This window comes from Macadamia integrifolia, unplaced genomic scaffold, assembly GCF_013358625.1.
Source record: "Macadamia integrifolia cultivar HAES 741 unplaced genomic scaffold, SCU_Mint_v3 scaffold885, whole genome shotgun sequence".
In the NCBI taxonomy this organism is placed as follows: domain Eukaryota; kingdom Viridiplantae; phylum Streptophyta; class Magnoliopsida; order Proteales; family Proteaceae; genus Macadamia; species Macadamia integrifolia.
Genome location: NW_024870570.1, coordinates 138343 through 255555, shown reverse-complemented (window position 1 = coordinate 255555; position 117213 = coordinate 138343). Strand labels below are relative to the sequence as shown.

At 38.8% G+C, this 117213-nt stretch overlaps 2 protein-coding genes and 1 non-coding gene across 13 annotated transcripts; 1 reads left to right on the top strand and 2 right to left on the bottom strand.

Moving 5' to 3' along the window:
* Positions 1–13016: 13016 nt before the first annotated feature.
* On the bottom strand, positions 13017–25219 carry LOC122070316 (uncharacterized protein At4g18490). 5 transcript variants are annotated; one of them, XM_042634445.1, is made up of 17 exons: positions 25099–25219; positions 24361–24467; positions 23690–23816; positions 23130–23303; positions 22473–22957; positions 22284–22385; positions 21975–22185; positions 20676–20861; positions 20452–20577; positions 19299–19478; positions 19011–19188; positions 18624–18691; positions 18487–18526; positions 18197–18352; positions 13608–13757; positions 13432–13514; positions 13017–13316 (listed from the first exon to the last, which is right to left on the bottom strand). In XM_042634445.1, the coding sequence occupies exons 2-16, from the start codon at positions 24422–24424 to the stop codon at positions 13458–13460; spliced, it is 2304 nt and encodes a 767-aa protein (XP_042490379.1). In that variant the 5' UTR covers positions 24425–24467; positions 25099–25219; the 3' UTR covers positions 13017–13316; positions 13432–13457. The 5 variants fall into 5 exon arrangements, with proteins under 5 accessions (XP_042490379.1, XP_042490380.1, XP_042490382.1 ...); XM_042634446.1 differs by having other exon boundaries at positions 13017–13307; XM_042634448.1 differs by having other exon boundaries at positions 13608–13718.
* A 9444-nt stretch (positions 25220–34663) lies between these two features.
* LOC122070311 (magnesium-chelatase subunit ChlI, chloroplastic-like) lies at positions 34664–78979 on the top strand. 7 transcript variants are annotated; one of them, XM_042634437.1, is made up of 4 exons: positions 34664–34867; positions 35106–35221; positions 35549–36606; positions 78961–78979. In XM_042634437.1, the coding sequence occupies exons 1-3, from the start codon at positions 34765–34767 to the stop codon at positions 36599–36601; spliced, it is 1272 nt and encodes a 423-aa protein (XP_042490371.1). In that variant the 5' UTR covers positions 34664–34764; the 3' UTR covers positions 36602–36606; positions 78961–78979. The 7 variants fall into 7 exon arrangements, with proteins under 7 accessions (XP_042490371.1, XP_042490373.1, XP_042490372.1 ...); XM_042634439.1 differs by lacking the exon at positions 78961–78979 and adding an exon at positions 51347–51614; XM_042634438.1 differs by lacking the exon at positions 78961–78979 and adding an exon at positions 43471–44123.
* Positions 78980–107841: 28862 nt separating this feature from the next.
* LOC122070318 lies at positions 107842–107948 on the bottom strand. Its single transcript, XR_006137734.1, has one exon. It is a non-coding gene; the product is annotated as a small nucleolar RNA R71 (small nucleolar RNA).
* Between the last annotated feature and the right edge of the window lie 9265 nt (positions 107949–117213).

Below are 117213 nucleotides of genomic sequence, written 5' to 3'. Positions count from 1 at the left end.
TTGACACCCCTACAAATACGTATCGGCTGAGACAATACATTACGTACCAATACTTAAAACCATGTTTACAGAGCCACCCCCTAGAGAATGCCACAATTAGAGAAACACCCCCTGTTGTCAATAACTGTTATGGAATAGACCTCAAATGCTGACATTAGCTAATATTTTTTTATAAATACCAAAATATCCTTCTAAAAATTGAAGTACCTAATATACCCTCACTTAACCCTATAACCCTAAATCAAAAAAAGACCTCCATCCCCAAATCGAAACTGTGCTCTTCATCCTAAAGCCTATACTCTACGTGAAGAGCAACAGCAGCGGGCTGCAACAGAAGTTTGCGCCGCATCTTCCCATGTGCAAGAAACCCTCCTTGAACTCCAAGGTGAAAGTGAGTGGAGGTTAGGGGTAATGAGGGACTTAGGTAAAATATGAATTGATCATGTGTTTTAGACAGAAGGGTACAACCGTCATTTCAATTCCTCACTTAACAGTGACTAACGGCAGAGGATGTGAGCGTAATTTGGTATTATGCAAGTGGTGTCTTTCTAATTGTGGCATTCTCTAGGGGGTGGTACAATAAATTACTCTTAAAACAAGGTTTAGCTTGGTGTAATCATGGTTGTAATTTCACCAAACTTGTGACAATGACAAATATACCCTCTACGCACATGCTAGTCAAGGGTAAAAGATGTAATAAACCCGGATTAGAAATTTAAGTACATAAGGAGTAAAGAGGAATGACATAAAGCTGCTAAAAGATTCAAGGGCAATCCTAAATGATAATAGGAGAAGTTGCGAGGAATAACATGCATAGTCTAGGTCTTGTTCGAAATATGACCTCAAATAAAGCCTATCGGAGGGCAAGGATACATGTAGCCAACCCCATTTAGTTGAATTTTTCCTAACTTGCTGGGATTTTCCTCTTTCCTCTTATCCTCTTCTCCTTTTCATTTCCTTTTATAATAATTTTTTCTTCATTTTTCCCTTTTTTTTTTGCGCGGATTATTGTAGTCGCCCCCATTAAGTTGGGATAAGCCTTAGCTTGTTTGTGTGAATTTTAAGTACTTGGAAGGATACATTTGTATGGTACATAAGTAAAATGGTAAATGGAATAACAAGTCTATTGACAATAAAAAAAAACTTTATAAAGGAGCTCACTTTTATGCAAAACGAAGCATCGATGGAGGGAAATCCCAATTCGGTCATCAAATTAGTCTCAAATATAAATTCCCTCATCTCATCTTGTCACGCCCCGTTCCCATAGAACCTGACCGGTGACCGAGTTACCTCCGGGTAACCCAAGACTCACCAAGATCATCTCACGTAGTAAACCACAACACAGCACGCAATACAAGACATGGAAATATAATTAAATAATTTAGCAGAAAACTTGTCACATCTACTTGTAAATGCCCCACTTACTCTTGATACCCAAATTGTTATACATAGTATATATACATGTGGGCCCACATGCATGACAATTACACAAGAAAATAACAATTTAAATATCTAGAGCACAAAAAAGGGAATACATCAAAAGAATAAAAAGGTGACGTTCGGTAATCACTACTGTGTCCCAACAATGCAGCCCACGCACGTGCACCCAGCACCCTACCCAAAGCCTTCTGGAACCCACCAGTCCCCTACCAGGAACTCGTCAGTGGGCCCCAACTCTTGCTCTTGCTCTTCCACAGGGAAATTTGTAAAAGCATCTAAAAAGTATGTATACAAGGGGTGAGCTCACTAGCTCAGTAAGTGGAAAGAAAGACACAAACAAGCAATCGCATTTCAAATGATCCTATATACATGAAATTCATTTTAGGCCTATTCACCTAGGCACCAATGCTAGGTCATAGGTTATGTGCTACTCACAACCACAATGCATGTATGCCCCAGGTACGAGTCGTGTTCTCCATTCCGTAATACACCTATAGGGTTGTCGGAGAGGGCCAGCCATGAGTACTTGAAAAAGTAAATCATAGTTGAACCACAACATAAAAGTAAATCGTGGCCAAACCACAACATAAAAGTAAATTGTCGCCGAACCATAGTAGAAAATAAATGTAGTATGCTTGGTCATCTAAATATATCACCAAGGTTTCCAACTGTCCTAATGATCAGTCATGCGTACATCTAACCACCACGGTGGTCCGCGATCGACGCTTTCCCCCAGTGGTAACCCAACACCTAAACCCCTATTAGGAAGGGTCGTAGCACGAGGGATGTCAACCTAAACCCAACGCATCTATATGAGATAGTACGACTATATAGTGCTTTCGTGTCCCATTCCACGGTACACCAATGCATTCATTTACAAGCCGACTATGTCATCTAATATAACAATTCATCATTTATCCAACAATCATCATCATCATCCAACAATTAAAATAATCCATGCTCATAATTCAAGGCAAGTAACAAGTGTTTGGAAATTTAAAGATACAATATAACGATTTATTAATGCATCCTACAGTAGACAAGACATATGCATGAAGATGGCATTCATAAATGGCAAGATGATGTAAAAAATGAAAATGATGAAACAAACACTCTAAATTAAAATCAATGTCCTCTCCCCACTTACTTATTCACGTACAAGAATGTGTACACTCAGTACGAGTGAGATCCAACGTGCGGAGACGAAGGTCACAAAATCTAACACAGAAAGAAGCTTAGAAGTGTCCGTTTCAGGACCATCAAAACAAAGAAAGATGTTGTCACGATGCGTTTAATAATGCAAAGGAGGTTGTCGATGAGTTCGAGCTTAAACGGAACTCATTGGACCATAAGTGGGTCATAGAGGTGGGTAGGAGGACCCACCTGTGCAAGCTGCCTGTGCAGACAGCACCCAGACAACACCGGCGGGTGCTACTGGCAGGTCTAGGTACTCATTGGTCCTACCCACAGGGAGAACCTTGGGGCTCAACCAAGACCAGTGGGTGCTACCGGCTAGTATAGTCGGTAGGACCCCAAGGCCCAACCAAGATCGGTGGGTTATATCAGTAGGTCTAAGTAACCGTTGGTCCTACCCACAAGTAGGCTTGAGGCCCAGGTAAGACTAGGGGTCTCACTGGTGGGCCGATGCTACCCACTACTGTCTAGCGGATTCTATTATCCTACTTTCCTTCTTCACCCTACCTTTCGAGAACCCAAGGGGGTTGTCTCCTTCGCATTTTCCACACATTTAAGACTTCATCCACATGAACACAACGTGGATCTAAGTTCAAATCATACCTTTAAGCTCAATAAACCCCAAAACCTAAGATCCTTCCCCCAACTCAAAACATCACATTATTTCAAATCTTGGTTGCTCCTCCTTAAAAACCTTCAAAGAAATCATATAAAGTCTTTCTTAACTCCTTAATTTGACCACACAAGAGGGTTTCACCAGATTCAAAGGATTATAGCACTTACCTACCTCAAATTGTAGATCTCAAGGTGCCAATCACTTTTTCGATGTGAAATGGTGAGGTACGGCTTAGGCATCAAAGGAAAACACTTTCCCCCACACTTCCTTCTCTTCTCTTCCTTCTTCTTCTCCCTTCTCCTTACTCCTTTCCACCTTCCCTTGCTGAAGTAATAAATGGGAGAAGAGTAAAAGCTATTTATAGCTTGGGTTATAAATATCTACTAGGGTGTGTTTGGTTTTGACATTCTATGGCCTGAATCACATTAAACCGCGATACCGAGTGAAGTAGCCGGCAATATTGGACACATGACTTCACTACAATGGAAAACCCGAAACACGCGTGATCACCCAATTTGGGCTTGCTGGAGCAACATTTCCCTTATAGGTGTGTCGCACAGGAGGATTGCACCCACAAGTGACCACCCACCTGTTGGCCAAAATATGGTCAACCTTCCTAGATTTTAGTGGGAATCAGTTCTCAACACGTATTTCACTCCCGCCACTTGTCGTGAATCAAGTTCTCATCATCAAATACAACAACACCTTCCCTACTTGTACATAGCCTTATGATACGTCCAAGGGCATGGCTTAGGCGTGCGAAACACATAGGGCACTAGCTCGAATTTGTCCAACAACTCTGCATTCGAAATCACCCTTGTTGTCATATACCATAGGGCACCCGCATCAACCATTGTCGGTTTGGACCCTACATAACCAAACCAAACCAATCAAAAAATAAATCGGGTTTAGAAAGCGATGCACTACACATCTAGTCGTCATTAGTTAGCTATTTTTTATTAAAAAAAGTCATACCTAGTGCACAAGGCACTCACTATAGCAAAGTCTGGGAGGGGATTGTGTACATAGTTGTACCCCTGCTTCATAGGAGAGGTTGTTTCTAAGTTTTGAACCTGTTAAAGTTGATTATCTATTTGGATTAGATTATTTTTTGGATAATTCAAATTTAAGATCTGAATAACCTTTGATACACCTAAACAAAAATCAATTCAAATCATATTCGAATCTTTGATCGTTTACATCCCTACATAGATGGACCCCAACGCCTAACTAGTATCAGAGTTCAACCAATCTTTCCATATCACAATGGATTGGATTGTTGATTGTTCTTGTATCCCTTACAAGTAATGATCCATCTTTGGTCTTCTCAATTATCTACTTTAGTTTGTCTACTCTCTTAGGAACTAGGCACTCCACTCCATTATTAGTCTTCCAAGCAAATATAGTAAACAAGGTATATTTCTATCCAACCTCTGTTGCCATCAAGGAAATATAACCCAACTCCTATGATAAGATGAAGGTTAGTCACCATCATATTATCTTCACATAGCTCTTTTGCTACTGATCAGTAATGAAAGTTATTAATCTAATCATTCTGTTAGCTTTTTAAATCAGCCAATATTGCATCATATTTGATTCGATTTCATGTTAAATTTATTATAACTATTAATCAAACTGAGTCAAACTGAGTCTTGACCTGGTTCGTTCGTGGGTCGCCCACCTAGGATAATTATTGACCCACTTGGATTAAGAACTCTAGCTAGCCAGAACTCTATAAGTAAGAGGTTTGGTCACAACAAAGCACGCTTTTGACCTAATCTCTCTCTCTCTCTCTCTCTCTCTCTCTCTCTCTCTCTCCTTCCTAGTTGAGAGTGTGTGTCTCTAAGGATCTCCATTGCTATCCTTGGATTTAGATGATTGAACTTTGCCTAACAAGATCTTTGCAATCCTTCGTTAATTTTTGTTCTTACGGATCAACGCGTAGTGTAACCCAATCCATTCCGCTGCGTGGAAAGCTACATCGAGGTAATCTTCGATCCTCTATTTGCTTTTCCTTTTACATTAACTGCATAACAATTTCATATAACCCTATGGTATATAATTGTGCATTAGATTTACTTGGTTGTAAATGGTAAAGGCTGAATCTCCTATGCTCCCATTGTAACTTAGGCAAGTTCTTTTTACGTTTAACCCCTTCCATAAGAGAGAAAAATAATTCTACTTTGTAAAGGATAGCATTGGTTATGACGTAACCAATTGAGGACAATCTTCGAGAATGTCTTTTAAGGTGGTTTGAACATGTTCAGCGAAGGCCTAGGGATGCTCCAGTAAGAAGGAATGATCATATCCAGATGGAAAAAGCTAAAAGAGCTAAGGGCAGGACAAAAATAACCATAAGAAAATACATGAAAAAGCTCAATCTTGACTCTAGTATGACTGCTAATAAAACTCTTTGGAGGGGCAAAGATTCATATGGCTAATTTCTTGTAGGTGGACTGCATGGAAGGAGCAGACAGTCTTTGATCTAGTGCACCAGGGATAAATTGTGGAACGGAGCAAGAAGACAAAGTCTTGATGCAATTGTGGATGTCGTATTACAGTATGCTTGGCGAATATCAATAATATAATAAAGTAAGAGGTTGTATGTCTTGACAATGAGCATAATCATGAACTCATGAACTTCTCACTCCAAAACAAGTTTGGTTGCTCCTTGCCTTATACAGTATCACCAAACTTTTGTGGTCCAACCACTCTCCTAAATCTTAGAGAGGGGTGAATAGCCTTTCAGAACAGATAGGGTTTTGAAGGTATATTTAAAATAATAGAACCCCAAATAGCAAGAGAGAGAGAGAGAGGTGGAAAAGAACTAAGAATAGCAGTAGTAAAAGTTGTATGGGCTTCCTTAATTAATTCTACATCTCATAACCAACATTTGTATCCAAATCAAATAAATTATCCATAGAGGAACCTAGAGAACCAATGAACAAAGTGTTGAATGAAATTGATCCAAAATAATCAAGGTTCCTAACCAAACCAACTCTCACATGTAACCATTGCAAACACAGTACAAGAGGCCTCTTTTTATTTTGTGGGTAAATATTAGAGAGAGAGAGAGAGAGAGAGATGGTGATTACCTGAGAGCAAGGAAGAAAGTGCATACCAAGATTCCATAGATTTTGATGGACAATTTGGGAGAAAGAATTGTACCAGGCTGTGAAGCATAAGCTAGTGCCTCCCTATGTCTATCTCTCTCTTCCCTCCTATGAATGGCATATCTATCCCCTATTGAGTGTGTGTGTGTGTGTGTGTGTGTGTGAGAGAGAGAGAGAGAGAGAGAGAGAGAGAGAGAGAGAGAGGCGCTAGCATAAGCTAGTAACCGAATAGAATCTTGACAATGAGAGTCTAGCAAATAGATCCACACTTTACGAATGACCAGAGTTTATAGATCCAGATTCTCAAATCTAAATACTTTCACAACAAGTCAGTATTTGACAAAGGAACCTTGAAAATGCATAGATCTATTTTGCTGGAATAGCATTGTCAAGATTCTACATACTTTGAAATATATGACTCATCGGAAAATAGGTAATGACAACACCTTTTGGAATGATCAATGGGCACTATCTTCTCACAATTCTATTTTAAACTTGTGTTACTAATCAGCCCCCCATCAATGACAAATGTCAATGATTTCATAATAAGCAATCAGTGGAATGTTGAAATGTTAAATTCTATCTTACCACAACCTTTTACTCTATACTTCGGATCCCCATATCCCTCGAATCTGATAGATGGTGGTGCCATCTTTCTAAGGAGGGGGTCTTTCACAATTGATCTAGATGTTGTGTTTCTCAATACTAATTCCTGAAAAACTTCAATGAATGTTCAAACACTTTTTATTGCTCATCTCTTTGCTCACATTGGTGTCGGTATTTCTAAAAAATCAATATCCACCCCAAGTTTAAGATCTTTCTTAGAGAATTATCAATGTTAGAATCCCCACCAAAGACATCTTGCTTAAATAGATGGATATTGACCCCATATGTGGATTTTTCCACAGCCAGCAAGGAATCTTTATGGCTTGTTATGTTTGAGTATGAATTTTTTAGAGGAGTTTGGGTTGTCAGCCCTTTGGTACTTAAACCTGATCTCTTTCCAATTTCATCTTTTAACGATTTTTCTCATGTATTGTTTTAACTCTCGTGATATTCCCATAAATAAACTGCAACATTTCTTCACTATGTTTATGCTCTTATGTTACTTCATCTGGAAACACAGGAACCGAGTTTTTTATTTGGTTCTCACAAACCAGATCCAACTCCCATACTTAAACTGGTTGAATTTTGGGTTTCTAATGGTTTGTCTAACAAAAGTTGTGATACCCTACTTTCTAAACCAGGTCTAATTTCCCTGTTGGTTCGATTTGGTCTTCTAGGACCTAAACCCAAGCAAGCCGAGGCGAATTCCTTATGGAACATGATGGCAAGGGTGACTCTGAACTTGGGCTGGCCAGACCAGTTGGAGTCGATGGAGAAGTCCGTGTGCCCAAGCCGTGCACTTGCACGTATCACCAGACCATGTACGCACAATAAAGGTATATGGCTATATTCTATGTTAAGTCCACATGTTAATCGATTACCAAGAGTTCAATATGTGTCGAGGCCGAGCCCCATGAAAATCCCAATGATTTGGCTAAGTTTTGGCCGATTGGTGGGTGGTCATAGATGGGTCAGACCCACCAGTGTGACCTACCATTCTGACCTTTAGATATTTTGACCTCACTATAAATAACATTTATTACTCTCTTTACCCTTATTTATTGTTTTACACAGTGGGTGAGAAAAGTAAAGAAGAGCGAGAGAAAAGAAAGAGAGAGATGGGGAGAAGAAGGAAGAAATAGGGAAGAAGAGGATCGTTGTGTGTCACCGAGGTCAGATCTCTTGAATCCGACACTGGATTAGCGATCCTCATCTCGAGATCTACGTTTTGAGATGAGTAAAGTCCATGTTCCTTAAACCCTTATAAAACCCTAGGTAAAACCCTTCGATTTGGGGTAGTAATCCCTTGGATCTTGTTATTATCTTTTGAGAATGCGAATCTAAGGTTTAATAAAGGTCCTTTATGTTGTTTATGAAGGATTTAGAGGAAGGCTTGCAAGATTTGTGAAGCATTTGTTGATCTCTTGAGCTAAAGGGCAAATTTAGGGGGTTTTGAGGTGTTCTTGAGCAAAGAGGTAAGATCCATGCTCAAGACTTTGGATCGACCTTAGATCTAGGTTGGAATCATGATTTGGAGCCTTAGATTTGTGAAAATGCGATCAAATCAACTCGTGGGGGTTTCCCCAAGGTGGGATGAAGAATGGGAGAGAATAGCAAAATCTCGATTCTGATTGGTGGGTGCTTGGGAATGAACGGACCCACCAATCCAGCGCCGCCTATCCTAGGTAGGCTACTGGCTTGATCAGCGAGCAAGATCAGTGGGTGGCCTGGCCCGCCAGTCCAAGCAGAGCTGCTAGCTTGATAAGCTAGCAAGACTAGTGGGTGACCTGGCCCGCTGCTTCAGGCAAAGTCCCTGGGTCGAGTGGCGAGCAAGGACTAGTGGGTGCCTGGCCCACCGGTTGACCCACCAATCTAACTTCTCAACTCCCAATTGGGCCTAAATTTGATGTGTAACCTACTCTAGTGATTCCAAACACAATGGGATCATCATACCTTATTGGTTATGAGCATAAAGTGGAGGTATATTGAACCCAACTCTTTTTATGAAAGGTTGTATTAGAAACTCGCATCATCGCATGTTGGATCTTTCTCGTACCAAGGGTGATCTTCATACACAACTAGGTAAGTGGGAAGAGGACATTGCATCATTTCATTTTGGTTGTAGACTAACCATGTCATCATATCTTTATTATGTAGACTAGTTATCCACGAGTGCCGTTGCATACATTGACATATGCATTAGAAAATTCATTTATGATTTGATATGCTGATATTTTTAATTGACAATTTCCTATTCTTGCTTGTGATATGAGATGGATGACTTTAAACCATGGAATATGATGCTTTGTTAAACTAAATGCCATAGTTGACTTAGACACGAATGCATTGGTGGCCCATAGAATGGGACACGGTGGCACTATGCAGTCTTATTATCTCACATAGGAGCATGCGGTTAGATATCCATGTCATACAACCCTTCCTAGCAAGAGTTTAGGTGTTAGATATATCACTGGGGGAAAGCCCGAGATTGTGTATTAACGGTGGCAGTTAGAAGTACATCTGACTGATCATTAGGACTGTCAGCAACTTTGGTGATATAACAAGAAGGCCAATTGTACTACTTTTAGATTAATGCAGGGCAAGACCCATTTTACTTTAATATAGGGTAAGACCCATTTTACTTTCTGGTACCCACGGTTGGCCTTCTCCAGTAACCCTATGGTTTATCGCAGGATGGGATTACCGGCTCGTACCAGGAGCATACGAGCACTCTGGTTGCGAGTAGCACATAACTTATGACTTAGAATTGTCTTCTAGGTGGACTAAGATAATAAAATGAACTGCATGCATATAGGTTCATTTGTATTGCGAATGCTTGTTGTTCTTTCTTTTCACTTATTGGGCTAGTGAGCTGATCCCACGTGCACATCATTTTTAGATGATCTTGTAGGTTATCCAGCTGAGGAACTAGAGCGTGGACCCACTGTGGAGTTTTTAGTCGAAGATTGGTGGGTCCCTGAAGATCTCAGGCATGGGGTCGAGTGCCCGTGCGAAAGTTGTGTTGTGGGACAACAACATTGATACCTACACAAGATTCTTTTTTATTATTTTGAAAATATTACCCCTTTTGTGCTCTGGATGTTTAAATTGTATTTCTTATGTATATATATCATACCTATGGGCCAAAATGTAAATGTAATACAATTTAGGTATCAAGAGTATTGGGGTATTTACAGGTATGTGCATGTAAGACTTTCGCTGAAATACAAGATTTGCTTGACTTAGTGTGTGTGTGTATGTTGTGTTGTGGTTACTGTATTAGATGATCTTGGCAGGTTTAGGTTTAAGAGGTTTTAACTCGATCATCTCCGGTTCTGTAAGGAACGGGGTGTGACAAAAGTAGTGCATCTCATGTGATATCCTCTACTTTTCAATCTACCACTTATACGCCTCCCCCCCCCCCCCCCAACCCATAACTTTTCTCGTGACAAGCACCATTGAGAAAGATAAAAATATTTCTAGTCGGGCCTTTTCATTTTTACTCAAAGGTAAATGTATCTTATCTCAAGAAAATTATTTGTTGATAGAAAAAAAATGATAAAACAACTGCAAGAAGACTTTTATCTAGGATAAAGAAGGCAAGGGAGAAGGGCTAGAAGGTGGATACAGTTTGGAGTAATAAAGAGGAGCTACATGATTTTTTTCTTTTAAGAGAACAGCGAATTTCTTTTAAACTCTTGGCCTCCAAATTTTGTCTAAAAACTTACAACTTTATCCTAATGCTCAAAGGAAATGGCCGAAGAGGCTATGACAAAAAACAATCGATTTATAATTTGAGAAAATTACACTCTCCTCCCCTGACCTTTGGCTTAATATCATGTTCCCCCCCCCAAGTACTTTCATATATAGCAATAACCTCCCTTGAAGTTTGAAGATTGTAACTAACGTACCCTTTCTGTTAGATTTACCTGTTAAGTGATGATGTCATCACTTAAGTTGCTAATTCTCTGACCAAATTACCCTTTCATACGAATGAAGGGTAAATCGACCTAAAACCACTAAAGAAGAGGGAGAGATGATTTAGGGATATGGTTTTCTCCTTCATTGCTCGCTGGTCTCTGCAACCTTCATCGACACTCGGTGGTCCTCGCTCGATGGTCATCATTGGTCGCTCCTTGGTCTCTGGTCGTCATTGCATTGGTTTTGATATTTGTCGTCCCTCGCCGCTAATCCCTCGATGCTTGTCGCTTGTCGCTCTGTGAGAGCTCTGCTCTGCCCTTTGGCCTGGAATCGATATATCCAAGCCATATTAGGTCAAAACCGTATCATTGATGAAAGATAATTCCAAGTTATATCCAAGCCATATTAGGTCAAAACCTTATCATTAATGAAAGATAATTCCAAGCTATATTTGATACATTGTTGTCACACTTTTTTACCCATAAAAACAATTACAAGTACCTCAACAAGGAAAACACTTATGAATGAACAAACAAGCTTTATTGAGCTACCTAACTTTTCTATTTCATCCAATCTAATCATTTCAATGTGTACATCCTGTTGCAACAAACTTAACACCTCTCGGAACCCTCGTATTTCCTCTTGCAACCCCTGCATATCCTATTGCAACCCCCACATCTCCACATGCAATCCCCATACATTATCTTGCAACATATGCAAGTCATCTTGCAATTTCAAGTTATCGATTGGTAATACAGTTGTTGGCTTATTGATGGGTTCACACCAAGCAAAGTAGTTACAGCCATTCAACTCTGGGCAACTATAAAACAGTCTGTTTGGATTATCTTTTGTCTCTGATATCCTAATGACCGCTTTCCGATTGCATCTACATTGTACGCATCTGTACTTTAGAACTTCACTGTTGCTACAATTCACACTCGAAGTAGACATTTATCTATTAAAGTTGCACCAAAAAAATCAATGGAAAAAATTAGGAATCATTCTATCATTATGATAACAATTTATAGATTTAGGGTGATTCATGCAATTTCAAATTAGAGAGAAAGAATGAAGTGATAATCGAAGATTGAATCCATATCGGGCGTTTCAGTCGTGACCTTGAGGAAGCTAGCAAGACCTCTGGTGACAATGCGAAGGAGAGGAAGTTGGGCGACCACTCTTCCAAACGTTCGGGGGTTTCAAAGAAAATGTGAAACTGATGAAGAAAAGAGAGAGAAGGAATAGAATATCGGTATACAACACTAGAAGGGTAAACTGGTCTTTTTATAGGCCAATTTAACGGTGTCAATCACTTTGGGTCATTTGGTAGAATCTTAAAACTACAGGGGAGGTTATTGCTATATATAAAAGTATGTAGGTGAAACATGATATTAAACCAAAGGTCAGGGGAGGGGAGTGTAATTTCCTCTTATAATTTTGATATTATGTATAAACTATGCTATCATAGTTTGTATATTTTCTTGTTAAAAAGAAAAAAAATCACTCAATGAACCTGCGCCTTTCAGGTCTTGAGTTTTGGGATCGGGGTTCTGTGTCAACTTTAAATCTTTAATTGGCTCAGGTATCTCAATAACATGCCTTGAAGCAATTCATTGCTCTAAGACTCAAGAGTGCACCTGTGAAATCCATAACGAGAGAGGCGCATTACTTTTGAAGATGTGGGAATTTCGCTGCTTCCATACCAACCATGTCGAATGCAATCATTTGGTATTTTCAATGTAAATGGCCCAAGTGGTTGGACTGCCATCACATCACCTGGTTCAATAGCCTCTGAGAAACTCAGATATATGCAAACAGCTATAATTTCACGTAACACCACTGTCTTAAAGACCATCTGGGAACTATGTGGAATATAATCATTTAAATATTGCTCTTTCCTGTAATATTCGAATGGGTTGTGGAGTTATTTAAAGAAATGCGTTCATTAGTAGAATTTTATTGGTGATAAGATTACTTCAATTTAGAATATCAAACCGGTTTTCAAATACTTTGCAGCTCAGAAACAAATGGTTTCATGCACTGTGATTGCCAAACAGCTCACAAAGTCGACATTAAAAAATTACCAGCTTAGTTTGTGGAGTGAGCTGTGCTGAGGCACCAAACTGTGGAAACAAAAAAGGTTTCAATTCATCTACAATTATCCAAGTAATTGACTAACAGTACCAGATCTCTTGCAGATTCAACTACAACGATATGAGTTAGCATCAGTATTTGTACATTTCAATTTCATGCACTCACAGTATTGAAACAATACAGAAAAAAGGCAAATGGAAGTAAAGGCAACCTAAGGTCCATTTTTACACATCTAATTTCAGATTACAGCATCAATTCTTGAAAATGAAGTTGGCCTTCCACAGCTCTAAACATAGTAGAAAGTGAGCACATATAACTGGTACCTGCAAACTCTAGAGGTATTCAAATCAGTTAAAAGGTATGAATACAAATATTCACAGAAAAAGGGTATACATTCATTCAAGTATGCCATCTCTAGGTATATGTGCATGGGAAGTAGAGGTATACCTTTGTGTCTCAATTCAATAAGCAAATCAAGATTGAAGCTCCTTGGATCTCATGGAGGCAGCAAATCTCATTACCGTACTGATGTACTCTTATGAAAGAAAACTTGACATTCATGCTCCAACAGATATATGTAGAACTGTGATAAAAATTAGAGGCCAAAATGAAGTCAAGGATATCTTCTCTTCATAGATGGGATGGTTTAGCATCAGCAGATTGTTGTTGTTCACCAGAGCACGAACAAGTACTTCCTTTGCTTCTTCATGTTTCTTTTTCAGCATGTTACGTATCTGCAGGAACAGCATCAACCACCCATGCAATCTCTCTTTCTACCATATGGCAAGAGCAATGAAACACCAAACTAGGTTCCAAATTAGAAAATCAGAGTCACAGCTAAAAAAAGAACATCAGAAGAGAGTGGTTATGTTTTATAAGTGCTGCTTAATAGGTTTTCTAACAAACTAGCCAAACAGAAGTTTTAAACCAAGGGAATTCAAGAGAATGGAACCCAACGACATCATTTCCCATAAATCCTGTTTGGATTGCTCACAGAATGAAAGAGTTGGACAATGCTTTGCAAATCCTCATCCTCTGCTTCTAAGGGGGGTGGAGGAACTTTACATTCATCCACCAGGACTTCCTTGGCAACGAAGACTTGGGAAAGAAACCAAGCAGCCACTTTAGAACACACAAGAAGACCTATAATTATCAAAACAAGAATGTTGAAATGGAGTTGGCTCCTGAATTTTGTTCACATTACATAATACTTCTGTGGTCCAAGTTTCTCGAAAAACCTTAAAGCAATGAAAATCAGAGCCCCGTCGAACAACAAATTTCAAGTATAGGAAGCTGAAAGGAAACAAATTTTCTTAAGTTATAAAGGATTCTGGGGATGAACTAAGAATGAAATAAGTATCGTCACTTGAGCATGTTTAAATAACAAACGCCTAACCAGGAACAGAACAAAAATGATGATGAAATTGCACAAACCTCCTAGGTAATAAGCATTGATTACAATTTTTCCCCTATAACCATAATAAGATCAGAACAGAATCTCCAAAACTTATGACCATCATGCAGTCGAGAAAACCACCACCACCAAGAAAGTAGTTGCAGCCTTTGTGAATGTATACCCAAGAACTGGGTATCTCTGACCAAAATAGCACTAGAGAGAAGGGGGGAAAGAGAGAAATGTTTTATGATCTACATTCCACAGCATAGTTGTAATGGCGACTAGGCGAACCGAGGCAGTTGAGGGGGAAAATTTTAGGCAACACAAGGTGCCACCTAGGCAACCAAGGTGCCAATCTAGACAAATCAACCTGGATGGCTAGGTGTCGCCTACATCTTGACAACTATGCTCCATAGGAGGATGAAATGCTCATCATCTCAGCCCTCCATGTATAGGGGGGGAATAAAGGTAACCTATTTGAGAAATATGGGGAAATAAAGAAGTCCAAGCAAAAAGGTTTAGAAAAATGCTGCCAGGTTCCCCATTTCTTGTCTGCCAGTTGCTGCTTTTAGGCCCGGGAAGGATGAAATTTTCTTTTAGTAGTTCCCGGCCAACAAACCCATCTTTCATTTTGTAGACTGCTAAAAGTTCCATGCTACTTGAGTTTGGGACAACAAAATTGAAATTACCTGGACTACTGTTAAAACACCAGCATGGTGAATAGGCCTATGAAGACCCAACCTACCATGCAGCACAGATATACTAGATATAGATTAGTCAATTTACATACTTATCCAGGAAATGTGTACATGAGGAATTATGATCTCTTTAAGTGGCCTTCCAAGATCAACTATTCTAGTATAAACACTGGATAATAGCGTGCCATATTTTGGTTCACCGAAGGAGCTACAAGTGAGGAAATATTGTTTTCTAAATTGCTGAAAGAAGTTTCTGGAAAATGATATTTGCTGCTAGGGAGTTCTAATGGATCTCCCAATAGGATGTTTGCTTATCAACAAGTCAGCATGGCTATGATATTTTCATAAAGCAACAACAGTTCTACAAAGATTGAAAGGAAATATGAACTTGTCTCATGAGAAATTTGGTTATTCATTTAATTGAGAGGGGCTTCCCAGAGAATGGCTGATAGCTCACTTAATCATTTGAAAATAAAAACTTCGGAGTTCTCTGGAGACGAGGTTCAACTGATCAACTCAAAGCATTCTGACCATCTCATGTACATAACTGATGTCTAATTACAATACGAGGTTTCACTAAGCCTTGAGCCATTCAAGATTACTTTCCTCAAGATCTGATCTTTCATGTGGGACAGAGCATACATATGAACATTCAGTGATGCACATTGTATTGACCTTAAAAAAAGTGTGTGTGTGTGTGTGTGTGTGTGTGTGTGTGTATTAGAGAGAGGTAGAGAGATGCATAGAGTTTACATGGAGAGAAATGTATCGTATAAATTGTGGAGATAAGGCTTAGAAGCAGTGATAGCTGGACTCACGCAAATCAATAATTGATAAGGACATGAACTGAAGAGCAGAAAAAGACAGGAGTATTATGATTATTGTGGGAAGGATCACCACAATATGAGAAAGGATGCATATCGATATTTGGGTAGGAAAAGCAAAAGAAGCTAGCTCTGCAAGTAATTTTCCAAGCTAAATTCTTCTGCAAATATGAGACGATGTGAAATTAACCCAGATCATGGTTTCCAGAGACCACAGACTGTAATGGGAGGACCACAGACAACCTGCCTCAGGATTTCGGTTGAAATGATCGAAATTTCACACAAAAAAAATTCTTGAAGCGAAACCCCAGTCAACTCAATAGTAATACAAAATTTCACAGGAGTTGGTTCGATCATGCTACACAAGATGCGACCATGGTGCACGTGCCCCACACATACAGGCTAATAGAGAGGCCCATGCCACGGGTTCAGACCATAGTTATCAATTCGGCCGAATAATTCTCGAATTATTCGGCCGAACCGAATTTTTCCGAATTTTATCAAAAATTCGGACCGAATCCGAATTAAAAATAAAATTCTTTAAAATTGACCGAATCCGAATTAAACCGAATTATTCGGTCCATTTAAACATTATTTTTAAAAAAAAACCAAAAATAAAAAATAAAAAAATAAAAAAACAATTTAAAAAAAAAAAAAAAAACCCCAATAAGATTTTTTGACCGCTTTTTTGACCGAATCCTTAAATTAATCTTCCGAATTATTCCGAATAATTCTCCGTCCGAATAATTCCCGAATCCGAATTTGCTAACTATGGTTCAGACCAGAGGAACAGATGATAGCACGAAGATATATTTTAAGAGGTTATACAGCACTCTCAGAAGCATGATTTAGAGGAGGGTAGTACATATGGGCAGTGGCATGCATCATCCTTTGCTGCAAGGAGCACCAGTTTTGCATACAAAGGTATGATGGGTAATTGGGTAATTGGGTAATTGGGTGTGGTGTCTATAGGCAGTATAGCTGCTCTTCTTCATTTCCTACCGAGTATAAGGGTTAGCCACATAGTGATTTGTCCTTTGTGAACAAGATCTTCTCATACCCAGCCCCCCAACCATACATGGCAGCTCCATCATCGAGTTATGGTGGTCCGTACATGGATCTTCACGGTATGGTGATCTATACCCTAGGTTAGGTTACTTTCAGCATGTTAACTATACAACTTATAGGAATATTGTGGACATCAAATGTTTCTTCCAGCATAGTATGAGATAGCCATCATTTATAATATAGTCAGAGGAAAGGTTGTGTTGGTACAAACAATCTGCTAGTGGTCATGCTCCTCCCCAGAATTCCATATGGTACTAGGACATGTAATCATGTACGGATGTACCATGTAACTTGTAGCTTAAGAAAGTGTTTATGTAATATGTAACATGTACGATGTCAGTATGTAACATATAATGTTATTGATAATCATAAATGGTTTTGAATATTATCTTTTTTCTTTTCTAATGCATATTTTAGTTGTTTTAATTGACTTTTGTGTGTTCTAGTAATAAGATTATGAATATGCTAAATTGATTGAAGTATAAAGCAGGGTATGACATAAACTAGCAACCCAGGGTCCAAATCAAAACCATCATTTCGGTTGTGTTCTTCTACAATAAAGGTTCAAGTATGTTTATAGATGTTTAATTAGGGTTTCCCTGAAGTTCCAGGCCAAAATACGGCCATTTGACTACCAAAATGGCCAATATTCACCAATGAAATATGCCAAACTTCGGTCAAATTTTGAACTATGAACTCTAGCATACATTCATATCACGTCCTTGGAGCTCCATTTAAGGGGAAAAAACATCCTGTTTTGTGGCAAATAAATCAAAATATGCTGCTAACTGCTCAAATTATTTCCACGGGAAAGATGTGTTATGGCTTGAAACCTCAAATACAAGATGTCAAGCACTCGGAACAACAGAAGCATGGCACCTGCCTTCTTGGTGTTCATGAGTGTGTATTATACTATTTATACAAACTGTTTCTTCAGAAGAAGGGCCACTTATCTGATCCAATCAAAAAATGTCAAGCAGTTAAAGCAAGAGACACGCTAATGCACCATGTACCTCGTTAATGTATAAGATCACCATTTATATTATCTAATCTATCACCAAACAGAATATGAACCTTAACCTGCAAGGTCAGACAGGTTCACAGTCTGGTCCAGTCTTAACAAAACTGACTAAAAACATGACAATAATAAGTTAAAATGAGCATTTACTAAGTTTATTAAGACAAATGTTATATCATTAGAAAATGTATGTCTGCATTTCACCTACATCTTCAAGCTCCTTTATATAGGCTTCAGCTTTTTCAACATTTTCATCATTCTCCATCACTATGGGGACTTGTTGAGAAGTATCAAGTTTACAGGTAGGATGGTCAAAGAGAACATCATTGTTGCAGCAATCTACCAGATTCTCACGATTGTGCACCTAGTCATCAAACATAGAAGGTGGAAAATAAATCATTTTTTTTTTTCAGGTTACAATCCTTTTCTAGGTTTCACAGAAAATTGGCAGTATTATTTGCAACAAAAAGATGTATTGGCTTGTAATTTCTAAGTTACCAGACTTTCATCAACTTGTTGAGAAACCTCCCTAGCTTTTCTGCAGATTTCAGGAGAAACACAATTTGTCATTATGGTGAATAAAAATAACCCAGGGGAGAGAGCAGGGACTATGCAGCTTGTCATATTAAAGGGACCTGCTATGGTTTGGTGTCTCTGTGATTCGCTTTAATGGGTATAACATCACTGGATTTGCACTTGGTTCCTGCAGAATCTTAAACAGTATTAAACTGAAGTACATATTGTTTGGTGGAAATACATTAGGAAGAGGGATAGGAGTATACTACTGAATATTTTCACTCCTGCTTTTGTCAGCACCAGGCCCAAGACTCCATTTTATAGGATGCAAAATGTTTTAATGGAATCTTTGGCCTGCAACTGGTAAGAACAGAACTAGAAATAGATATTCCCTACCAGTTTCAGTAAAGTGATGAGTTACTGTAAAGGCAAGGGACTCCATAAAATTGCATATTGTGCTTAAAGACATAACTACAGGGGGAGAGAAAAAAATTATCAGCAAGTACCTCAAAAGTTTTCCGTTTCAAAGATGGGGTTGGCAGTTTTTGTTTCTCTGAGCCGCTAGATTGGTTCATCATGCTTGCCAAATCTAGATGCATTTCCATGCTTCCCTCTGAGTTCCTCAATGACTTAAATTCTTTCTGAAGTTTAGAAACTGATAGATCATTCTTTGATGTTACAATCCTGTAACAAGAAGTTTCCACTCATTCAGAAGACTTCCACAAACAATATTTCTAGAATATAAAGTAGGGGGAAAAGAGAAACAAATAAAAAATAAAGCAAATTTTTTCTACCTTGAAAATTTTAAGCTAGTTGCATCAGATGTCTTGTTACCAACTTTCAGAGGAGAAAGCCCCATCCTTTCAACTGAAATACTCTTGTAATTCATGCTTGGAACTAAATCTTTAGGATTGATGTTCAGAGGTTTAGATTTTGCGGCCTTCTCAGGTAAGCTGGCATCATGAACTTTGGAACTGCAAGAAATCAGTGAGTCTCATGATGCTTATCTTAATTGTAAGAGATCTCAACTTCAGTTCTCATGCTATAAAAGTAGGAGTGCTGCCTTGTAGAGTAAATGCCTAATAGATCTTGAGGCATTAAATACCATTTAAAATATATGCATAGTATTTATTCCAAGTGCACAACAGAAAATGGAATATTTGCGAAAATTAAACTGTAAGACTTAAGAATTGAACCCAATTGTGCAAAGAGATATTTTCATTGGATTTCAAAAACATGAAAATCCACTAATTCATGCTATTTAGTAAAAGTAACCAAGTAGAAAGTAGAAACAATAGAACAGCATGGCAAATAGAAAAATGAGAAACAAAGTACCTCACTAAGAATGTTCATTGCCAGAAACAGAAACAGAAACCTACAGTGAACTAAAATAAGTTTTGCTAGGCATGGGCCATCACACATCTTGGGGGTAAACGGCCCAATAAAGGGTTAGACAAACTAGGTTTAGATGCCTTAGTTCTGACTGATATTAAAAGTTTAATCCATGAGGAAGCAATTTTCAACCATAACCGCAATAATTAAAAACGACTTCTCGGGAGTTCTCATGAAGGATTAATTCCAAACCAACTTTTAGTTTACCTCTCACTTTATCAAAAGAATGCACCAAACCAGAAATCTCCTAGGGTATTGAAAGTTTGAAAACTAATGGTCATTGTTCTGCAATTAAAATCCAAAACTTTAATTCAGTAGTCTATTTTTTCGCTTCTACATTTAGAGAGGTGTTGTTCTCTGGCTTGTTTCACTCCTCCATATTTACATCTGAAAATTTCATTTAAGAATAAACAAGAGCAGCATCAAAAAAACAGAAAGCTCCATCTTTGAGAACACAATAGTACAGTAGTTTAATATTAACAAATATCATACAAACATGTCAAACTTTAGTTGTGGTATGGTAAGTAATGGAAATTATAGGTATAGAAGCCTCACCTAGGGCCAGAGATACTGTGATCTTTGTCATTCTTTTCACTTTCCTTTATGACAGGTACATCTTTAGTTAGGGTAGCATCATGTGAGCTTGAAGTACCAACCTTTGGATTCCTACCTTGTGCATCACTATTGAAATCCAGCCAGCAGAAAAATGTACCATTTAAGGCTTTGAGCTATAAAAATGATTACGATTGTAGAAACATATTAATTAATCTAAGAAGCACCTTCTTTGATCTGTTGGACTTAAATGCGCACTTTCCTTTCTTTTCTCTCCAAGAGAATGGATTTTCATTGAAGTAAGAGCCAGATGTGACTGAGAAACATTTTCTTGGGTTCTACTCAGGAATGTCAAATGTGTACACCCATTTCCTTGTTCTTTCATTTGCATGACCTTGTCAGCTTTGGGTTCACTGCATCAAGTGAAAAATGAAACAAGTAATCTGAATATGCAATACCAAACCTCATATAACCCTAAAGGCATTTCCCAACAATCTAAACCAAGATCATGGGTAGTACAAACTGTTAGCTTGTAGTTAATTATGTATTTGGATTCACAATTTTCATGTGCTAAGACTCATCATTCTGTCTTCTATGTCGTTTCACAACTTTAAGTTGACATGGTTCAATAGATCTAACATTGAAGGTTCCCTACAAATCTCTATTGCTTGTATCTTGATTTGAGATTTTCAGAGTTTGTCCCATGGTGAAACTGGATAACATCCTAACAGGTTTTATTTAGTACTAAGTCCTCCTTGCTTGCCTTGTATTTGGACCATTATAGGTCGAGTATCGGGATATAGGCTGACGTTACAACTCCTTGTCGTTTTGATTTCCCTGTATGGTTGTGGTATTGTATACTTGGGCTTACATTTAGCATCCCATTGGAGGTATGATTTTTCAATGTGAGTCTGAGTTGGTCCACCATGTTAATGAGAGCTTTGAACTTTTTCTATTAATGTTTTCTGATCTTCAAGAAGACTTAAGTCTGGGACACATCTAAGCTATTAAGCACCCACAGATAACCCAAGAAGTGTTCAAATTCTGGGGGTAAGTCGCCATTAAATTTTTGCAGTGGAGATTCTCCTGAGGGAGCAAAATTTTATCTTAAGGATAGTCAGTATCTGCAGCCCTCAGACCGATGGGTTCACTGTAAGTGCCATTCTTCTTCATTAATGGGACTATTGGTAACTATGCTCTCCTATCTTGCTCTTCCATGGTTTCTACATTTGGATTATGCTGTTCTGTGAGCTACATTATGTATTTGGATACAGCATCTAGATCTGTGATTCATAGAAAAACTTGCCCCTGAATATCCATTCCATTCAAGATGGATAGATGGCTTTGTCAAGGACTGCACATTCAACATATTTAGTTAGCGATAAGTCCAAAAGCCAGCTTACTGCACACTCAGAGACTGTAATCAGGCTTTCCAATGCTTACTTTGAATAGAAATTCCTCATCTCAATTGCAGAATGGATCATCAGTGGATCTGATAATGAAGAAAAATTTTGACAACATTTCACCTTTGCACTGGGGCCAGAAGAACGTGTGACACAGAATCATTGTTCTCTTTTCTAGCTTTTGTGTTCTGCATGTTCGGTGACAGGCTTGTAGTTGAAGCATCCACTATATCTGCATTACCTAGGGCTGACTTGTTCCCAGATATATTTCTCATAGGGATATGATTTTGGATCTCCAACATTTTCTGAAACTCATTTCTAGTGCTCTGCAATCCTGTGTTGCATATTGGGGTGAAGAAAACATTAACTTATACATGCTTGCATATGCACTGTCTACACCAGATAACAGTTTGAGATCAACATCTTCCCCACCTGCATTACCTGGGGCTGACTCATCCCCAGATATATTTTTCATGGAAACCTGACTTTGGTTCCCCAAGCTTTTTCCAGTCTCACATTTAGCGCTCTGCAATCCTGTGACGCATATTGCAATAAAAATTTCTGACAGAAACATATTTACAGAGTCAGATCAATATGAGAAATCAGTCTGAGACCAAATACCTTGATTTGCATCTCTTTCTGTCTCTGAGGAACAAATTCCTGCCTGTAAGTCTGCAGCAGTCTCTTGCCTTGGATCATCAAAAGAGACAGACTGGCCAGATGAATCCTGGATAGGCTGTTGATCATATGATTTTGAGGAGAGTTTGCTAGGCTGGTTAGATTCCTCTCGTCTGTTACTTATATTTTCATCTTGAGAAGCTGTTGCACCCCCTGATGCATGTACATTTTCGAATTTTGAATTTGTTGGAGCACCACCAGTTATAGAATCGAAATCCCCATCTGTCAAACCCTCAAACTTTGAAGCCATCACACTGGCTTTTTTGGCATCATCTTCTTTGAATGCATCGGCTTCTGTGGCCAAGTTGCTTCTGAAAACTTGATCCTTCTCATGTCTAACTGAAGAATCAAATTCCTTATCATCTGTGCATTTTTCAGATTTCTGTTTCCCTTTCATTAAGCTTGAATCCAAATCAAAATTATCCAATCTGAATCTCAGATTAAACAATCAGTACAGATCATGAGTGTCCAAAAAAATAACATTTATTTGATTACATAATCAGTGACACCTACAATCGGTAGTCAAATTCCAACAGTATATGTCTATGGGACTTCAAAAAAAACCATTGCCTTTGCTATGTAAATGCATAATAAACATACTCTTTAAAATCAAAATTGAAGTTGAAGTGGTCCTTCTTTGCTTCACGTTTTCCATCGATTGATTTTTTGTCAGGTCTGTCTGTAGATTTGGGACTGGAGAAATCCAGGTCTGACATGTCAACTTTGAAGGATGACAATTTCCCAAAATCACCATCGAGAGCAAAATCCATGTCCCTAGATAAAATAATGCTTCATTAGTATAGTCTTATATAACAGGGTCATTTATGTGGAAATTTTGTGTTTATTCGCCAAATTGAAAAGTATGTCCAAAGAAAGACAAGCAAATCGATCAAAGCTGTCTAACATAATGCCTAGAGAAGGCCTCTTAAAAATGTAAGAAGGGTAGGAATAAGAAAATAAAAGTCATTAGAATCAGGTCAAACCAGAAAAAAGAAAAGACAGTTGGGCACCAAAGACAATGGCCTATGATTTTGGTAAATAAAGCCAATACTTGAACATATGTCATTTCTAATGTGCATTGGAGCCCTTGGCCTTTCACCTTCGGTATATATATATATATATATATATTACATTTTTGAAGGGTTAACTAGAGAACTCACAGTTTATCAAAGTTGAAGTTCTTTTTCATGCCTTTGGGGGCTGGTTCACAGCTAAAATCCATGCCATCGTCCTCTGTCACAGACATTGTTTTCCAGGAACTGAGGAATTCCTTTCCAAATTCTTCATCTGTTTAAAGAGTATAGCATCTCATCAAATGATTCCCTCTTACAATTTAAAACATGAATTTTTTTCTTATAGTTTAATGTTCTTGCAGCATCTGAAAGCTTAGTATTTAGGTGACCAATAGATAAGATCTAAATTATAATGCATTCAAACAAGTTATTGTTTTTTGACAGTTGTCACAGTGTCTAGGTGACCCTACGCGTTGGAGGGAAAAAATCAAGGTGACACCAACCGGCTCCTAGGCAACTCATAGGCTACCAAGGCACCCTTCCAGCAGGGCACCTGGACACCCAGGCAACAACTTGACAACTATAATAAGCATAGTCTATTTATGTAAAATTTCAGACAACATTGCCAACTTCTTCAATAGCAGTAATGTCAATGCAAAATGGAGATACACATACTGCACTCTATTCTTTTCTCCACACATCCCCCCCCCCCCCGGCCCACCCTTTTTATAATAACAACAAATTCTATAAATACTCAACTGAAGAATTCAAGTTTCTTGTTACTTCTTGCTAGATGAGATGAGTTTAAGGGATCATACCTAGCAGTGAACTTTTCCCTTTTGAGTCGGAATTTGGAGCAGCTCCTTTCTGTGATTCCACCATTTAAAATCTGTAGAAGTTAATGTTACAATTAACCCCTGCAGCCCTGGAAGAACAACAGGTGGAGGGATCTAGTTCAGAAAAGAGAAACTTTATCTAGAGTTACAAAATTTAAAGTAAGTAAACTGATAGTGTTAGAAGAAAATAAACATATGATGAATTAATGGTGTAAGAAAAGAAAAAATCAAAGGAAATTTATATCAACCATAAAATGGATGGACCATCTTCTGACACTGATTGACAGAAACATGATCTCCTAACATAATTTTTGAGACATTTTAAATGATCACGTTTTTAGTTCTGAGACTAGACTTCACATTGATTGTCCTTTTATTCACAGGTGACCAACTATGTTTCCTCTTTTATCATCGGTGGTGCCAGAGAACAACAAGAGTTTGGAACTGAGCAGAAATTCCCAATTGATTCTCATTTAGAAACAGCATTGTAAAGAGTTGTCACTGAACATTCACCACTCAAATTTAATTTCAACAAATAAGTACTGCTCCAACATCGAACTATACTATGAACATGTATTCATCTAAATCCATTCAATTACTTCCAGATCTAAAAGCTATAGTGAAAAAAGAGCTTAGAATTCATCAAACTAGTAATGCAAATGCATCGTTCTTAAGTAATCATAACCAGATCACAGAACAGTCGTCAATGGAGCATATTACCTAATCGAAGCTAGTTCGATTACTAGGACGACTCTGGCACTCGATCTCCCTCTCCGCTAAGGACGACTCCGACTAGCACTCCGCGAGAAGGTCGGTTGCCTCTTCTCCAGAGAACCTAAAACCAACTGGTGAATCTTCTTCCCGCTTTTGTCGAGAATTTTCCTTCGCCTGCTGAGGTGGCTGTAGACCCCACCCTGGAATCTTAATCCTTTCCTAATTTTTTTTTTTTTAATCTCTTCCGGACAAAGATTTAGGAGACGGTATCGGTATCGGTATCGGTATTAGCAACTTATCCGGATTGGATAGATGGGAATAGGTCGATTTTGTCCCTGCTTTGTAAGAAAAGTATGAGGTGTAAACGGATTGGATATGGATCAAATTTGAATTCGAATTGGATGTGTTCTGATTCGGATATTTTCTGACTAGATTTGGATACCCCTAAACAAATATAGATGCTGATCGAATTCGGATTTTTAACTATCCATTTATTCTCTAACTTGTGTAATCTGGACATTCCTCATTACAATGAATATAATTTGCTCTTAATCCATCTTTCTAAGTTTTTTTAACTCTTTTCTTCATTCTCTAGAACATGTTTAAACTTCAAAAACCCTCGACATCATTAATTAATTATTTAATTGGATCGGATAATTTTCAGATAATTTGGATTTTATTCTAGATATCTTTTAACCGAATACGGATACCCCTAAACAAATACGAATGCGAATTCAAATTCAGATTTCGACTATCCAGTTACATCCCTAAAACAAAGTACTAATTTTTTACTATTTTACCCCTAAAATGATACAGATAACCCATCCAGATCAGTTAAGGATCCGGGATCGATCTCAACCAATGCCGATACAAGACTGATACTTAAAACCATGCTTTCTGATAATTCTTTGGCTTTGGACCCATGTAACCCCCTCCCTCTTGGCCCACTCGTCTGCCTCTTCTGGGCCTCCTAGATTAACTCAGGCCCTAGCCAACCTTGTCAGTCCCTCAACTATTTCTACCACTTCGGAGCCCCTTTCTGGGCCTCATTCCTTAGATTTGGGCAAGCTCCACTCGTCTAGGTCTATTCCTCCTTCGCCCATCAAGGCTGCTAAGACTAAACTATCCTTTGTCATGGTTACGAAATCTCATGCCCCTAAAATCAAGCATGTGACTTGTGACCCATCTCGGCCCCGCATAAAGACTTCCATCCCTTCTTCTCCCTCTCACTCATACCAGCATTGCAATAAGTCTAGGTCTGCCTCTGTTTTGCCTAGTTCTTCCTCTTTGGAGCTTTCGTTGCCTTCTTCAATTTGCCGTAATGTCTGAAGGCCTGTTTGGAACCGCAGGGGCCTTAACTCCCCTCGAAAGTAAGTTGTCCTCTTGCTCCTCAAAGAACTCCATTTTGGTTTTTGCTATTTACTTGAAATCAGTGTCAAAGAAATTTTTACTATTCGTATTGCCTCCTTTATTGTTCCTGATTCGACCCTTATTATCAATCACTCCCGCCATCCAAATGGCAGTATTTGGTTCTTATGGGACAAGTCAATATTCATTGTTTTCCTTTTTATCTTCATCCACTAGTGTCTCCATCTTTCCATTTTTGACCCTTCGTGCAGTACTTCCTTTTTGGTTTTTGCCATTTATGCACCTAATCGTATTATTGATAGAGAGGTTCTCTGAAATGATCTTTGTCGTATTACCAATCAGATTGGGTCCCATCTTCAGGGGATTTTCGGAGACTTCAATGTTTTTCGGTCATGAAAAATGAGGTGGGGGGCATTGGATAGTGTCAATATTGATGCATTTAATGATTGCATAGATGATGTCGTTATGAATGACCTCATATGGTCAGGTGTCAAATTCTCTTGAAATAACAAAAGATCAGGTGATGGGGCCCATTGGATACTGTCAGTGTTGATGCATTTAATGATTGCATTGATGACATTGTTACGAATGACCTCAGATGGCCAGGTGTCAAATTCTCTTGAAATAAAAAAAGATCAGGTGATACCCGTGTTATCTGTAAGTTGGATAGACCATTAGTGAATGAAGCTTGGCTTTCCTCTTTCCCTTCTTCCCATGCTTCCTTTGAGCCCTAGATTTTTTTTTTCGTCACAGCCTTATATCGTTGTTAGTTCAACCCTAAACTTCTTCTGGCTCCAAACCGCGTTAAATATTTTGATATGTGGTCTTCCCATCTTGATTTTCTTTCTATTGTTAAGGAAGCTTGGCTCAAATATGTTCAAGTTTTCTCTACTCCTCTTATTGCCTTGACCACAAACTTCAAAATGTCGGGATGTGAAAGAAGCCCTTAAAACTTGGAATGTAACTCTTTCGGGAATAACTCCTTAAAGAATGATGCTATTTGTATTACTAGTTTGATGACTTCTGGGTTCTTTTCACTATAGCTTTTAGATCTAGAAGTAATTGGACGAATTTAGGTGAATCCATGTTCAGAGCATAGTTTTATGTTGGAGCAATACTTATTTGAATAAATAAATTTGAGTGGTGAATATTCAGTGACAACTCTTTAAAGAGGGAAAAGAAAATCTAGTTGAGGCGAGATTTGGACAATTGTTGTGTAGTTAGTGCCTTTTAACTTAACGGTTTGTTGTCAAATCCTATATAATTTTTATCAGTATAATGGAAATGGAGTTTCTCCTCTTCCTTTTGCATCTTTGGCGAAATATTTTAATAATATTTAAGTAAAAATATGATTACTAAACTGTATTCTAGCATTTCAATCATTGTGTTACTTAGATTCAAGCTCATTTTCTTTCCATGCTTGACAAGATGTGTTTTTCTTTTTGGTGTTTTTGTTTTCCTTTATCCAAAGCAGAAAATTATTATTTTATTTTGCTCAAATATTTTTTCTTGTTCTACTAGACCCAATAATTCTATTTTTCATGGAAACAATTATTTATGTTGTCAGATGACACATTGCGTGAAAAAAAAAAAAGATTAATCTTGATCAAGATTAATCTTGATCTTTGAATTTCAATATCCTTATTTTCTTTTAATGTGAAATGGTTAAAGTTTCAGTTTTGTATATCTATCATTTCTTTGGAATATAGGAAATCTTGAGCTTTAATTTTAAATTCTCTTTGCAAAAAAGAATTCGATTTAGTATGCTTTGTGATGAGATTATCATGCCTAATCCATAACCTCTCTCCCACTTTTGCAATATCTCTTGCCATCCTTATTTCTTTTATGTTGTTACGGAAGCTTGGCTCAAGGCTATTGAAGCTTTGTCTGCCCCTTTTATTGCCTCAAACAGGAAGCTTCGAAACGTGAAAGAAGCCCTTAAAGCTTGGAATACTAACTCATTTGGATATTTCCTCTCAAGTTAATGACTACAAGAATAAGCTTACTTCTCTTCAGATAAAGCTTCAGTTCAACCTCAACTCCTCCTTGTATGAGGAAGAAAATAATTAGTCGATTAGTGTCTCCTCTCCCCTTGCTCGAGAGAAAAGTTTTTTAAGACAAAAATATAGGATCAATTGGTTGAAATTGGGAGATACTAATTCGAATTACTTTCATCGCTCTATGAAGGCAAGAACCAACATCAATTCTGTCCCTAAGCTGATTGCTCCGGATGGAAATCAGATTCACAAAGACGATGATATTAAAGTTGTGACTATTGATTATTTCAAGGACTTGTTCAAGCTTGACCTTGGCCAGTAAATCCCATCCCATATTGGCTTATAAACAAATTCATCCCTAAAAACTTGGTTGATATGCTTTTGGCTATTCCTTCATATGATAAAATTGGGTCTGTTATCCTTTCTCACCATGCAAACAAAGTATCGAGTTTAGGTAGGTTTAGTATAAGATTTTTTCTCTTCATGGGATATAAAAAAAAAGAGGATTTGATCAAAGCAGTCAAGAGTTTCTTTTTAATCCAAGCCAAATCAAAGGGATTAGTCATACCTTCCTCTATCTCATCCCTAATAAATAGTGAGTCGATGCTATGAATGAATTTAGATCGATCTCTTTATGTAATCTTTTGTATAAGTTCATAGCCAAGATTCTTGCTAATAGATTAAAGCTTGTGATTGATTTTCTTGTTAGTGACAACCAATTGGCCTTCATTCTAAGTAGAAGTATTAGTGACAATATTATCATTTGTAATAAGATTATGAGAAGTTTCGACTGGAATTCTCACTCCCCTGTTGTCTTCATGAAGATTGACATCCACAAGGCTTTGATTCATTAAGATAGGATTTCATTGGTTCAATGTTGAACTAGATGGTTATTCCTTTACTATTTGTTAATTGGTTTTACCACTGTATAGCTACTCCTTGCTTCTCTATTATGGCCAATGGTGGCCAGATAAGATACTTATTCTCTTCAGTGTGGAACCATTAGGGATGCCCTTTATCTTCTTATATCTTCTACATGGCCTTAGATGTTCTCTCTTGGAGTATTTTCACTAATTAGTAGCTCATATATGTCATTCTAAAGTATAAGGCCATCAAACTTACTCATCTTGCATTCACAAATGATTTAATGATTTTTTTTAAAGCAAATGATTATTCCTTGTAGACCATGATGTAATACTTGGATCACTTTGAATCTATGTTTGGGCTCCATATTAACCTAGGTAAATTTCTCATCTTTCTAGTTGGGGTCTTTGATTTTGTTAAGGCTTTGAGAAGACTGGGTTTTCTTGGCCATCTTTTGGTTGATTACTTGAAATTGCCATTAATCCCAACTAGGCTATCTGCTTATCACTGCATTCTTATGACTTCACCAGAAAGCGTCTTTAATTATGGAATGACAAACTCCTATCTTATGTTGGTCAATTGGAGTTTATTAGATCAGTTCTCCAAGCCTCTTACATATATTGGTATGGTATCTATGGTTGCCTATGTCCACTATCTCAATGCTTCATTTTATTTTTGCTGCATTCCTTTGAAAAGGATTTGAATGCTCCAGATTCATCCAGCCCTAAATTAGGCTGTTGCTTGGCTCCTAAAAGCTGAAGGGGGTCTGGTTTTGAGGTGCATCAAGGATGTCAATTCACATGGTATTACTAAGTTGGTTCGGAAGTTAGTTACTAAAAGGAAACGTATATGCGTTGATTGGGTGTACTCGAGTTTCCTTCGCTCATACTCCTTTTGGACATTTTAAAATTCTCCTGATGCTTCCTTGGAGTAGCGAAAGATCCTGCCTCTTAGACAATCTGTCTCCAGAGTTATCTCTTCTTAAATTGTTGATGGGTCCTCTACCTTCCTTGGCTGGATCATTGGCATATGATGGGAGTCATATCCACTACCATCAGTGCCAAAGCCATCTATAGTTCAGGATTATCCAAGCATTTGTTGGTTGTAGTTATCTTGACTTCGAGCATATGGACCCATCGAATCCCATTCTGCCCTAGCTTGCTATTATATAGAATTATGTGACCATCATCTTTGGATATTGGCAAAAGAGAAATGATCCTATTCTCTATAAACCCTCCCCCTCAGGTCTTTTTAGCTCCGAAGCCACTTGGGACTTTATTAGGATTCATGGTCCCTCTTCTTCTTCGCATAAACTAAGTTGGTTCGAGCAGCACATTCCTTATTAGAGTTTTACTACTTGGCATGTCTTCACTAACTACCTTTGCACGTAGTCCTTCTTTGTCTAATGAAGGATTCCTATCTCCCCAATGTGCTATCTCTGCAGGACGGAGCCAGAAGATATTGCTCACCTCTTTTTTGCCTGCTATATTTCTTCCTCTATCTGGAAATGGGTGATTGCCAAATATTCTCTTAGAACTACAGGAATTACCTCTATAATTTGGATGGATATGACTTTTGTAGGGACTTCTATTTGCAACAGTGTGGACAAGCTTACTTTTTATGTATCTATAAATCAAACCTGGATGGAACGCAGTCATAGAAAATGTACCTCCAGCTCTCTTCCGTTTCGGAAAATTTGGATTCTTTTTATTTTTTTTATGTCAAAGGCAAGATTTCTAGTGTCTCTTCTACCTGTATTGCTTCCCCAGGAACAACCATATTATTGTGTCCTAGGATCTTCCTCTCTCCGTGATTAGGACTCTCTCTCCTCCTTGAGGGTTGGCTTTTTGTTTTTGTTTTTTGTTTTTTCTCCCCCCCCTCCTTTTTAGTGGTTTGTATGTATTTTCTTCCCATTGGGTAATGAATTATTATTGCCTATGCATGTCAAGCTTATCTATTCCACTCCCATCCACAACTGATCTACTCTATCAATCATATCAACCCATGCCCTTTCAGCTCATATGTGATATCGTCAATACTAGCTTCTCTAATATTTTTAGCTATGTCTACATATTTTCACGACTGCCACTACACTGTACATAGTTTCAACATACACTATTGCTAAGTTGTTCTCAAGAAGAGGGGAGCCAAAGCCAGAGCTTGAGATGGAGGAGAGGGGGAGAAAGATGTGCAAAGGGTGGGGTGGAGTAGGGGGAAGGGATATGTAAGGGGGAGAGAGGGAGATCTAGAAGGGAGGGTGAGGGAGGGGGAGAGATGCAAAGGGTGGGGTGAGAGGAGAGAGAGATCCAGAAGGGAGGGAGAGTTGGAGAGAGAAGGGAGAGGGAAAGTTGGAGTTTGCACAACTAATAGTGTGAAGTGTTTGGAGGAGAGAGAGTATGATGAGGAGCGTGAAATTCATATTCTCAAAAGAGGGTGAGAAATTTAGCCAAACGCACAAAAAAAAATATTAAAAATGAAAAGAAAAAAAGAAAATAAATGTTTACAAGAGTTAATTGTAACCATCTTCATTAATGTTACGATCAAAAACTTTTATGTGGACGTCCTACACAACTCAAAATAAGTTAAGAAAGACCCAAAGTGGACTCTGAGAGAGGATTATCCGACACTCAAGTTCGTATTTCGTGCAACAACAATGATAATGAGGGTTGCGAAAAAGCAATAATCATTGAAGATGTCAGATGATGTACCTTATGTCTTACCTCTCCTCTTTATATAAAATGGTTTGAGGTAGAGTCCTGCTTCAAGATGAATTCCTTGTAGAAGTTGGTTAGGAGATTGTGTCATAGTAGGTTTCCATCTTTAAGCGTGAAAAATTCTTTCCATATTGGGAGTCGCTTTTGTTTCCTTCTTTGGAGAGATTGAGTCCGAGTATGAATGTGCCAAAAGGGATAGGTGGAATCTTGAGGTGGTTTCGCAATCTAAAGGGATTTTTTCCCGAATAGATCTCTTCATTTTTCACTCAAGCCAATCACCGATAACTATCCTTCTACCACGTGTTGATAGCTCAATGACGGGTTGCTTTAGTGTATATAAATTACAAACATATTTTTCATTCACTATGGATTTCCCATGCCGATAGTGTGAGAGGGAGTCTCATACCCTACACATATCATGATAGGGGAAATATTTTATCCAATATAAGGCCCATATGGTTTATTTTTTGGGTAAACTAAATGGCCACTATGTTTTTTTTTTTGCTAACAAATTGTCTACTAAGAGTTTGAGTACAAAGACTATGTCGGCTTAGTGGAGGAGAAGCATTGTAGTTCAAATTTTTAAGAACAAAGATGATATCCAGAACTGCAATAACTATAAAGGTATAAAACTTATGAATCATACTACGAAACTCTGTGGAAAAAAAAGTTATTGAAGCCCTTCTAAAGGAGGAAACTAAGGTAATGGAGAACAAATTTGGTTTTATGACAGGGAGATCCACAACAGATGCTATTTACCTCTTGAGAAGGCATATGAAAGTATTTAAAACCACAAAAAGGACCTTCACATAGTCTTCATTGATTTAGAGAAAGCCTATGACATAGTACTGAGAGAGCACATTTAGCACATCTTAGATAAGAGAATGGGTATGAATAACTATGGGTATAATTATAGAAATATATGAGGCAGTGGTGACTAGTGTTTAAACAATAGCGGGTCAAAGTAACAAATTCTCAATTATTATTGGGCTACACCAATGATCAACTTTAAGCCCTTATTTGTTTGCACTCATAATTGATGATTTAACCATACACTTATAAGATCCAGTTCTATGGTGTATGCTATTTACTGATGATATTGTTCTAATAGATGGAACATTGGAAGAGATTAATATCAAACTGGAGTTATGGAGATCAAGCTTGGAATCAAAAGGTTTATGATAAGCAGAATGAAGACAAAGTATATCATGTGCCCATCAGTCATACTAGGGGAGGGAAGAGAGTGGTGAAACTTAGGAAACGGGAATGGGATCGGGAACGGGAACAGGGAATGGGAGCTACCAATGATCAACTTTAAGCCCTTATTTGTTTGCACTCATAATTGATGATTTAACCATACACTTATAAGATCTAGTTCTATGGTGTATGCTATTTCCTGATGATATTGTTCTAATAGATGGAACATTAGAAGAGATTAATATTAAACTGGAGTTATGGAGATCAAGCTTGGAATCAAAAGGTTTATGATAAGCAGAATGAAGACAAAGTATATCATGTGCCCATCAGTCATACTAGGGGAGGGAAGAGAGTGGTGAAACTTGGGGAACGGGAACGGGGAATGGGAACTACCCTAGAGTGATTATTTTAAATAACTAGGGTACATCATTAATAAAGAGGGCGATATAAAGGATGATGTCGCTCACAAAAATAAAGTGGGATAGATGAAATGGAGAAGTGCATCAGGAGTGCTATTTGACAAAATAATACCTATTAAACTGAAGGAAAAATTATATATAATAGTTATACGACTAGCTATGACACTGAAGCGGAGTGTTGGGTAGTCAAGAAGTGATTTGACTAAACTGAGCGTAGTGGAGATAAGGATGCTAAGAAGACTGTGTGACAGAACTAGGAGAGATAAAGTAAAGAATGATCTGTATTAGAACCAAGTTAGGATTGCACCAATCTGGGACAAGCTTTGTGAGAGCCGGTTGAGGTGGTATAGCCATGTGCAATGGAGACCTATTGATGTCCTAATAAGAAAGAGTGATCAGATTCATTTAGAAGGAGCTAGAAGAGGTAGGGACAAACTTAAAATGACTATTGACAAAGTGGTGAGAAAAAATATGCATATGGTGAGTGCTCGATTCTATTATGACCATGATTAGAGTTTAGTGGAGGACAAGAACCTGGGTAGCAGACCCCTTGTAGTGGATGTTCTTGTGATGCATCTTTGAATAATGCTTTATCTTCTTCTCTTACTCCCATTTGCACTTTTTTTCCCCTTCTTTTGTTGTTATTGTTCTTTATTATTTTATTTTATTTTTTTATAATTTTAATCAAAATAAAAAATCATCAACTGACAATGATAAGAAATGACATTGACATTTGGGTTAGTCTTGTTAGTTTATTTGGGATAAGATTATGTTTGTTGTTGTGTTTTATGGTATTGTTAAAAGCCCATATGTTTTCAACAAAAAAAAAAAAAAAAAAAAAAGCACCATATATTTGGGAAGGAGAGAGTAATGCTACTGATTCCCACCGATTCTGTTCCATTTCTGTCCATTCTGGCTGATTTGAATCAGGAATCGGCATGACCGATTCGTTCCCCGATTCCATTTTAAACCCTGATCAAGGTCCAAAAAAAAAACAGAAAAAAACTCTAGGGCCTATACTCTTATCCCGCTCGTGCTACTGAAAGCTTATTTGACGTGAGCACGAAGCAGACGGAGGAGATAGAGAGGTTGAAGTCGTTGTAACAGTTGGACATGGCGGGAGTTCTCGGAGCCTCTTCTGCAGCTATAGTTTCTCATAAAATGCACACTACTCCGTCCTTAAAAGCTCCGATTCTCTCTCTTGCTTCAATCTTAGGTATGTTGCAGAGTAGAAGCAAGTCTCATCTCTTCTCTTACCTCGTTGCTTCTCACATTTCTTTTTAGGGGAACACGATGGATAAATCATACTAAGTCTGCAATTCATTTCCCCTCTTTTTTTGTTGCCCTATTTTCTTGTTTCCAGTTGTCATTTATGAGGAATTAGAGATGGATTTGACAGTTTCTTGGGAAAGGTAGAGAAATAATACTAACTGGAATAATGTTTGTTGTTTCAGTTCAGATTCGTGGAAAGAAGCTTTTTGGGGGTTTCGAAATTCCTCTTAATAAGGGAAGAACTCATCTCCAGCTTACTGTTACCAATGTAGCTACAGAAACCGCCCCTATCGAGCAGGTTCTATTCTTTATCTAGGTTTTACATCCTCGATTCTTGCTTTTGGTTTCTTCTCTGGAGTTCATGCTCAATTTAAATTTTAATTTGACCATGAATTTACGTTTTGACTTTTGTTAGAGTTCTCAGGAATCACAACACATTTCTTTTTGGGTATAAATTAAAAAAGAAAAAAAAATGAAAAATCTGGTGCTTTTATTATTTATACGATTTTTATTGTTTCTTCGAATTTATCCGTGAACACTTATTTATTGAGGACTTTGTCACCTCTGAACTTTAAAGAGATGGGCATTGAATGTCGATTAAATTTCTAAACCATGTAATTTTCAGGCCCAGAAAATTGCTTCTAGGGAAAGCCAGAGGCCGGTGTATCCTTTCGCCGCTATTGTAGGACAAGAAGAGATGAAGTTGTGTCTTCTGTTAAATGTGATAGATCCCAAGATTGGGGGTGTCATGATAATGGGTGATCGAGGTACTGGGAAATCCACCACTGTCAGGTCTCTGGTGGATTTACTTCCAGAAATCGAGGTTGTCAAAGGAGACCCATTCAACTCTGATCCAGAAGATCCAGAATCCATGGGCATGGAAGTCCGAGAGAAAGTTTTAGCTGGGGAAAAATTCCCAGTCACAAGGACCAAAATCACTATGGTGGATTTGCCTCTTGGTGCAACTGAGGATAGAGTTTGTGGAACAATTGATATTGAGAAGGCCCTAACAGAAGGTGTGAAGGCATTTGAACCTGGTCTTCTGGCTAAAGCCAATCGAGGAATTCTTTATGTGGATGAAGTTAACCTTCTGGATGACCATTTGGTGGATGTACTTCTTGACTCTGCTGCCTCTGGATGGAACATGGTTGAGCGAGAGGGAATATCAATTTCACATCCTGCTCGTTTTATTCTAATAGGTTCTGGAAACCCTGAAGAAGGTGAGCTCAGGCCACAACTTCTTGATCGTTTTGGAATGCATGCACAGGTGGGGACGGTGAGGGATGCTGAACTCAGAGTGAAGATCGTGGAGGAGAGAGCTCGGTTTGATCGAAATCCTAAAGAGTTCCGTGATTCCTACAAGATAGAACAAGAGAAGCTCCAGCAACAGATTTCATCGGCCAGGAGGTCTCTTCCTTCTGTTCAGATCGACCGTGATCTGAAGGTAAAGATCTCTAAGGTCTGTGCTGAACTGAATGTTGATGGATTAAGAGGAGATATTGTGACAAATAGGGCTGCTAAAGCCCTGGCTGCTCTGAAAGGAAGAGACAAAGTAACGGCTGATGATATAGCTACTGTCATTCCCAACTGCTTAAGACATCGGCTTCGAAAGGATCCATTGGAGTCAATTGATTCTGGTTTGCTTGTCATGGAGAAATTCTATGAGGTTTTTACCTGAGGGAGGTAATTAGGTCAAACTTGCATTGTAATTTCTGTTGGACGTGCTATTGCTTTCCTTTCTTTTTTACCTCTTTTATTGTTCATTCTCCTTGCCCTCCAATCTCTTGTGACCTCAATTCAAGGTTCAGAAGTACATGTTCAGTTGACATTAGCTTTAATTTGAGGTCTATGTAGACTTTGGGTCCATGAAATGGAGGAAAGATGCAGTTCAGTTTGCAGGGGAGACCTCTGGATATCTGCATGTGTATGGATTCATGTGACTTTAGTTTGTGTGAAGCTTAGTAATGTAGGACTAGATTTGACAAGTCAAACTAGACCCAAACAACAGGAACTTGTAGACCAAAGAACAACCAAAACCAATCCCCATATTCCAGAGATAATCAACCAACAGAAAAGGAAGAAACCAGTAACTATCGATCACAGTAATCAACGCCACTTAGACCAGATATCAGTAGATCAAATAAGTTTAAACCAGCAGCAGTAATAAGAGGCAACAGTCCCAAAACAACAGCAGAAAAATAACAGAACATAATAAGACAAATCAGGCTATCGATTCTGGTTGTATTCTGGCAGAATCACTATAGGGCAAAATTCTGGAGATTTCGAATATCTCTATAATGGCAGCACAAAATTAGGCCTGCTTTGGTTTGATTCTTAAGGGAGTACAGGGGAGTAATCAACCACAGTTTGGAAACCAATCAGTGGCTGGAACTGGCTCCAGCAGAAAAAGACCGAAGGCTCTGTTTCAGAATTTCTGGGCAGAAAATTTAAAGTTATAAATAACTGATTGTTTGACAGCAGTAGGACCCTGAAACAAACTTAAAAGAGAATAAGAAGACTTATAGAAACCCTCCTGGACTTCACGCCGCAAGGAGTCGATCGGATCAAACACCAGCCCCTTGTTCTGTGATCACACACACAGAAAATCCAGTAGATGCATGGCAGCGACCAGCAGCAGGTTCTTTTTTTTTTTCAAAATCAAAATTGTCTCTCTATGATAAGAGCTCTTCTTTATTTATAATAATGATGGGGAGGGTTTACAAGTAATAGTAACTAAGAGTTACTAAATCTGAGTTACTAAAAATTGATTACAAGAAGTTACTAAAAACTGGAAATTAGAATCTAATGAAAATAGAAACTAGTCTAGACAGAAATTAGAAATTAACAATGACTTGAAATTAGAAACTAAATAACCCCATCTAAAAAGGAAACTAAAGAAAAGGAAACAAATCACTGAATCCCGTATGCAACCTTAGAACCCCTAGTTTAGACCCATAAAAGTAGCCCAATACACTCAAAACACATGGGATCAAAGGCCCAACATGTATGGAACCCAACCCTAAGCTTATTCCTAATAAAACAAGCCTATTTAGGAAACTAAACTGCATCACTTAGCTTTACACTACACTGTGATGTAACACTTCTGTAATTGAAGGATTTCCCACGGTAAATTCTTCATTGATGAATTCATTTATGCTTTGGGGTCAGTTTTTCTTACTGTGATAAATCTAGGATCTTTTACGAAAAAAGAAGAAGATAAATCTAGGATCTTAAGCACTTTTTTCTGTTAACCATTATGTGCACACTACATGTGATGTAACACTTCTGTAATTGAAGGATTTCCCACAGTAAATTCTTCACTGATGAATTCATTTTTGTTTTGGGGTCAGTTTTTCTTACTGTGATAAATCTAGGATCTTTTACAAAGAGAAAAAAAAAGAAGATAAATCTAGGATCTTAAGCACTTTTTTCTGTTAACCATTATGTGCTACTTAATTTCAAGTTGTGATTGGTGATGGAACAACTGAGATCGAAGTGTATTCAATCAGAAGGATCTGTTTTGGATGAGATGATGCATCTGAACACAACTAATCTGCTTTATGGTTGTTTAAGAAGCCTTTCTGAAACATCGTTATAGAGCTGGATTTAAAACCTTAAAATGAAGTTAAGTTCATCACAAAGGATTTCGTGTTCTCTATTTGAGAAGGCTGGAGCTCTGGAGTAGCTCTTTGTTAGGATGCTGCCCAGACTTGCTGTAATACTTGTTATAAGTTGTAAATTTTTTATGTTTAGCTCCTGAAAGTAGTGATCCCCATTGGTTGAGTCCCCATTTATTGCTACAGTTAGATTATTGTAATGCAAGAAAAAAATAGGCTTTTAACCTGGCGATGGGAATTGTGTACCTCTTGTCTTTCATCTAATCCTTTGTTTAGAGTGGACTATGAACTTGACAACCTTTTCGGTAAGATCTTAATAGTTGTGTGGGAACCATTCCTATTAGTTTCTTTCTATTTATTATTCATCCATAGAAAGTATTGTCAGATTGCATGATGTATCAGAACATGACCTTTGCCACGCAGTCCTGCTAAGATTTTCTGATACAGTTATGAAACTGTGCTTCCTTGGCTTAGTGGGGCAATATGATGCTAGATTAGTCATTGTTTTTTATAAATTCAAAGCAGTCAGTACCTAAAGGCATGGAATCTAAAGGTAGATTAAAAGTTATTTGCAAGGGAAATAACTTCCTAGCAATCACAGTTGATTCCCTTTTTAGAGAAGTGAACATGTAATGGTTTGTTATGGAAGTTAAGTTTTCTGTTGAACGTATAATCTGGGACCGACAAACTACAAAAATAGCTATTGCTATCGATACCATATTAAATAGTTTTGCTCCTAGACTTCTCCCTACTTCTTGAGAGGATTGAAACCCCCTCCTGGGTAGGGGAGTGAACAAATGTCTTGGAGGACCTCCTCTGGCCGGGACTTCTACTGCCTTTGAACTAGAATCCTGAACTCTAGAATCAATCTCTTCTTCACCCTTCCTATTATTTGAATGAAACCATGTCACTCTTTTATTGGCATTATTTCTGTTTGTTCAACTATCAAAAGATAGAAAATGATCAATGATCCATTTAGTTGGCTTTCTGTTCTGAAAATTCAGACACCTACTTTGAATGTCTGGTTGAATTGATGGTTTGATTTCTGATACTGTGGGATAATACAGGGATACTTATAGTGCTCCTTTTTGGACTCCCCATGGCTGCTTGAAGTCCTTCAATGATAGTTTCTTTTTTGATAATTCCAGACTTTCTGGGCATGGCCGCATAATGTTTTACAGATGCTATGAGACTTTTAAGCTCTTTTTTGGGTCTGATAGAATAGAGGTATGTAAACAGGCTAGGTAACAACTCTCTTGGATTTGAAGGTCTTTCTATGACCCTTTGGGAGAAACTTGGTGTTTGATGTTGATTCCTGAAATGATGGTCTTGCAGGGTACATTTATTTTATAAGTGAAAAATATTTTATTAAGGGGAAAAGAGTGCCCACAAAAGGATAGCAGCATTGTTGATCTTGTTTCCTCTTTGCTGCTACTAATCCTTTGAGCAGGTCTTACTGGCTCACTTTATCAAGTAGGAAATAGCTGATCTGTGAACAGAGTCTAGTGCTTTCTCTTGTACTTGAGGTGCTGATGTTGATGCTTACTTGCCAACCTGAAGCGAAAATAGGTTTTCTCTGTACAGAAGGGATGATGTTTCAAATCAAGGGGGAAAAAAGATTATGTCGGTACACATGAATTATTAAACAACTTTCACCTAAATTAGTGATAAAATTGGAGATCTGAAAGAATGACCATTCCTTGGTAGCTGAGAAATAGCTCAACATGGCTAATTATGTAAAGAGGACAATGGTGGGTTTTTTGTTTGAAAATTTATGGTTGACAACGACATTGCATTGCTGAAACTGAAAGAATTAATTTACTGCTATGTTGCACACTTCCCCTCTTTCTAGTGAATAACAGTAAGGAGAATAAAGAACTACAAGGAGCAAGGCTCTCCTGCAAATAATTCAAAAGTCTGATACAGAGATATCTTATTTAGAGAATGTAGAAGTCATGCTATGCATATAAATATGGAATTAGTAGTTGCATGAAGTAGAATCTACAAACGGTTTTGAAGTTTGGACTTTGGAGCAAAAGCTCAAAGCTATGGCTCAAAAAATTCCACTAGAGGAAAATATCGTCCTCATTTCTACAAGTCTGCCATTTATGCTGTTTAGACATGAACAGGTTACAAGCCTGCTTCCATCCAGTTTATACCCATTGCAGTGAGGTGGCTGCCCAAAGTGTATTCTCCTGCTGCACCATGTTACCCTCTTGGGAAGTTTCAGTCAGGTAGGCCTTAGCCTCATAGTAGTTCTCACCTTTGCTTAAAAATAAATTCAAAGACAACGATTTTGTTGGGCGAGGTGCAATTAATGATGAGGCGTGGGGCTGATGTGGGCAATATGACAACTCCCATCGTTGATCCAAGGTTCACTGATCTCCTTTATTGATAGTAAAATGGCTGTTAGCTTTTCATTTTGCAGAAAATTCCTGTCAATGCAAGCTTCAAAGTGCAGACTGACAGAACAGTATCCATATATTATGGAGTGGCTTGTTTGGAAAGGAAACTCTCATGATTTTTTGAATAGCATTTCCATGTTCCGGAGGAGTGGAAGCCCTTCAAATTTAGGTGGAAGTTTCAACTACCCTAATGGTGGAAGTAACATTTCGGAGATATGAAAGCATTGAAACTGGAGTTGTTATGTAGAGTTTCAACAACTATGGTTTTGGGAGTAGGATCTGGGAGAGAAAAGCATACCATTCCCATGATGCCATCATATTGACCTTATTCAACATAATCCTGGGCCAATCTCTGGTAGCCTTGATTCTCAACATCAAAACTGTCTTTATATTTGAGGATTACAACTACCAAATAAAATCTTCTAGATGTTAAAGGTGGATAACACAGTAGCAATAGCAGGGGCAACGTTAAAGTTGGTTAGAATGTCCACATATTGCATTTAAGATTTGAAGCTGACCTTATGTATGATGATTGCTGATTTTCATGTTTTGTAGATGGGTCCTATAACAACAACAACAACAAACTGAGCTTTATCCCAACTTCGTGGGGTCGCTACATGGATCTATGTGAAACAAAGTAGGGAAAACTGAGGTCCAAACAAAATGGGAGAAATGAGAAATGAGAAATGAGAAATGGGAAATGAAAAATGAAAAATGAAAAATGAAAGTGAGGAAAGAGGCACAACCTCTAGCAAGTCAGGAGAATCTTAGCTAAATGGGGTCGGCTACATAGATCCTTTCCCTCCAATAGTCTCTACCCGAGGTCATACTTGGGACTAGACCTAGACTATGTATCTCATTCCCCACTTCTCCTATGGTAATTTCAGGCTTGCCCCTAGCTCTTTTAGCTCCTTCAATCAGAATCAAATCAGTCCTCCTTACTCGATAGTCCCCAGGCCTCTGCTAAACATGGCCATACCACCTCATATGACTTTCTTGGAGCTTGTCTAATTTCGGAAACTCCCAAATCAGCTCTAATATGTTCATTCCTTACTTTATCCTTCCTAGTTTTGCCGCTCATCCATCTTAACATCCTCATCTCTACTACACATAGCTTTTGTAGATGACACTTCTTAACTGCCTACCATTCCACCCCATATAGTATTACCGGTAGATGATTCCTATCTTCTGTAAAATTATGCCTGTTGCTAGCTATTGATATAATGTTGTTTTCCCCCATTTTGTGAGTATATCATGTTTACTTTTGTTGTCAAGTCTTATGCATGTTGGGCTTATTTGCGGCAGTATCATAGTCAACTACAAACTTGTCAGTTCTCTAGTTCTTTTGAAGGGGAGCTAGATCCAAGTTGAAAACTGTATCTCATGAAAATTGGTCTGGAGAAGATGTAGATGACACTATCACTCTATGACCATTCAGTTTTTATGACTGGTATCCTAAGGTAAAAACCAACACTGGCCACGAGGATGCTGTAACACAACTTGGGTTCAAAACCCATCCTTGACTTACTAACTTTCCAACTGCCTGCTTGAACCATCCCCCTATTCTCTTGTGTTTTAAAATAGAGATTGTGTAAATGACACCCCTATTGATTTAGAACTTGACACTTTCATTTAATTTCCCCTTGTCTTATTCCCAAATGCATTTAATGCAGTTTTTTAATGAGGGTAAATCTGTCATTTCACATATGGACTGCATTAAAGCTGCTATAAATGACTTTCAACATTTTGAAAATCCCTTTTTAGCTCTGCATTAAATAACTTGCGGGAATAAAACAAGGGGACTAAAAGGTAAGGGTACAAATCCATTGACACCTTAGGGGGTGTCAATAAGAGAATCCCTTTAAAATAAAAGGAAAAAGAGAGATGAATGAGAGTGGTGGAACTGGAATTGATGTTTTGACCTTTTCTTCTCATCGAGGCAAGTGTCAAGTTGCTTTCCTGAAATAACAAATAAGAATGAACCACCACAGTGACTCAGAGCTCATCTCATAACTCATAATGACATTGTCGAATATATACTTTTAATATCACAGATCGTGTCCAATCTTTTGCTATAGATTCACTAATGCTTTAAGACTTATTTGCTTAGATGCCCTGTCAATCTGAACTCCTGTTCCAAATGAATCCATGGTACAATGTCATAAGTTATTTCTGTTCTTTATAGGAATCCATTTCATTTATATACTTAGTAATGGGACCATTTAATGGCCAAAGTGCAATTTCCTTTTTGGACAGAGGTGGATGACTCTTTCGAATTCCATCTATCATTCTGGGCCATGACTTTTGCTGCATTTTGCATACTGTGTGCAGTGTGCTTTTCAACCTGTCTTCATTTATATTGCTAGTACTTATTTACTACTGCCATGTTGCTAATTCTTTTAATCTGTTCTACTAATGATCCTATGCAACATTTATTTCATGAAAGTTATTTGTAGCGAAAAAGTAGCTATATGTAGTGATAAATAATTCTATCAATGGGAAGTATAACAATTCTATGAATTCAGTACCAGGAAAGGACTAATTGTTGGAATTTAGATTTGATTCATCTGAGAGTTGATTTCGGAGCTACGATCTAGAGCCAGCTGCTAGATGAGGTGGCAACTGAAGACCTAGTTTCCTTTTGAGGCTTTGTTTGGATTGTGGGAGTCCAAATGGCCAGAAATTTGCTTTATTCATGTTATGTTTGGTGGAGATACTTGGCCATCTTGTGAATCACATCCTCAATCTTAGTTCCATGACCAGTGGGACTTGAGACCACATATGCTGTTGGAGTTTGATTTCCATTGAGATCTGGGAATGTAGTTGCCAAAATGGGAATATGATCTGCATTCTGGAACAATTATCTTCACCAGATTCAAAGTGCAAGCAGGCCAATTAACTGCTGTTTGGACTCTTAGAATTCAAACTGTAAGCAAGAGATTCTTGTACTAGGAACGAATGACTAGCAATTCAGAGAGAATATTGTGTGTAGGTACATACATCAAGTAAGCCAATGGTGTAACCAGTGAAAAAGTTGTTGGTAATTTGGTGAGACAATATCATATCTAGATCCGAATTCAAATTATACCTAAAATTGGATGTAATTGATATAGGGAGAAGACCTTGTAGATAACTGATTTTTAAATGTAATAATTTCTCTGACGGAGTTGGAAAACAACCTTTGCTACGGGAAAGGTAAGAAGTAAAAGTTCTTCTCACTGTGGAGCTTAGCATGTTAGTGATCTTCTGGAAAGTCAGCACATAGAGTCATCCTCCTTGATGAAGAACATGCTTACATTTTATTTCAAGAATATGATAAACACTAGCTAACCTCTCCCCCTCATTCTTGGACCTTCATATTTGCTCCCTTCCATGAATGGTTTAGCTAGGATTGGGCTTGTAGCCTCCTGTTTCACAGTTCACCACATCAACCGACCCTATGGTTGACTGATTTTTGACGCTTGATGGTAATCACCCAACAATCAGCTTTACATCTGCTTCACCCCTGAGCTGTGTCATTGAGGTCTATCATATTTTGGGTACTCCGGAGGTTCTTTCTGATGAACTCTGGTCTGTATTTCCATTATATGTAGGGTACTAGGAGTCTAGGACTTCTTACAGAAAGTTTAATTTGACCAGGTAATGGAGTTGGACATCCATTGGATTGGCAAGGTGAATCCCTTTTTATTCTGCTTCAACGTGCTGCTACATTTTCCTAAAGCCTGCTCGTGCATGGATTTGGTTTGAACCCGTTGAGAAAGAACAGCACACCATCCAGATTGACCTGATGACATGTTAAGCCTTCCATCAATAATAATATGGGGATTTATGATGATAGAGTTGCATCCACCATATAAATGCAGTTGGTAATTCCCCAGAAAAGGAAAAGAAAAATCCACGCTGTGATGCCTTCATAAAATCCCATGGGCTTTTGATCAATAGGTGAAGAGTGTTTTACATTCAGGTCTCTGGTGGTCTTTTACTAAAGTAGACTCTGCTTTTGTTCTTGAATTGGCATCTTGGAACATAAGATCCTTAACGGGTAAGAGTCTAGAGTTGACTGATGTTATGAGGAGAAGAAGGATTAACATCACTTATATTCAAGAGACTATGTGGAAGGGTAAAAAAAGCTATGATGTTGGACGACTTCAAACTTTGTTATTCAGGAGATCAAAGTAATAGAAGTGGAGTGGGCATAATAGTGGACAAAGATCTAAAGAATGATGTTGTGGATGTCAAATGATTTGGACATAGGTATATATCCATCAAACTAGTGTCGGAGAAAGAGGTTGTCAATATTATTAGCGCTTATGCTCCTCAGGTAGGGGTGGATGAAAATAGTAAGCTACAATTTTGGGAACATATATATGGATTAGTGTAAGGCTTTGGTCAAGGTGAATTGATTATTATAGGCGGTGACTTGAATGGATATCTTGGGAGGGATTGCAGAGGCTTTGAAGATGTGCATGGAGGCTATGGAGTTGGGGTGAGGAATGAAAAGGGGATCTCAGTCTTAGACTTTGTGGCAGCTTATGTTTTATCCATTGTGAATATTTTCTGAAAGAGAGAGTACTTAGTTACCTACAAACGTAGCCACTATAATAGCCAAATAGACTTCTTCCTAATTAGAACATTCGATACAGTGTTGTGTAAGGACTCCAAAGTTATACTGGGGGAGAGCCTAGCCACTCAACATTGGATGGTGGTCCTAGATATGTGCCTCAGTACACAAAAACGTAAGTTTAGGGAACCTACTTGCCCTAAGATAAGGTCGTGGAGATTAAAAGGAGGTTCCCTGGATATTTTTACAGATAAAGTGGTCAAACAAGGAAAGTTGGACTTTGAGGGAGATACCAATATGATGTGGAATGAGATGACATGTATTAAGAAGGTTGCCAAAGATGTTCTAGGGGAAACAAAGGGTACTCGTCAGGCTCCTAGGGAAACTTGGTGCTAGGATGATGAGGTTCAGGCTGCCATTAAGACCAAGAAAGCTCGTTTTTAAGACATGGCAAAGGACTAAAGAGGTAGAAGACAAAAATAGGTAGGTATAATGTTTCAGAAACGAAGTTAAGAAGATTGTGAGGATAGAAAAGGTGAAGAAATATGAAGACCTTTATAATAATCTGAACATAAAGGGTATAAAGCTATCTATAAAATAGCTAAAATGAGAGAAAGGAACAACATGAATTTCAACTGTGAGATGTGTTAAAAGTGATGAGGACAGAGTGCTAGTTAGAGATGAGGACATTATAAATAGATGGGAGATTTATTTTAAAGAAATACTAAATGGAGACATTTTGTGGGCCGAGTGGCTAAGAAGACTACATGACCATTCACCTTAGCAGCGCCTTAAAAACTATGGGAGTGGCTAAGAAGACTACATGACCATTCAAGACACCACATACCATATATATATATAAGGTTAGAGTGACTGAAGTTAAAAATTCCTTAAGAAAGATGAAAGTAGGTTAGATACCAGACTCGAATGAGGTCCCAATTGAAGTGTGGATGAGCTACTGTTTAAGTGGGCGAACTTGTGGCGCAACGGTTAAGTTATACTATTGCAACTTGTTGGTCACAAGTTCAAAACTTGGAAACAACCTCTCTTGCGAAGCAGGGGGTAACGCTGTGTACATTTGCCCCTCCCAGACCCTGTAGGAGCGGAAGCCTCGTGCACTGGGTTGCTCTTTTTTTATTTTTTCATATTAATTCCAAGTTGGCATTGAGAGGGGGTGAACAATGTCTATAAAATCTTTCCTGCAGATGTCTGTTTGAAACTACCTTGTATTCTGTCCAACACATAATCATATGTTTTTGTCCACCTTGCACCACTTAGTGGCTAGGTTTACCAGACAAATATACCCATCTTGCATGCATTCACAATCCGCACACTCCAATATATAAGCATACACAAATGGCACAAGGTATACGTGGTTCGACTCACTGCCTACTGGAGCAATACCCTTTCTGGATTTCGTATTTTGCTCAATACTTAACTAGCTTCTGATTGTTACAACAGTCCATGTGTTATAACACCTGCTTCAACCTAAGATAGTACTTAGGCTAGGTTTCACCCCCTTTTACAATGTATATGATGATAAATATGAGTACAAGTCTCTCCCCTTACAATCAGTACCTTAGGTTTTGCAATTTTAACAACCTAGGTCATACAAAATTGGACTTGGTGAGTAGAGATTACCTCCCTCGACTAACAAGGGGTGGAGAGCTTCTCTGAGATTCCCAAATACACTGGAATCTTTAACTTTCCCTTTTTGATGGATAATCTTGAACCTTCAAGAGAAGAAGATGGTTCCTCTCCTTCTTCTTCTTTCACACACAAGGAGCTTCTTTGTCTTTAATGAACTTGATGGAGAATCTTGAACCTTCAAGAGTTAAACATGGTGGTCCCTCTTCTTCTTCTGTCACACACCAGAAGCTCCTTTGTCTTTAATGAACTCCAAAACCCCTCTCTAACATTCAATGTGGTCTTTAATGGCTTCTCAAGCTTGTTGGTGATGGTACTAAAGCATTTAATACAAAAAAAATCTTCAAACAAAGGTTTTTCTCAAGATTTGGGCATGAGAGCACATAAGCACTTGGTTTCTTCGTCTCTTTTCTCCTCTTTTCTCTTCTAGGGTTTTTCTTCTTTTTGTTCTTCAAGAAGTTATAGAGAAATCCCTAAAATCCACTTAAGAAGGTCCAACAAAAGCCCCAAAATTGTGTAGGTTTAACCATCCAGTTCAGACCAGAATCTACTCTGGCAGATTGAATTTACCTTAGTGCGTGAGTCATAACTCTTTATATATAATTCCAAATGAACCGATTCTAATTGCTTCTGAAAGTAAACTCAAATATAAACAACTTTTGTAAAAGTATCATTCCTCTAATTCTTCTTAAAAATAGCTCAAAATTCAACTCAAAGTCATGTGAACTGAACCCGTAATGAGAAACTCGGTTGGCTCTGTTGCAAAGAGATTATACGGAAATGATCATATCTATCTCATCTGAATTCCGATTGACCTGATTCTTTTTCCTACGGATAGAAGACTCAAAGAACTACATTTCTCATGTTTATTCCTTCAGCCCAGATGCATGTATAGATCTCAAAAATGGGATTGAACCCAACTAATGTGTAAGACATTGCCTTTTTCAACTTACAAGTTGGCCCGAAGAACATGTTGTAATTTTTCACTCCGATATTCAATTGACGTGATTTCAATTGTGATGGACTCAGAGTCCAAGTATTTACAACTTACATGTTATCACGCCACCCCATGGAGAATACCAGTATTATAGGAAGTTAGGAACACCCCTCTCTTTCACCAAATTAGAATCAGACCCCTTATTGTCAGTCTCAGTTAAGTGATGTTATGAAATGACACTTTCGCCCTTATGAGTAAAACACCATTCTTTTATTATCACAAAAATACCCTTCTTTCTCTCTCTTTCAAGCAGTTGATATCTCGAAATTACCCCTTTCTCCCTCTCTTTCATCATTGATTTGCCAGAAAACCTGCTGCTCCTGTTCCTTTGCTTGGCTTTTTGAAGATCCCTTGCTCTTTGACGATCCATGCTCCTTTTCTGATTTCTTCTTTTTCTGTAGGCTTTCAAGAGCAGCAAAAACATTAGTACTATTTATCCAAATGGGGCCATCGTCCCTTCTGGTTACACCTCCCACAATTTCTGTCAAGATCTCAGATGAGCAACAGCTGTGAAAAAAATATCAGCAAACTAAGGTGTCCAAAGCGCCGCAGTTTCGATTGAAGCCTAGGGCAACTTGAATTGCAGGCTCAGAATATTAATTACTCGAAACTGGGGGAGAAGACAAACAACTAGTCAAGTAATTAAAAGTTCTCGAAGGATATTAGGATTTCAAACCAAGAAATTTTTTTTTTGAGTTCAACACTCCTATACCAGAAACTGCTGCAGATTTCCGGGTAAATTTTTATTCAGACAAAATAAATAGCAATTACTTTACAAGATCAAGATTGCCTAGAAGTTTGGGGTCTCTAGTTTCTACAAAAACCAAGAGTTTTCTACAGATTAGGGTTTCGAGAGTAAAACAAGGGACAATATGAAAAAGACACAGATTATAGAAACTCCCAATCTCTCTCGGCACTGCTCGATGAAGTCTTAAAGAAATCAGATTTCTGCGGCCGGTACAGAGTTTTTGGGACAAATGAATTCAAGAAAGCTCAAAGAATGTTAGTATTGAATTCTCCCCAACAAAAAAGCTAGAAAATTTTGGGGAAGATGAGATAAACGTCAGAAGAACAGAGATCTCGATTCGATGATGTGAGGAATGCGGAAACTGATACAGAAACACCGATTAGACTTTCGAATGAGAAGAGTTTCTGAAGAAATTAATGCCCTAAGAGTACCGATTCAGGGTTTCGAAGGCTGTAAGATTGAGACCATACATAGCTTCCGCCATAGTCGTAGTCGTCGTCACTGTCACCGGAAGGGTTGTGGTGAAATCGATTTGGGACTACAAGAGTTTGTATCAAACTATCAATGGTAAGGGTAAGGGTAAGGGTAAGGGTAAGGGTAAGGGTAATTTTGATATTTCATTATTTTTAAGGGCAAAATGGTATTAAGAAAAAATATGAACTGCTGATGTCAGCATTCTTGGTATATTCTGTAACAGTGACTGACGGTAGGGGGTTTGAGTCTAATATGGTGAAAGAGAGGGGGTGTTCCTATAATACCGCCATTCTCCAAGGGGTGGCGTTGTGAATTATCCTTTTAAATATTTCATTTAGATTTCTGAAAATACCCTCAAGCTTGCTGCCATTGTATAAAACAATGATTTCTTCCCTTCTAATGAAGGGTCATTCACACACTACTTCCACTTTCACACATGCAATGTGTGAGACGTCTCTGTGCACCATCAAGATAACTTAGTGATCGTACACAGCAACGACATCACCTCTGACGACCTCATCATTGACACGTGGCCAAGCTTGCCAACAAGGACAACCAATATGCAACATTTTATATCTTGACTAACCAACATTTTTAACAAGATTATAAGCACAAGGAGAATGTCAGATGATTGGAGGAGAATTATTATAGTTCCGATCTACAAATAAAGGAGATATTCAGAACTACAATAACTATAGAGGCATAAAACTAATGAGTTATACTATAAAATTGTAGGACAAGGTTATTGAAGCTCACTTGAGAAGAGAAACCACTATTTTGGAGAATCAATTTGATTTTATGCTATGTGGATCCATGGCATAAGCTGTAATATCTCACCCCAAAATTATCCTATGTAATTGCCTCATGAGGTAAAGAGAGAAAATGAGAAAGGAAGAAGAAGAAAAAAATGAAAAGAAAAGAGGGGGATTCGTGAGTAGGCTTTCCCCTCACATTGATTTTGAAATTAAAGGAGAGAGGGAGGAAGGTGAGGTGGAACCCATCTGTTCCCTCACCTCCCTCATTCATTGATAAACAAACAAAAGAAAAATAAAAGAAATGAGAGTGATGTGTGTGCAAGTGTGATGGAGGTGAAGACAAGGGACGGAGGGAGTGTGTATATGCAATTTCTCTTCAAATTAATGTTGGATTTTAAAAATAAAATAAATAAAGAGGGTAAAATTATGTGTGTGTGTGTGTGTGAGTGAGAGAGAGAGAGAGAGAGAGAGAGAGGAGGACCCTCTTTTAGAAAATTTAAATACTACTACTACTACTAATAATAATAATAATAATATTAATAGTAACAATAATAATAACAGTAGTAGAAGTAGTAATAGGCATTCAGTTACACACTAATTATACACTAATTGAAATGCAAATGGAGAAAAAGAAAGATCTATAAGAAAGAAGGGAAAGAAAGAAATGAAAGAAAAGAAGAAACAAAAGGAAAAACAAAAGTTAGAGGGAGCTATGGGAAGGAGATGGAAGAGAGACTGAAAGCCAGGAAGTGGGATGAGGAAGCAATGTTTAGGAAAGGTGTTGTGTATATGTAGCTGTACCCAGTGTAAGTGGACTATGCCATGATTCACTTGATATGCATGAGATTCTCTATAGTATGTATGTATGTATTTTCATATATGAAGAGCAGTTTTAAAACACAGTTCATAAAAAATGTTTTAAGTATAGTTTCATGTCCGCCAAGAAATGTGGAGGTGAGATCCTAGGTCAAGATGCTACCCAGATCCTTTGAGCTCAAAAGCAAGATCAGGGAGAGGAGTTGAGACAGGTCAATAAACTACCCGGTGAGGTGATATGAACAAAAGATTTTAACATGTTATGAAAGATGTTTTTATGCATGTATAAGAAAAGTATGATTGTATAAATAATGTATTATTGTACTAAGTGTGATTATGCCATGTTCCATCTTACTGAGCTAATTCCCTTTAGCTCAACCCAATATAGTTTCATGTCTTACAGATCAGGTGTGGCTTGGCATAGAGGAAAGGTCAATTGAGAAGAATTGAGGAAATGTATTTTGGGAGGATTAAACGTATTTTATTGTAATTTATGAATAGATTACATGATATGTATTATTGAGGTTTTGGCAGATTTGGGTATGTAACATGTTGTACAAATTATAAACGGGTCAATATGTATATTTGATGAAATCGATTAGAGTGCCTAGAGGGAGCGTGGCAGGTCCCATGAATAATAAGGTGAATAGTAGAGGTGGACCCATGATTGATTAACCAAGGTTTTGGGGTTTCAAAGTTAATCGGTCATTTTTATGCCGTTATTTAACGGTGGCCCGCGAGGGCCTGCATCCATATCTCACCCGGATTTAGGGGCGTTACATAAGCTATTTACTTACTCAGGAGGCTTATGGAAAAATTTAGAGGTTTACAAGAAGGATCTATATATGGTCTTCATTGGCTTAGAAAAAGTATATAACAAGAGTCCCTAGAGAGTTAATCTGACATGCACTTGAGAAGTGTCGAGTAAATATGTGGATCTAATTAAAGATATATATGAGGGCGTGGTAACTAGTGTGAGAACTGTGGGAGGTCAAAGCAGTAAATTCCCAATTACAATTGGGCTATATCAAGGATCAACCTTATGCCTTATTTGTTTGTGCTCATTATGGATGATTTAATAATGAACATTTAAGATGAGGTTTCATGGTGTATGCTCTTTGTTGATGCTATTGTTTTGGTGGATGAGACAAAAGTAGGGATTAATGCAAAGTTGGAGTTATGGAGATCAATATTGGAATCAAGAAGTTTTAAGATAAGTAGAACGGAGATAGAGTATATGATGTGTAACTTTACTCACACTGCTTTTAATAATGTTGAATGGGGTAATGACTTGTGTCTATTATGACACCGGTCCTCTTTATTTATAACAATGGAGAGAAGGTTCTAGAGAATTACAAAGACCATTAAACACCTTAGGGTCCGTTTGGTAACTGACATTTTCCTTAAAACCCATAAAACCCATTATTATAACACTCGCCCTCAAGTTGGAGCATAGATATCACATACGCCCAACTTACAGTTAATAGGATGAAACATCTTACTACTAAGACCTTTAGTAAATACATCAGGCAATTGTTCATTAATGGGAATAAAAGGCACAGTGATAAGACCCATATCCAGCTTCTCTTTGATGAAGTGTCGATCGATCTCCACATGCTTGGTTCGATCATGCTGAACAGGGTTGTGAGCAATGCAAATGGCAGATTTGCTGTCACAAAAGAGCTTCATAGGAAGGGTAGCAGGAACAACCAAATCAGTGAGAAGACCATGAAGCCATAGGAGCTCACAAATGCCATGTGCCATATTACGGAACTCTGTTTCAGCACTTGAATGAGCAACCACGGCTTGCTTCTTGCTACGCTATGTAAGAAGGTTACCACCAACAAAGGTGCAATAACCAGTAGTAGACCTGCGGTCATCAGGGGAATCTGCCCAATCCGCATTTGTGAAAGCTTCCACCCTAAGGTGATTATGAGGAGAAAAAATGATGCCACGTTCTGGGGCAGATTTCAAGTACCAGAGAATACGTAGCACAACTTCTATGTGAGTCGAGGAGGGATCATGCATGTATTGACTAACTAGGTTGACGGCAAATGCTATGTTAGGGCGTGTATGAGAGAGATCAATCGCCCCACTAATCTGTTATATCTCCCCTTATCTACTGGATCACCTTCCTTGCTACTTAGGTGACCATTAGCTTTAATAAGAGTGTCTGCCGGCTTACACCCCAATATGCCTGTCTCAGAGAGAAGATCAAGTATATGCTTCCGCTGAGACAAGTAGATCCCACGAGAAGACCTGGCAAACTTCAATGCTGAGGAAGTAATGAAGTTGTCCTAGGTCTTTGATCTCGAATTCCTCACTCAATTATCTCTTGAGGCGAGAGATTTCTGCCAGATCATCACCAGTAACAACAATATCATTTACATAGACTATTAAGATAACAATCTTCCCACTAGATCTCTTGATGAATAGAGTGTGGTCGGCATTGCTTTGAAAGTAACCTGTAGCAACCATAGCCTTATGAAAACGTCCGAACCAAGCATGAGAGGATTGCTTCAGCCCATACAGAGCATGCTTCAGCTTGCATACCTTCCCTTGGGTTTTGGTGTAAGTGAACCCAAGAGGAATGTCCATATACACTTCCTCCTTAAGTTCTTCATGAAGGAAGGCATTCTTCACATCTAACTGCTAGAGATCCCAATCTAAGTTGGCGGCACAAGCCAAGATAACTCGAATTGTGTTCATCTTAGCAACTGGAGCAAAAGTCTCTTGGTAATTAATTCTATAAGTCTATGTGAAGCCTTTGGCAACAAGTCTAGCCTTGTACCGATCCACTGTACCATCAGCTTTCTGTTTTACTGTAAAGACCTATTTGCACCCAACTGTCTTCTTTTGTGAGGGAATACACACCAGATCCTATGTGTCATTCTTCTTCAGAGCCTGCATCTCTTCAACCATAGCTGCTTGCCATTGTGAGTCTGCAATCGCTTCCTGCCAGGTATGAGGAATGGACACAGAGAAAAGAGAAGACACAAAACTATAGTAGGAATGAGAGAGTGAGCCATAAGAAACAGTTTTAGCAATAGGATGTAAAGTACAAGACCTAGTGCCTTTACGAACAGTAATAGGCAACTCAAGAGACTGATCAACAGAAGGAGAAGGAGAATTACCAGGGTCCAAGGGGACAAGATCGGGCTCGAGAGGAGACGACTGGCATGGTAGGGTAGATGCTGGATGTGTAGTGGTCTGAGTCTGCTCTCTGCGACTATATACATGTATCTCTGGCCGAGGTGTAGTAGGAGAAGTAAGAGTGTCACTCTCCCCCTAAAATGGGATACTAGCAAGGACAATAATTTCAAGAGACGACGACACATCTTCCACAATGGAAGGAGACTCCCCCTGAAGAGGTGTCGCAGGGTAGTATGACGCAGATTCATGAAAGAGAACATCCATAGTCACAAACCAACACCGAGTAGGAGGATGATAACACCGATAGCCTTTCTGAGTAGGAGCATTCCCCAGAAAAATGCATCGGAGACCACGAGGATCAAACTTTCCACAAGGATGATGATCGGTAGTATAGCAAACACTATCGAATACCTTAGGAGGAACAGGAAAAGTAGCAGAACCTTGGAGAAGATCCAGAGGGGAGCGGAAGGCATAGACCTGAGAAGGCATTCGGTTGATAAGAAAGGCAGCAGTGAGAATTGTGTCGCTCCAGTACTGGGGAGGAACATGTATCTCAAACATAAGAGAGTGTGCTACCTCACAAAGGTGGCGATTCTTCCGCTCAGCAACCCCATTCTGAGCCGGAGTATCCACACAACTAGTCTGATGAATCATCCCATGATAGGAAAGGTAAGCTTGAAAGTACCCTTCAAAGTATTCCTGACCGTTGTGGCTTCGAAGGATCTTAATGGTAGCACCGAACTGAGTCTGAACCATGTGGTGAAACTGCTGAAAGCAATAGAAGGTCTCGCCCTTGGTTTGCATCATATAAACCCAAGCAGTCCGAGAATGACAATCAATAAAAGACACAAACCACCAATAACCATTGACGGACACATAGCAGGATGGAGTCTAAACATCAGAATGTATCAATGAAAAAGGAGGGGCACTTTTATTTCCAGAAATAGAATAAGTGATTCGAGTTTGTTTGGCCAAAACACATGCCTCACAAAAAAATTGACTCGAATTATAATTTTTAAAGGAATGAAAAACTCTAGCTAAAGTTCCCAAAGGGGGATGTCCCAACCGACGATGCCACTGCAGTAACTCAATGATGGGAGGTGACGTAGAAGAAGTCTGAAGAGCCTGACCAGAGACCAACGCCGAGTTATCATCAAGCAGATACAGACCACTACATACCCTACCAGAGCTAATCGTTGCCCCTATCACCAAATCTTGAAAAACACAATGAGATGGGAAAAATTTGACTTTGCAATTAAGACTGGAAGTAAGACTACTAATGGACAAAAGGCTAGTGAGAAAAGAAGGAACATGCAACACAGTAGAAAGGGATAAGAGGGGGTATATCTAACAAAGCCCTTCCCTAGAATAGTGGAATAAGTCCCATTAGCGAATTTGACCTTACTGTTACCAGGACAAGTAGTGTACTGTGAAAAAAGGGTCAAGCGGCCTGTCATATGATCAGAAGCCCCAGAGTCTATAATCCAAGGGGTAGAAGGGATAGACATAATATGGCCACAAAAGGAGATACCTGACCCAAAAGGGGTGGAATGAGCAGAGCTCGCAGTGGTAGGTGCAGGAGAGTCTAAATGTGTCAAGAGGTGCCGAAGGGTGGTAAGCTCGTGAAATGATAGCGACGTTACTGAGGAGCTAAGAGCAGAGTCAGAGTCAAGGCTCTCAGTATGGTTGGCCTACCCAGAAGTACCGGCACGACCCTTCTCTCGCCCTTTTCCAGATGTATTAGGAGGACGATCATGAAGCTTCCAACAATGCTCCTTGGTGTGACGCTCCTTGCCAAAGTGTTAGATCAAACACCAAGAAACACGAAAATAAATAGACAAGATTTGCACGGCACAAAGATTTAACGAGTGTGTGCTACGTCCTTGGGCAAAGAAGATGTTTCACTATGCAGAAGAGAGATTACACCCAAGCAGTGACGAGAAAACTCGCCTTGAAACTCTAGCTCGAAAAACCCCCAAAATACAATGACAATCTTAATAAGACAACAATACATTATATATACTCCAAGTCATAGGTCGACCCATTAGGTCGCGGTTGATCCGGTCGAACCATACCACGGGGGCATAAGTGCTGGGCTCCGGGCTTAGGCCTATCTGCCCAACCCCTTTGCTTCCATCACAGATCTTAGAAAACTTCCCATTCGGGTCACCACCAAAATATATCGGATCGGGTCAATCTTCAAAACGGGTCAAGAATTCGAGACAAACTTAACAAATCTCCACCTTGGCTTGAATTCTCCTCCAACAAATAAACAAATAGCTAAAATCTTCATCTTCTCCAATAGCCCTCCAAAGGGCTGTACTTAAACACGGCTAACACCAAGTAAGTTCTAGCAATGCTCGAACTTACCAACACACAAAGGCTTAGTCAACATATCAGCTGGATTGTCTTCAGTACCAATCTTCAACACTTGAATATTACCTTGAGCAATTATCTCTTTGATGAAATGATTCCGAACATCAACGTGCTTCGTCCTCTCATGATACATCGGATCTTTAGTCAAGTGAATAGCATTCTGACTATCACAATGGACAACAGTCACCCCATGATCCATGCTGAGTTTTAACAAACCTCCAAGCCAAATAGTTTCTTTAATTGCATCAGTCATTGCCATATACTTTGCTTCAGTAGTAGATAATGCAACTGTAGCTTGTAAAGTAGCTTTCCAACTAACTGTACTTCCTCCATGAGTAAATACATAGCCTGTGAGTGACCTCCGCTTGTCAAGGTCACCTGCATAATCTGAATCAACATAATCAGATAAACCATCACCATTCCTCCTAAACTCCAAACAAACACCAGAGGTCCCTTTCAAGTACCTTAGTAGCCACTTCACTGCTTTCAAATGAGCTTTACCTAGACATGACAAATATCTGCTCACCACGCTGACAGCCTGTAAAATGTCGGGACGAGTGCAAACCATAGCATACATAATGGAGCCAACTGCACTAGAGTATGGAACACATGACATGTACTCCACCTCTTCATTTGTCTTAGGTGATAGAGCAGCTGAAAGTCTAAAATGAGATGCAAGAGTACTTACAGGTTTGGCATCTTTCATGCCAAAACGATTCAATACCTTCTCAGTGTACTTCTGTTGAGATAGCCACAGCTTCCCTGCTTTTCTATCCCTCTTGATGTCCATACCAAGGATCTTCCTTGCTGCACCCAAATCTTTCATCTCAAATTCAGAACTTAATTGTTCCTTTAACTTGTTGACCTCATTCTTGTCTTTTGCTGTAATCAACATATCATCAACATAAAGCAGCAAATATATGAATGACCCATCAGAGAGCTTTCTGAAATAAACACAATAGTTATATTGACACTTGCAATATCCAAAATTAGCCATAACCGAATCAAACCTTTTATACCACTGTCGAGGAGACTGTTTCAAACCATATAGGGACTTCTTCAACAAACATACATGGTCCTCCTTACCTTCAATAACAAACCCTTCAGGTTGTTGCATATAAATCTGTTCTTCTAGTTCACTATGCAAGAATTCTGTTTTCATATCAAGTTGCTCCAACTCCAAATCATGCATAGCAACTAAAGCAGGTAGGACACGAATAGAACTATGCTTAACAACAGGTGAGAAAACATCATTAAAATCAATTCCTTATACCTGACTGTAGCCCTTTGCAACCAATCGTGCCTTATACCTAACATCTTCAACATCTGAGGCAGATTCCTTATTCTTGAAGACCTATTTGCAGCTAACAATTTTCTTCCCTATTCTTGGCTTGATAAGCTCCAAAGTCTGATTTTTATGAAGAGATTCCATCTCCTCATTCATGACAATCAACCATTTTATAGAATCAACTAAAGTAACAACTTTAGAATATGTTGCAGGCTCACTATTTTCAATTGTATCTGCAATAGACAATGCGTAAGCAACAAATTCAGCATGCCCATACTTTTGTGGTTGTCTAATATTCTTCCTTGGTCTATCCTTGGCAATGCTTCTTCTTCTTGATTCTCTTGAGCACCATCTCCTTCAGTGAAAGTAGGCAACTGAATTGAAGTAAATTGTGCTTTGTTTGAAGATGAACCACCAATTTCAAACTCCACATCCTCTCTAGATTTTTCTTGACTTTTATCACAATGAACATGAGCTTCTTTCCTAGGATGCAACATAGCAGATTCATCAAAAGTAACATCTCTGCTAATAAGAAATTTTGGAGACTTTGGATTAGGACACCACAAACTGTATCCTTTCACTCCAGATCCATACCCAAGAAAAATGCATTTCTTAGCCCTAGGTTCCAACTTCCCTTTATTTACATGTGCATAAGCAGGACATCCAAATACCTTTAAATTAGAGTAGTTTGCACGCCTACCTGACCAAACCTCCTCTAGAGTCTTGCACTCAATAGCTGTGCAAGGAGATTGATTCACCAATAAGGTTGCTGTGTTAATTACTTCTGCCCAGAACTCCTTGTCCAATCCTGCATTTGATAACATACACCTTGCCTTTTCTAACAAGGTCCTATTCATACGCTCTGCCACTTCATTCTGCTGGGGTGTTTTAAAAATTGTATGGTGTCTTGCGATACCTTCATTTTTGCTGAACTCATTAAAGTCACCTTCATAGAACTTTAGGCCATTATCGGTTCTCGACGTCTTAATTTGTTTCCCGGTCTGTTTCTCAAGCAAATTCTTCCACTGTTTGAAAGTGGTAAATACTTCATTTTTTGTGCTTCAAGAAATAGACCCAAACCTTCCTAGAGAAATCATCAATGAAAGTAAGCAATTACCTTGCACCAGCCCCCTTTGAAGCAACCCTGGAGGGCCCCCATAGGTCTGAATGAATGTATTCCAAAGTTCCCTTGGTCCTGTGAATAGTAGTATTGAAACTGACTCTCTTCTGCTTCCCAATCACACAATGCTCACAGAACTCCATTGCTCTTGTACTCTAACCACACAACAAGCCCCTTTACTTGATGATGCCATCCCTCTTTCACTCATATGGCCTAATCTCATGTGCCATAAATTTGTGACATCTGATTCAGACATAGATGATGAAGCTGCTGCAACAGATCCAGTGACTGTAGTACCCTGCAACACATACAAATGACTCCACAACCTTGTTGATCTTTATGACTCCACCTTTAGTTGTATATTTGCACCCATTTGAATCAAGAGTGCCTAAACCAATGAGATTCTTCTTCAAATCAGGGACATGCCTGACATTAGACAAGGTTCTGACAATGCCATCATACATTTTGATATTGATCGTTTCCATTCCAATAGTCTTACAAGAAGCATTATATCCCATCAACACTCCACCTCAAACCAATTCGTATTTGGAGAACCATTCACGATTGGGATATATATGGTAGGAACAATCAGAGTCAAGAATCCATTCATCCTGTGATTTGACTCTGTCATCAGTCACCAAAAACATATCAGACTCACTCTCATCTTCAGCAATGCTAGCTTCTAAAGAATCATCTCTATTCTGTTGATTTTGGGCACCACCACCTACTTTTTGCTTATTTAAAAGCTTATAACATTCAGATTTAATATGCCCCTTTTTCTTACAATAATTGCAGGTTAAATTTTTCTGCTTAGATTTTGATGTAGCATTTTTTTGTCACCATCTGGACCTCTTTCATTTGTTCTCCCTCTAGCTACCAAACCAGCACCATCAGATTTATTGGTAGATGTCAACTCATCATCAATCTTCTGTTTGGTTTGCAGATTCGTTTTGACATCCTCAATAGATATTGTCTCTTTACCATAAATCATGGTATCCCTAAAATGCTTATAAGCTGGAGGCAGATAACATAACAATAACAAGGCCAAATCTTCATCGTCTATTTTAACGTCTGTCATTTTCAAATCAGTAGCAATAGAATTAAACTCACATATGTGGAATTTAATAGAAGTACCTTCACCCATATGAAGGGTATACAGTTGCTTCAATTTCAACCTATTGGTGAGAGATTTGGTGAGGTAATTCTCTAACTTCACCCATCATACTGTAGTCGTTTTTCTCTGAGAGAACTTCTTGTAGAACATCATTCGAAAGACACAACTAAATAGCTGAAAGGGCTTTATCATCCAACTCGTTCCAATCATCATCGGATATAGTTACAGGTTTCTTCGTCTTCCCAAATATGGTTTTCTTCAAACCCTGCTACGTAAGAGCAACCATCATTCGAGCCTGCCATAGACTAAAACTGATGTTGCCGTCGAACCTATCAATATCGTATTTCGTTGAAGCTATGGATCGAAGTAACTCAAAGCTTTGATACCAGTTTGTTAGATCAAACACCAAGAAACACGAAAATAAATAAACAAAAGATTTGCACGGCACAGAGATTTAATGAGGTTCACACACCAGGGTGGTGTGCTACGTCCTCGAGCAAAGAAGATGTTTCACTATGCAGAAGAGAGATTACACCCAAGCAGCGGCGAGAAAACTCGCCCTAAAACCTTAGCTCGAAAAACACCCAAAATACGATGACAATCTCAACAAGACAATAGTACATTATATATACTCCAAGTTGCGGGTCGACCCATTGGGTCGCGGTTGATCCGGTTGAACCATACCGGGGGGCGTAGCCCCTTGCACCCCCATACGAGATCAGTGCTGGGCTCTGGGTTGGGCCGATGGTTCCATCACAGATCTCAGAAAATTTCCCATTCGGCCATTCGGGTTGCCACCAAAATATGTCGGATCAGGTCAATCTTTAAAACGAGTAAAGAATTCGAGACAAACTTAACACATTAATCGCACTTCATTAGAGTCCTAATAGAGGAGCCACCAGATTGTGGGGCTGCACTAAAGGACTAAGTGCCAGAAACAAGTGCAGATCTCTCAGTAGGAGTGGCAGCTTCTTGTGGAAGCATAGTGGTACGTTGACTCTCCTCAAGTTGGATCACAATATAGGCTTGATCCAAGGTAAGAAAGGGATCACGATTCAAAACCTAGGACCGTAACTGATCAAACTCCACATTCAGATTTGCCAGAAAGTCATAAACCCTGATTTTGTCTTCTCGCTTCTGAAACTTGGTGACACCTTCAGCGGTGGAAGGAGTATATTCCTTATAGAAATCCAGCTTAGTCCATAGTGACTGCAACTTATAGTAGTACTGTGACAAAGTAAGCCCTCCCTGCCTCAAATTGTGAACCTTTTGGCGAAGCTCAAAGACCTGAGCATTATTCCCTGCTTGGGAATAGATATCCTGGACAGACTTCTAGATCTTTGTAGCGGAGTCAAGGAGGAGATGGCCACGCGAAAGCTATGGCAACATGGAGTTAACAAGGGAGGCCATAACTAGAGAGTTGGCATACTCCTACTTGTCAATCTCAATATCGGTGGTCAGACACTTTGTGGTTCCAATGAGGTACCCGTAATAGTCACAAGACTTGATAGAGATGCAGACCAAGCTTGAACACAAGGTAATTTGTGCCATCAAGCTTGATAACATAAGGAGGGAAGGAAGGAAGAGCCGTGGTGTCTTCGCCAGTAGAAACAGATGAGATGGTAGATGTGGTTGCTACTCAAGGGGGCTATGCAAATAGACACTAGCCGGAGATAGAGAAAGCACCAAAATAACAAAAAAAAAAGCTAAAAAACCCAAAAATCGATAAAGGGTAAAACCCTGAGAAAACGATTTTGGGGATAGCTCTAGAACAAAAACCTCAAACGAAAAAGTGGTCAGTACATACCACCACAAGGATAAGAGGCATCGATCACAACAAACATCAAGACGATCAGAGATCAAGCAGGGAAAAAACATCTCGACTGTGAAAAAACTTTCTCAGGGAGAAAACCCTGAAAAAGTGATAAAAAAAAAAGGTTCTGGGTCTCTCAAATCATTGTAGAAGAGAATTTGAGAGCCCAGGGGAAGGATGGGTGGAGGCTAGAAACCCTCTTGATGGTTTAAGAAGCTCCCACCACGAGAGAGAAGCAGATGAAGAGAGATGGAGGGAGGTGCAGATGAAGGAGGCGCTGGGAGAGAGAGGTAGAAATGAGAAAGAGGCAAAGAGATGGAGAAGAGGGAGAACCCTTAGGGTTTCGGATCCTAAGGCTTTGATACCATGTTGAATAGGGTAATGACTTGTGTCTAATATGACACCATTCCTCTTTATTTATAACAATGGAGAGAAGGTTCTGGAGAATTACAAAGACCATTAAACCCTTTAGGGTCTGTTTGGTAACTGACACTTTCCCTAAAACCGATCAAACCTATTATTAGAACAAATAACGATATGGTGAATATTGAGGAGAAAGAGATACCGCAAAGTGATCATTTTAGATATTTGGGATCAATCATAAATAAAGAAGGTGACAGAGAATGAAGTCTCACATAGAATTAAAGTGGGATGGATGAAGTGGCGATGTGCATCTGGAGTGTTGGGTGATTGATGTATACTTTTAAAGCTTAAAGGGAAATTCTAAAAGACTATTTTATGTTAAGCTATGATGTATAATGTTGGGCAATTAAGAAGTGTCATATGGATAAGCTATTTGTAAAAGAGATGAGGGTATTGAGATGGATGTGCGGCAAAACTAGGATGGATAAAGTAAAGAATGACCATATTAGAGCTGATTTGGGAGTTTTCCCGATTCATAATATGCTCTGAGAAAGTCGCTTGAGGTGGTTTGGCCATGTGGCAATGGAGACCTTGGGATGCACCAGTAAAGAGAAGTGATCTGAATCATATTGAAGGATTTAAAAGAGCTAGGGGTGGACCTCAAATGACCATGGGAGAGGTGATGAGGAAAGACATGCACAATTTAGGACTTGTCCTAGGTACGACTTCGAATAGAGCTGATTGGAGGTTTAGGATCCTTGTAGCCAACCTTTTGGATTTTTCTGAGTTGTTTCTTGTGTCCCTTTCCTTTTTCTTTCCTTTTACTGTTACTTTATATTTTGACTTTGCACGGATCCATGTAGCCGACTCCTTTTGGTTACGATAAGGCTGATTTGTTGTTGTTCTTACTAGGACTGTGGCCATTGAATTGTATGACTTGGCTAGTTGGTATGGAAGGAAGACACAACTTTGAGCCATTGACCCATTGACCCATTGGTTAGGATGGTATTGTAAACGTATTCTGTTTATATTTTTGTTTGGATGAAGATAACTCCTACTAAAACAACAATCCTGGTTTACAAGTTTAATTATTCCATGAGCATCTGAAGCAAGCATTAGCTGTTGGTAACAGATGAATTTGTGCCACAGATACCTGGTTCTTATACTGGTTCCCTGTTACATTAATTTTTGCTGGAGTTTAACAGATTAATTAGCTAATAGGGGATCTCTCGACAGATGATTGATATTCAGATTCAGATGCATCTAGATACATAAATCCACCAACATCTATACCCGGAAAATGAAGCTTGTGTTATTGGAATTTGGAACTTGGGATAAATATGAAGTAGTTTAGCACTAAAATTTGCTTCTTGTTTCAATGTGTCCTTGTAGCAGGCAGTGGGATTGTATCCTGAATGGTAAGTTTACAAATGAGCTTCATAGTATAGTATAGGTAGAATTATAATGCAATTATCCTTGAATAAATAACCAATACATTCCAATTATCTTAGGTTGTGTATTTATCTACTCGAAGTCAAGAAAATAGTATATGATCCGTGATGTAGTACAACACAAAGAAGTAACTCTACTAACAAATATCAGCCCAAATACAAAGAAGCTGTATTTGTGGGAATCAAATGTATAGGAGAAACTTGGTACAAAATCAGTTCACAAATAAAGAATATGGCAAGCTGTGTATGTGAGAATAGATGGACAGCAGCAAGATATAGTTACTGGCATTGAATACACAGCAGAAAAGGGGTACAAATGAGTCCACACACAAAGGGGTCAGCATGCTGTGCTTGCTGAAAATCAAAAGTGCAGCAGCAAAGTGTAAGTGTGGGATTCAAATTTGCAGCAGAAATGGGGTTGTGGGAGAATCTAATTATGCCAATGGGGTGGCTCAATTTTAGAGTAACTAAAGGTGATATCATGGCATTAAAGCATGTCTTGAATCACTAAATAAAGATGACCTCCAGCAAGTGATAAGTTGCAGGAGTTGTAAGTTCAGAAACCCAATTTATGCAACCAATAAGGTAATCTACATGCAATAGATTCAGCAACAATGGAAGAAGGGTGGAGGAATCAGTTCTACTTGTAATAGAATGATTAAATGATAAAATGATGAACAAAGAAAAGGCTAAAAACAGAGCTTACAAGCTTCATTGGAGGGAAAGAGACATTGTTTGTTCTATGCTTATCAAGTTACATTATCCTTTTAGGGATTTGCCTTAGAAACTGTCATTTACATTATGAAGAGGGTCCCAACTAAATCTTTACCAAAGAAACCTTACGAGTTGTGGTATGGGTGGGGGAAATCCTAGACTATAACATCTTGGGGTTTGGGGATTTATTGCACATGTTTGTAAGCAGCAAACAAATAAGTTGGATCCCAAACAGTTAGAAATTTTTTCTTAAGATACCCTAAGGCCTAAAGGTACTGCAGGGTTCTATTTCTATGACTCTTTAGAACAATAGGAAATCATTAGTAAACATGCTTGACATTTTTTAGAAGGGGAGTTCATCTCTAGGTGATCCGTTCCAATAATCATAATAGTTTCTAATGATCAAATACCAACTTGCTCCTCCAACTGAACCTCCAACTATACCTCCAACTTCTTTTATTAGAATAAGAGAAGGAAAGAATGAAAAGAATTACACGCCTACCTGGGCATTCCTAGATACTCGCTCTTGCCCACTCTTCACCTTCTGCATTGCCATCAACAGGGAAGGAACCAGAGGATGAAACTTAACAAATGAAAACCTTTGCAAACACTGATTACGAGAAATCAGCCTTATTCTGACTAGGGCATCCCAAACCTTGGTCTACCAAGACTGTCAGCCTGTACCTCCCACTGAAACTCTTGTTAAAATAGAATATTCCTGTACTCCCACTGAAACTCTTGTTAAATTGTTAAAATAGAATATTCTCAGTAGCCTGGACGAAGTGGGAGGACTATTGGACCATTCTAAAGAGGATCAACAGTCCCAAAAGGAGAGGGATAACCCCTTCTCCCCAAGACAGGGGCAGCCAAGAGTCGCTATCAACTCCACAGGGGACCGTTAAGCTAAGCTTCCTTAATAATTCATATTTTAGCGTATGATAAATTTTTCTATGCCTTGGTTTGTTGTACCTTATGTAACGACTTTTTATTTGGCTAACAAGCATCATGGCATCATGTGCATATGTGCTCTCTCATTTGCATTGTCCTCCTAACACACATGGCATAACTATAACAAGATGGTGAAACCCAACCCCTTGACCCCATAAATCTGAGTATAATAAATGGAACTAAGGGAGTTCCTAAGGTAAGTGTTTTTGTTAATTCCCCATGGAATTGCAGTTGTTTTGGTTCACCCTTGGAGTCATATGGATTCCTAGGCCAAACCCCTTTCACGTTTCTATCCCCAATCAGGTTGTTCTCTGGTATCACCATGAGGTTCACCCTCGAAATTTTATTGCTTTGTTCCATAGTAAGTCAAGGAGATTGGTTAGTAGCCCTCAAAAATTCATGGAGACATTTCCCCCTGATTTCAATATTTTCAAAACCCCATTCTGTCAAGTGGTCTTCTCATGTAGGCCTTTAGTAGGCAATTTTTGTGAAAGTTTTGGTAGAAAAGGAGTCCTTTCACCCTTATCCCTGTTTTACCTGATTTTGACGACATTTAGCCAAGGAGTTGTGTTTTTGTTTTCAGTTTTGATAAAAGATTTATGATGTTTATCCGAGGAATGAATTTTTTTGTTATTACTTTATCTTGCTTTATATCAGTACCCCTGAGCAAGGTGCTAAGCATGATCATTTATTTGAATTTTCACTGTTCACAGTATTACTCAATGAAGGGCTTTCTATAGACACTTCGTTTTGTCACCCCAAAGCAGGTTAGCCAATGATGAAACCAATACATCCCTAAGTAACGGGAGACCAATTATTTATAGCTCAGAGAAGTTCTTTAGGTCCCAGAAGCATTCTAAATCCTCAAATGGTTTAGTTTTTAAAAAAGTCTAAACAACATATTTTGAAAATCATGGAAAATGGCTGTCATGCAAAAAAAAAAAAAACAGATCGAGCCCAAAACCCAAAAAATTAAGACTTCCGGTTCAGGCTCAAACTTGAACTAGGCCCAGCCCCTTATACTGGTCAAAGCTATCATTTAAGCTAAGGCTGGCTCCAGATGAGCTGAGGCACGACTGTCGTGTCGGTGGACAACATTAGCCAATTAAGCTCTGTTGAGTGCTGACAGGAATGCCTTTGGAATCGGATTTTGTGTAATTCCGCATTTGTGGACTCTTCAAGGCCCAGTTGCATTTACCATATCACGTCTTTTCAGACCATAATACTCACCTAGACACTTCCAAAGACCTTTTAGAGAACGTTCTGAAGGTTTCAATGAGTGTTGGAATCCACCATAATCCTTGCCAAAGTTGTTTGATGGAATTTGTATCCATCTATGCCCAAACCAATCTCCTCAGAGTCATGGGGTTCTCTAAGAGTTGGGATAAGAAATGCTTGCTTGTTGGGATAAGAAATGCTTGCTTTGGATGTGGTAAACACCCTAGGCTATAAGTAAGAGGTCCCTCACATGTTTTTGATGTATATACAAAAGGATCTTGGTACATTAGAAAGAAGTACAAAAAAAATTCTGTTTTTCTGCAAGCCCCTCATAGCAGTCCTGAGTGTATTGCTCCAAAACTGAGCCTAGGCTACTCCAATTGTCACACTTTACTTCTAGTACTAGGATATCAGCGGTGTGAGTAAGACGCTTACCCATCTTACATCTCTACTAGGATCTCTGATAATAGTACCTTAACTATCACAATCACATAACATCGAACCAAATGAATAGATACAATGAAAATCAGAGTATATAGTAGCAGAATCAATAAGTTAACGGGGATAATATCTAGTGTTAATGTATTACATAACAAAGTTATTCCAATCACCTCTGTACATGACTTAACAATATTAATTCCCAAACGAATACCAATCAGTAATACGGTATCAAAAAGGTAGAAGACGACCACTTGTCTCAAGGTGTTGCATACTCACAGGTGTCGCATGCACAATCAAGGTCGTGCTCCTTGGCCTTTGGCATCCATCAGTCAGTAACTCTGTACTTGGGTCCGGAGGAAGTGGAGTCACATCCCAAAGGCACTACCGTACCTGCATCATCATCTAAAAAGCAACATATATGTGGGGTGAGTTCCAACAAATTCAGTGAGGGGTGTGGTTCATACAAGCACATACATAATAATTCATGACACGAATGAATGCAAAATTAAACACATAGTCCATGATGCAAATAGTGCAATCCATCTGATTATTAAATCACTTAACATACAACTAAGTTGAGTTCATGCTACTATGATGCATTAGGTTGCATCATTGATCTTAATACTTGCACATTGGTCACCCAGTGATATAAACCCTAGTCATGATTAGGAGCCTGCCGTTCTCGAAATGAGACCATTGGTCACCCAACAAACCCTTGATAAGCCCCTCTTGGCAGTCACAGTACCATAATCACCATCAGTTATGTCAGATTAATTTTTGCCTTTGGCAACAATCACATTGTACTACAGGAGTGGCATTTCGGAAAGGTTCATCGAACATATCACAGTTGGGTTATCCAACACCTTACCCCCTGTTGGCAAGGGAACATAGCTAGGGAATGTAACATAACCACAAATATTACATGCCTTGCATAATGATACAAGTAGTATAGACTACGATATCAGAATCAACCTTCGGCCGCATCGTATCAATGTCCAAGCCTATCTAACATACAAGAAGTTAAGTGTGGGATACATAATATCGGAATTACCATTGGCCACAAAGCGCACCTATATCCAAGAATAGTCATGGAGTGTACAATACGGAATCACAATCGGCCACAAAGTGCAATCCATAACTATATCTAAATCTAATGCGCACCCAATGCATGATGCAACATTCACATGATGATCACGGTACCGGAACCACTTCAGCTACACCGGACCCCGTCACACATTACACAACATGCATCAAGTTCCCAATTGCACATAATCAACACAATTCAATATATCATAGCATGTTATGAAATTCACATAATCATTTAAGCAATCAAAGAATCATTTCAAAATTTTTATAACAAGTGAACAATTCTAAGGTATTAAGCACTCCGAAATTAAAGTCAACCACCATTCACCTTGGTTGTAGCTTGGATAGGTGAACTTTCAAATTTGTCAACATGGTATCAACTTGCGTTAGGACTCGTCGTTACGTGCTTGTCTCTGTACTAGGTACAAGGATAAAAGGGCGTTAATGAGTGTTGGAAACACCAGAGGGGGACCCACAAGGGCTGCCCCAAAGGGTACAAGTACTATCAAATTTGATAGTACAGTAAGGGTCACAAAAAATATGCCATCGAAAACAGGTTCCAAGTCATCGAAAATATCAGAGCTGTTTTTGGTGGCCTTAGCTGAGGCTTCCTAAGGCCTCGGTGTTCAATGTCAGGATTGGTTCCTTGGAGTTTGTAGGGGGTCTTCCCACATTTCTTTTAAGCCAAAAAGATCCCAATTCCATCGAGCCGTTTGGCAGATACGACAATCGAATAGTTGAAACCCTAACTCCACATTTGGTCAAAAGTGTTGTTAAAGCTCAACTGGCTTTGTTTGAGCTTGGGAAACACATAGGGGAGTGCGATGAACACTCTCCCAATCTCTGGGAAGAGCCGGGGTTGAGGCTCACCCCTCTAACCCAGTGATTCCTTACCTTGCTCAAGGGCAAAACTCAAAATGAAAGAAAAGGGGTCATAAGGGGAGGTAGCACCTACCTCCGAAAACAATCGGCAACCAAGTGTGAAGCCGAGAGCTAGATCATGCTTCCTTCCTTCATCTTCTTCTTCTTCTTCTTATTCATTTCTCTTCTTTTCTCTCCCTCACATTTTGGACAAGTGAGAAGTGAGAAGTGAACTCATTTCTCTTATTTATAGTAAGTGAAGACCTTAGGGTCTGTTTGGTTAGGCACTTGTCCATGACTGAAGTAGGTTAGTCGTCATTCAGAACACAAGCGTCCACCTGTTTAGACTCATAAGGTGTACAAGTCATTGGGAATGGTGTAAGGGAGTGTGTGGGAAGTTTATCGGGGCTGGCCATGATGGGGTAGTGGGGCCCACGGGCATCGAAGCCAAATTAGCATCACAAGTGCCACCGGATTTAGCCCAGGTGTTTCCAGTGGCCAAGGTAGTGCTATACCTTAGTTGCTTGTTGTTCCCCTTTGGTCACTCCATAGGGGGTTGCCCTAGGATATATACATGGTCTTTTGACAATTCTAATATGTGCCAGGACTCGAGTGTAGAGGTGCGAATTCACGTATCATTTGGGGTTGAAAGGTTTGAATCTCCTCCATTTTGTCAGGCATGAAATGCATGGGCTAGTAGGATCATGCCTCCCCTTTTTGCAGTGGGCTGCCGCGAGCCAAAACCTATTGGTACTCTTTATAAATCTCATATATATTGAGTTACCCGAATAGGCTAGACTAAATATAAGCCAATACACCCCCTCAACGGGAAGAGTCATAACAGTGTTCTTCAACTTGTCATGCAAGAACTAAAAACGAGCATTTGAAAGTGCCTTGGTCAATATATCTATGAGCTGATCCTTAGTTAAAACAAATTTCATAGAAAGCTGACGATTGTCCACCTGTTCACGTACAAATGGAAATCTATTTCAACATGTTTAGTACAAGCATAAAACATCGGATGTTAGGAAAAAAGAATTTTATAATATTTCTTTTCCTATTATTAGGAAAATAATTTTATATTATTTATTTTTCTAATAAATTTGATCTTATCTATTATGATAAGATTGGTTTTGGTTTAGTTGTTGGCTTTGAATAGGAAACCCATTACTTAGTTGGATGTTTCTAAAACACTAACTAATAGGGGATTCTAATTGACTAAGAACACATGAGATTGGCTAACCAAAAAATAACGGTGTAGAGATACAAGAGAAAGGTTCTCCACTTCTTGTGAGATGTCCAAGAGATGTGATTGGGGCCAAGGAAAATCGCATAGCTCCCTATGGACTTGTCATCCCTAGAGCTCCTAACCCAATCCACATTATCGAAATCTTGAAGGGTAGGGTGAGATGACTGCTCAAGAAGGAGACTATGGGAGTGGCTACCCTTGAGATAGCACAAAATTTGCTTCACCATATACCAATGATCCTCTATCAGAGAATGCATGAACTGATAGACCCTGTTGACCGCAAATCTCACATCAGGATCAATGAGGGTGATGTATTGAAGAGCCCCAACAATGGAGCGATGTTTGGAGGGATTAGTCAGAGGAACACCCCCTGTAGGCAATGCTTTTAAGGAGGTAGCCCATGGGTGTCTGAACAACCTTGCAATCGACCATTCTAGCTCACTTAATCAAATCATCCACATAGCGAGACTGAGAAATAAGCATATCTTTAGAGTGTTTGACTACCTCAATGCCAAGAAAGAAGTGCAGAGGACCAAGGTCCTTTATAGAAAACTCACTGGCCAACTGCTGAAGAAGGCGAGAGATATGAGTGGAAGAGTTGCTAGTCACAAGCATGTCGTCAACCTAGATCAACACATACAACTGAATTCTATTGTGACGATAAATGAACAAAGAGGGATCAATTTTAGAGCCATGAAATCCCAATTGTAGAAGAAACTGCGTTAACGTCTGAAGCCAGGCATATGGTGCCTGTTTGAGACCAAAGTGACCAATGGAGCTTACACATATGAGAGGTCGAGCACTGTCCTCAAAACCAAGAGGCTGAGCCATAAAGACAACCTCAGCAAGGATGCCATGTTGGAAGGCATTGTGGACGTCGAGCTATCAAACTGGCAAAACCTTGAGATATGGAAATGGCAAAGATAGAATAGATAGCCATTGGTTTGTCTATTAGACTAAATGTTTCATTATAGTCAAGCGCACTTTATAGCACTCAAGGGTCCCATCAGCCTTTCATGTGATCCTAAAAACCCACTTCCCAACCAAATTCATTTTTTCAAACCATGGAACTAAAGTCTAAGTACCATTACAAAGTAGGGCATTAAACTCATTGCTATGGTAGCACACCACCCAAGAATCTTGCTTGCCTGGGAAAAATAGATAGACTCAGTGGTGGGAGGGGTAGTAGTGGATTAGGTATGAGGACATGGTTTATGGAGAGGCATTTAATCATGAACAACCATCTATATTGGGCAGTAAGATAGGGGAACCTACTGGATTTGGTGGTAAAGAAGGAGAGAGACAATAGCCCAAGGGGAGTTAAGGAGAACAGAGGGAGAGTGTGAGTGTGAAGGAGAGGCAAGAGAAAATGGAAAGCATGACTCATCAAAGCAAACATGCCATGCAATATACAGATGATTGGAGTAGAGATCGAGACAATGATAGTCTGTATAGGAATCAGTGTAGCCAAGGAAAACACAGGGAATGGAGCTAAAGTCCATTTTATGAGAGTTTTATTGATGAAGGTATGGAAAACATCGGCACCCAAAGGCACGAAGAAAAGTGTAGGGGCCTTCTGATAAACAAGTTGAAAGGGGAAAATATGATTCAAGGTATGAGAGAGCATTCGATTAATGAGGTAGACGATAGTATAGAAGGCGTACTACCAATATTGTCTAGGAACCGATCCATGGGCAAGTAGGGTGAGGCTAGTCTCGATGATATGGTGATGACATCGTTCGATCGCACCCTATTTCTCATGAGTATAGGGACAAGCCACATGATGGGTAACCCCAAGAGGGGTAAAGAAAGAGGGCAAAGTGTGGTATTCACCAACCCAGTCTGTTTGAATGTATTTTGATTTATGTGAGAAGTGGCGTTCAACAAGAGATTAAAACTTCAGACTTATAAATTAAAGGATAAAACCAAATGTATTTCGAGTAATCATTAACAAAGATTACAAAGTACTTATAACCTTCAAGGGAGGGATGGGGGAGGACCTCAAACATCACTATAAACTAGATCAAGTGAAAATAAGCTGACATAAGAGGAAAGAACTAGGGACAAACGGTTGGCCTTGCCAAGCTGGCTGTGTAGACTGAAACGACAAATTATTGGTTTACAACATAAATCGAGGAGACACTCGTGAGGGTGCGACGATGCCACCCATCAATGGATTTTTTTTAACAATACTGATGGAAGGAGGAGAGGAGGAAGGAGCCTTAAGCATGTAGAGGCCATTATTGCTTGGCCTGGAAAGAAGAATTGTCTTGTTGACTTGATCCTTGACAAAGAAGTGAGATCCATGAAAGTCAAAGAGAACATTATTATTTTGAAAAAATTTTTGGATAGGGAGAAGAGGTTTGGAAATATCTGGGACATGTAAAAGATTATTGAGATTAAAACAAAGAGAGAAAGAGGGAGAGGGTCAAGAAGAATGACCAATGTGGGAAATAGTAACACCCTTACCATTGCCAACATGAAGTTGATCTTGACCAGTGTAGGTATGATATTGGAAAAGTGTTAAGAGATCAGAAGTGACATGGTAAGAAGCACAAGTATTAGGATACCAGGTAAGTCCATTGGGAGGGGAGTAGGAGGGGTAGGAAGTATGGGAGGGTTAGGGTGAGTGGAGTAAGAGGTAAGGGGCACCATGGTAAGGTGAGGGTTGGAGGAGTAGGAAGTTGGGTAATATGGGTTAGGTTATGACGGGAGATGAAAGTAGCAAGTGGTGGCATTGTGGTTTGTGTGATGACAGATGGTGCACTAGAGACGCCCTTGGGAGAAGCGACCATAGCCACGAGCTGATTTGCCATGCCCCCATGCTCACTAGATGAATCACAACCAGAAGAGGTAGTCGAGTCACCAGAGGAGGCGAAGGTGGTATTTGTCATGCCCCATTTATATAGAACCGAACCGGTGATCGGGTTCCCTTCGGGTAATCCAAAACCACCAGGATCATCTGATATAGTAACCACAGCACATCACGCATAAGTAATCAATGGAATATAATAATGTAATTCATCGAAAGTCTTGTAATGAATAATATTTGTAAATCCTCATATACTCTTGATACCCAAATTGTCAAACATAGTATAATTACATGTGGCCCCATAGGCATGATATTTACACAAGAAATAGCAATTTAACTATCGAGAGCACAAAAGGGGAAATATACCAAAAGAATCAAAAGAGTACAACAAGTAGAATTAGTTACTATTGCCCTGCACCACAATCGTCACATGGGCAACCATCACCGTGATCGAATCCTTCTGGGACCCACCAATCTCCCACGGGGATTTTGTTGGTGGGACCTGACACATTCCTTTACTGAGTAACCTGAAAAATTATCTAAAAAGGTGTGTACACGAGGGGTGAGCTCACTAGCTCAATAAATGAAAAGAAAGACGCACACAAGCAATCGCAATTCAAATAGTACTATATGCATGAGATTCATTTTAAAGCTATTTCAACTAAACAATCATTGCTAAGTCATAGGTTACATTCTACTCACAACCACAATGCACATATGCCCCGGCTTCGAGACATGTTCTCCATCCCATGATACGTCCATAGGGTTGTTAGAGAAGGCCAGCCGTGAGCACACGAAAAAGTAAATCGTGGCCGAAGCACAATAGAAAAATAAATCATGGCCAAACTACAGCAAAAAAGTAAATTGTGGCTAAACCACAGCAGAAATTAAAAGCAATACGATTGACCCTCAGAATATATCACCAAGATTTCTAAGTGTCCTAATGATCATCCAGACGTACTTTTAACTACCATGGCGATTCGCGACCGACGTTTCCCCCCAGTGATAACCCAATATGTAAACCCTTGTTGGAAAGGGTCGTAGCATGAGGGAATGTGAAATCCTAACCACATGCTCCTATATGAGATAGTACAACTACATAGTATTTTCGTGTCCCATTCCACGATGTACCAATGCATTTGTTTCCAAGCTAACTACAGTATCTATTCTAGAAATCCCACACATATCCGGAAAATCATCACCATAATATGATAAATCCATTCTCAAGATTCCAAGCAAGTAACAAGCATTTAGAAAGTTTAAGAATGCAATATGTTTAGTTCTAAATGCATCAACATCAATCAAGCATATGCATGAGAATGTCATTCGTAATGTCAAGATAATATATGGATGCACAGGATGCCAAAAACACTCCCAAAATAAGATCAAAGTCCTCTCCCCACTTACCTATTCTTATAGAAGAATCTGCACACATGGTACAGGTAAGATCCAGAGTGAAGACGAGTGTTTCGAAACCTAGCATAGATAAAGAGTTTAGAATGCATCCAATTCAGGACTATAAATGACGTAGGATATGGTCATGATGGGTATAATAGCATAAAGATGTTTGTTAATGAGTTTGAGTTCCATCGGAGCTCATTTGGACTACAAGTGGGTCACAAAGGTGGTTAGGAGAACCCAACTGTGCAAACTACCCAAACCAGCGGGTTATACTGGTAGGTCTGGCACCCCTCGGTTCTACCAGCCGATAAGTCTAGAGGTAATTACAAGACTGGTAGGTCACACCGACGGGTTAGGCACCTATCGGTCTTACTAGCCGATTGGCCCAAAGAACACTGGTGGGTCACACTGGTAGGTGTGGCACCCACCAGTCCTACCCGCCAATTAGGCCAGAAGCCTATGCAAGATTGGGGGGTCACACTAGTAGGTATGCCCATCCGTCGGTGCTACCCGTCGGTATTCTGAGGGTTTTGCTGTTCTTCCTCCTTTCTTTATTTCTCCTCATGGGGATCCAAGGGGGTTGTTCCCACCTCATTTTCCACACATTCTAAGCTTCATTTACTTGAATATTCCATGGATCTAAGTCATCATCAAGATTTTTGGGATAAAATCATACCTTGGCTCAAGAAAAGTCCAAACTTGAGATCCTCTTTCCAAAACTCAAAATATCACTTCAGTAACTCCCAAATCTTTATTTCCTTTCTAAGATCCTTCAAGGAAATCACACAAGGGTTCCATTGTTACTTTGATTTGACCATACATATGAGGGTTTTATCACAATCCATTGGGTTAGGGAATTACTTACCTTAAAATGTAGATCTCAAGACACCTGACACTATTCCGACGACAAAAAGGTAGGTTGCAGCTTTGGAAACCAAAGGACGATCTTCTTCCCTCTCCCTTCTCTTCTTCTTCCTCTTTTCTCCCTCTTCTTTACTCCTCTCACCAACTTTGGTTGAAATTATAAATGGGAGAGAGAGAGAGAGTAAATACTATTTATACCCTAGTGTTATAAATATTTACTAGGACCCATTTGGTTTTGCCCCTTTTTGGATCAAAACACATTAATTCACGATACCAATCGAAATAGCCGACATTATTGGGTATACTTGACCTCATCTCAATGAGGAATCCAAGATACACATGCTCACCCAAGTTGGGCTTATTGGGGCCCACATTACCCCTACATGTGGGTCACACTGGTGGGTTTAGCACCCATTAGTGACACACACTAGTTGGCCAAAACATAGCTAAACTTGCTGTATTTTTAGGGAAAGTGAAATCCTACGCGTATCTCACCCTCACCTCGTGTTATGGACTAGGTTGTTATTATTCAAATATGATAATGTACCTTTCCTATTTGTACATGACCTTGTGATATATGCAAGGGCACGACTTAGGCATGCGAATTACTTCTGGTACTTGCTCAATTTTATCCCACCACCCCGTATTTGACGTCGCCCTTGTGGTCATGCACCATAGGGCACTAGCATCAAGTCGCTCCGATTTGGACCCTGCAAGACCAAATCAAACCAACCGATCAATAAATCGGGTTTAAAGAGCAGGGTTCTACATCTACCCCCTCTTTAAAAATTTCATCTTTGAAATTGAAGTTACTTAGTTGTCCTAATAGATGAGGATATTTTGCTTGGATATCATATTCTTTCTCCTAATATGTTTCCTCAAGTGAATGGTTGGCCCATAGCACCTTTACGAATGTAATAGATCGGTTATGAAGAGTCTTTATCTTCCGGTCCAAGATTTCAATAGGCTGCTCCTCATAAGTCATATCAGACTCTACGTACTCCGGTTCCACAGTTAGCATATGTGATGGAACATGTACATACTGCTTCAACATTGAAACATGGAATACATTGTGTACGCTGTTGAATGATGGCGGAAGCCAACATATATGCTACTGAGCCAACCCGTTTCAGGATCTTAAATGGGCCAACATACCTTGAACTCAACTTGCCATTCCTATGGAACCTATGTAAGCCCTTGGTGGGAGAGATTTTCAAGAATACCTTCTCCCCCTCTTCGAATTCAATATCTTTCCTACGGTTGTCCGTATAACTCTTTTGGCGGGATTGGGCCGCCTTGATCTTCTCACGGATGACATCAAACTTATCACAAGTTATCTGTATCTTTTTTGGTCCAAGCATTCACCGTTCTCCTACATCATCCCGATATAAGGGAGTTTTGCACCTTTTGCCATACAATGCCTTATATGGAGCCATTCCGATTGTGGCTTAATAACTATTATTATAAGTAAACTCCATAAGAGGTATGTTTTCTTCCCAACTACCACTCATTTCAATTGTATAGGCTCTGAGCATATCTTCTAGTATTTGTATGGTCCATTTAGATTGCTAGTCCGTCAATGGATGAAAAGCAATGCTTAGGTTCACTTGTGTTCCCATAGTATGCTAGAGGATCTTCCAAAATTTAGATGTGAACCTTGGGTGTTCGATACAATACTGACTGGCACCCCATGTAAATGGACTACATTCTCCATGTAAATTTGTGCTAATTTGTCCATGGAAGCGGTTGTCTTGATTAGAATGAAATGGTTAGTCTTAGTGAATCTATCAATTATCACCAAATTGCATCCATTCCCTTGGGTGTACGGGATAGTCCGGTGACAAAGTTCATAGTAATCATGTCCTATTTCCACTCCGGTATTGGGAGTGGCTGAAGAGTGCCATATGGTCGATGTCGCTCTGCCTTAACCTTCTGACACGTGAAACACTGTGCCACATATAGAGCTACTATAATCTTCATCCCTGGCCACCAATAACTCTACTTAAGATGTTTGTATATCTTGGTGCTTTCAGCGTGAAGCGTGTACTCAAAACCATGTGCTTCCTTAATTATCTTGTTTGGTATCCCCATGTCATTGGGTACAGACAACCTGCCCTGAAATAATAGTGCTCCATTATTGGCTATTTTGAAATTAGGATTGTCCATCCTTTGCCCTTGGATTTTAACTCTGATTTTCTACAACTTAGGATCCATGGATTGTTTTATGATTATTTCATACCTGATGGATGGTTGCACTTGCAGGGCCGCCAGAGATATAGTTAACTGCTTAACATTTTTGGCTGTTGATCAAGCTCTAAGGTCGATCCTTCATTCAAAATAATTTTATCCATCAACATGGCTTCTTGCTTAAGTTGTGGGATGGTGGCCAAATAAGCAAGTGATACAGTCTAATCTTTCTGGCTCAATGTATCCGCCACCACATTGGCCTTACCTGGATGGTACTGTATATCACAGTCATAATCTTTCATGAGTTCCAGACATTATCTTTGTCTCATATTCAGATCCCTCTGGGTAAAGAAGTACTTGAGACTTTTGTGATCACTGAATATCTCATACTTTTTCCCATACAAGTGATGGTGCCAGATCTTTAAGGCAAAGATAACTACCGCCAACTCTAAATCATGAGTGGATAGTTCTTCTTATACTCCTTTAACTTTCTAGATGCATATGCCACTACCTTGCCATGTTGCATAAGAACACAACCTAACCCAATTCTGGAAGCATCAGTACCACCGGTGCCTTTAGGAATTGTTAACACTGGGGCTGACACCAATTGGCTTTCCAACTTCATTCTCAATATCAAGTAAGTGGGTTTTTCCTCTTTCTCTTTGGGATTTCGGTTGCTTTTGCTCAATAACCTCAAAAAATTCTTTTGATTTCTTCCAACTATAATTGAATATAGTATGTAGGTATGAGTTTCACTTCATGAATCTCACCTTTTATCATTTACACATGTCATTTCCATGGATTGATGACCCTATTTTCTTGAAATTCTTGATGTTTTAGGGTTTTTCCCATTTTCTATTTTCTTTCTCGCACAATATATGATTAAATGTCTCTATCCATTCACATTTGGTTACATAATAGTAGTAGGAGTGCTACATTGTACATATGCATCACTTTCCTTGGCTAGGCATAAACTTTTTGCCATTTCTAGGTTAGGTTCATATGACATTTGGGGCTTTCACTTATTTTGACTTCAACATGCCAAGATATGTACATATTCAGGAAATTGAACCTCCCTTTATATGTTATTGCCAAAAATTTCCTCAATGCTTTGGATATTCTAGGTTTATGCTCTTCTTTGTGAAATTTTTCATTTCCTTCTTTTGGAAAATCTGTCAATTGTCTCGAATTGTTGCCAACTTTGGTATTTACATGTCTCTATGCCTTAAATAAATGCATCCATCTCTTGTCTTTTATTAGTGTATTGCATCAAATATTGAAATCTCTATAATGCTCATTTATTCACATATAGTTCTTGCCCTTTTACCACTCACATGTAGTTTCATTATAACAATGGCATTGTACTTGTAGGGCCCTTCCCGCTTATTTGTCATTCTACATACATTGCCCATTCAATGTTGCTCAGTAGGGTGTGTCATTTTCACTAATCACCTCTTTATGACTTATTGTCTTGTTCCTTACATTCATCCATTGTTTTACAAATTCCTCTTAGTATCTTATCAGTTTTTTTCATATTTTCCCTTTCAAATTTTTGTAGGATGTCTTCCCGCAAAGGAAAAGGGGCTGCTTCATCTTCTAGAAGTGGACATGCCTCTGGTAGAAAGAAGAGGGGTGCTACCGCTAGTTCTTCTACCCCTAGAGCTTGGCGTAGTAGAGACATTTCTGAGGACCTAGAGGATTACGATGATGCCACTTTCCATAGCCTTGAGGCTGCACTCACTTGGGACACCTTCTTCAAGAGACCCATTCTGATGGAGAAGACTGTGGTGACTGAAGACTGCACTAGAGTTCAAATGCTCGAGAGGTTCACAGCCTTAGGTTGGGAGGCTATGTTATCTATCGACTGTCACTGCTGCGCCAACCACATCCAAATGTTTTATTGCAACCTTGAGGTGGTGTATGACAACAGGATGTATATCCTCACCAGCCGACTGAAGGGTCGAGACATCAGGTTCCCGATTAACTTGTTGATAGGGATTTTGTGTATCTCCTTGGAGGTTACCTAGTACTAATGCCCTCCCAGGGGTAAGGCCTTGGGTTCCCACATGAGTGAGACCCTCCAGAAGCATGTCTACAGGAGCATTTGTGGCAGCACTGTCCGTCCCGAGTTCAAGATAACCTTCCTTGCTAAGGTCAGAGTTTACAGTCGTTTAGTGCAGTTCAACCTACTTCCCCAGGCCGGGCACTGGAATCAGGTGAACTTTATGGCTGCCTATATAGCATATTGTCTTTACACTTCTCTGGGGAATCCCCCTCGCCTATGCCTCCCATACATGATTATAAAGACTATGGAGCACCAAGCAGCCCACCCCTTTGACGGTAACTACCCTTATGCTTGGTCACTCACCAAGATCTTTGAGCACTTTTGCATAGATCTTGAGGGTGAGGAGGGTAGTGCCCCCTTAGACCGATTTTCCCAAGGAATTTTACTTAAGGTGAAGTTATTTCATTTGATAGAGCCAGTGGTGGGGGAGGCAGCTCAGGAGGAGGGTGATGAGGAGGAGGATGACAAGGACTCTATGCCCGAGGATGAGGAGGAGGATGATGATGTGGAGATGGAGGAAGAGGTCCCCATCAATGTGGTCCCCCCATCTCCACGTGGCCCCTTTGATTATCAGGGCATGCTGGAAAGGTTAAAGATACTTCAGGAAGGTTAGGAGAAACTCCTGATGGGGCAGGCAACCATTCAGGAGACTCAGGCAAGCATAATCATGGACATATATGATTTGGACAATACCGCAGACTCCGCTTTCAGGGATATGATGGCAAGCCTAAGACATCTTCAGGGGGAGGTGGATTTGGTGAATCGTCGGTTCGACTACTATGACTACCGCTTGGGTATCAACTCAAGATCTCGAGCTGAGGAGGAGGTCATCAACTTGGATGACTATTGATGGGACTGCTGGCTTGGGATGATTTCCTTTTTTTTTTATTTTTGGAATGTGACTTTGGAACTCTATATTCTTTTCCTTTACTCTAATTCTTCTGTTCTTGATTGTACTTTTGAGAATTCTCCCAAACATGTGAAAATTTCTGCTATGTTTATGTAATTTCTTTCCTTGGTATATGAGATTTCTTTGTGATTATGTACTCTCTTTTCTGTGTGAAACTTTTTGGATACTCTCACTTATGAATGCATTATGCCAAAATTTTCAAATTTTATGTATTTTCAGATTTTATATGAAGTCTTTCATGTTTTCCCAAACTCCTTGTCCTATTATGGTTTCTAAGAATTTAATCTTAAATGTTGTGTGTGATTAGACATAGAATCAGACCAGTGATCGGGTTCCCTCCAGGTAATCTAAAACCACCAGGATCATCTGATACCGTAACCACAGTACAACAAGCACAAGTAATCAATGAAATATAATAATATAATTGAGTGAAGTCTCATCATAAATAATACTTGTAAATCCCTATATACTCTTGACACCAAACTTGTCATACATAGCATAATTACATGTGGGTCTGGAGGCATGATATTTACACAAGAAATAGCAATTTAACTATCAAGAGCACAAAAGGAGAAATATACCAAAAGAATAAAAAGAGTACAACAAGTAGAATCAGCTACTATTGCCCTGTAACACAACCCTTACACAGACAACCGTCATCGTGATCGAATCCTTTGGGGACCCACCAATCCCCCACTGGGTTTTCATCGATGGGACCCAGCATAGGTTCCTCTACCGAGTAACCTACAAAATCATCTAAATAGGTGTGTATACGAGGGGTGAGCTAATTAGCTCAATAAATGGAAAGAAAGACGCACACAAGCAATCGTAATTTAAATGGTACTATATGAATGAGATTCATTTCAAAGATAATTCACCTAAACAATCATTACTAGGTCATAGGTTACATGCTACTCACAACCACAGTGCGTGTATGCATTGGGTTCGAGATGCATTCTCCATCCCACAATAGGCCATAAGGTTGTTGGAGAGGTCAGCCGTGAGCACTCGAAAAAATAAATCATGGCCGAACCACAACAGAAAAGTAAATTATGGCCGAACCACAATAGAAAAGTAAATTATGGTGAAACCACAATAGAAATTAAAAATAACACAATTGGCCCTCTGAACATATCATCAAGGTTCCTAACTGTCCTAATGATCAGCCAAGCGTACTTCTAACCACCATGGTGGTCTGCGATCGACATTTCACCCCAATGATAACCCAACACGTAAGCCCCTGTTGGGAAGGGTCGTAGCACGAGGGAATGTGAAATCCTAACCATATGCTCCTATATGAAATAGTTAACTGCATAAGACTTCTGTGTCCCATTCCATGGTGTATCAATGCATTTGTTTCCAAGCCAACTACGGCATCTATTCTAGAAATCCCACAAATGTCTGGTAAATCATCACCATAATTCAACATATGATAAATCCATTCTCAAGATTTCAAGTAAGTAGCAAGCATTTAGATAGTTTAAGAATGCAACATGTTCAGATCTAAATGTATCAACATCAATCAAGCATATACATGAGAATGGCATTCGTAATGTCAAGATAATATATGGATGCATAGAGTGCCAAAAATACTCCCAAAATAAGATCAAAGTCTTCTCTCCACTTATCTATTCTTGTAGAAGAATCTGCACTCACGGTACGGGTAAGATCCAAAGTGAAGATGAGTGTCTCGAAACCTAGCATAGATAAGGAGTTTAGAATGCATCCAATTTGGGACTATAAATGACGTAGGATATGATCATGATGATTATAATAGCGTGAAGAAAGTTTTCGTTGAGTTTGAGTTCCGTCGGAGTTCATTTGGGCTACAAATGGGTCACACAGGTGGGTAGGAGAACCTAGTTATGCAAACTGCCCAAACCGACAGGTCATACTGGTAGCTCTGGCACCCGTCAGTTCTACTCATCGATAGGCCTAGAGGAGACCAGAGGGTCATATTGGTAGGTCTAGCACCCGTCAGTTCTACCCTTCGGTAGGTCTAGAGGTACTGGCGAGACTGGTAGGTCACATCGGCGAGTCAAACACCCGTCGGTCTTACTCACCAATTGACCCAAAGAAGACCGATGGATCACACTAGTAGGTGTGGCACCTGTCGGTCCTACCCGTCGATTGGGCCAAAAGCCCAGGAAAGACTGGGAGGTCATATTGGTAGGTGTGACCACCCACTGGTGCTACCCATCGGTATTCTATGGGTTTTACTATTCTTTGTCCTTTCTTCATTTCTCCTCATAGGGATCCAAGGGGGTTGTTCCCACCTCATTTTCCACAGATTCTAAGCTTCATTTACTTTATTATTCCATGAATCTAAGTCATCATTAAGATTTTGGAGATGAAATCATACTTGGCTAAAAACAACCCCAAACTTGACATCCCCTTTTTGGACTAAAACACATTAATTGGCGATACCAGCCAAAATAGCCGACATTATTGGGTATACAAGACCTCATCTCGCTGAGAAGTCCGAGATACATATGCTCACCCAAGTTGGGCTTACTAGGGCCCACATTATCCCTATAGGTGGGTCACACTGGTGGGTCTTGCACCTACCAATGACACCCACTAGTTGGCCAAAATATAGCCAACCTTGCTATATTTTTGGGGAAAGTGAAATCCTACAAGTATCTCAACCTCACCTCGTGTTATGGACTAGGTTCTTATCATTCAAATATGATAACGTACCTTTCCTATTCGTACATGGCCTTGTGATATGTGCATGAGCACGGCTTAGGCGTGTGAATCACTTCTTATACTAGCTCAATATTATCCAACCACCCAAAATTTGCCGTCACCCTTGACGTCATGCACCATAAGGCACTGGCATCAACCCATTCCGGTTCGGACCCTGTAAGACCAAACCGAACCAATCAATCAATAAACCGGGTTTAAAGAGCAGGGCTCTATAGTATTGGCGGTTAAAGCAGGATTAACATCATCAGTTTTAGAGACAGAGAGTTTTCGAAAGGCCTTCATATTTTCATGGTTGAGAAGCAAGACATGCAATTCATTGTAGGTGGGAGTGACCATGCGGGTAAGTAGAGAAGGATAAATTTCTTACAAATCCTCCCGAAGACCACTGAGAACATGAATGTTATAGTCCACGAGAAAGAGAGGGTTACCAACAACAGTTAACTCACCAACAACTGATTTGCCCGGTTGGAGATACAAAGTGATGGATTCATCCATCTTTTGGCAAAAGAGACATAAAGCGAGACCCATAAGTGTCATGAAGAGTAGCCCATATGTCATGGCTAGTGTCCTTGTCCAAAATAACAGGAGCGACAGCCTCAGAGAGGGAGAAGAGAGGGAGGCGACAAGAAGACTGACCAATTGTGAGTCCTATTATAGCCAAGTCAATGTTGCCTCAGGATCAGTGGGACAGGGATAGGAGCCATCAAGAAATCCAAAGAGACGTTGGCAGTAGAGAAAGGGGATGAGTTGTTTCTTCCATTGGAGGAAGTTGGTGGGAGTAGGTTCGATGGTGAGGAGAAAAGAAGGATGGAGAAGATGGTGTGGGGGTAACGATGGAGGTAGTGGCACGTTGGTGGAAGTTGTGGTGGATCAAAGGCCATGAGTGCCAACTGGGGATGAGAAGAGGAGGCACCAACGTTAAACAAAGCACAACGAGGACAACATGAACATACAACAAGAGGCATCAAACCAACAAGAAGAAGAGAGGATCAAGTTGCTCGTTGGAGCAGGGAAAAAAAAAAAGAGAACCTTAAGCTCTTGATACCATATTGACACAGAATCAGATGTAATGGTTTTGTATTGCTTGAGCATTAGAGTTAAAATGAGAATATATATATATATATATATGTACACAAGAGGTGTGTCCTAGTCAGCCAGCCACAATAGGAAACTATAGAGTTTATACACAGTAGAAGAATCACATAAAATATAGAATTCTACTGTAAATAAACCTCACGTATATTGAGTTACCCAAATGAACTAGACTCAATATACTTTTTTTTTTCCTAACAACAGGTATCCAGGCCTTCAGCCTGACTAGTCCCGCAAGTCCATACTGACCCCACAACTGCATGGATTGGGTCATACCGGGGTTGAATGAGAACCATTCAATTTTCATTGAAAGCAGTGAAGAGTACTAAACACCCCCGTGTGAGTGGCCCAAAGTGTGCCTTGTGGGAGTCGAACTTAGGATGTCGGAGTTTATGGCTCATACCAAGTTCGTTGCTCACCAACTGCGCTATCCCCCCGGGTTAATAGACTCAATATACATGTAAATAAACCTCACGCATATTGAGTTACCCAAATGGGCTACACTCAATATATGTCAATAAAGGGTATTTTCACCTGTTCATATGTGCAAGAATTTTTAGGTTTTATATATATATATATATATATTTTTTTTCATATTACTTATCTGTTCATTATGGTTTATACTTCTAGTATATGCTTTGGGCCTAACTTTTGTACTTTAGATGCTTATACCTCATATTCATATACAACAATGTCATTTTTGTAATTTCCAACATGTTTCAAACATTGGTCTAGGTTTGCAATCTGCTTAGATCTTAGGTTTTGTATACTATCACAACAACGTAGCTGGAGATAGGTGAGTCATTTCTCTTCCTTTCATTTGGCTTGGATTTGTTTAACTTATATATTCTACATAGTTGAAGTCCGGTTTAACTAGGTAGACTAAGGTACCTAACACATTACTCAGACCCCAATTTAACACTAACTTGACTACTGGTTAGATTATGTGTGGGTCTTAGACCTGAATCTAGTTGGTGACTCTTTGTTATTGAGAACCTTAGACATCGGTTCAGTCTAAACTCCTATAGCCAACGGCTCTCACAAGTAGCTATCTTACAAACAAAGGAAATTAGAGCTCAATAGAAAAACAGGCATGTGGAGTGGAATTAGCATCTTATTTGAGAGATTATACAACCTGGTGAAAATAAATTTATTCAAAAGAATGCAAACATTGATCTTGATTCGTAGATCGAAAATAGATCAGACTGTTGTGCTTGTTATAGATAGTGACCTCCTTACCACATGGAGAGAGATCAACCTTGATCAACCTACAAACAATCCTATATACTTATTCCACACATAATAAGGGATATATAAAACATATATAGTCACATTCCCATTATTCAGTACTCATCATGAACAGAAGGTAATCAATGGTAAACATGTGATATTTCTGGAAGAGGAGTTTATCACTAGACAATCCAATCCAGGATCATATAAGAAGTTTATAACGATTAAATACCAACACCACCTCCAATTGAACCTCCAACTAAAACTCCTATTGTAGTGAAACATTCTCAGGAGTCTGAACAAAGTGGGAGGACTATTAGACCTCCTTCACGTTTTAACCTTCTCATAGAGGATGAAAAGAAAGTGGAAGAGTTCCACATGGTATTTAATTCTTCAGAACTAGATCCACAATGTTACTGAGGCTTTACAAGATGTAGATGTAGATAAATGGATGGAAGGCCTGCATTCTGAAATGGACTTTATGTATTCCAATTACTTCTGGCCACTAGTAGATATACCTCTTGGCATAAAACCCATTGGATTCAAGTGGTTCTATATATAAGAGGAAGATAGGTGTGGATGGATAAATAAAGAGATTCAAAACAAGACTGGTTACAGAAGATTACACCCAAGAGAGAGATGGATTATGATGAGATATTTTCACAAGTGAAGATTATTAAATCTATTCAAATTTTTATCATAGATTGTTGCATGCTATGATTATTAGATATGGTAGATGGACATACAAACTTCCTTCTTCAATGGCTATCTTGCTGAAAAGATATGTAGCACCCAGAGGGTTTTTCTTCTTTGGGAGAAGAACCCAAGGTGTGCAAGTTATTATAATCAATCTCTGGTCTTAAGCAGGTTTCTAGAAGCTAGAACATCATTTTTTACTAGACCAATCAGAAATTTTGGGTTCGACAAAACATTAATGAATCACACCCTTAAGAAAATTACTAAGAGTGAGATTTATTTTTTGGTCTTATATTTGGAGAATATATATGAGCATACTGCCATTTATAAAGGTATGGCTGTCAACAAACTTCTTCGTAAAATATTTTGGTAAAGCCAATTACATCCTAGGTATAAAATTTATTAGAGATCGCAAGAGTAGGATCTTAGCCTTTCACAATCCATCTATGGAGATTAAATTCTGGCTAGATTCAATATGTAGAATTCTAAGAAGGGAAATGTTACATTCAGACATGGAATAGCTCTTTTAATTCACAATGCGCTCAGTCTACTGAGGATAGTGAGCTTACGAAGAGAATTCATTGTGTTTTGGCAGTGAGAAGTCTCACGTACACCATCTTTTGTACCAAACTAGATATTTATTATGCATTAGGGGACTATGAGCCAATATCACTCCAACTCTAGATAGGAGTATCGGATAGCTATAAAAAATGTCCTCAAAATATTTGAAGAGGACTAAGGATTACTTCATGATCTATGGTTTTGATCAGTTGTCAGTCATGGATTTCATCGACATAGATTTTTAGATTAGTGAAGATAACAAAATATCAACGTTTTAAAATGACTTTCTATAAATTATCTGCTTTTAATTACCACCCCTCACCGCTCTTCTCCCACATCCTCACCTATAAAATAAAAACATCCTGAATGGTGGATAGTAATATAAGCTCTCATTTAGTAAATATTACAACTTTGTGAACACACAATTCATTAATTGGGATTTTTTTTTTTTAATATTCATTAATTGAGATTATGATTGACATGATTGGTCATCGGTAGGAAAAGTATCTATTGCAAGGTATATAGCTAATTACAAAGCCTAGTTGAGCTTGCATTTATGGCCCTCTCTTGTGAGATACAAGAATCCATCAATAGCCATTAAGGTCTTACGGACTTAGGTCACAAATTAAAAATAGGCTACCATAGGAATGGACCATATGGAAGGTTCTAGGAAATATTGAAGAATGGATGAAACATTTTCTAAAGAAATTGAAGTCTTCACAACTACGAATTGTAGGCTTGTAGCTAGACTACTTCAAAGTACAGCCATGGCTTTCAATAGGATTGAAATTCTCTGTTATTGGCGATGAGTGGCAGTGAGGTCCTTTAACAGTTGGGAGGGTCCTGACATGCATCTTAGACATCGGTAGCTTTTTTATTTTTTCATTATTTTTTTGAAAATTAAATTTATTTAAATGAATCGAGAAAATTCATGGATGTCAAACTTTGACCTATCCATGGATTGAAAATGGGCTAAACTATCTGAGTGTCCTTGTGTCCTCCTTCCAGAGAGAGAGAGAGAGAGAGAGAGAGAGAGGAAACTTCTTACTCAATCTACAGTATAACAAATGTCAGTTGAAATGAAAATGCACTATAATTCAAAGTTAAATGAGTTTGGCTTTAATTGGTTTGATTTAAGTGTTATACAACTAAGAATTTTTATGATAAAGAAAACGTTAAAAGTGTAGCTATTAGAATCTCCACTGAGGACAAGCTTTTAGTTTTGAAACGATAATCACGTAGAATAATGATGGAAAAAGAAGAACACGGACAACAACGATGGAGAGAGAGAGAGAGAGAGAGAGAGAGAGAGGTAGAAAGAGGCAGAAAATCACCCGATAAGAGAATGATTATTAAGAGACTTCCATATGTTTCTGACCTTCACTTTCAAACGGAAAATTAAAGCTAAGGATACAAATGAGAGGAGTCGCTAAGCACTGACCTCATTGGATTATCATCCCCTGGTCGGTGCTTTTAAAGAACCACTTACGAATTTTCGGCGAGTTAAAAGAGAAGGAAAAAAAGGACCTGCTTTTTTATTTTTTATTTTTTATTTTCATGGTTCAATTTTAAAGGAAAATTGGAAATATTTGGAAGTAAAGGTCATATATTTTATTATAAAAAAAAGAAAAGAAAAAGATGGGTGGGACCCATCATTGTTGACTGAAGTGGGATGGTCTCAACCATTGATCAATCTCCTAGGATTTTCAATGGATGATCACCATATATATTCTTGAGATGGAACATATAAAAAGTGAGTCCAATGGGGAGATGGTTCTCATCGCATTTGCTACCCTGATCCTAGGATTTGTCCCAATGGCCTCTTCCAAACCTATTTTACCATCGTTATCTCCACTCTCTAGTCTATAGTCTCCACCACCCACACATCAGTATATGTAAGAGAGAGAGAGAGAGAGCTTTGATAAGGAAACGCATGCTCTTCATGAATAAGGTAGTGCCCATGCTGAAAAAGTGATATATAGGCGTGCCTCTAGGGGTTTGAAGTTGGAACTCTTTGTCCACAATCCAAACCACACGCAACACGCACACAACGATAGCAACGACCACAAAGCAACACGTACATGTCTTCTTTCTCAATTTTGTCCATCTAAGTTCCAACCTGGGGAACTAGGGTCTTGGGCTCTACTTCTCTCAGTGTATGTCTTGGGTGTGGGTTGGTGAAATACAAACATAGCCTTCATCGTCAAGGCCTCAAAGTTTCATCACCAACCCACTTGCCCCACTTGATTGCATGCACGCGTGTTCATCTTTAATCCTCTCATTTTTTTATTTATTTTCCTTGATGATTTTCTTATGGTATCTTTTTAATATATAATCTTGTCGGACTATTTAAGGTTTCACAACAAACCTTAATAGACAATTAGAATACGAAGTCGAATCAAAACATAAGTGACCGAATTAAACATAAATGATCGATTTGTACCTTGCACCTAGTATGTTGAAGACGATCGATGCAGTTTTTCACAATTTCATTTTCTTTGTTATAGATCTTCTACAGCCCCTCAAACCTCATTGAGTGAATGATGGTTGTAGCGACCCAAAATCTAGCATTTATAGTATTGTCTTGTACCTAAAATCCTAAACCACAATGAGTTGGGCCAACATATCCCTAAACTTGAGAGTGGACTGAACCAGTTCACGTAACTTGACTCTCATCTATTTAATCAACTCAAATAATTAATTAAGCCAATAAATCCAATAATCTTCCACTTGGGCTACATTAACTATAAGGATGTTTTTTAAATTGGTGTAGCCATAAATCTCATTACATTAACCATTCTTATTGTGATTCAGTTGAAAAACTGCTTACATCGAACAACAATAGAAGATACACCTCAGTATATGACATACAATTTTCTATCATTACAAACATTAGTAAACTTTTTAACACAAATTTATATGAGATACTAATATGAAAATATTGATATATCCTCAAATAACACTGTTGTTATTCCATGTAGGTTCTTAACTATGATATTAACTTTTACTCTAGCAAATCATCTTTGATCAGGAGTTAATATCTAACTGTGATTTTTCATCTATAAATTTTGGCAAATATTGCCTTTGAACTGTGACAAATACTGCATTTTAAATTGTGGCAATTATTACTTATAAAATATGCTAAAATAAAACCATAAAATAATTAATAAATGAAATGACATTCTATAATATAAATACTATAACATAATCATAATCTATCAAACTATTCCCCAAAATATATGGGATAAAATTTCAAACATAAACTAATAGTCAACAAGAAACAAAGCTCACATTAATCAAGCATTTCAAACAACTCAATAGAAAATGTTTGAACTTAGAGAAATCCTAACTACTCTAATTGCTTCAACTTCTACTTGCTCTCATTTGTTAACTTGTTTTGTAAGAGGATTATGTTTAGGCTCCCTAAGTGTCAAGTCTAAGATAAGTAGACCCAAATGCAATTCTAATTCCTCTACCTATTTTGATAGTTGCCACCAGTAAGAATTAGTAAGAACTGGGATGAAAGATAAATAACTTAAGGGAATGACTGTCCTGCTAGGGCAGTAATAACAACACAATACATGCTAAATTTTAAAATATAAACCATAATATTAAAGCATGTAATATCATTAATATGTTTTTAAATAATAGTAAAATTATATCCCTATCCTTTAGGATATGAATTCACTGATCCTCTTATTTTCTTGTTTTAACTGTGAAAAGAATACCAACATTTGAAAATTTAATCACCTTTCAGTAAAAGAACTCATAGGTTAATGTCTGTTCCTAATATGTGAATATTTATTTACAAACTTTGATGACATCACTTTTGGAACAATGTACTTTTACTGTCAAGAAATACTCAATTAAATTGAATGTCCATAAACTTTGATGACATCATCTTTAGAAAATGCTACCGTTATTATTGAAGAAGACACAATCGAATTGAATGTATTACTTTCGTGGATCTCGCTCAATCCTGTCATGTTTTTTTCATTGGAGATATATCTTTATGTACAGGAACATACATTTAAATGTGTCACTAGGACAGCAAAATCACATAAGAGTCACAATCGTAACTACATTCCTATCATTTGGGTTAAGAATGCACTTGTCCTCTTATAAATCCACATTTACTGTGAAAAGATAATAACTTTCGAGGTCCCCTCACCTTTGGGCTTAGAAACCTTTAGGTTACTGTCATATTCATTAACTTTGTGATATCACTTTTAGATAAATGTCACCATGCAACTTTGCTGCTCTGAGGAAAATCATTGAAGAATAAGATGTGCACTTTTGTGAATTCCACCACACCCTTTCATGTTTTCATAGAATTATATTATGCAGCCAAGCATGTGTAGAAGTTTATAGCTAGTTTAATTCTAACATATTTATTCATCATAGTGTGCTCTAAATATGACATATAAGCACAAAATACCATTAATTTTGTACCTATGTTATTTACAAATAACTTTTCAATATCATGATAATGATAAACTAATGTAGAAACATGCATAAACAGAAATACAATTTTGAAGTGGCTATAAAAAAAAAAAAATTGGAAAAAGAAAACTAGGTCCCAATTTCTTATATTGGAAACAACCCAGACTACTAAACATCTTCCCATTGGTTGAATCATATAAAACATCTTAAAATGCATAAATCCATTCTCCCAAAGATTCTACCAATCGAATATTTATCCACAACATCCCAAGTATATGATAAAATGACATAATGATAACCAATGATATTTTATTACTCACAATACCTTGGGACTTTTAATAGAATTGATTCAAATTTGAAAAACCTCATTGGACATTATTTGAAGACTGTCCATTACTAAATAAGACTCATTTCAAGTAAAATCCTTCATAATCTCACGGTGACCAATAACGTAGTCATTTTTTAAAACATCAATCAGTGGCCTCTTGTTTTTATGACTGAATACAAATATAATATAAAATTTCATATAAACATGTCATAGAAAAAATTAGACCATTAAATATGGTCAACAATGACTTCGATGCAAAAAATGATTTCAATTTGGCATTAAAATGACCTTTAAATTGATGTTTAAAATAGTTTAAATTAAAACGCAAAAATCAAAATCCAAACAAACATTTAAGAGTTTTTTTTTTTTTTTTTTTTAATCCTTCTTAGTCAACATCGGTCAACTCCGCATCGATAACTTTTTCGACATGTTTCCTGGTGACCCATTGGAAAACACAACGAGTCATTTTCTCAAGTTAATGGGTCAACATGATTTTGTTAACTTGAACCTCAATAATTCATTAAGTCAATGGGTCTAAGTCCGTTACTTATAACTTAAGTAATTAAAATAGAACATGGACTTACCTCATTACTGAATTTCTTAAGAAGTACACCTAGCCCATGACTCGATATGACTTAAGCTCATAACTAAATTATTTAATAAGTAGACCCAATCCATGACTTAATATGACTTAAGCCCATGACCGAATTATTTAATAAGTAGACCCAGTCTATGACTTAATATGACTTAAGCCCATTATGAAATTACTTAAGAAATAGACCTGGTCCGTGACTTTAATTGACCCATAACTTAAAAACTTAGGGTACAAGTGAAACCCTCTTGTGTGGTCAAATCAAAGAGTTAAGAGAGAGTCTATGTGTTGTCTTTGAAGGTTTTAAAGAAGGAATAAACAAGATTTCAAACCATTTAAGTGATATCTTGAGTTGGAGGAAGAATCTTGGGTTTTGGGGTTTTCTTGAGCTTGAAGGTACGATTTGTTCCCAAATATCGATTTGAACATAGATCTATGTTGTACTCATGTAAATAGTCTTAAATATGTAGAAAATGTGAAAGAATCAACTCTTCGGGTTCCCAAAGGTGGGGTGAAGAAGGAAAATGGGGGCAACAAGAACCCGCTGGACACTGGTGGGTGGCATTGGCGGGTAGCCAGACCCACCAGTGAGATCCACCAGTCTTGGTTGAGCCTTAGGCCCTATCAGCGGGTAGGACCGATGGGTACCTAGACCCACCAGTGAGACCAACCGGTCTTGGTTGGGCCTCGGATCCTATTGGCGGGTAGGACTGGCAGGTACCTAGACCCACCAGTAGCACCTATCGGTGTGGTATGGGAGCTGCCTGCATGGGTGGCTTGCACAGGTGGATCCTCCTACCTACCTGTATGACCCACCTATGGTCCAATGAGCTCCGTTCGAGCTCAAACTTCATCGACAGTCTCCTTTACGTTATTAAATGCATTGTGACCATGTCTTTCATTGTTTTATGGTCCCGAAATGAATGTATTCTAAGCTTCCTTTCTATATTAGGTTTTTGTGACCCTCATCTTCACATGTTGGATCTCACTCGTATCGAGTGTGCACGTCTTGTACGTGAATAGGTAAGTGGAAAAGGGACGTTGATATTTTAAATACTTGTTACTTACTTTGAATTATGAGCATGGATTATTTCAAATATTGGATGGTGATAAATTGTTGGATATGTGATGCATTTCTATATTAGACCTTGTAGTCGGCTTGAAAACGAATGCATTCGTGTGCATGGAATGGGACACGGATGCACTATGTAGTCATACTATCTTATATAGATGCATTGGTTTAGGTTGACATTCCCTCGTGCTACGATCCTTCCCAACAGGGGTTTAGGTGTTGGGTTATCACTGGGGGAAAATATCGGTCGCGGATCGCCATGGTAGTTAGAATTACACCTAGATGATCATTAAGACAGTTAAAAACTTTGGTGATATATTCAGAGGGCCGAGCTTACTGCATTTATTTTCTGCTATGGTTCAGCCATGATTTACTTTTATGCTGTGGTACAGCCACGATTTATTTTTTCAAGTACTCACGGTCGGCCCTCTTCGACAACCCTATGGGTGTATCACGGGATGGAGAACTCATCTTCTACCTGGGGCATACACGCACTGTGGTCGTGAGTAGCACGTAACCTATGACTTAACATTGTTGCTTAGGCGATTAGGCCTAAAATGAATTGCATGCACATAGAATGGTTTGAAATGTGGCTGCTTGCTTGTGTTTTCTTTCCATTTACTGAGCTAATGAGCTCACCCCTTGTATATACCCCTTTTTAGATGATTTTACAGGTTTCCCTACTAGGGAGCAAGAGCCAGGGCCCACCGTCATGCTTCCAGTAGAGGACTGGTGGGTTCTGAAAGGTTTCAGGCATGGTGTTGGGTGTAGGTGTGAGGGCTGTGTTACAGGGCAACAACAGTGATTACCCATCATCACCCTTTTTGGTTCTTTTTCTATTTTTCCCTTTTGTATTCTTGATATTTAAATTGTTATTTTCTTTTTTAATTATCATGCCTATGGGCCCACATGTATATATATATACTATGTATAACAATTTATGTATCAAGAGTAGTGGGGAATTTACAGATATATGTGATAAGTCTTCCATTGAATTTTTCTAATTATATTCTCATATCTTATGTTGCATGTTGTGTTTTGGTTTACTACATCAGATGATCCTGGAGATCCTTAGGTTACCCGATCACCGGTCCGATTCTATGTGAACGGGGCGTGATAATTTTAGATTAAAAATATATTATATAAATCATTTCTAGATCTATATGAGTTAATCTGATACCACTTGGTTGTTTAGGGTTTCGCAATAGACCTTATTAGGTTCCCATACAGACAACTAGAACACAAAGTCGAATTAAGACATAAATGATCAAATTAAAATATAAATGATCGATTTGTACCTTGCACCTAGTATGTTGAAGAAAATCGATGCATCTCTATACAATTTTATTTTCTTTGTTTTTGATCTTCTACAACACCTCAAACCTCTTTGAGTTCTCTCACTTTAGTGGTAAAGTGAGAAAGAATGAATGATGGTTGTAGGGATCTAAAACCTAGTATAATATTGTCCTGCATTCAAAATCCTAAACCATAATGGGTTGGCTAGTATATCCTTAAACTTGAGAGTAGACCGAACCGGTTCATATAACTTGACTCTCATCCATTTAATCAACTTGAATAATTAATTAAACCCATAAATCTAATAAATTTCTCTCCCTCTCTCTCTCATGTACATCTACATGCATTGCCCCATGGAGCCATTGATGGACCATCAACATTGTATCCTAATGCATGAGAAGTTACAATTGTACCTATTGCCGTGAAAATTAACATGAGATTGTTTGCACACAGAGTCAAAAGACAAACCAATGGAAGTGACCGAAAGGGACTCCGGTGGGGGATCCTTTTATGCCTAAGTCAGAATTATGGGGAAATAGTAGTATGAGTTTAGAAATGAAAGAGCAATAGGCTTAGAGTGTGAAGTGTTGACTTGAGTTTCTTGGGTACTATTCACCTATTTATTGAGTGGAGACGCTAGACCTTGGAGCCGTTAATGGGGTGATCCACTCTCTTGTTAACATTGTCATTAAGAATCTCTATTCTATAATTGCCTTCATGGAAGATTATGGGGAGTTATCGAGAGTCCCTCATTGCTGATCGTGGAGTTAAACTTCTTAATGCTTATGAAGCACTTTCAGACCAATAAAGGTTTGGGTTTGATTTCTTACTGCATGTCACTTGTTGATAGACAGGCTGATTTTATGCACATCATATGTCCCCCACTCCTTGAGGTCTGAATAGAGCTAAGAGAGTGAAATGTTCATCCTCTTTCTTTGAGGTTCAGTGTTAGCTCAGCTCACAACATGCTCGGTAGAAGTTATTCTGGTCAATACTCGGTGTTTCGACGCGTATGGCCACCTCGATCTGCGTAGTTTGGCGCTTCCCATCGAGATATCTTATCCTATATCTTTCCCATCTGATGAAATACAAGATGGATATTAGTATTCTCTGCCTTCTGTTAAGCTTGAAAAAGACTTCAAACTTTCTTTAAATATTTTCCTATTATCAAAGATATGCCTTAAATGGATGCCTCATAGGCACGTGGTCTTTGGAATCATATGGTGTCTATAAGAGATAAATGGTGCCCCTCTTCAATTGAAAATCTTAGAAATGACATGTGGCACCTTCTAGAGGGTTGAGTGGTCATTCTTGATTTCAAAAAAGGAGTTGTCATACTGTCATGACAACTGTTGGGTTTCTGCCTAGGAACTATAGATATAATTTGAGAAGAAAATGTCTCAAGCTACAGGCTGCATTATGTTGGAAGAAACGCAATCGCACAACGGAAGTGATCTAATTGAGATCTCTTGAGTTCGAAATCACTGTACAAAAATTAATTACTTGTAAACGAAATAGTTTACCTTAGAACTGCAACCGAAGTTCCTCCTCCAGATAATAGTTCTTTCATACTTGAGCAACCGTTGGGATCAAATCCTTTCAACACTTTGAACTATAATCCACGTTCAATTAGAGAAGAATAATCCACCATTAAAGTCTAGGTTTCATGAACCCTATTTTTCTCCTTCACACACACTCAAACTCACAAACGAGAGAAGGGAGAGAGACAAAATGTAGGAGAGGGGAGAAGAGCTTTTAAAAACATGTGGCTACTCTCTCTTTTGTCCCTTTTATAATAAACCTCTTTTAGGATTTCCTCTATTGGGAAAATATTTTTTTCCTAAACAGAGAAAGCCAAATCTTAGTGGTAGAGAACAATTTCCAAAATTGAACAACTACTTTGCTTCTAAAGTGAAAAGTGATAGAATGTAAAAGTGATTGATATCTTTCTGATTATGGGTGATAATATAATCAAATTATATTTTAGTCACTGCCATAAATAAAAATATAATTAAAAATATAATATTTTCAATTATATTTTCATGCAATATTATCTCTTTAATTTGAATATAAGACCTTCCAATTTTTCAGTATCCCATAATGCTAAGGTATGCAATTTAATACTGCCTAACCTTAACTTATTGTACATGTTTGTTTTAGAGATTCTGTGAACATGATACGACATCCAAAGAAATATTTCAAATAAAATTTCATAAATATAATATTATTTTTATATTAAAAAATAGCTTTTTAAATAATTTATAAAATTGATACTGGTAGCAGAATTTTGTCAAATCAAGCTCATATACTCTCTCTTCTCGATATTTCCTAATTAAGGGCAGTGGATCCTATATTGACGATCTCTCTCATTAACAAGTGAGACCACGTGTCTAATGTATTGATATATATTCCATTGGAAGTCAACCATTGGTTTACCAAAACACTGAATTTAACATTGCGACAAATAGGATCTCTCAGGTCAAGGGTCAAACGACGAGTACAAATCTCATCCTCACACAACTGACAGTAATACATATGAGATTTTTACCATATTCTTCTCTATACACATACAATATGTGTACTCACATTTATGTACTAGAATCACATCCCTAGTAACATACAATGTAACGACATATGAGCAGGATGTCCGATCTTGTCCCTGGCCAAGAACAATTTGGGTGAAAACCCATGGAACAACTTCCAAGCCGAACAAATAAATGTTATACATAAATGAAATTAAACATTCTTATTGATAAAATTGTGCTTAATGGAAATATATATCCAACACAGGATGTTTCGGGAAGATCTTGGCCGTTGAAGCTTGTACAGACTGGGAGATTTGGGCCATTGATGTTTGTATAAATGCACTAGGTTACATAAATTAATGCAATCATCTTTGGAGGGCGTGGCTTCCTTCTCATCTTACCTAAGGTCTCCCATGTTCTTGATGCCTCATTTCTGACATTCTCCTAACCTTCTAACTTCACTAGATGTTTTTCCCTCTTCTGATGAGTCCTTCATCTTCAATTTTTGATTTTTTTTGGGTACTAATGTGCTCTTGTTTAATAGTGGATTCTAGTGTTAAGGATGTCTTATGACTTGTCCAACGAGAGGATGAAACAAGTTGTGTATATAAGGAAGAGGGTTGTTCATACTATTGGTGCCCAAAATTCAAAATACGCCCTAGTGATGTGGCAGGGGTGGTTTTGGGTATTTGGAAGAAAACATGGGCTGACCGTATCAGTTTTTCACCCACGTAAAAGATGATACCGATTCGCTAGAACGGTTAAGATATGCCTGCATAAGGCAAAGTTAGTGGGATAGGTGGCGACAATACAGTGGAAGAACCACTTTATGGGCAAAGTGAGCAAATAACATGGGCAGTGGAACAGTTAATGGATCCAAGGTATATAAAGAGAAAAAGCTGCCCAATATAAGGAGAATCAACACATTCAAACAAAACCAACAATGCAACTCTTTATTTCAATTTCGTATTTTTCATTCTTGTATTTAGAATTAGAGATGGAGTAGAACTTGTTTGTTCACTTCTTTGTGAATTTTTAATCCACAAAGTCTATACGTTAGGATTTCGTGTTTTATATTTCAAAAACTCCTTTTGAGAGGATTAATGCGATTTATTCTCTCATCCTTCAGAGATTTTGAGTCATAAAAAAGTCCCTAGAGCTATTAGGGAAAGAGTAGGACCTAGATCATTTAGTCAAAGTCAGATTTGATTTTGAATCCGATCAAGAAGGATTATGGCATGCCTGCACACACACCAATACGATCAACTAATCGTAGTTAAGGGAGGAATTTTCGTGCCAACATCTTTTTGGCATGCTCGATGGGACATCTCGTCAATGACCAACGACCATAGGGAAGGTTGGAACTAGCCAACGACCATAGGTAACGTACAATAACCCTGTATATCAGTAAGGTTTATGGTATGCACCGGCTAATACGATCACTCCTGGAGCAACAAGTGTTCGTATGAACGGTTTATGGTATACACCTGCTACCTCAGTGGCGTCAGGGCCAAACACTATGCCCATGGGTGGTTATCCTTACCAGACCAATAATCAAGGCTATTATGGCTGTAGGAATGGGGATAGACCAGCTACCTCTTGCCAGAACATACCTGACCATCAAGGGGCAGGGTGGTAAGAGAACAACATGTTTGACATGCTAAACACTATTAAAGGAATCCAGCCTTTACTATTCTAGAGCCATTTATGGCTCAGGCCAACCATATGATGGTTGATTGGGAAGAATTGGTCAGGGTGATTCAAGACCAAATTAATCCCCCTTTCTGACCAGTTATGAGGTTTGTTTACAGAAAAACATACCCATAATATTTGGATATAATTGACATAGGAAGAAATTTGAAGATACCAAAATTCTCCAAGTTTTCTAGGGAAGACAACATGTCTATGGTAGAACACATAGCATGTTTCACTGTCCAGTGTGGGACCGTAGGGGCAGGTGACCTTATAAAGTTAAGGCTATTCCCTAACTAACTTATTGACCGGGGCAGCCTTCTCATGGTATTGTAATCTGCTAGTCAACTCTATACAAAATTGGGGAAAGATGGAAGATAAATTTCATCTCCAATTCTATAGGACTGAGCCTACAGTATCAGTAACCGACCTTACAAAGATGTTCCAAGAGAATGGTGAGTCTGTCAGGCAATTTATCAATAGGTTCAAAGTGGCCAAGCACTGGTGTTTCGTCAGCCTCCAAGAGGGGGAATTTACAAAGATGGCCAATAGTGGTTTGTCTTTGGAATTAAGGAAGAGGTTTGCTGGCCAAGAGTTTATAGACCTTAGCCAGCTAGTGGCATAGGCCACCTGCTATGAGCGGATTTTGAAAGAGGAAGAGCAGAGGCATGTCTCCACTATGAATACGTATAAAGGAGCGACCTATAACTTGGCCCTCGTGGGTTCCGACCAGCAGAAACTAGACAATACTATTGACTGTGAAATCGACCTAGCCGAAATTATGGAAGGCAAACCCTACATGTGCAAGTTTTAAACCAAACCTTATTATAGAACAACTGCATAAAGAAATTTCCAGCCTAAAAATTATTATTCAAATGTAAATATTTGTTTCACATGTCTAAGGCTGAAATAATCTTTGACCCGTTGTTAAGGGACAAACAAATCAGATTGCCCGAGGGGCACCAAATACCCCTAGTTGCTGACCTCAAAGATAGGAAGAATTGCAAATGACATAATATAGATTCGCATTTTACTAATGATTGTGTTGTCTAACGAAATTCCATACAAAAGGCTATAAATGATGGCCGGTTGAAATTTTCAAAGAAAGAAAAGTGCATGATGGTGGTTGACGAAGATCCATTTCCTGCAATCAATATAGTCAATACGGAACTTTCTGGCCTACTGTCACTGCCACAAGCCATCCCAAGAAGAGAAAGATCAAATCTGAGACCACTTATATCCCATTTAGCTTTAGCCAAGTTAGGAGATGTCATGGAGTTACGGCCTCTAAGAACAGGACTAAGGCCAAAAGTAGATTTGAGGGATGGCCAAAGCAAGAAGAATGCATCTGAACATGAAAGACAACCAAATGGACCGCTAGTTCTGTTGAAAGACTTAAAAGACCTGCAAGCCCACAAGCAAGAAGGGTCTGGAAGCTCAGATTCTCAGTTAGAGGAAAAATTCCATTGGAGTGTTTGTCACCATTGTAAGCGTTTGATCGATGAGAGTAATCGTTCAACTCAGGGGCAGACTAGAGACCCTCGAGGTCCTGCACCAGTCACCAGGGGAAAACAATCAAACGATAGTCATAAGGCTCATATTGTTACCATGGCTAAGGAAACACGTCATAGCCCAAAGAAAGTTCAACCAAAGCCAGTTGCAGAAAGGAGACTGGATTTTGGGAAAAACTCAGAATTTGAGTGTTGGCCTTATCAAAGGCAAGTGGAGGAAAGAAGGTCAGTAAAAGATAGCATGAGATGTCTCCCACCTAGGAGATAGGAGCAAGAGAGGATCCCAGTCAGGGAGCACCTCTTGCACTCCCCATATAAGGGACCCCTTCAAAACCGCCTATATACTTACAAGATAGGAAATAGAGAACAATCAAGAAGTCAATATTTGAGGATGGTNACTTTGCTTCTAAAGTGAAAAGTGATAGAATGTAAAAGTGATTGATATCTTTCTGATTATGGGTGATAATATTATCAAATTATATTATAGTCACTGCCATAAATAAAAATATAATTAAAAATTTAATATTTTCAAATATATTTTCATGCAATATTATCTCTTTAATTTGAATATAAGACCTTCCAATTTTTCAGTATCCCATAATGCTAAGGTATGCAATTTAATACTGCCTAACCCTAACTTATTGTACATGTTTGTTTTAGAGATTCTGTGAACATGATACGACATCCAAAAAAATATTTCAAATAAAATTTCATAAATATAATGTTATTTTTATATTAAAAAATAAAATTTTAAATAATTTATAAAATTGATACTAGTAGCAGAATTTTGTCAAATCAAGCTCATATACTCTCTCTTCTCGATATTTCCTAATTAAGGGCAGTGGATCCTATATTGACGATCTCTCTCATTAACAAGTGAGACCACGTGTCTAATGTACCGATATATATTCTATTGGAAGTCAACCATTGGTTTACCGAAACATTGAATTTAACATTGCGACAAATAGGGACTCTCAGGTCAAGGGTCAAACGACGAGTACAAATCTCATCCTCACACAACTGATAGTAATACATATGAGATTTTTACCAGATTCTTCTCTATACACATACAATATATGTACTCACATTTATGTACTAGAATCACATCCCTGGTAACATACAATGTAACGACATATGAGCAGGATGTCCGATCTTGTCCCTGACCAAGAACAATTTGGGTGAAAACCCATGGAACAACTTCCAAGCCGAAAAAATAAACGTTATACATAAATGAAATTAAACATTCTTATTGATAAATTTTTTTTGATGGAAATATATATCCAACACAGGATGTTTCGGGAAGATCTTGGCCGTTGAAGCTTGTACAGACTGGGAGATTTGGGCCATTGATGTTTGTATAAATGCACTAGGTTACATAAATTAATGCAATCATCTTTGGAGGGCGTGGCTTCCTTCTCATCTTACCTAAGGTCTCCCATGTTCTTGATGCCTCATTTCTGACATTCTCCTAACCTCCTAACTTCACTAGATGTTTTTCCCTCTTTTGATGAGTCCTTCATCTTCAATTTTTGAATTTTTTTGGGTACTAACGTGCTCTTGTTTAATAGTGGATTCTAGTGTTAAGGATGTCTTATGACTTGTCCAATGAGAGGATGAAACAAGTTGTGTATATAAGGAAGAGGGTTGTTCATACTATTGGCGCCCAAAATTCAAAATACGCCCTAGTGATGTGGTAGGGGCGGTTTTGGGTATTTGGAAGAAAATGTGGGCTGACTGTATCAGTTTTTTACCCACGTAAAAGATGATACCGATTGGCCAGAGCGGTTAAGATATGCCTGTATAAGGCAAAGTTAGTGCGACAGGTGGCAACAATACAGTGGAAGAACCACTTTATGGGCAAAGTGGGCAAATAACTTGGGCAATGGAACAGTTAATGGATCCAAGGCATATAAAGAGAAAAAGCGCCCAATATAAGGAGAATCAACACATTCAAACGAAGCCAACAATGCAACTTTTTATTTCAATTTCATATTTTTCATTCCTGTATTTGGAATTAGAGATGGAGTAGAACTTGTTTGTTCACTTCTTTATGAATTTTTAATCCACAAAGTCTATACGTTAGGATTTCGTGTTTTATATTTCAAAAACTCCTTTTGAGAGGATTAATGCGATTTATTCTCTCATCCTTCAGAGATTTTGAGTCATAAAAAAGTCCCTAGAGCTATTAGGGAAAGAGTAGGACCTAGATCATTTGGTCAAAGTCAGATTTGATTTTGAATCCATTCAAGAAGGATTCTGGCATGCCTGCACACACACCAATACGATCAACTAATTGTAGTTAAGGGAGGAATTTTCGTGCCAACATCTTTTTGGCATGCCCGATGGGACATCTCGTCAATGACCAACGACCATAGGGAAGGTTGGAACTAGCCAACGACCATAGGTAACGTACAATAACCCTGTATATCAGCAAGGTTTATGGTATGCACCGGCTAATACGACCACTCCTGGAGCAACAATGTTCGTATGAATGGTTTATGGTATACACCTGCTACCTCAGTGGCGACAGGGCCAAACACTGTGCCCATGGGTGGTTATCCCTACTAGACCAATAATTAAGGCTATTATGGCTATAGGAATGGGGATAGACCAGCTACCTCTTGCCAGAACATACCTAACCATCAAGGGGTAGGGTGGTAAGAGAACAACATGTTTGACATGCTAAACACTATTAAAGGAATCCAACCTTTGCTATTCTAGAGCCATTTATGGCTCAGGCCAACCATATGATGGTTGACTGGGAAGAATTGGTCAGGGTGATTCAAGACCAAATTAATCCCCCTTTCTGACCAGTTATCAGGTTTGTTTACAGAAAAACATACCCATAATATTTGGATATGATTGACATAGGAAGAAATCTGAAGATACCGAAATTCTCCAAGTTTTCTAGGGAAGATAACATGTCTACGGTAGAACACATAGCATGTTTCACTGTCCAGTGTGGGACCGTAGGGGCAGGTGACCCTATAAAGTTAAGGCTATTCCCTAACTCATTGACCAGGGCAGCCTTCTCATGGTATTGTAATCTGCTAGTCAACTCTATACAGAATTGGGGAGAGATGGAAGATAAATTTCATCTCCAATTCTATAGGAATGAGCCTACAGTATCAGTAACCGACCTTACAAAGATGTACCAAGAGAATGGTGAGTCTGTCAGGCAATTTGTCAATAGGTTCAAAGTGGCCAAGCACCGGTGTGTCGTCAGCCTCCAAGAGGGGCACCAAATACCCCTAGTTGCTAACCTCAAAGATAGGAAGTATTGCAAATGACATAATATAGATTCGCATTTTACGAATGATTGTGTTGTCTTACGAAATTCCATACAAAAGGCTATAAATGATGGCCGGTTGAAATTTTCAGAGAAAGAAAAGTGCATGATGGTGGTTGACGAAGATCCATTTCCTACGATCAATATAGTCAATACGGAACTTTCTGGCCTACTGTCACTGCCACAAGCCATCCCAAGAAGAGAAAGATCAAATCTGAGACCACTTATATCCCATTTAGCTTTAGCCAAGTCAGGAGATGTCATGGAGTTACGACCTCCAATAACAGGACTGAGGCTGAAAGTAGATTTGAGGGATGGCCAGAGCAAGAAGAATGCATCTGAACATGGAAGACGACCAAATGGACCGCTAGTTCTGTTGAAAGAATGAAAAGACCTGCAAGCCCACAAGCAAGAAGAAGGGTCTGGAAGCTCAGATTCTCAGTTAGAGGAAAAATTCCATTGGAGTGTTTGTCACCATTGTAAGCGTTTGATCGATGAGACTAATCGTTCAACTCAAGGGCAGACTAGAGACCCTCGAGGTCCTGCACCAGTCACCAGGGGAAAACAATCAGACGATAGTCATAAGGCTCATATCATTGCCATGGCTAAGGAAACACGTCATAGCCCAAAGAAAGTTCAACCAAAGCCAGTTGTAGAAAGGAGACTAGATTTTGGGAAAAACTCAGAATTTGAGTGTTGGCCTTATCAAAGGCAAGTGGAGGAAAGAAGGTCAGTAAAAGATAGCATGAGACGTCTCCCACCTAGGAGATAGGAGCAAGAGAGGATCCCTATCAGGGAGCACGTCTTGTACTCCCCACATAAGGGACCCCTTCAAAACCGCCTATATACTTACAAGATAGGAAATAGAGAACAATCAAGAAGTCAATATTTGAGGATGGTATGGCAAAAAATGAAACACACTTGCCAATGGAGGACAGTTAGCCACCCCAAAATCCCTTTTGATGAAGGCCAGGAGCTGACCAGGACCCAAAGAAGAAGGTGGCAAAGGCAACAACCAGCCATCCAAAGAGGGGTCATTACGATCACATGCCCAACCTTATAAGGAGCAAAGGGAGAAGAAAAAGGGTGTGTTAGCATTGGTCATTACAATATAGTGGACTGAAAAAGAAATGGAAGCCCAACCTAAGTCACCTGAAGCGGTAACCAGGTAGAAGGAGTGCTCAGATACTCAGGGGAAAAATGAGGGTCTTGACCCAAAAGCAAAACAAGTGGTTAGTTTAGAAGTTGATCCTGAGGTATCTGATCTCAAGACGGATAACAGCGGGAACTTTGGGGAATTTTTTAATATGATGTTCGGATAAGTAGAAGTACAAGTACTACCCATTAATATAGTGTATATATTGCCGAAAGTGTTCCAGAACGATTCAGTCCACATTGAGGAGCTTGACTCCGATGGTGAAGACCAACTTTTAGGAATTCTTAGAGTGGATATAGTGACTAAACTTACGGATAAATTAGAATTTGGTTCAAAAAGAGAATAGAACAAAAAATGTCCACCCCTAGAACCATCACAAGAAATGGCCATGGCTTCATTTGATCGGCTAACTAAAGAAATGACCCAACATTTGAAACCACTCTATGTCACTATAAATATGGATGGAAAGCCGGTATAAAGAGTTGATGAACACATTTATGTGTGAAATCTTAGGTAGTAAAGTTTGTATTTTTATATATTTAGAATGGAGCCACCTTGGGTTTTACTCTCTTTTTGCAGGTTTGGTATTTTAAAGGTATTAAGGAATATCAGGTGCCATATCTCTAATTTTACACGTAAAGATGTCCTGTTCTTTTTAAAGTTGTGAAGAAAATAAAAATTTGAGTAAGATGGACGTGTTGCATTAAAAGTATATATCCGTTTGGTCACCCGTACAAGTGATTATTCTTTTTGGGCAAAAAAAAAGAATAATGGATCAGAACTGAACCGAGATGCAAAATTAGCTCATTTGCAGTTGTCCCAGGTGTTCAAGAAATATTTCAAACACCAACAAGGATCGATGGATCCCCCTTGAGTGATTGAAGATTCTTTTTTGGTAACAACAACTACCTAGCGTAGTTGGTGAGTTGTGGTGTGCAAAAATCCCTTGCTCACCAGTAGGTCTCAAGTTCGAACCTCTTGGCTGCCATTTTTTGGAGATTTCTTTTAGAAGATTTTCTCTCCTACTCATCACTTAAAGCAAGGAGGTCGGCCAAGGGAGAGCTTTGTGTGCAAGTTTGAAGAGAGAGAAAAAGAAGGAAATAAAAGAAAAAAAATAGAAAAAAGGGAGAAAAATATGAAAGAAAAAAAAAGGAAAAATAGTCCAAGCTTCTCTGTCCCCTACTTTCTTTCCTATTTTCTCTGATCTCTCTCCTCCACCACAAAAATTCGATCCAAGAGGGCCTACACTTGGTCGTCCTTCTCATTCTCTCCTATATTTTCTCTTTTTTCTCTCTTCTCTCCTAATTTCCACCTCATCAACAAGAATCTCAAAAAATCCCCTAAACTAGGAAACCAAAAATCGTTGTACTCCCCCCATTTTCTATATAATAGAATCAACACAAGGGGAGGGCACACTTCTCTTTTAGGGTACCTCTCTTCCTCTCTTCTTCTAGGTTTTTAGTTGTGCTCTCTTTTTCTCTTTAGTTCGTTGTCTTAGTTTTTTATGCAAGCACTTTTGTAATCTTTTTTTATTTTTTTTATTTTTATTAATGCAAGTCTTTTATTTTGATTAATGCAAACCTTTTATTTTATTATTCAACTTATGCTAAGGTGTAATAATTTTAATTTCTAGTTCTAGGCTTAGTTCTAGGTGCCAAGAACAAGCTATGAAGCATGTCTTTCAAGTTCAGTTTTTCTCTTATAGATTTGTCTTCTCTAGTCCTAGCAATTTAAGATTTGATTTAGTTTAGATCTATTTTTTAGGGCTAGTAGTACTTCAAATCAATCAAGTTATTTTAAATTAAGGATTGAAGTATGGAAGTTTAGGTAAGTAGGCTTCTACAGTAGTCTTCTCACCCCCTCTCATTCCCTCTTTTTGCTACCCATTCATTATTAATTTAGGATTTAAATTTTAGTTTTTAATTTGATGCTTTCCCTTTTCCCCAAGGTCATTGGCTAGATACATGTGTTGGCTTTGCCACTCTCTAGCCATGGAACCATCATTTTACTTTCGTTATTTATATTGCATCACTTCCCCTAAAGCTAAGTAGAGCAATCCTTGTAAGAGTAACTCTCTAGTCAAGTAGGGAAGCTTATAATGTTTATGATGCATCCCTCGGGCTAAGTAGAGAAACATACTTGTGTGCCTGTCTCTGACTTTGTCCCCTTTATTTACACTTTTATTTACTTTTCAATATTCTTTATTTCAGCACTTTTACTTTCAGTTATTTACTTTTTATCTGCGTGGTTTGGAGTATTTAAATTCCTAGATGTGTTAGTTAGGACGTTTTTAGATGCAATTGTTTAGGGCGGTAGTTAGAAATAGATCACCATAATTAATATGTGCACTTTCACATTACTAAAAGAAGCTAAAAAGAAAGTGGCTGCTCTCCTTGTGTTCAACCCATTAGCTGCACTGATCCATACGCTTGCGGTTACTTTTAAATCTCAAACGAGTTTTTGACGCCGTTGCCAGGGAGATAGTTCTGTGTTATTTTTTGCTTCCTTTTGGTAAATCAGAGTGCTTTATTTTCTTTTTCTTTCATCATTTATTGAATTCCTAAGAAGAACAACTTACAATAATAGTTGTATCGGTGGAGGTCGCAAAGCCTCAAAGTATGGTAAAGACAGGTTTCGCCCTGTAGCAGTACCTTAGGAATTGAGCAACCTTAGATCACTGCCGGGTAAGCTCTCAAAAAGCTAAAAAAAATAAAAAAACCAAAAAAAAAAAATATTCATTCTTTTGCCCTTGTCATATTCTAGTTGTGGGTAGTTTTCTGTTGCATAAGTGTTAGGTGGGTACATAATACTGAGAATCAGTTAAAAAGAAGAAATCCAACATATAATGATCCTAAAACTATACTCTCATCAATACCTTTTCAATATGGAAGACCAACAGCCAAACCCTCCACCTAAATCTCTAAAAGATAGGTTCTATCCTACTAGAGCAGCCCAACCTTCCTGCATAGTTCTACCGCAAGCCCAGGGCAATAATTTTAAGCTCAAATCTCAATACATCACTATGTTGCCTCACTTCCATGGGCTGCCCTCTGAGGATGCATACCAATTCCTTAGTGAATTTGAGAAGGTTTATGTTCTGATTAAGGTCCAATAGTTTACTGATGATGATGTAAAATTAAGGTTCATAACTTTTGCACTCAAGGACCAAGCTAAGAAATGGCTCTACGGTCTGCTTACCAATTCCATTACCACATGGGATGGGTTTACTATAGTCTTCCTGAAAAAAATTCTTTCCTTTGTATAAAACCAATAAACTCAGGAGTGACATTCTTCAATTCAGGTAGAAGCCTAGTGAGTCGTTCTCCAAATTTATAGAGAGATTTAAGGACCTCCTTCAGGAATGCCCTCACCATGGAATTGATACATGGTAAATTTGTCAAATCATTTATGAGGGTATTGATTATCAGACCAAGCTATTGGTAGAGGCTATGTGCTCCAAAGGTTTTCCATCTTTTATAGATGAAGACGATGCTTGGAACTTTTTGCTTGAATTGGCTGAGAAAACTAGAGAATGAGAGTCTACTCAAGAAATTGAGTGGACAAATAAGGTTACCTTGTAGAAGGTGTTGTGGCCAAAGAGGCTCAACTTGAGAGTCTTATTAAGAAACTCGAAGCCATAGTAGTTAAAGGACTTGCCCAACTGAACTAAATAAATCATTTTGTGCCTATGTGTATTTGGTGCCAATCTACCATACATGTGATGGAGGAGTGCCCTAATATTTCTCGTGTGAACGGTTTGAATATTGGTATTGAAAATGTGAACAATGTCCCAAGACAACCCTTATAGTTAGACCTATAATCTAGGATGGAGGAACCATCCTAACTTCTCTTGGAATCAAGCCAATAATCAAGTAGGTCATAATTTTCAACCATTGAGTCAAGGGCAGTTTGTTCCCCAACAAGCCAATAATTAAGTAGATCCTAATTTTCAACCCTTGAGTCTGGGGCAGTATGTTCCCCAATAAGCCAATCAAAGGAACATACCCCCAATCAACAAAAAAATTTTAGGATCCCAACTCAATCTGCTATTCCACCACCTCCTGTGAATCAACCTCCAGGATTCATGAGAGGAGGTAGTGATTTGGCTAGGCTTTCTTCTTTAGAGAAAAGCATGGAACTTCTGATGAGTACTTTCATGACAGGCCAACATAATATAGAGAAACAAATCTCCCAACTTGCTAATGCTTTGCATGAAAAGGAGAAAGGGAAGATGCCAAGTCAGCTTGAACCAAATCCCAGGAATGTGAATATGAATCATCAATCAGTTGAATTCAATTCAAAAGAGTCCACAATAAAAGCCCTCCAACCAATGTAATGTTGTTTATGCTCTTAGGAGTGACCGAGAGTACCAACAGAGTGTCCCTAAATCTTTCCCATCATTACTCCTGTTAACTCTCCTTTTGTTGAGGACACAAATGTGTCTATTATTCCAGGTTCATCTGATGAACCTAAAGCAACTAAATATGATTTGGTTCAGGAAACCAAACATGATTCTTCTAAGAAAGAGTAAAATCCTAACAGTCCTTATGTTCCTCCTGTCCCCTTTCCTAATCGGTTGGTAAACAAAAAGAAGACTACTTCCATGGATAAGATTTTAGAAGTTTTCAGAAAGGTAGAAGTAAACATCCCTCTTTTGGATGCCGTATCCCAGATTCCCACTGATGCAAAGGTCCTGAAAGAGTTGTGTATTCACAAACATATCACTAGTGTGCCCAAAAAGGCATTCTTAGCAGGCAACATTAGTTCCATAATTACTCAGCCTATAACCGCCAAGTATAAGGATCCAGGGAGCCCTACTATAGTTTGTGTCATAGGCAAAACCTATATTGAACATGCCTTACTTGACCTTAGCGCAAGTGTAAATCTTTTGCCTTACCATGTATATAAGCATCTAGGATTGGGAGAATTGAAAGCCACTGGAACTACTCTTCGGTTAGCAGATAGATCTATTGAGATTCCTAAAGGGATGGTTGAGGATGTCTTACTTAAAGTTGGGGAATTTTTATTCTCTGTTGATTTAATTGTTTTAGACACCCAACCAGTTGCCAACATTCGGGACCAAATCCCAATTATTGGTAGACTGTTCCTTGCAACCAGCAATGCCATAATTAATTGTAGGAACGGTACCATGAAACTTTCTTTTGGCAACACTTCTGTGGATTTTGATGTCTTTAGGTTGGGTAAGCAACCATATTCCCATGAGAAGGAAGTTCATATGCTCTAGGAAATTCTAGATTCCATTGAGACATATTTTGATATTGATTTTGATTCAGAATTTCCCAAGTGTATGGAACAATTGGGTGGTTTTAATGATGGAATTATGTCTGAGGTTTGGAGTTTCCAACCACCTATAGAGCCCTTAGGACCCCCTTCTAATTCCATTCCCAAACCTTCTATAGTAGAGCCCCCTAAGCTAGATCTTAAAGAGTTGCCATTTGATTTGAGGTATGCTTTCCTAGGGCCTGACCAGACTCTTTCAGTAATAATTTATTCAAACTTGAATTCTAACCAGGAAGAGGAATTACCTAGAGTGTTAAAAAACAATAAGGAAGCCCTAGGTTGGACCATGGCTAACATCAAAGGAATTAGCCCTTCTATTGTTCAACATCATACTCACCTCATTGAGAGGTCCAAACCTTCAACGAAACCTCAGGGGAGAGCTAACCCTGTGATGAAGGAAGTTATTCAAAAAGAAATTCTAAAGTGGATGGATGATGGGATCATTTATTATATTTTTGATAGTGGCAAGCATTTCACAATAGATCATTTGAGGCCCCCATAAAGAAATTTGGGATCACCCATAAGTTGAAGCCCTTCACTGAGTTGTCATCTTATGCTCTGGAAGAGGTCATGGATCTCCATGAACCTTTTTACATAAATGACTAACTCTTTTTTAGGTATAATCCCCTTGCATTGTCTTTGCTTTTAATTTTTTCCATGCATTGAGGACATTACATGACTTAAGTGTAGGGGAGGGGAAACCAGTTTCTTTTTTGTTTTGTTTTGTTTTGTTTTTCTACTTTGTTTTTATTTGTTTTTTCTTTTTGTTTTCGATCTTGCTAAGGATGAAGTCCTACTTTGGCTTTTGGCTAATGATCATACCATTTGTTTGCTTGATGTATGAAAGTAATAATTTTGATTAAGGTACCCATCTTGAATACATAAAAATCCTATTGAGAAAAAAAAGAAACAAGCCTATGTCTTGAGATGGGACTCTCTTTTGAAAAATAAGAGATCCTTATTTTACGGTGTTCGACCATATGTAAGTCTATAGGTTCCTTGTACTCTTGATTTGAAGTTGAGACCTTCTTTTAGATTGGCATGAATTGACAAATACACAATTTTTAATAAAATGTGAAAAATGATATAAATGAAAAGTAAGAGTTTATTTCCTTAGAACTAGACAGGGTGTTGTGCCTTAGGAAGCGTGGTATCTTGATCGAAAATCTTAGGGAGGAAACTTTTGAAAGAACTCTAGCATCACTGTCTATGTGGGCATATACAAAAAGCGAAGCTACATAGTAACTTGGGTGTTTGGTGTTTGCTCCACCATGTCATTCAGGCCAATAGTAGTGGAGTAGGATAGAGTTTATTATGAAAAAAAAAAGAAAGAAAAAACCACACAATAGGAAAGTATGTGTAAATGTCATCAATGCCTTGGTAACATGTTTAGTCAAAAACAGTCCAACGCCTTAGTCCTTGGTTCCCTATTACTTCACAAGTGGTCTTGCTTTAAGATAAGGATATTTTGGAAGAGACAAGGTGAGTTCCGAATTAAGAAATATGTTTGTGCCTGAAATTGATATGGGGTACTAAAAATTCAAGTGTGGGGGTCCCTAGATCAAGTGTAAATGAAATTATCTTTGCTCTAGATCGGTATGGCCCTTACCTTTAGCCAAGGTTGGGATTTTATTTTTTTTCCCTAAATTTTGGGTGTATATTCACTGCAAACAAGAGTGTTGGTGGATAATGGTGCGGCAGTTAACATATTACCATCATGAATGATAGCTAAACTTCAACGGAATGAGAATGATCTCATCCTTGTGGATGTTGCTGTGACCAATTTCCTTGGAGGTGCTAGCTCTCCAAGAGGCATCCTGCCAGTTGAATTAAAGATTGGAAGACGGAGTTCCATGATTGCTTTCTTTGTCATGGATGCCATGGCTAATTACAACGCATTGTTGGGACGTGACTGGATTCATGCCAATAGTTGTGTACCTTCTTCTTTGCACCAATTCCTCATGTTTTGGAATGAGGAGGTCAAGTGGAGGTGCTTATGGCAGATAATTGGCCGTTCCTTGTCAATGCTAGTTTGGGTGATGCGATGTTTTACCATAGGGATGTTTCCCCTATTAAATTTTTAGAGCCTAATAAAGATGGCAAACTGACCATAGTGACAGTCAGCCGATTTGGAGCACGGCCAGCATTATTAGAATGCCGTCATTAAGGGACCAAGACCAGTACTTGATGCAGTCTACAATGGAACAAGGAGCCATCAAAGACACACTTAGAAGATTGGCAGTGGCTCAGATGGAGCATCGTTTGGCAAATGCGCTAACAGTCATGACCATTGAGAGAGAATATAGCCTAAGTATCATAGTAAAGGATCTACCACCAACCCCACCAAAGATGGAAGAGACTTTAGCTGAAGTGGAGGATCCTCTACAAGAAGTGAATTTAGGATCAGAGGAAGATAAGAGACCAATCTTTGTAAGTGGGCTTTTACTGCCAGACTTCAAGGAAAACTTGTAAACCTCCTTACGGCCAATAAAAATTACTTCGTGTGGGATTACTTTGAAATGCCAGGTTTAGACCATAAGCTCATAGAGCATCAATTACCTATTAGGGACAGATACAAACCATTTAAACAATCCCTACAAGGATGGCGATAGAAGTTGTCCTAAAAATAAAAGATGAAATTGAGCGGTTGCTCAAAGCCGATTTGATAAGAACCGTTAGATATGTAGAATGGTTGTCTAACGTGGTTCCAATCATCAAGAAAAATGGAAAACTTAGGGTATGCATCGACTTTAGAGAACTGAATAAGGCCATGCCTAAGGATGACCTATGCCTGTGGTATACTCATTAGTGGACTCAGCATCCAAAAAACAAATACTATCATTTATGGATGGCCATGCAGGTTATAACTAAATATTCATAGCTGAAGATGATATACCCAAGACAGCATTCCGATGCCCAGGGGCATTGGGGACATATGAATGGTTGGTAATGTCATTCGGTCTAAAGAACACAGAAGCTATTTATCAGAGGGCCATGAATACCACATTTCATGACATGATTGGCTATTTACTTGAAGTATATGTTGATGATGTGGTGGTCAAATCTCAAAATGAGAATGAGCATCTTAACCATCTAGCAATGACTTTTGACTGAATGAAGGCCCACGACCTTAAAATTAACTCTTTAAAATATGCCTTTGGAGTGTCCGCAGGGAATTTCCTAGGATTTTTGGTACATCAGAAAGGGATAGAGGTAGATAAAAACAAGACATGAGCCTCGTGATAACAAGGAATTACAAAAGTTCCTAGGTCAGGTGAATTTCCTTAGATGATTTATCTAAAATTCAGCAGGAAGGGTAAGAGTTTTCTCTCTATTGCTCAAACACAGAAATAAGCAAGAATTTAAATGGGAAAAAATCCACCAAAATGCATTTGAAGAAATTAAGAGATATCTGACCAACCCACCTATGCTGACACCACCCCGAAGAGGAATTCCATTGAAACTATATGTTTCAACGGCATCCGAATCCATAATAGGATTTCTGGCACAAGACAATGAGCATGATCATGAGCAGGCCATGTACTATTTAAGTTGGACTCTCAATGATGACAGAATAAGATATACGACCATTGCGAAACTGTGTTTGTCATTATACTTTTCGTGCACAAAATTACGGTACTACCTGATACCGGTGACTGTGGAGGAGTTATGCCAAACAAATGTTATTAAATATATGCTCAATAAACCAATAGTGCAAGGAAGAATTGGTAAATGGGCTCTGTCACTAACTAAATTTACTCTACAATACGTGCCTCAGAAGCCATGAAGGGCATATTGGCAGATTTCCTGGAAGATCACCCACCAATGGAAGTATCATAGGAAAATGCAATCGATCTATTACCCTAGAAAATGTTCTTTGATGGATCGAGGATAGAACGGTTAGCTGGAGTAGGAGTAGTGATCATTTCCCCACAAGATGTGGAAACACATCTAGGATTCCAATTGCGTTTTTCCTATTCCAACAATCAAGAAGAATCTGAAGCTTTGTTAATCGGACTGGAAACTCTTTTAGGGATGGACGTGCCCATAGTGAAGGTGATCGGAGATTCATAATTGGTGATAAAAAAATAGCTGAGGAGTATCGATGCGAAAGTGAATCATTAACCAGATACTTGGCAAAAACCCAAAGCCTGATCAAGAGATTCCAGGATACATCTCTTAGATTCATTCCAAGGAAAGAAAACTCCATGGCTAATAGTTTGGCTCATGCTGCCTCAGGTGCAAAGCTAGGTGAAGGTCAACACGAGCAAGTAATATCTTTTAGGAGGATGCTTTTCTCATCAATTGTAGAACCTATAACGATCGAGGTAAATAGCTTGGAAGAATTAAAGCTCGATTGGAGAACACCACTACTCTAATTTCTGCAGAATCCTGATCCAAGACTGACCATAAAACTAGATATCACGCAGATATGTGGCCTTGGGTGGTCAATTATATAGGAAGGCTAAAGACGGCCTATTGCTACTATGTGTGGGAGTAAATGAATCAATGCAAATTATGGTCGAGATCCATGAAGGGATTTATGGAGCACATCAGGCTGGTGCAAAGATGCTTTGGATGATTAGACGATATGGTTATCATTGGCCAACTATTGTGGATGATTGCCTGAAATATGCAAAAGGGTGTCAAGCATGCCAAAGGCGTGGGCCGATCCAATGAGCCCCAATAACTAATTTACACCCAATTATTAGACCGTGGCCTTTTAGAGGATGGGCAATGGATATCATTGGAAAAATTTATACTCCTTTCAATCAGGGGTATAGTTTCATCTGGCCATGATAGATTATTTTACTAAATGGGCCGAAGCTATTCCATTCAAGGTTGTGAACTAGACAGATGTGATCAAGTTCTTGAAACAAGGTATCATTCATAGGTTTGGGATCCCTAAAACCATAACCTATGATAATGGGACTATGTTCACAAGAGATTTGGTATTGGAATTCACCAATGAATATGGGATTTCCATTATCCATTCAACTCCATACTATACTCAAGGCAACGGTCAGGCCGAGGTAAGTAATAAAGTTTTGAAGTCAAATTTGGCTAAATTCATTTCTGACAATCCTTCTTCCTGGGCTGAGTTACTATCTGAAGTCCTTTGGGCATACTAAGCCACTAAATGATCAGGCACAGGGACTACACCTTTCTCTTTAACGTTCGGTCATGATGTAGTTCTACCTATGGAAGTAACTGTAAAATCACTATGAGTTGCCCAACAACGTACTTTGACTCCATTTGAATATAGTGAAGCTATGTTAACCGAATTGGAAGACCTAACAGAGGAACGTGCCAAAGCTTTAAATTATATACAAGCATAGAAAAGGATGGTGGCCAAATCATATGACAAGCGTGTTAGGCCTAAAGACTTGAGAGAAGGATAATTGGTATAGAAAGCTATTCTACCAATTGGAGCTAAGACGAACATATATGGGAAATGGTCACCTTTGTGGGAAGGACCATACGAGATATACTAGATGCTCAAAGATGGAGCATATAGATTGTAAGATCACAATGGACAGATCCAATTAAAATCGGCCAATGGGAAATACTTGAAAATGTATTATCCGGTCATGTGGGAGCCTGTGAGGGTAGCGGCTGGAAATGAGGTCTCTCTTCCCCTTTTTTTTGGGGGGGGGGAAAGGAGTTGCATTGATTCTATCATCTCCCCTCTCTTTCTCTTTCATGAGGAAGGGGTGTGTCGTGTGTACTTACCCTGCGAGCCTCGCGTCACTATATCACTACTCGGAGATACGTGGATGCCTATTTCGTAAGAGTGTAAAGTTCATCATTCAAGACGGGGATTTGATGATGGTCCAATACAAGGATCAAGATCATGCAAAAGGATTTGGAGTTGCCATCTAGGGTTATGGGTAAGTGTCAGGTTGTAGAATTGGGAAGGTGTTAGGCACCCAATCTACCTGGTTCAACCGATCTTCCTACTAGATGCTTAAGAACGAACATTTTCTATAATTATTCCTATTCCGCTTGCATGGCTAAGTTATCACACATATATATATATATATTGACTGAATTTAAATAAATATATACACTAAAACGAGGTCTATATAAAGTCTATATTATACTAATTCTATTGAGAAATTATACCTGAAATTGACCCCTAGTTGATGCTAGTATGAACTTTCTTGTTGATTCTTCCAGCTCAGGGGAAGATGGTCTTGACCTCCAACTTCCTTTCTCAAGAGATGCTGACTGTGATAATATTCGGGTAGAGTTCCGGCTAGGAACGGTTACTTTTGGATTGAATTCTGACAGAGCTTTGGATAGGGAAGCCTATTCCTGGGCTTAGGCTGAGGTGGTATTCTGACAGAGCTTCCGCTAGGGATGAGCTACTTCTAGGCTTTGGTTGAGGTGGCACTTCGACAGAGCTTCCGCTGTGGATAGTCTATGGGAGGGCTAGGCTGAGGTGGCACTCGGATAGAGCTTCTGCTTGGGATAGGCTATGGGAGGGCTAGGAGGAAACTTTTCCTAAAAATCTCACTTAAAAAGGCTAAGGATTGAAGAGTCCCGAAGGCTTGAAGAACACTTCGCATCTTATAAAGATCTCTCCAAAGACTTAGAAAACCTCAAAGGGGGAGGGGAGGAGAGAGGGCAGAGCTTCTCTACAATGGGTTGCTCACTAAGAGAATTGGGTTGTTGTGGTGTGTGTTGGTGTGTAAAATCTAAGGGAGGGGGAATTTATAGACTTTTTGGACTAATAGGGAGAAAAGAGGAAATTTCTTAACCAATGGTAGTAAAAAGTAATTTTTTTTAAATCAATGGGGTGAAAGATAATTTTTTTTACCAATCATGTAAAAAGATTCCTTTTTGGACCAATGGGAGGCTATAGTGTAGGGTATGCTAGTGGGGCAGTGTAAGGTACGTAGGCAGGTGAAGGGGGAATTCCTTCTCCAAAACGATCGTTAGAAGAGGGATTTCGATCATCAACAGGAGTGACAAAGGTTTAGGCTGGGGTACGGGAGCTTCTATAAAGGTGCTGGAACTCCAACATAGGTGTTGGGGCGCCTGCATGGGTACTAGAGCTCTGATATGGGTGCTAGGGCTCTGATATGGGTGCGGGAACTCAGACATGGGTATTGGAACTCAATCGGGTATGTGCGGGGCTTGGTCAGGTACATGAGGGGGCTTAGTTGGGTACACACGGGTCTTGGCTGAGTGTAGGCGGGGCTTGGTCAGGTGCACGCGGGGCTTGGCTGTGTGCATGTGGGGCTTGGCCGTGTGCATGTGGGGCTTGGCCATGTGCACATGGGGCTCGCATGGGTGGGGTTTGGGCACTAAAGGAAAGACATGGGTGCTCGCATTGG

What these genes read in the sequence shown, in the direction of transcription:
- LOC122070311 (XM_042634437.1), top strand. Translation starts at nt 34,765, where the DNA reads ATGGCGGGAGTTCTCGGAGCCTCTTCTGCAGCTATAGTTTCTCATAAA. An exon ending in CTCTCTTGCTTCAATCTTAG is followed by an intron (nt 34,868 to 35,105) that starts GTATGTTGCAGA and finishes TTGTTGTTTCAG; the next exon opens with TTCAGATTCGTGGAAAGAAG. An exon ending in AAACCGCCCCTATCGAGCAG is followed by an intron (nt 35,222 to 35,548) that starts GTTCTATTCTTT and finishes TGTAATTTTCAG; the next exon opens with GCCCAGAAAATTGCTTCTAG.
- LOC122070316 (XM_042634444.1), bottom strand. Translation starts at nt 24,424, where the DNA reads ATGGTGGAATCACAGAAAGGAGCTGCTCCAAATTCCGACTCAAAAGGG. An exon ending in CTTCTGGCCCCAGTGCAAAG is followed by an intron (nt 20,862 to 21,974) that starts GTGAAATGTTGT and finishes CACTTGATGCAG; the next exon opens with TGAACCCAAAGCTGACAAGG. An exon ending in CACAGTATCTCTGGCCCTAG is followed by an intron (nt 19,479 to 20,451) that starts GTGAGGCTTCTA and finishes GATTTCTTGCAG; the next exon opens with TTCCAAAGTTCATGATGCCA.